Below are 144179 nucleotides of genomic sequence, written 5' to 3'. Positions count from 1 at the left end.
CTCACAATTTATTAAAAAATACTTCTGTATTTATGGATTTAAACTTAAATATTTAAATTTTAACGTTTTACATTTTGCAGGTGTGCTCAGTCCCTTCAGTCATGTCCAGCTTTTCGGGATTCCATGGACTGTAGCCCACCAGGCTCCTCAGTCTATGAGATTTTCCAGGCAAGAATATTCAAGCGGGTTGTCATTTCCTTCTCCAAGGGATCTTCCCAGCCCATGGACCGAACCCAGGGATCAAACCCTCATCCCTTGCATCTCCTGCATTGGCAGGTGAATTCTTTACCACTAGCACCATCTGGGAAGCCCCCCAAAAGTAGCAAATCACATCAAATTAATCCATAAGTCCAGTAACACTCCAATAAAAAGATTAATATTAACAAGCCCATTTTTTTGTGGAAGTTGAAAATTGATTACAAAACTAGAAAAGGCATATACAGAAAATTGATTTATCCAGGATGTTGCACTGCAAAAGAGTGGAGAAAGGGTGCATAATTGATGGATAAAGAATGATCTTGATCTGGGGGATGGTTTTATTGGGTGTCTTCATTTTGTGAACATTCATCAAGATGTGCAATTAAGATATGGCCTTTTTCTGTATGTGTGTTATACTTACCTGCCTGATAGAAAACTTTCTCACTAGTAGTGTTGCATGTGTACCAAAAGTGGTTCTTTCCTCAAACAGGTTTATTTCAGTTACACTTATTGTAAACCAAATAAGAACGGTTTATAAACCAAACCAACAAAAGAGGAATGCAGTAAAGATTTTTTTGGAATACAGAGAAATTTTGCAAAGTATGTTACAGACCAATAATTAGAATATAAATTATGTAAAGCCACATGAGAAGCAATATTAAGAAGACAAACAAGGGGTTCCCTGGTGGCTCAGTGGTAAAGAATCTGCCTGCAATAGAGGAGACACGATTTCCATGCCTAGTCCAGGAGGATCCCACATGCTGCGGAGCAACTTTGCCACAACTATTAAACCTGTGCTCTAAAGCCTGGGAACTGGAGCCCCTGTGCCCTAGAGCCTGTGCTGCACAACAAGAGAACACAATATAATGAGAAACCCATGGACTGCAACTAGAGAGTAGTCCCTGCTAGCCATTACTAGAGAAAAGGATATGTGCAACAACTAAAACCCAGTGCAGCCCTCCAAATAAGTAAATAAATAAGATAATTTAAAAGAGAAGACAACAGAAAAATGGGTAAAGGACATCAAAAGATAATTCACAGAAGAGGAAAAGAAATATGTTTGTTCAGAAAAATCTATAAAGAGATCACACTCAAGACATAATCTGGGAAAGGCAGGTTCAACACTAGGGAGATGCTCATTTTCATCTGTTAAATTGGTTTAAAAAAATTAAAAATAATTAACTGCAAGAATGTGGGGGAAATGGGTACTCTTCTATAGCTGTGTGTGTAAATTGATGTAATTACTATTTGGCAGTGTCTAGTGAGGTTGAACAGAGAAGGCAATGGCAACCCACTCCAGTACTCTTGCCTGGAAAACCCCATGAGAAGAGGAGCCTGGTAGGCTGCAGTCTAACACGACTGAGCGACTTCACTTTCACTTTTCACTTTCATGTATTGGAAAAGGAAATGACAATCCACTCCAGTGTTCTTGCCTGGAGAATCCCAGGGACAGGGGAGCATGGTGGGCTTCTGTCTATGGGGTCGCACAGAGTCGGACACGACTGAAACGACTTAGCAGTTGCAGCAGTGAGGTTGAATAGGCTTTCCAGGTGCTGGTAATGGTAAAGAACCCACCTGCCAATTCAAGAAGCATAAGAGACACAGATTCAATCCCTGGGTCAGGAAGATCCCCTGGAGGAGGGCGTGGCAACCCATGCCAGTATTCTTGCCTGGAGAATCCTATGGACAGAGGAGCCTGGTGTGCTACAGTCCAAAGAGTCAAATATGACTGAAGCAACTGAGCATGCACACTCAGTGAGGTTGAAGATGCACATACATGTCATTTAGCAATTCCAGCTCTAGAAAACATATTTATAGAGTAATGAAAGGCTATAACAAGAGTATTTGTTGCAGCATTCTTTGTAATAGCAAAAAAGAGAAGCAACTCAAAATGTTTACAAGAATGGCATGCCTAAGGAAACTATTCATAAAATGGCATATTATATACCAGTTAAAATGGATGTATATATGTTATAGATGAACATGGATAAATCTAAAAATCATAATGTTGGGTGAAAAAGTCAAGTTGTGGACAATTACTTGCAGTGTGATATAACTTATTGTAATACAAAAATTATGAGAAAATTCATTTTAAAAACGTCATTTTGTGTACAAATCTAGGTACTTAGAATCAGTGAACAAAACAGATCTCTGCCCTTATGGACTTTAAATCTCAATGGAGGAAGACTGAAATAAATCAATATACACAGCAAGTAAATAAGCTATATATTGTGTTAGAGAATGATGAAAACAGAGCAGGGGAAGGCAGATAGAGTAGGGTTGTGCAAGTTGCAATATGAAATAGGCTAGTTCAGATAGGCTTCACTGAAATGATGAGATCTGAATGTAGCTGAAAGGGTTTAAAGAAATGGATAACATGGAAAAGAGCACTCCTTCTAGAGGGACATTGCAAAGGTTCCATGGCAATAGTGAGCCTGGCATTTTTAAGGGACAGTAAGGAGGCCACAGATTGGACAGAGTAAGTGGGGGAAGAGAGCAGATGGAGTGGTCAGAGATATAATGGAGAACCAGAAAATGTAGGGTTTTGTAGGAATTTTGACTCTCACTCAGTGGAATTCACTATCTTTTTCAGGTTTTGAGCAGAGAAGTACAAGGATTTCATTTATATTAAAAATTATCACAATTTTTGCCCAGAACATACACCACAGTGGATCAAGGATAAAAACAGAGAGATCTGTTAGAAGGCTATTTCAGTTATTCAGGTGAGAAATCATGGCAAATTGGACCTTATATGTAGCGATGGGGATGTGAGAAGGATTGGATTTTGGATACATTGAGGAAGAACCCAAATGATTTCCTGATGAGTTATATGTACAGTGACTTCCCCAGGACTTCCCTGGTGGCTCAGATGGTAAAGTGTCTGCCTACAATGTGGGGCACCCAGGTTCGATCCCTGGGTTGGGAAGATCCTCTAGAGAAGGAAATGGCAACCCACTCCAATACTCTTGCCTGGAAAATCCCATGGACAGAGGAGAGTGGTAGGCTACAGTCCATGGGGTTGCAAAGAGTCAGACACAACTGAGCAACTTCACTATATGTACAGTGGGAGAGAAGATAATGGCAAGATTTCTGCCCTGACTATATGGACTGGGCTTCCCTGGTAGCTCAGCTGGTAAAGAATCTGCCTGCAGTGCAGGAGACTATAGTTCGATTCCTGGGTTGGGAAGATCTGCTGGAGAAGCTTAAGGATACACACTGCTGTATTCTTGGGCTTTCCTGGTGACTCAGCTGGTAAAGAATCCACCTGCAATGTGGGAGACCTGGGTTCGATCCCAGGGTTTGGAAGATCCCCTGGAGAAGGGAAAGGCTACCCACTCTAGTATTCTGTCCTGGAGAGTTCTGTGGGCTGTATAGTCCATGGGGTCACAAAGAGTCAGACACAACTTAGCAAATTTAACACACAGCTGTGATTCTCTCTAACATATGGGCTGATGGAACTGCCATGGGTTGAGATGCAGATGGCTATAGGAGGAGCAGGTTTGGGGGAAAAGATCAGGAATTCAATGTGCAACAGTTTGAGTTTGAGATGTCCATTAGACATCTGAGTGGAGGTGCTGAGTAGGCAGTTGGATATATTAGACTGTATGTTGTGATACAGATCCAATCTACAGACTTGGATTTAAGAGTTATAAGTATAAAAAGTGTTTTACAGTGTTTGAATTGGAAGATATCACCAAGCGAGGGTAGATAGAAATGAGAATAACAGGGACCAAGCCTGGGCAGACTCCTATTTTAAGAGGTTCAGGAGGAGAAGAGGAACCAGTAAAGGTAACTGAGAAGAAGCAGCCAGGGAGGTAAGAGGAAACCAGGAGAACAGGGTCCTGGAAGCCAACTGAAGACAGTAAACTGAGGAGGAGTGACTCATGAGCTGTGCCAAATGCTGTTGATAGGTCCAGTAAGGATTAAGAATTGATCATTGGACTGAACAATGTAGAAGTTAGTCATGACCTTGGGACAGAAATTTCAGTTGAGTGGTGGACGTGAACCCCTGATTGGACTGTGTTCATATGAGAATAGGAAGGAGAAGAAAAAATGGAAACAGTGATTAGAGACAACAATTACAAAGGGGTGAAGGAGTAGTCCAAGTGGATATCTGAGGGAAGAACATTCCTGAAAGATGAAGCTGACATTGAAAAAGCCCTAGGAAACAGTGAGTGTGGCTTGTTTGAGGAACAGCAGAGAGGCCTTGTTGGGGCAGTGAATGAGGTGGAGAGCAGGCAGAGAGCATAGGGGGCTATGGAAGGAAAGTTGCCTGGGCCTCTTTTTGATACCAGTTTGATGTCAGTAGAAAGCCTAGGGGAATATGGTCTTAGATAAGGAATACTGGTTCAATCAACACCTTCAAATATTCATGTTCCAATATTGCACATAGAGATGTATGTTACATACATCTGTGAAAGAAGTTTGCCTTGAGACTTCCCTGGTGCTCCATGGCTGGGACTTCACACTCCCCAGGCAGGGGGCCCAGTCCCTGGTTGGGGAAATTGATCCCATAGGCAACAGCTAAGAGTTCACATGCTGCAGCTACGGATTATGCATGCCTCAACAAAGATCAAAGATCCTGCATGCTGCTACTAAGACTTGGTGCAGCCAAGTAATAAAAATAAACAAATATGTATATTTTAAAGGAAATTTGCCCCAAATAAGAGCAAAGATATAGAATGTTATCAGTTGCTGAAAGTATAATCTATATATGAAACTGTGAAAGTGTTAGTTGCTCAGTCGTATCCAACTTTTTGTGAGTCCATGGACTGTAGCCTACCCAGCTTCCTCTGTCCATGGAATTCTCCAGGCTAGAATATCCGGTTGGGTTGCCATTCTCTTCTCCAGGGGATCTTCCCAATCCAGGGATTGAACCCATGTCTCCTGCCTTACAGGCAGATTCTTCACCATCTGAGCCACCTGGGAAGCCATGTGAAGATAAGAAATAATGGCCTGATGTTTTCCTAATAGAAACGACCTAGCAGAGAGCACAACATTGACAGTGGTGATAAAGGAGTGAAAGACGGTAGTAATATTGTTGAATTGGTGTAAGAGAAAGAGGTCTATAGACCTCCCCAAATTATAATAGGGCTGTATCTGGGTAAACCCATTGTAACTTGAAAATATCATAAGTCAAAAATGCATTAAGACCACAAATAGCCAAAACAATCTTGAGAAAGAAGAATGGAGATGGAGTAATCAACCTTCCTGACTTCAGACTACAAAGCTACAATTATCAAGACAGTATGGTTCTGGCACAAAAACAAAAATATACACCAAGGGAACAGGATACAAAGCCCAGAGATAAACCCACACACCCACCAACACCTTATATTTGACAAAGGAGGCAAGAATATGCAATAGAGAAAAGATAGTCTCATCACAAGTGATGCTGGGAAAACTGCACTGCTATGTGTAGAAGAATGAAATTAGAACATTTCCTAACAGCATACACAAAGATACACTCAAAATGGATTACAAACCTAAATGTAAAACCAGAAACTATAAAACTCTTGGAGGAAAACATAAGCAGAACACTCTTTGACATAAATCACAGCAAGATCCTCTGTGACTCACCTTATAGAGTAATGGAAATAAAAACAAAAATAAACCAATGGGACCTAATTAAACTTAAAAGCTTTTGCCACAGCAAAGGAAACTATAAACAAAGTTTATAGAAAAGGCAACCCTCAGAATGGGAGAAAATAATAGCAAATGAAACAACTGACAAAGGATTAATCTCCAAAATATGCAAGCAGCTCATGAAGCTCAATACCAGAAAACAAACAACCCAATCAAAAAGTGGGCAGAATACCTGAACAGACATTTCTCCAAAGAAAACATACACATACATGGTTAATAAAAACATGAAAAGATGCTCAACATCACTCACTATTCAGTTCAGTTCAGTTCAGTTCAGTCGCTCAGTCGTGTCTGACTGTGACCCCATGAATCACAGCACGCCAGGCCTCCCTGTCCATCACCAGCTCCCGGAGTTCACTCAGACTCACGTCCATCGAGTCAGTGATGCCATCCAGCCATCTCATCCTTGGTCGTCCCCTGCTCCTCCTGTTCCCAATCCCTCCCAGCACCAAAGTCTTTTCCAATGAGTCAACTTTTCACATGAGGTGGCCAATGTACTGGAGGTTCAGCTTTAGCATCATTCCTTCCAAAGAAATCCCAGGGCTGATCTCCTTCAGAATGGACTGGTTGGATCTCCTTGAAGTCCAAGGGACTCTCAAGAGTCTTCTCCAACACCACAGTTCAAAAGCATTAATTCTTCGGCGCTAAGCCTTCTTCACAGTCCAACTCTCACATCCATACATGACTACTGGAAAAACCATAGCCTTGACTAGACGGACCTTAGTCAGCAAAGTAATGTCTCTGCTTTTGAATATGCTATCTAGGTTGGTCATAACTTTCCTTCCAAGGAGTAAGCGTCTTTTAATTTCATAGCTGCAGTCATCATCTGCAGTGATTTTGGAGCCCCCCCAAAATAAAATCTGCCACTGTTTCCACTGTTTCACCATCTATTTCCCATGAAGTGATGGCACTGGATGCCATGATCTTCGTTTTCTGAATGTTGAGCTTTAAGCCACCTTTTTCACTCTCCTCTTTCACTTTCATCAAGAGGCTTTTTAGCTCCTCTTCACTTTCTGCCATAAGGGTGGTGTCATCTGCATATCTGAGGTTATTGATATTTCTCCCGGCAATCTTGAGTCCAGCTTGTGTTTCTTCCAGTCCAGCGTTTCTCATGATGTACTCTGCATATAAGTTAAATAAGCAGGGTGACAATATGCAGCCTTAGAGACATGCAAATCAAAATTACAACGAGGTATCACCTCACAAGGTGAGAATAGCCATCATCAGAAAATCTACAAACAATAAAAGCTAGAGAGGCTGTGGAAAAAAGGGAACACTCTTGCACTGTCCATGGGAATGTAAACTGATGCAGTCACTACAGAGAACAGTATGGAGATTCCTTAAGACACTAGGAATAAGACTACCATATGAGCCAACAATCCCACTACTAGGCATATACCCTTAGAAAACCGTAATTGAAAAAGACACATGTACCCCAGTGTTCACTACAGTACTACTTGCAATAGCTTCCCTGGTAGCTCAGGCAGTTAAGCATCCACATGCAATGCAGGAGACTGGGGTTCAACCCCTGGGTTGGGAAGATCCCCTGAAGAAAGGAATGGCTTCCATATTCTTTGGAAAATTCCATACACAGAGGAGCCTGGCGGACTACAGTCCATGGGCTCACAAGGAGTTGGACAGGAGTGAGTGACTAAAATATTACAATAGTTAGGACATGGAAGCAACCTAGATGTCTATCTATAGATGAATGGATAAAGAAGCTGTAGTACATATATATTAATACAATGGAATATTATTCAGTCACAGAAAGGAGGACATTTGAGTCTATTTAACGAGGTGGATGAACCTAGACCTTATTATACAGAGTGAAGTTAGAAGGAGAAAAAAAATATTTTATGTTAATGCACATATATGGAATCTAGACAGATCATCAGACCAGTCAATCCTTAAGGAAAGAAACCCTGAACACTCATTGGAAGGACTGATACTGAAGCTGAAACTCCAATACTTTGGCCACCTGATGTGAAGAACTGACTCATTTGAAAAGACCCTGATGCTGGGGAAGATTGAAGGTGGGAGGAGAAGGGGACAACAGAGGATGAGATGGTCGGATGGCTTCACCGACTCAATAGCCATGAGTTTGAGTAAGCTCCCAGAGTTGGTGATGGACAGGAAGGCCTGGCATGCTGCAGTCATTGGGGTTGCTCAGCCTTCTTTATAGTCCAACTCTCACATCCATACATGACTACTGGAAAAGCCATAGCTTTGACTAGACAGAACTTTGTTGGCAAAGTAATGTCTCTGCTTTTTAATATGCTGTCCAGCTTGGTCATAGCTTTACTTCCAAGAAACAATCGTCTTTTATCTCATGGTTGTAGTCACCATCTGCAGTGATTTGGAGCCCCCCACCAAGAAAAGTCCCTCACTGTTCCCACTGTTTCCCCCATCTATTTGCTGTGAAGTGATGGGACCAGATGCCATGATCTTCGTTGTCTGAATTTTGAGTTTTAAATCAACTTTCTCACTCTCCTCTGTCACTTTCACCTAGAGGCTCTTTAGTTCCTCTTTGCTTTCTGCCATGAGGGTGGTATCATCCGCATATCTGAGGTTATTGATATTTCTCCTGGCAATCTTGATTCCAGGTTGTGCTTCATCCACACCAGCGTTTCTCATGATGTACTCTGCATATAAGTTATATAAGCAGGGTGACAACCTACAGCCTTGATGTACTCCTTTCCCAATTTGGAACTAGTCTGTTGTTTCATGTCCAGTTCTAACTGTTCCTTCATGACCTGCACACAGATCTCTCAAGAGACAGGTCAGGTGGTTTGGTATTCCCATCTCTTTCAGAATTTTCCACAGTTTCTTGTGATCCACACAGTCAAAAGCTTTGGCATAGTTGATAAAACAGAAATAGATGTTTTTCTGGAACTTTCTTGCTTTTTTGATGATCCAGCGGATGTTGGCAATTTGATCTCTGATTCCTCTGCCTTTTCTAAATCCAACTTGAATATCTAGAAGTTCAAGGTCCATGTACCATTGAAGCCTGGATTGCAGAATTTTGAGCATTACTTTACTAGCATGTGAGATGAGTGCAATTGTGGCGGTAGTTTGAGCATTCTTTGGCGTTGCCTTTCTTTGGGATTGGAATGAAAACTGATCTTTCCAGTCCTGTGGCCACTGCTGAGTTTTCCAAATTTGCTGGCATATTGAGTGCAGCACTTTCACAGCATCATCTTTAAGGATTGAAATAGCTCAACTGGAATTCCATCACCTCCACTAGTTTTTGTTCGTAGTGATGTTTGCTAAGGCCCCCCTGACTTCACATTCCAGGATGTCTGGCTCTAGGTGAGTGATCAAGCCATCATGATTTCCTAGGTCATGAAGAGCCTTTTTTATAGTTCTTCTGTGTATTCTTGCCACCTCTTCTTAATGTCTTGTGATTCTGTTAGGTCTATACCATTTTTGTCCTTTATTTTTGCCCATCTTTGCATGAAATGTTCCCTTGGTATCTCTAGTTTTCTTGAAGAGATAGCTAGTCTTTCCCATTCTATTGTTTTCCTCTATATCTTTGCACTGATCACCAAGGAAGGCTTTCTTGACTCTCCTTGCTATTCCTTGAACTCTGCATTCAAATAGGTATATCTTTCCTTGTCTCCTTTGTGTTTCACTTTTCTTTTCACAGCTATTTGTAAGGCCTACTCAAACAGCCATTTTGTTTTCTTGCATTCTTTTTCTTGAGGATGGTCTTGATTCCTGTCTCCTGTACAATGTCACGTATCCCTGACCATAGTTGTTCAGGCACTTTGTCTATCAGATCTAATCCATTGAATCTATTTGTCACTTTCACCATATAATCATAAGGGATTTGATTTAGGTCATAACTGGAGGGTCTAATAGTTTTCCTACTTTCTTCAATATAAGTCTGAATTTGACAATAAAGAGTTCATGATCTGAGCCACAGTCAGCTCCTGGTCTTGCTTTTGCAGACTGTATAGATGGAATTCCAGTTGAGCTATTTCAAATCCTGAAAGATGATGCTGTGAAAGTGCTATACTCAATATGCCAGCAAATTTGGAAAAACTCAGCAGTAGCCATAGGACTGGAAAAGGTCAGTTTTCGTCCAATTCCAAAGAAAGGCAATGCCAAAGAATGCTCAAACTATTGCACAATTGCACTCATCTCACATGCTAGTAAAGTAATGCTCACAATTCTCCAAGTCAGGCTTCAACAATGCGTGAATGGTGAACATCCAGATGTTCAAGCTGGTTTTAGAAAAGGCAGAGGAACCAGAGATCAAATCGCCAATATCAGCTGAATCATCGAAACAGCAAGAGAGTTCCAGAAAAATATCTATTTCTGCTTTATTGACTATGCCAAAGTCTTTGACTGTGTGGATCACAATGAATTATGGAAAATTCTGAAAGAGATGGGAATACCAGACCACCTGACCTGCCTCCTGAGAAACCCATATGCAGGTCAGAAAGCAACAGTTAGAACTGGACATGGAACAACAGACTGGTTCCAAATAGGAAAAGGAGTACATCAAGGCCGTATATTGTCACCCTGCTTATTTAACTTATATGCAGAGTACATGATGAGAAATGCTGGACTGGAAGAAGCACAAACTGGAATCAATATTGCTGGGAGAAATATCAATAACCTCAGATATGCAGATGACACCACTCTTATGGCAGAAAGTGAAGAGGAGCTAAAAAGGCTTGATGAAAGAAAGAGGAGAGTGAAAAAGGTGGCTTAAAGCTCAACATTCAGAAAATGAAGATCATGGCATCCAGTGCCATCACGTCGTGGCAAATAGATGGGGAAACAGTGGAAACAGTGAAAGACTTTATTTTTGGGGCTCCAAAATCACTGCGGATGGTGATTGCAGCCATGAAAATTAAAAGATGCTTACTCCTTGGAAGGAAAGTTATGACCCACCTAGATAGCATATTCAAAAGCAGAGACATTACTTTGCCAACAAAGTCCGTCTAGTCAAGGCTATGGTTTTTCCAGTAGTCGTGCATGGATGTGAGAGTTGGACTGTGAAGAAGGCTGAGCACCGAAGAATTGATGCTTTTGAACTGTGGTGTTGGAGAAGACTCTTGAGAGTCCCTTGGACTGCAAGGAGATCCAACCAGTCCATTCTGAAGGAGATCAGCCCTGGGATTTCTTTGGAAGGGATGATGCTAAAGCTGAACCTCCAGTACTTTGGCCACCTCATGTGAAGAGTTGACTCATTGGAAAAGACTCTGACGCTGGGAGGGATTGGGAACAGGAGGAGAAGGGGACGACCCAGGATGAGATGGCTGGATGGCATCACCAACTCGATGGACGTGAGTGTGAGTGATCTCCAGGAGTTGGTGATGGACAGGGAGGCCTGGCGTGCTGCGATTCATGGGGTCGCAAATAGTCAGACATGAGTGAGCGACTGAACTGAACTGAACTGAACTAATAGAGCTTCTCCATCTTTGGCTGCAAAGAATATAATCAGTCTGATTTTCGGTGTTGACCATCTGGTGCTTTCCATGTGTAGAGTCTTCTCTTGTGTTTTTGGAAGGGATGTTTGCTATGACCAGTGCAGTCTCTTTGCCAACTCTATTAGCCTTTGCCTGCTTCATGCTGCACTTCAAGGCCAAATTTGCCTGTTACTCCAGGTATTTCTTGACTTCCTACTATTGCATTCCAGTCCCCTATAACGAAAAGGACATCTTTTTTGGATGTTAGAGATCCAAATAAGTTGCACTTGTCCTGAGCCCAGGAAGGTTTGGAGGGTAGGGCAGATTGGAGCATGCAAAATTGACAGTGATGCCAACAGGGTACTTAGTATCTTATCTGGGGAAAAGGATTGGGGGTTTAGTGATTTTGGTTTAGTTAAGCTAAACTTTCCTTAACACTAACAGCTAAAATATCAAGGCAGTGTCCAGGACTTTATCAACTCTCGTGTTGCTGAAGCAACAAGCAAGACAAGCCACAAAGTCCGTGGGCTTCCCATGATTGAGCCTCCATTGACATAGCATCTGCTCCCAGGCATGGACATTAACAGCAGGGACCTGGTGCAATTCATCAATTAGGCCTGCATACAAGACTTGGAAAAAACTCATTAAGGAATGTTAAAAATGAGAGACAATTCAATGTGCCAAAGTCTGGACTAGGCTTGGCTCACTAAGGATTAACTGAGGGAGGTGAGCTGTTTACTTTCCTAACAGAGTTTAGCAATAAGGAAATAGCTTCTGCTGTGGCAGTGTAAAATCTCAATGGCAGATTTGCATGATGGGTGTTTTCTAGTATGACATTAACTGTTCAGTATACTAAAGCCATCTCTTTTTTTCCCTCTGATTGAAGGTTTGGTTTCAAAACCGAAGGGCCAAATGGAGAAGATACCAGAGGGCACTGATGTTTAGAAATGTGCACCCTATTGCCTTCGGCCACCCTATGGGGGTAATCTTTAATGGGCCCTATCATGTATTCCCTGCTAGGCAGCCTGCATGGAGATACATTCCTGCAGTGCCACGTCCAGGCCTGCCCCCTGGGCTGCCCCCACCACCTGTGCTACCTCCACCTCTGCCACCCAGGCCATGGAGGATGCCTTTGCCATACCCGGTACCTATGCCTCACTTTGGTCTGGCCCCTGTAGGAGTGGCATGGGCACCTGTCATCAACGGTCATTTTATAGGCCCCTATTTCTGAATATGTTATTCAGACAGTTTTCCACAGGGTGTTTCTGCTACATATACATTGTGCACAACAAATAAAAAACCTGTTAAAATAACTGCGTAAATGTGTAAAATGAGTGCCAGTTATTTTGGGAGGGCACATGGTGTTTCCAATAAAGAGACAAATTAGGAATATATTGATTGTGTCAAATGGGCTAAGTGGGTGTGTGTATGAGAGTTGCTGCTGCTGCTGCTGCTAAGTCACTTCAGTCGTGTCTGAGTCTGTGCGACCCCATAGAGGGCAGCCCACCAGGCTCCCCTGTCCCTGGGATTCTCCAGGCAAGAACACTGGAGTGGGTTGCCATTTCCTTCTCAAAGTGAAAAAGTGAAGTCACTCAGTCATGTCCGACTCTTAGCGACCCCATGGACTGTAGCCCACCAGGCTCGTCCATCCATGGGATTTTCCAGGCAAGAGTACTGGAGTGAGGTGCTATTGCCTTCTCCAATGGGAATTGCTAAGGCAATGCAATTCAAAGAGAAGGTCAAAGATGCTTCCTTCCATAATGTAATGGGTCTGAGTCACTATAATAGGTTGTGCACATCAGAGTCCTCCCAGTGCCTGTAGCAGGTTTACGCTGACCACATGTTCTCCCCACAACCCCATCTGCACCCTTCCCCTTTGGGAGCGTGTACATATGCAAGATGGGGAGGTATGAGCCGTTAGTGAGGTACAGTGTGTTTTCAGATGGGGACATATTCTATTCAAGGAGCTCAATAGCCATGGACAGAGGAGCCTGGCAGGCTACAGTCCATGAGTCACAGAGTAAGACATGACTGAGCACACACATGATGGAATGGGAACATTCTGGTTCTAAGACACAAGAGGGGGCTCCATTAAGATCAAAAAAGGGCTCTTGTTTTCTCACACTTGCTCCCAGCCTGAACAAGTCTATTATTGTAGCATCCTCAGCTCAGAGGCAGACGATCACACTTTTTATTTTGTTACACCCGACATCCAAGAGATGGGCCCTTGAATAGTGCTCCACAATAGGCACTCATTATAAAGAGCCCGCCAGGCTCCTCTGTCTATGGAATTCTCCAGGCAAGAATACTGGAGTGGTTTGCCATGCCCTCCTCCAGGGGATCTTCCCAACCCAGGGATTGAACCCGTGTCTCTTGCATCTCCTGCATTGGCAGGCAGATTCTTTACCACTATGCCTCCTGGAAGCCCTAAAAAGAAGCAGACTTTCGCTTTGCTCATAATGTCTTCATGTAAAACTGCCAAGTGAAAAAAGAAAAAAATGGGAGGTGGGGAAAGGAGGCCAGGTCCATTATTTTTGTTTATTTTTGTCTTAGAATCCGCTTTTTATTGTAGAAATCAGCTTTAGCAGGGACTTCCCCAGTGGGCCAGTGGCTCCCAATGGAGTGACTCCACATTCCCAATGTAAGGGGTCCAGGTTCGATCCCTGTTCTGGGAACTAGATCCCACATGCCACAACTAAAGATTCCACATGCAGCAACTAAGATCTGACACAGCCAAATAAATACTTAAGAAACAATTATTTTTTAAAAAGCTTTAGCAATTTTCATAAACAGTAAAAGGATGCTAAGATGTGAACATTAAAGACTGTCACATCTTTTGGAAATAATCAGAGACATGCATACACCATTCTGCTCTGAAAAGAAAAATATCCACGGACAAAATATTTCTTGGACATTTTTTATAAGTTACCTGATGTTTAACATCATAACTCTATCCTAAGCACTGTTTTGCTTCTTTTTTTGCAGGCCCACTATTTTTAAAAAAAATACTTTCTTTTCAGTTGAAGTTATGCTTCTGATCAAGTTCTCCTAAAGTACAGTGACTTTATGAATAGTCAAGCTGTAAAATGACTTCAGTGACTTCAGACAGGAGTGTCACAGTGACAGGAGAATTTCACGGGGTGGGTGGGTTGGGGAGAAGAGGTCTATCAAAGCTGAGTTTCCCAGTTGTTACATGTTCTAGTTTGGAGGGAGACTTTATTTTCCAGGAAAAGCATATGACTTTCATAGTGTTGTCCAATACTTTTCTTTCCTTTCTTCCTTCCCTTCATAGATACGGATATCAAACATCAGTAAAGGGGTTGTATTAAATGTGGGACTCCTGCAGCAAGCATGTCATCGCTACTGTAGAGGCCCCAGTCCCTGTTTGGAGTGAGGGACATCCAGGATGTGACAGTGCATGCCCATTGCCATCTTCACCCAATGATTTTGAAATAACCATCTTCATTTCTCATTTTTGCCCCCCTTTCCTTCTTGTTCAGAGGTTAAAGCGTCTGCCTGCAATGCAGGAGACCTGGGTTCGATCCCTGGGTCGGGAAGATCCCCTGGAGAAGGAAATGGCAACCCACTCCAGTATTCTTGCCTGGAGAATCTCATGGATGGAGGAGATTGGTGGGCTACAGTCCACAGGGTCGCAAAGAGTCAGACACGACTGAGTGACTTCACTCCTCCTCCTTATTAAACAACAGGTTCCTCAATGCTTTAAGTCCTCTTGGAACTACAGGGTCTGTAAAAATCAAAGCTCCAGGACCCCATACAACCTTGCCATCTCAAGACTCAAATAGTACCCAGGGTACAAATCCTACAGTTCACTCTCAGATCCAGTCTGACAAACAGACAGGACATTTTTTTCATCTCAGTCTGCCTCAAAGAAGCAAAAAAGTAAATACCCTTTCCCATAAGCGGAGGTCTTCAAAAGACAAATATACCATTAAAAAAAAAACATATATATATTTCTTCTAGGTGCCAGATGATTTAAAGAAGAATGGTGGGATGGGGGCAGAGGAATATGCAAAATGTTTCTGGGTATGATAGGTTCCCCTCAGTCTAGATTTTAAAAGGGAGAGGTCTTTTAAAATAATATCACAAAAAACATCCTCTTAAGTGCATTTCAAAAATCTCCAAAGCATAGATCAGAAATTACTTACCCTAATATAAGAAAGGGGCTTCCCTGGTAGCTCAGACTATAAAGAATCCACTTGCAATGAAATTATTTTGATGTATTAAAAATTATTAGAAATTGACCATGGGCTAATCATTTCATTTACCTGAGACAGATGGTATGTAAAGACTTATAAAGGTGGCAGCTTTGGCTGACAAGTTTTTAAAAATAACTTTATTTCTTTATTTTCGGCTCTGCTGGGTTTCCATCGCTGCACAGGCTTCTCTCTAGTTGCAGAGAGCAGGGGCTACTCTTGTGGTGCACGGGCTTCTCATTGCGGTGGCTTCTCCTGTTGTGGAGTATGGGGTCTAGGGCAGGCGGGTTTCAGTAGCTGCAGCGCATGGGCTCAGTAGTTAAGGCTCCTGGGCTCTAGAGCACAGGCCCAATAGTTGTGGCACACGGGCTTAATTTCTCTGCAGCGTGGGGGATCCTCCCAATTCAGGGATCGAACCTGTGTCTCCCACATTGGCAGGCAGATTCTTTACCACTGAGTCACCAGGGAAGCCCCGGGCTGACAAGTTTTAAAAACATAATCTCAAAAGAAGTATAAGAGCTTCAGCATTTTACAGCAATAATTCTGGATGTGCTCTTTCTAAAGTTATTTCACATTGATAAACACATGACAACTTTCACAATAGTCATTTTCATGGTCAAATTAAGCAGGGAGAAGGTATGAGGTATTTGTGGGAAAAGAAAGGTTTTGTTTTTGTTTTTGTTTTTTTTTTTAACTAGAATTAGATTTATGTAACCTGGATCGTGTTTCAAACAAATCTAGCCAAAACCTTGGAGGTCCAACTTGGAAGAGCCTAAGAATCAAAATCTCAGCCATCCTTCAGGCTACAAGTACTTAGGGAAAGTGGGCACAGTAGGGAAAGACTAGGAATAATTATTTGGTTTAGAATACAAGGATCTTCCTTGAGATTGGTGTGAAAACTGCCTTTTTCAACAAAGAGTTACATTGCTGTGAGTGCATTTTTTTAAAGGAGAACAGAGTTTAATCTAAATTGTTTTCAAAAGAACAATTGGGCCTTTGCTTGAATTCCTAACATAGGGTAATATGCCTAAAGTGGGCATGCTCTGAGCACATATGTATATTCTGTGTTCCCACTCAGACATTTAGTGCCGGTGTGACTCTCAGAATTGATGAAAACCTGAAAGTAAAATAATGGTGTAAAATGCAAGAATTCTTCCCTGTATTTTCTGATTGGGAGATCCTACTTTGTCTAATTTGAGTCCTGTAACCCAAGGCCTTCTATTGATGGAAGTGGAGAAATTGGTATAAAGTGGTACATATATATACCACCATGTATAAAATAGATAGCTAGCGGGAAGCTGCTATATAACACAGGGAGCCCAGCTTGGCACTCTGTGATAACCTAGAGGGATGGGATAGGAGCGGGGAGGGAGACTCAAGAGGGAGGGGATGTATGTGTATATATATATATATATATATATATATATATATATATGCTGTGCTGTGCTGTGCTTAGTCACTCAGTCGTGTCTGACTCTTTGGGATCCCATGGACTGTAGCCCGCAGGGTTCCTCTGACCATGGGGATTCTCCAGGCAAGAATACTGGAGTGGATGGCCGTGCCTTCCTCCAGGAGATCTTCCCAACCCAGGGATCAAACCCAGGTCTCCTGCAATGCAGGCGGATTCTTTACCAGCTGAGCCACCCAGGAATCCCCAGATAAATATTGTGTGTGTGTGTGTGTGTGTATATATATGTGTGTGTGTGTGTGTGTATGTGTGTGTGTGTGTGTGTGTATATATATATATATATATATATATATATATATATCTGGTTGATTCACGCTGTTATACAGCAGAAACCAACACTGCACTGTAAAGCAATTTTCCTCCAATTAAAAAACAAATTTAAAAAATGTCTAATAAAATACAGAAAAAATGAACTGGTACATAGACAGGGATTCTCAAACCTTGAGTGGATGGACACTGGCTGGAGGCAAATTATGCCACAACGTAACCCTCATCACATACCCTCCTTCCTAAGAATGCTGCACAAAATTATCATTTGGGGATTCATTTGAAGTTTTCCTGATGCTCCCTCCCAACTAGTCAAGGGAACAGAACATCCCAAAGAGAACGAACCCTTGCCTCAGACAGTTCCTCTTCTTAGCGGATACTTTCTCATTTTCTTTTAATGTACTTCCACACAAGGTCACATTAATTTGGCAAACGAGACAAACATTCACAAGTCCTGCAGTCAAAAGACAGTGATGTTTATTGTTTCCTTCACTGTGCCAAAGCTTTTAATTGGCCCCATTTGTTTATTTTTATTTTTATTTCCATTACTCTGGGAGGTGGGTCATGGAGGATCTTGCTGTGGTTTATGTCAAAGAGTGTTCTGCCTATGTTTTCCTCTAAGAGGTTTATACTTTCCAGTCTTACATTAAGTCTTTAATTCCTTTTGAGTTTATTTTTGTGTACAGTGTTAGGAAGTGTTCTAATTTCATTTGTTTGCACGTAGCTGTCCAGTTTTCCCAGAACCACTTGTTGAATAGACTATCTTTTCTCCATTGTATATCCTTGCTTCCTTTGTCAAAGATAAGGTACCCATAGGTGTGTAGGTTTATCTCTGGGCTTTCTATCTTGTTCCATTGGCCTATATTTCTGTTTTTGTGCCACTACCGTATTTTGTCTTGATAACTATAGCTTTGTAGTGTAGTTTGAAGTCAGGAAGGTTGATTCCTCCAGCTCCATTCTTCTTTCTCAAGATTACTTTGACTATTCGGGGTCTTTGGTGTTTCCATACAAATTGTGAAATTTTTTGTTCCAGTTCTGTGAAAAATATCATTGGTAGTTTTTTATAAACAAGGTGAAAAGACAATCCTCAGAATGGGAGAAAATAACAGCAAAGAAACAACTGACAAAGGATTAATCTCCAAAATATGCAAGCAGCTCATAAAACTCAATACCAGAGAAACAACCCAATCAAAAAGTGGGCAGAAGACCTAAACATACATTTCTCCAAAGAAGACATACAGATGGCTAATAAACATATGAAAAGATGCTCAGCATCACTCATTATTAGAGAAATGCAAATCAAAACTACAACAAGTTATCACCTTCACCAGTCAGAATGGCCATCATCAGTAAATCTACAAACAATAAGTGCTGGAAAGGGTGTGGAGAAAAGGGAACCCTCTTGCACTCTTGTTGGAAATGCAAATTGATACAGCCACTACAGACAATAGTATGGAGATTTCTTTAAAAACTAGGAATAAAACTACCATATGACCCAGCTATCCCACCACTGGGCAAACCCTGAGAAAACCATAACTGAAACATGTACCCCAATGTTCATTATAGCACTATTTACAATAGATAGGACATGGATGCAACCTAGATGTCCATCAACAGTTGAATGGATAAAGATGTTGTGGTACATATACACAATGGAATATTACACAGCCATAAAAAGGAATGCATTTGACTTAGTTCTAATAAGATGGATAAATCTAGAGCCTATTGTACAGAGTGAAGTATGTCAGAAAGAGAAAGACATGTATATTAATGTATATCTAGCGTACATATCAGAGAAGGCAATGGCACTTGACTGAAGCAACTTAGCAGCAACAGCAGCATCAGCAGCATACACATGGAAGCTAGAAAGATGGTACTGATGAACCTATTTGCAGGACAACAGTGGAGACACAGATAGAGAGAACAGACTTGTGGAGACGGGAGTGGGGGTGAGGCAAGGTGAGGGTGGGACAAATTGAGATAGTAGCATTGAAAGACGGAGAAGGCAATGGCACCCCACTCCAGTGCTCTTGCCTGGAAAATCCCATGGGCAGAGGAGCCTGGTAGGCTGCAGTTCATGGGGTCTCGAAGAGTTAAACATGTCTGAGCGACTTCACTTTCACTTTTCACTTTCATGCATTGGAGAAGGAACTGGCAACCCACTTCAGTGTTCTTGCCTGGAGAATCCTGTGGACAGAGGAGCCTGGTGGGCTGCTGTCTATGGGGTTGCACAGAGTCAGACACGACTGAAGCGACTTAGCATGCATGCCTGCGTTGGAGAAGGAAATGACAACCCACTCAGTATTCTTGCCTGGAGAGTCCCAGGGATGGAGGAGCCTGGTAGGCTGCTGTCTATGGAGTTGCACAGAGTCGGGCACAACTGAAGTGACTTAGCAGCAGCAGCATTGAAAGACATATATTACCATATGTAACATTAGTCAGTGGAAATTTGCTGTATGATGCAGAGAGCTCAAATCTGGTATTCTGTGACAACCTAGAGGGATGGGATGCGATGGGATGGGGTGGGAGGTGGGAGGGAGATTTAGGAGGGAGGGGACATATGTATACCTATGGCTGATTCATTTTGATATATGGCAGAAACCAACACAATATTGTAAGCAATTATACTCCAACTAAAAATACATGTATATTTTTAAAAAGACAGTGATGACAGTCATTCCATGCCCCTCTTCCCAACTGAGCACCTTTCTTCTTCTGAAGGACATTCAGCTAAGAGGAAGAGACCCTGGTATTCTCTCTGAACTGGAAGGAGCTTTCACTGTCTAGCCCACTCCCTTCATTTTGCATATGAGGAAACACAGGTCCCCAGAGCAGTGGAGTGGCCCACCTTGGGTAGCATGCACGGTTCATGCTGGAGAAGGTCAGCCTCTGGGTGGCCACAGCCTGCCCCAGGCCCAGGATTTCCTGGCCAAGGGCAGCACACACAAGTCCAGGTTCACCTCTTCCATGCTCATCACCTCTGTCTGTCCAGAACTCTTTTCCTTCAAGGGATTATGAACTCAAGGCTCCTTCCCAAGCTTTGGCACTGGGCCATTTTACCTCTAGGAAAAGTAAGCAACCTCCCCTGAAAGTATGCAGTATCCTGATGTCCACTCTTGAACACGGAACAGCAGGACCTTGAGAGAGTGATGCAGTTTGTACCCTCCTCACAAAAGGCCAAGTGTGCTTCCACTACAATAACCTTCATCTCCCCCAATCCCCTGGCGAAACTGTGCCTGCCAACTGGCAGTGCAACACATAAGCCACAGCCAGTTCTGGGCTTGTGTTGAATTAACTTTTTTTGTAAAGTAGGCTAATAGTTTGGAAACTGTCATTATGCAATTAGTATTCATTTTGAAATGTGGTTATTTGTGCTTTGCCTTGATCCATGTCACACTCTCTCCTTCTCAGATGTCACCGCAATGCTCTGGGGCAGGGACCCAAAGCGCAACGGCGTAAATTTAATTTTCAAATGCACCCCAATGGTCTGTATGCCTCCCCGTGCAAAGTGTAGATCTTAAGGAGACTGTCTGGATTCCCAACATTTACATGCAAATATTTCTGGACTCTAAGAATACAAAAACTCCCTCTGAAAGCATGCCCCGTTGTGCTTTACACACAAGGGGACACAAATGATTGAAGAGGTGACATCCAGACATGGGCAGGATAATTGATACACCTGGAACCTTCTGAAGCACAGCCCCCAGAAAAAACTAATGCTTCTCTGAGAAGTGCAGAGCTGGAACCTGATTTTATATTCTTGGCCCAAGAATCTTGGTTTAGGGGGCGGGGAAAAACAGGGGGCAGAGTAGAGATTAAGGAATAGTCTGAGCAGTTCCCCTTGAAAGAGAGAGACAGATGAAGCAAAAGATGCTTTGAAGTCAGGAGTGGAAAAAGAGGCCTTGGTGATGCGTGTCCATGGCTGAGCCCTGAACTATTGCTGGGGGGCAGGGAGCTGTGGAGTCAGTGGGCACTGGAAGCTGGGTAGTGTCTCTGGGAGGTAGCCAGTGGGCACAAGGAGGTGGCCCTGGCCAGCTGGGCTTTACAAAAAAAAAAAAAAAGGAAAAACAGAACTCAGGTTAATATGCAGATCAGTCCTTAATAACTCCTTTCATACTCCTCATCACAAGGTAAAATAAGGGGGCCCCTCTTTCTCCTTTCCTCTCATCTCCACATTCCTTTAACTCAAATGATCACCTCAAGGGATCTCACCAGGATTGAAATATTCATGAGGAAAGAAGGAAGGTCAGCACAGAGAGGAAGCCCAGGCCCCCAGCCCCAGCACCTTGGGGTAAAACAAAAACACCCAAGGTGGTTCTAGATCTCCATTTTATCCTGAAGAACTTTCCAAGGATGTCCAGTGAATTCCATAGGTCCACCTACTATTTCTTTTTTTTTTTTTTAATTTTTACTTTATTTTACTTTGCAATACTGTATTGGTTTTGCCATACATTGGCATGAATCCACCACGGGTGTACATGCGTTCCCAAACATGAACCCCCCTCCCACCTCCAACAGGGAGTCAGATAGAAATATTGCAGGGTGCTAAGTCGGTTTTTCTATCGTTTATTAAACACAAAGGCTTAGACTTCAGGCATCTGCATGGACAGATCTGTTCTTGCATTAAGTGCAACTATTCTGTATCCTCATAACTTTCTCGGCTTAACACTCTGTTTAAGAGTTTAATTAGGTCCCATTTGTTTATCTTTGTTTTTATTTTCATTAATCTAGGAAGCAGATTGGAAAAGACCTTGCTGCAGTTTACATCAGAGAGTGTTCTGCCTATGTTTTTCTCAAAGAGTTTTCTAGTATCTGGCCTTCCATTTAGGTCTTTAATCCATTTTGAGTTTATTTTTGAGTATGGTGTTAGGGAGTGTTCTGATTTCTTTCTTTTACATGTAGCTGTCCAGTTTTCCCAGCACCACTTATTGATAAGACTGTCTTTTCTTCATTGTATATTCGTGCTTCCTTTGTCATAGATTAGGTGACATAGGCTTATTTCTGGACTTTCTATCCTAATTAAACTTAAAATCTTTGGCACAGCAAAGGAAACCATAAATAAGACAAAAAGACAACCCACAAAATGGGAGAAAATATTTGCAAATGAAGCAATCGACAAGGAATTAATCTACAAAGTACACAAACAGTACATATAGCTCAATATAAAAAAAAATCCAAAAATGGATGTAAGATCTAGACATTTCTACAAAGAAGACATACAGATGGCCAAAACTCACATGGAAAGATGTTCAATATCACTAATTATTAGAGAAATGCAAATCAAAACTACGATGAGGTATCACCTCACACAGATCAAAATGGCCATCATCAAAAAATTTACAAACAATAAATGCTGAAGAGGGTGTGGAGAAAAGGAAACCCTCTAGCACTGCTGTTAGGAATGTAAATTGGCAAGCCACTATGAAGAACAGTATGGAGATTCCTTAAAAAAATTAAAATATGATCCAACAATCCCATTCCTGGGCATATATCTGGAAAAAATAATAATTCAAAAAGACACATGCACCCCAATATTCACTGCAGCGGTATTTACAATAGCTAGGACATGGAAGTTCTCTAAATGTCCATCAACAAAGGAATGGGTAACAAATATGTGGTACATATATACAATGGAATATTACTCAGCCATAAAAAAGAACAAAATAGCATCATTTGCAGCAACATGGATGGACCTAGAGATCATCATAATAAGTGAAGTAACTCAGGCAGAGAAAGACAAATATCATATGATAATGCTTATATATGGGATCTTCAAAAAACAATAAAAATGAACTTATTTACAAAACAGAAATAGTCACAGATGTAGAAAACAAAGTTATGGTTACCAAGGGGAAAGTTGTAGGGAGTGATAAATTGGGAGATTGGGATTGGCATATACACACTGTTATACATAAAATGGGGCTCCCCAGGTGACACTAGTGGTAAAGAATCTGCCTGCCAATGCAGGAGACATAAGAGACACTGGTTCCATCCGTGGGTCAGGAAGATGCCCTGGAGGAGAGCATGGCAACCCACTCCAATATTCTTGCCTGGAGAATCCCATGGACTGAGGAGCCTAGCAGGCTAGTCCATAGGGTTGCACAGGGTCGGACATGATTGAAGAGACTTGGCATACACATACATAAAAAAGATAAGTGACAAGGACCTACTATCAATATATGGCACAGGGAGTTCTACTTAATACTCTATAATGACCTACATATATGGGAAAAGAATAAAAAGAGTGGATACATGCATATGTATAACTGATTCACTTTGCTGTACACCTGAAAATAATACAGCACAGTAAATCAAACTGATACAATATTGTAAAGTAATTTAAAAAATAATCTATTAGCCACAGATCAGAAGAATCTTAGAATAAATAGATAATCAGGGAAATGTGCTTTATATGTAACTGGATTATACTACAGATTCCATTCTGGAAATAAACCATAAAAATTATTAAAATAAAAAATTTAATTTTAAAAAAGGAAGAATGATCAATCCATTCATTCCAAACAGAAAGTAATGAAGCTGGTTACTAGCTGTGATCTTAGTAAACATGTGGGACATGAAGAGATGAGGAAGTCATCTTCACAAGTCATGAGGTTGCTATCCTGGCAACAAGTAAAGTCAAGGTCAGAAACCAAAGTCCACCCTACTCCTCCTTATCATTTTCTCTCCTGTAAACCATAAGGAACCATTTTTGCCTCTATTTACTGGCAAAAATCAAACAATATTTTAAATAACTCTGTTAATACCTCCCCTGCTACATTTCAAGAACCTCTGCACAAGTATAGCGTGTTCTCCCAAATAACAGCTTTATAATATTATACACCATGTGTGTGTTAGTCACTCAGTCATGTCCGACTCTTTGTGACCCCGTGGACTGTAGCCCTCTAGGCTCCTCTGTCCATGGAATTCTCCAGACAAGAATACTGGAGTGGGTAGCCATTTCCTTCTCCAGGGGATCTTCCCCACCCAGGGATCAAATCCAGGTCTCCAGCATTGCAGGGAGATTCTTTACCATCTGAGCTACTAGGGAAGCCCTATTATATTCCATCCTCTCAATTGAATAACATCACATTTCCAGGGTTCAGTTTATCAGGATTCTATATTTATTACAGGAAAAAACAAATTGCCAGGAAAGTCTTTTTTCCCTCTTCTCTTTAAAAGTCTTTTTTTTTTTTTTTTAATTTTCCTGTTTTATTTTTCCTGTTGGCTTCACTGTGCTCTGCTTTTTATAACCATTTAGGGAAAGTCTCAGGGGTCAGCATGTGCATGCTCAGTCGCTTCAGTATGTCCGACTGTTTGTGACCCCATGGACACCAGGCTCCTCTGTCCATGGAATTCTCCAGGCAAGAATACAGGAGTGGGTAGCCATTCCCATGTCCAGGGGATTTTCCTGACCCAAGGATTGAACCTGAGTTTCCTTCACTGCTGGCAGGTTCTTTACCACCTGAGCCACCAGGGAAGCCCTTATATTCCTTATTTACACAGTAAGCTTCCCAGGTGGTACTAGTGGTAAAGAACCCGCCTGGCAATGCAGGAGTATTAAATGCAGGTTCGATCCCTGGGTCTGGAAGATCCCCTGGAGGAGTTCTTGCCTGGAAGTGTTCTTGCCTGAAGAATCCCATGGACAGAGAAGCCTGGTGGGCTACAGTCCATGGGGTCACAGTCAGACACAACGGAGGGGACTTAGCTTGCCCACACAAAGAGCACCTGAAATTTCTGTCCACTGAGTACCCTGTTTTCTTATTCCTCCATTTCACCAATGATGTTGTTTTACATCTAACAACAACAGTGAAAAGTGGTGTGCGTGCTAAGTCACTTCCACTCCCTTTTCTTTACATTAAACTGTTTCTCTCTCTCTCTCTTTTTTTTTTTGACCACACAGCTTGTGGGATTTCAGTTCAAAGACCAGACCAGGGATTGAACCCAGGCCCTCAGCAGTGAAAGCTCAGAGTCCTAACTACTAGAGTGAGCAGTGTGTGCTTAGTCGCTTAGTCCTGTCTGGCGGTCTGCAACCCCATGGTCTGTAGCCCATGGAATTCTCCAGACAAGAATACTGGAGGGGGTTGCCATGCTTTCTCCAAGGGATCTTTCCGACCCAGGGATTGAACTTGCGGCTCCTGCCTTGCAGGTGGATTCTTTACTGCTGAGCCACCAAGGAAGCCCCCAAAACAGATTAGTGGTTAAAACCATTTTTTAAGTCTTGCAATCGCTTAAACAATTAATGGCATAATTGGAAAGGACAAAGTCCATCCTCTGGGCTGAGCTGAGATTCCACTGAAAACCCACTCCACCCCCTCACCAATCCCCACTCCCCCGCACCCCCCACCCCCAAACCCAGCAAGCAAGCCTCCACTGGTCGCCTGCACCTGCCTGCCAATGCGCTCTGGCCGCCCCTCACTTCCCATTGAAGAAGCACAGGAAACCAGGTAAGCACCTGGCTACTCAGAGGGGGTGTTTTTTCCTGGAACTAAAGTTCTTTCCACCAACCTTGCAGGACGTGGACCAACCATTTTTACAAAGTTGGCTTTTATAGGCAATCAACACGAAAACAGACTGGTTTCATGAAGGTCAACCAACAAGCTTCCCCACTGAAAACATTCTTTTTTTGTTTGTTTGTTTAGCAATTATGTTTCTTTTTTTTTTTTTTTAGAAATTTCCCACAATTGCCCTCCCACGTCACAAAACTTTTCTGATTAAACTTAGCTCTTGAATCTCACCCTGTTGTTTCTGCATAGAGGATATCCAATAGTGTGGTCAATTGTTTTTTTCCTTTAACATCATTTCATAAATATTTTTCCGTGTTTGATCACATTCTTCACATGATCATTTTAATGTTTGCATTCATGTATTGGAATTTGCTTATAGTTTTTCCCCTTGGTAGATAATGAGAAATCAATAGGTATTTATTGAATTAATACACATCTTTTGGGGATCACAGAGTCAGACACAACTGAGCAACTGAACTGACTGACTGGCTTGTGGGCATAGGTAGATGTAGACAGAAAGTTTTTTTTTTTTTTTCAACATTATTTGCTCAGGCTTAATTTATGGGCTTGGAATATATCGATCAGAGAATAAGAATTTTTTCATTGCTCTAGTTACATATTGCTGTAGAAGGCGTTTTAGTTAAAAACACAAGGTTTGGACTTCAACAAAGTTTGATTAAGCTGCTTCTGCCTATGCTGGCCATCTGAAGGTTGACTGGTTACCTCACCTCTCTGAGTCACAGATTCCTCCATTATTAAACGAGAGAAACAAAGTCTCCCTGCACAAAAGTGCTATGAGGAAGGTGAGTTGGCTACTGTGGTTATTACGATCACCACTTCCAAAAATACGTGTTTCCCCTCACCTTACGAATATTGAGTTTTACCTTTCAGAACAATTAAATAGGTATAAATTGGTACATTTTTTGCATTTTTACTTCCTTGTCCCATGAAAGTGAAAGTTGCTCAGTCGTGTCTGACTTTGTGACCCCATGGTCTATACAGTCCTTGGAATTCTCCAGGCCAGAATACTGGAGTGAGTAGCCTTTCCCTTCTCCAGGGGATCTTTCCAACCCAAGGACTGAACCCAGGTTTCCAGCATTGCAGGCAGATCCTTTATCAGCTGACTTTTTTTTTTTCCAAGTATTGATTTATGCTATGCACTTTTTGTTCTGCGAATTGTCTATCCTCTTCCCCACAGTTGGAATTGTACATTATGAAATAATTGTGCTAATGAAGAGCTGTCTAGGGGACTTCCCTGGCAGTCCAGTGGTTAAGACTGAACCCCTATGGCAGAGGAGGTGCAGGTTCAATCCCACTAGGGATCCTGCATGCTGCCTGGCATTGCCAAAAAAGAGTTGTCTCTTTTAGCCTTCAGATTTGATTTTAGCTGATTTTAACTCACCGAAAATCCCAGCTGAGATCAGTTGTGCCCTATGGTAGGAGATGTATAGTTCTAAGTTTATTTTTTTTTCTGCATTGCTATCCAGTTGTTCCAAAGTCCTTGCTTACTAAAAATATTTTGCTCATTGTTTTAGGGTGCATATTTGACATCTGTTAATGTTATATATGCTAAAAGCTATTTACAACCTCTCTCCTCTGCTCCGTTGATAAATATTTCACCTTTAAGCCAGCACCACTGTCTTAAAGATTACTGCTTTGTAGCCTGCTCTAGATGAATCTTACTTATTACTGTTAAGACTATTTTTTTGTTTTCTTGCTTATTTTCCTCTTTTAATCAAAACCATGTTAAAAAGTTAGAAAATCATTGGGAACAAATTGTCATGTTTACAATTATGCTGTTTTTCCATTCAAGAGCAGATGTATAGCAGGCCATTTTCCATTTTACAAATCACACCTGAAACTTAAATAGTCTGCAAGTATTGGTGAAGTCCCACAACTATTCCCTAATTTAGTCTCTCTTTAGAAAGAGGAGCCAGTTCTCTTTCTAACATTCAGCAGCTGTAGTAAGCAGAATAATACCTCCTCCCAAAGATGTCCATAATCCTTGGAACTTGTCATATTCCCTGGAACTTGTGAATATGCTATGTTACATGCCAAAGGAGATTTGAGGCAGAAGATAGAATTAAAGTTGTTAATCAGTTCAGTTCAGTTCAGTTGCTAAGTCGTGTCCGACTCTTTGTGACCCCATGGACCGCAGCACACCAGGCTTGCCTGTCCTTCACCAACTCCCGGAGCTTACTTAAACTCATGTCCATTGAGTCAGTGATGCCATCTAACCATCTCATCCTCTGTCCCCCTTCTCCTCCTGCCTTCAATCTTTCCCAGCATCAGGGTCTTTTCCAGGGACTCAGTTCTTCAAATCAGGTGGCCAAAGTATTAGTTTCAGCTTCAGCATCAGTCCTTCCAATGAATGTTAAGGACTGATTTCCCTTAGGATGACCTGGTTGTATCTCCTTGCAGTCCAAGGGACTCTGTTGAATTTTCTACAGAAGCGTCAATTCTTTGGTGCTCAGCTTTCCTTATAGTCCAACTCTCACATCTATACATGACTACTGGAAAAACCATAGGTTTGACTAGATGGACTTTGTTGGCAACGTAACGTCTCTGCTTTTTAATATGCTGTCTAGGTTGGTCATAGCTTTCCTTCCAAGGAGCAAGCGTCTTTTAATTTCATGGTTGCAGTCACCATCTGCAGTGATTTTGGAACCCCCCAAAAAATAAAGTCTGTCACTGTTCCAATGTTTCCATTGTTTCCCCATCTATTTGCCCTGAAGTGATGGGACCAGATGCCATGATCTTAGTATTCTGAATGTTGAGTTTTAACCCAGCTTTTTCACTCTCTTCTTTCACTTTCATCAAGAGGCTCTTTAGTTCTTCTTCACTTTCTGCCATATAGGTGGTGTCATCTGTTTATCTGACGTTATTGATATTTCTCTTGGCAATCTTGATTCCAGCTTGTGCTTTATGCAGCCTGGCATTTCACATGATGTACTCTGCATAGAAGTTAAATAAGTAGGGTAACAATATACAGCCTTGACATACTCCCTTCCCAATTTGGAACCAGTCTGTTGTTCCATGTCCAGTTGTAACTGTTGCTTCTTGACCTGCATACAGATTTCTCAGGAGGCAGGTCAGGTGGTCTGGTATTCCCATCTCTTGAAGAATTTTCTAGTTTGTTGTGATCCACACAGTCAAAGGCTTTGGCATAGTCAATAAACCAGAAATACACATTTTTCTGGAACTCTCTTGGTCTTTCAATGATTCAAAGGATGTTGGCAATTTGATCTCTGGTTCCCCTGACTTTTCTAAATCCAGCTTGAACATCTGGAAGTTCACAGTTCACGTACTGTTGAAGCCTGGCTTAGAGAATTTTGAGCATTGCTTTGCTAGCGTGTGAGATGAGTCCAATTGCGCAGTAGTCTGAACATTCTTTGGCATTGCCTTTCTTTGGGATTGGAATGAAAACTGACCTTTTCCAGTCCTGTGGCCACTGGTGAGTTTTCCAAGTTTGCTGGCATATTGAGTGCACACTTTCACAGCATCATCTCTTAGGATTTGAAATAGCTCAGCTGGAATTCCATCACGTCCACTAGCTTTGTTTGTAGTGATGTTTCCTAAGGCCCACTTGACTTTGCATTCCAGAATGTCTGGCTCTAGGTGAGTGATCACACCATCGTGGTTATCTGGGTCATGAAGATCTTTTTCATATAGTTCTGTGTATTCTTGTCACCTCTTCTTAATATCTTCTGCTTCTGTTAGGTTAATCAGCTGACTTTAAAGTAAGGAGATGATCTGGATTATCTGGGTGGGTCCAATGTAAGCACAAGGGCCCTTAAAATTAGAAAGAGGAAGGCAGAAAGGTAGGTGAGAATGATGAGATGTGAAAAGAACTCTGAATGACCTTGCTGGCTTTGAAAATGGAGGTGGGGGCTCCTGCTGCTATTAGTTGCTAAGTCATGTCCAAGTCTTTGCCAGCTCGTGGACTGTAGCCCACCAGCCTCCTCTGTCCATGGATTTCCCCAGCAAAAATACTGGCGTGGGTTGCCATTTCCATCTACAGGGGATCTTCCTAATTCAGGGATCAAACCCGAGTCTCTTGCTTAGCAGGCAGATTCTTTACCACTGGGAAGCCCTGTAAACTACTAAGTTGGTATTAATTATCTTTAGCAACTTTCGCAAACTAGTATATTAGCTAAGTGAAAGCTGTGCAAGTATTGTCCTTATACACACCCTTGTGCTCTCTGCCCTTAACCTTCTACCCCTGAGGCCAGTAAAAATTAGCAGGCCTGTCCTTGGCCCCTACCTTTTTGGCTCCCAGAACATAGGAGATATCTTTCCAAAAATTAGTTGCTTCTGTTCAGTATATTCTATAACCACTTTGTTTAGCCCACCTACTTTTGCTCTTCACCCATCATCCCTAAGATACTTGGGAATCTGTAGGTGCTAATAACTGGGGGAAAATGAACAGGAGAGCTTGAAAGTACCCTCCTATTATACCATCTCCCCGGGGTGGGGCAGGGGGAGTTGGTGAGTGATCAAATTTATAAAATGTTTACACCATCCCATGACTTTCTCAAACATACATCTTGGCCCTGCGTGTCTGGTTCATGGAGCGACCACCTGCTTTCTCTTATACAGTTGGGTTCTGTGGCCTAGCACCCCAGTCCCCACCATCAGTGATCCTGAGTGGAGGCCCACGAGGGGTCACCGCTGAGGTTTGCACCAGGGCACATGCAAGAACATGATAGCCATCCCCTCCAGTGGCTCGTGACTACTACCGTCACCTGTGCTCCACTTCCAGTAACAGCTCCTGGGGAAGCCACCCCCCATCTCCCCAAAGCAGACCCAGGACACTAGTGCGCCAGCTGTTTCTTCGGGAAGTCCACTCTCCCATTCATGGCCACAGTGTTGGAGTTCCCAGAGCACTCAGAGTCTGCCCAGGCTTCCACCAGCATGATCACCTGTGACCTGGCTCGGGAAGCCATGGGGAAGCAGCAGCCCAGCGGCCAGCCTGGCAAAACCAACTGCAGACCCCTGTCCTGAGTGATCACCACCAACTGCCAGGCTTCCTTCCAAGGTGCTAGGCTCATCAGAACCCTCCCCTCCTTGTCCCCTCCCCAAGACTAAGCAGGTTGCAGCCAATGGAAGCAGTTAGGTTTTTAATATCAAAACAGCAAAACATCAAAAAGGAAGTCGAGAGAACCCCACTCTCTACTTTTTCAAGCCACAGGAGAGCCTTCCTTACAACCCATAACCCTGTGCCTTGCATCAAGTAAACAATAAACTCCAGGCAGTCAGTACACACACACAAAAAATACATCTTCACTTTCAACTCCAGAAAAGATTTCCCAGAATCATCCGGCTCTAGTTTTCAAGTGTCTGAGAAGTTAGTTCTTAGGATGAAAAGTAAAGAAGCTTTATGGATGACTGGATTTGAAATTTCCACATCAAACCTGTTGTGTCTTTGACAATTAAAATGTTTAGAATTAGAAGGAAAAATGCTTTCATCTCAAAGTAAAAAGTATACTTTCATTTTACTTCCCATGTAAAGATGTATAGAAACACCAAGTCATGAACCAGGTATTGCTGGGTAGCATAAGATGGGACCAAGCCTTTTGCTAAAGCACGTTGATAGATGTAATATATAAACCATTGCCCTTTTGGTGGCTTTTATTTATTGAGTCTTTATTCTGTACCAAGTAATATGCTAAATAATTTAAATGGATGATCTTATTTGGTCATCCTGTTAATCCTAGGACTTGGTTACTATTATTTCCATTTAAAGATGAGGAAAATAAATATATAAATAAATAAAGATGAGACAGTTGTTGCCCATGGTCACAAAATGAATAAAAATTAGGATACGAAGTATGTCTGACTCTAAAGCCCTTGTTCTGGCAAGATTAATACAATGGTGAAGCGCTTGGATGCTAGTGTTAGAGCAATCTGGCTTCCAATCCTAGCTCTGCCAGTTGTTTATTCCATCTGTTTGTTCCTGGGAAAGTTACATAACTTTTATGTCTTCTGCATTCTTCTCTCTAAGGTTAGAATAATAGAGAACTGATGAGAGGAATAAATAATTTATGTACCTAGCATAGCCTCTAGCCACAGAGTAAGCACTCAGGAAAGACACACTACTATACTTCCCAGGTGGCTCAGTGGTAAAGAATCTGCCGGCAATGCAAAGCAGGAGACATGGGTTTGATCCCTGGGTAGGAAAGATCCCCTGAGAAGGAAATGGCAACCCACTCCAGTATTCTTGCCTGAAGAAGTCCATGGATGAAGGAACCTGGTGGGCTACAGACCATAAGGTTGCAAAGAGTAAGACATGACTTAGCGACTAAACAACAACAACAAATTAGTCTATACTGTCTCCTATCATCATATATGCCTTTCATATCACCACCTTTCATACGTGGCACAACAGAAAGAGGCAGGTAGTCTGAGTTCTTGTGACAGCTCTGCTACTATCTCTAATTTGAAGAGTTCACTTATCTATGTTATAGATAACCCACTGTGTCTATGTTGTTTCATACAAAGTGTGAGAGCAAAACTCATCCCCATCTACACAAAGCTGTTCTAGGGAGCAAGTGAAATCAGACATATTTTTTTAAAAAATCAGAAAAGTATAAAAGGGTAAAGATATTATGCAGACATAAGTAACCATTCCATCTATTACTTTACAGAGAACATAATATCCTTTTCGTATTTCTACTCCCATTCCCCTTTCCTAGTCCAAACCTTGTTAGTCTTATTTCTCCTCAAAGAAAGAGAAAGAATCAGATGGATAAGAGAATTAAAAAGTTAGAGTGGATGTTTGATAATAATAAAGAATTGGTCATGTTTTGGCTGTGATAGTAATACAGTAGATCTGTTTATTAAAAAGGTTTTTTAGAGACACATATTGAAATATTTGCTGAAAAGATGATACTGTGTCTGGATTTGTTTCAGAATAAATCCAGGCAGAGGGTAGCAGTATTGGAGAATGAGTGAGGGCACTGATGTATCAAGATTGGCCTTGAATGACAGTCATTAAAACTGGATGGTGTGTGCATGGGGGCTCATCTTATTATTCTCTCTACCTCTGTATATGTTGGATTTTTTTCCATAATAAAATGTGAAAAAAAATCAAGGGTTGCAAAGTCACATGCTTACAGAGTCAGGCAGGTAACATAAATGAGTGAAGCAAACAGGACAGAAACTATGGAAACTGGGATAGAATATGTCCCACCCAAAGGGGGCGGTGGTCCTCAGCTCCAGCTGACTGTTACTGGATGGGGTTGGGCTGCCAGATTTTCCAAATTTTTCAAGAGAAGCGAAAAATAAAAAGTTTTATATGAAATCTTCCAATCCTTAAGTGTTGATAACTCATTCAAATATGTTTTATAGATGCTATGCTGGCCAACTAAAATCTGAGAACAGATTCAGCCTGCAATTGCCATTTGTAACATCTACCTACAAGGACAACTTCAGGCAATTTTCACAACTCGGAAGCAGTAGAAAAGTGATAAAAAGCTCTTTCAAATCAACAAAACTAGAATGCCATCGTTCTGCCCTGATCTTCCTCATTACAAGTTCTGCTCCTATACATACTTTATTCTCCATCCTCTGTTCCTATCTGTGAGTTTGTCTAACTTTATCTTTTACTCTTTTACTTAGTTCTGATCTCAAATCCCTAACCATTGAGAACCAAGACATCTTGAAGTTCCAAACAAGAGGCCTCCTGATAACAAACGAAGCTTTAGGCCCCACCTGACCTGACTCTTCTTTCTGACACATTTTGCTGCTCTTCTGCATGATAAGCAGGTAACTTGGGAGAGTCTTAAGGAACACTGTGCCCCGAGGGGCAAGAGAATGGACTGGTAAAGGCAAGGTGTCCTAGCAGAGGTGCAGCTCTTGTGTTGTCCACGAAACCCGAAGTATTCATTCCTGGCTGCCAACCCACAGGGTAGGCATTTAGTGTGTGTTTCCTAGTCATGGCGAGGAGGGAGAGGGTGGATCTATTCTGAGACCTCCACTCTCCCTCCCTCACTCCTCCTGTAACTACAAGCTGATGAGATGTCTGGGGGGATGATAAGTACACAGTTGATCTAAGAGATAAGGGCAGGTTTTCTGAGAAGCAATGTTTAAGTCGACATGAGAAGGATGACTAGGAGTTAACCAGGTGGAGAACGGATGGAAAATATTTCAGGCAGTGAGTGAGGACAGTGTACACAAGAGCCCCAAGGTATGAGAGCAGTTGGCACTTTTGCGGAATTGACAGAAAGCCAGTGTAGCTGCAGAAAGGAGGAGAGTGGCTAGAGACGGAGCTAAGGTTGCAGGCAAGGGCCAGATGATGTAAAGCCTTGTCAGGTCCAAACTGAAGAGCCCAGTGAATCCAGGACACTGTGCTGGACGCAATGGAGGCTATAGACACAGCGCAGGCCTGGTCCCTGCCTCCAGGAGCAGACAGTAGCCAGCAGGATATTAGGCAAGGGCCATTAGGGCTGCTAAAGAATGTTATTTGGAGGTATTGAGGAGGAAGTGATCACTGTGTGCGTGTGTGTATGTGTGTGTATCTGTGGCTGTGCCATGTAGCATGTGGATCTTAGTTCCCCAGCCAGGGATCAACCCTGTGCCGCCTGCATTGGAAGCCCAGAGTTTTAACCTCTGGGCCACCAGAGAAGGCCTAGAAGCGGTTACTTCTGAATGGAGGAAGAGAAGAGGCGACAGTTACTTGAACCCTGAAGGATAAATGGAATTTCAACAGAGAACATGGTCAGAGAATCTCTGGCAGTGGGCGCAGCCTGCACAAGGGAGCAGAGGCAAGGCAATTCAGAGCATACTGGGGAGGAAAGGAGAGTAAAGCTGAGGGTGGGAACAGACTTTGAGAAATGATGCTATTGTGCAGTAGAGCTTTGGTGGGAGGGGGGGGCCTAGTATGCCAAGCTATTTTGTCTTCATTCTGTTGGTAATGGAGAGTTACTGAAGGCTTTAGACTAGAAAATCTAGTATTGGAGGGAACAGTAATTTACTGGGAAGTCATTCCTTTTGGTCTTTAGATCACTTGCCTTCTGTAAGCACCGGCAAATAAAGCTGGGTCTAACAGAAAATGAGTGTGATAATATCACTTTTTAAACACTGTTAACAGAATAGAAATACAATAGAGACATATATAACAAACAGTTCCCAAAGGCATTCACGTTTTCATACTACCTCAAATCATGTTAGCATTTCAATTTCTACTAATACAAGGAACATTACTCTTTAAAAAAAAAATAGGGAAAACAACAACAACAACAACAACAACAACAACAAAACAAACCCTTAACTTTTGCAATGATCTCAGCAACTAAGTTAGGAAGAAAGCCAGGCTACTTACTATCTCCAGTTAAAAATATTTAGTGCAAATTTTTGGAACCTTCCATGAACTGCTGAAACACACAGTTTAAGCATTCAAAAATCGGTTTAATTACCATATTAGCAAACTGGAAAAGAAAAACCATTTCAATAGATGCAGAAAAAGCATTTGGCAAAATATAACCTCCATTCCTGAGTAAAACAAAGAAACAACAAACAAACACCCCAGGGATAAATGGTAATTTCCTTAATCTGTAAAAGACAACTATGAAAAATCCCCAATTAACATCATGATGGTAATAGACTGAATGCTTCCTGCTTAAGGACAGAAACAAGGCAAGGAAGTTCAGGGAGTTGAAGGTATAGTCTCAGTTTTCTCTGTGAAGGAGACATTATTCTCTGCCTATGCCCAATTTTCTAACTCTATCAGTTTGTTATTGTTCACAGATATTGAAAGACTAACAAAGAAGAAAAAGAAAACTTGGCTTTGGGTAAGTAATGTAAAGCCCAATTCATCCATTAGAATCGCTTGCTCTGCAGTAATTCACGAAGCATCACCATGCCAAGCACTACACATAATGGGATATGCACTTCGAGGATTTCAGCTGTAATGAAGCAATAGTTCTCAAACTCTGGTATGCATCTGAATCATCTAGGAATACTAAAGTTCATATTTCTAGGCCCTAACTCCAGAATATCTAGTTCAGTAGGTCTGGAGTGGAACCTGGGAGTCAGAGAATCTATTTTTTTAAAAGCTTCTCTCAATTCCTGGTACTGATGCAGGTGGCTCCTAGACTCCATTGGATATATACTGTAGTAAAGACATCACAAATATTTTGCTATTTTGCTATTTGCTATTTAGGTTGCTATATTTTGCAACCTAATTTTGCTATAAGGACATTGGATGATGACACTACTGAAACATTCCAGCTTCGGGGTTATGTGTTTATAGCATCTTAAGCCACAAAGACATACTCTTCAAACTTTCTCTACCCCTGCCTCCCAGTACCCCACTCTCTTCTAGGCTTCCTCCCTGTTCTCTGGCTGCCCACTTGACAGTTTGATAAAGACCAGCTATGTATTGAGATATGTGAAATTCCCAGAGGGAGAGGCATTTGGGGGACCCCACCCTGCTGAAATCATATTTGTTTCTGCTTCTCTGCCCTCTTGGCCATTCATTCCTTCTCTCCTTAGCCTCTGGGATCATCTCTCTTTATCATCAGGGCTGTCTATGTGCAAAACAATGGATCACATTGTAAGTGTAATTAAGGCCATTAAGGTCAAAAATAATTCCATATAGTGAAAAGATAGCACTGATAAGCTAACCCAAATTACATTTGTTTCCTGTCCACATTAATTTGTTTTGCGAGTGCAGAACACAGTTGAAAGAACAACATGCTGTCTGACAGGCCCTGAAAAACAGCATTTGCTGTGAGTAATTTAAATTGAGCACTATCACCACTTACAGATTGATTCTGCTTTAAATCAATAACAAGGGAAGGTCTCAAAGCTTTAAGCTGATACTAATCACTTTGGTTCAGTAACTCCTTGTAGTTAAGTTATATATATTTCTTCCTTCGTCTCTTAGTCATTGTAGCCTCTTGAGTGCCAAAATGATCTTTAAATATTTTGCAAGTTCTCCTTTCTTTCCCGTCCCTGTCATCATATTTAGCATCTAGAAATTTTTGCGATAGAAAACTTTCCTTGGAGAGAGTTGATCACAAGTTCAAGGCAGGGGTGGAGGAGGAAGAAGCAGCTAATAGAAATACATATTAAGAACAATATATGTCTGGTGCCTAAAGTAACTTTTTAAGTCCCCATTTTATTTTATTTAATTACTTTATTTTTTGCTGTGCTGGATCTTCGTTGCTGCACAGGCTTTCTCTAGTTGAGGCCAGGGGGGCTGCTTTTCATTGCGGCGCCTGTGCTTTCATTGCAATAGCTTCTCTTGTTGAAGAGCATGGGCTCTAAGGCACACGGGCTTAGTTGCCCTGAGTCATGTGGGATCTTACAGGACCAGGGATTGAACCCATGTCCCCTGCATTAGCAGGCAGATTCTTAACCACTGGACCACCAGGGAAGTCCCTAAGGTAATTTTATTATGTCATATTGACAACTTCTGGAGAAGGAAATGGCAACCTACTCCATTATTCTTGTCTGGGAAATTCCATGGACTGAGGAGCTTGGTGGGCTACATGCAGTCCAAGGGGTAGCAAAGAGTCAGACACGACTTAGTGACTAAACAGAAACAACATCGACATCTTCTACTATCAACACAAGTCTTAGAATGAATATTGGTCTTGGAAGAACACTGTTTCAGTCTCCCCCAGGAAAATTGAGATCCCAGCAATTTGAGTTTTGCTTTCTTCTTCCCTCTTGTCCTCCTTCCTGCTACCCTTCACTTGCCTCTGAGCCAGCCTAGACTCTAAGGTTAGTCATTTAAGTCATTTTATATCCAGAAGCCAGGAACCCCTGACCCTTTTGACCTGCTTTGTCAGTCCCCCAAACTGGGGAACCCCACTGTTTGCATTTAAATCTTCCTTGACTCTGTCTCTGGGACTTGCATCAACCTACTGCCAAATCTAATGATTCTACTTCAGCAATAGTTTCCAAGTCAACCCATGCCTTCCTGATTCTTGGTAGTAGTTTAGTCACTAAGTCGTGTCTGACTCTTGTACCCCAGTGGACTGTAGCTTGCCAGGCTCCTCTGTTCGTGAAATTTCCCAAGCAAGTAGAGCAGGTTGCCATTTCCTTCTCTGGAGGATCTTCCCAACTCAGGGATCAAACCCAGGTCTCCTGCATTACAGGTGGTCTCTTAACCAACTGAGCTACCAGGAAAGCCCTCCTAATTCTCACTGCCAACAGTCAGTTTCGAGGCTTATTCCTTTTCCCGGATATATTGGCACAGCTTCCTAACTCTTTCCTCCCACCATTTCTTTGTCTCCAATCTTATCTTCACTGCCACCCTCGATGGAGCTAGAAGACTAACATTCCTAAAACCAAGTCATCTTATGACAACTTGGCTTGAAACCTGTCAGTGGCTCCTGATAATGGACTTGGCTCGATATTCAAGTCCTGCTCGAAATTGATCCTTGTTTATCCAGACTCATCAACTCTCCCTGCTGTACCATATGTCCCATACGAGACTGCCAGCCTTTTCCCAAAAGCACTCAGGTTTTCCCTTATCCCTACCTTCTCTATTTTGGGGGGGCTGTGCTGGGTCCTCGTTGCTGCATGCGGGTTTTTTCTAGTTGTGGTGAACAGACGATACTCGCTAGTTGCGGCGCATGGGCTTTTCACTATGGTGGCTTCTCTTGCTGTGGAGCATGCGCCCTAGGGCCAATGGGCTTCAGTACTTGTGGCATGCTGCCTTCGTTGCTCCGTGGCACGTGGAATCTTCCTGGAGCATTGGCAGGCAGATTATTAACCACTGGACAACCAGGGAGGTCCCTCACCTTCACTATTAATTTTTCTAAGTGAAGTGAAGTGAATTCGCTCAGTCGTGTCCGACTCTTTGTGACCCCATGGATTGTAGCCTGCCAGGTTCCTCCGTCCATGGGATTTTCCAGGCAAGCATACTGGAGTGGACTGCCATTTCCTTCCCTAGGAGATCTTCCTGACCCAGAGATTGAACCCGGGTCTCCCGCACTATAGGCAGATGCTTTACCATCTGAGCCATCAGGGAAGTCCCAAATGTTTCTTTGAGCCCCTCTTTTGGGTGGGAGGGGGAGGGGGGAGGCAAGAATACTGAGGTGGGGTGCCATTCCCTTCTCCAGGAGATCTTCCTGACCCAGGGATTGAACCCGGGTCTCCTGCATCGTAGGCAGACGCTTTAACGTCTGAGCCACCAGGGAAATCTTAATTTCTCTAAGGACTGGTCTAAATGTTTTCCCTGCCAAATAGCACACTGGAAAGTTTTTTTTCTCTTTCATAGCATTTAATTATAATACATTTTTAGGAAAAAATTTTGATTATTTTATCCTTCTTACTCAAAGTATAAGCTTCTTGACAGTGTGAATCATCTACTTAATCTCTAATTCAAGCAAAACTCATCATTGTAGCATGCAGCCACTGGAGCAGATTTGTGCAACGAAAATACAATATGAGCCACATATGTGATTTAAAATTCTCTAGTAGCCATTATTTAAAAGTTAAAAGATATAGATAAATGTAATTGTAATCATATATTTAAATTCATATCAAAATATTAACATTGCAACATGTAATAATATAATTGAAATATTTTATATTCTTTCACACTACATCTTTGAAATCAAGTATGTATTTTTAAAATTTATTTTTATTGTGATAACATTGGTGTATAACATTACATACATTTCATGTGGACAACCTTATATTTCTACTTCTGTATATACTACAGCATGCTTGTTGTTGTTGTTGTTCAGTTGCTCAGTCGTGTCTGACTGTTTGTGACCCCGTGGACTGCAGCACACCAGGCCTCCCTGTCCCTCAGCATCTCCCGAAGTTTGCCCAAGTTCATGTCCATTGCATTGGTGATAACATACAGACATCTCATCCTTTGATACCCTCTTCTCCTTCTGCCCTCAATCTTTCCCACCATCAGGGACTTTTCCAATGAGTCACCTGTTTGTATCAGATGATCAAAATATTGGAGCTTCAGCTTCAGCATCAGTCCTTCCAATGACTATTCAGTGTTGATTTCCCTTAAGATTGACTGGTTTGATCTCTTTGCTGTCCATGGGCTGCTCAGGAGTCTTCTCCAGCACCACATTCAAAGGCATCAATTCTTCGGTGCTTCGCCTTCTTTATGGTCCACTCTCACAACCATATGTGACCACAGGGAAGCCTTGACTATACAAACCTTTGTTGGCAGAGTAATGTCTCTGCTTTTCAACACACTGTCAAGGTTTGTTATCTCTTTCCCGCCAAGAAGCAATCATCTTCTGATTTCATGGCTGTCATCACTGTCCACAGTGATCTTAGAGCCCAAGGAGAGGAAATCTGTCACTATTTCCACCTTTTACCCTTCTATTTGCCATGAAGTAATGGGACCAGATGCCATGATCTTAGGGTTTTTTTATATTTAGTTTTTTTTAAGAAGTGAACCCAGATGGATTTTTTTTTACAGTGTAAACCATTTATCATTTATTATTATTATTATTATTTTTACTTTACAATATTGTATTGGTTTTGCCATACATCAACATGAATCCTCCACGGGTGTACACGTGTTCCCCATCCAGCCAGCTCTTTCACTCTCCTCCTTCACCCTCATCAAGAGGCTCTTTAGTTTCTCTTCGCTTTCTGCCATTAGAGTGGTATCATCTGCATATCTGAGGTTGTTGATGTTTCTCCCACCTATCTTGATTCTGGCTTGCAACTTATCCAGCCTGGCATTTCTCATGATGTGCTCAGTGTATAGATTAAACAGGATGACAGCAGACAGCCCTGTCATACTCCTTTCTGAATATTGAACCAATCAGCTACTCCATACAGGGTTCTGACTGTTGCTTCTTGACTTGTATTCAGGTTTCTCAGGAGACAGGTAAGATGCTCTAGTAGTCCCATCTCTAAGAGCTTTCCACAGATTATTATGATCCACACAGTCAAAGGCTTTAGAGTAGTTGATGAAACAGAGGTAGATGTTTTTCTGGAATTCCCTAGCTTTCTCTATGATTCAGCGAATGTTGGCAATTTGGTCTCTGGTTCCTCTTCCTTTTCTAAATCCAGCTTGGACATCTGGAATGTCTTGGTTTGCTTAATGCTGAAGCTTAGCATGGAAGATTTTAAGCATGACCTTGCTAGCATGGGAGATGAGTGCAACTGTCCAATGGTTAGCACATTCTTTAGTACTGCCCCTCTTGGGAATTGGGTTGAGGACTGACCTTTTCCAGTCCTGTGACCTCTGCTGGGTCTTCCAGATTTGCTGACATATTGAATGCAACACCTTGATAGCATCATCCTTTAGGGTTTTGAATAGTTCTACAGGAATTCCTAGTCAAGGCTATGGTTTTTCCAGGGGTCATGTATGGATGCGAGAGTTGGACTATGAAGAAAGCTAAGTGCCGAAGAATTGATGTGTTTGAACTGTGGTGTTGGAGAAGACTCTTGAGAGTCCCTTGGACTGCAAGGAGATCCAACCAGTCCATTCTAAAGGAGGTCAGCCCTGGGTGTTCTTTGGAAGGAATGATGCTAAAGCTGAAACTCCAGTACTTTGGCCACCTCATGCGAAGAGTTGACTCATTGGAAAAGACTCTGATGCTGAGAGAGATTGGGGGCAGGAAGAGAAGGGGACGACCGAGGATGAGATGGCTGGATGGCATCATGGACTCGATGGATGTGAGTTTGAGTGAACTCCAGGAGATGGTGATGGACAGGGAGGCCTGGCGTGCTGCGATTCATGGGATTGCAAAGAGTTGGACACGACTGAGCGACTGAACTGAGCTGAACAGGAATTCCATCACATCCACTAGCTTTATTAACAGCAGTGCTTCCTAAGGCCCACTTGACTTCGCTCCCCAGAATATCTGGCTCTGGGTAGCTGACCACACCATCGTAGTAATCTGGTTCATTAGGATCTTTTCTGTATAGCTCTTCCATGTATTTCTTCCATCTTTTCTTGATCTCTTCACCTCTACTAGGTCTCTACCATTTATGTCCTTTATTGTGCCCATCTTAGGGGAAAATATTCTCTTGATATTTTCAATTTTCTTGAAGAGATCTCTAGTCTCTCCCCTTCTGTTGTTTTCTTCTAGCTTTATGCACTGTTCAATGAAGAAGGCCTTCTTGTCTCTCCATGCTATTCTTTGGAACTCTGCATTTAGTTGGATATTTTGCTTTCTCCCTTGCTTTTCACTTCTCTTCTTTCTTTAGCTTTCTTTAGTAAAGCCTCCTCAGATAACCACTTTGCCTTCTTGCGTTTATTTTTTTGGGGGGATGGTTTTCTTTGCTGCCTCCAGTACAATATTACAGACCTCTGTCCATAGTTCTTCAGGCAGTTTACTATATCTAATCCCTTAAATCTATTCATTTCCTCCACTGCATAATCATAGGCATTTTGATTTAAGTTGAACCTGGTTTACATAGTGGTTTTCCCCATTTTCTTTAGCTTAAACCTGAATTTTTCTATGAGAAGCTGTTGATCTGAGCCACAGTCAGCTCCAGGTATTGTTTTTGCTGACTGTATAGTATGTATCACTCCATCTTCAGCTACAAAGAATGTAATCAATTTGACTTTGGTATTGACCATTTGGTGATGTCCATGTGTAAAGTAGCCTCTTGTGTTGTTGAAAAGGATATTTGCTATGACCAGTGCATTCTCTTGACAGAAATATGTTAGCCTTTGGCCTGCTTCATTTTGCTCTCCAAAGCCAAACTTTCCTGTTACTCCAGGTATCTCTTGACTTCTTACTTTTGCTTTCCAATCCCCGATGATTAATAGGACATCTTTTTTGGTATTAGTTCTAGGAGATCTCCTAGGTCATCATTGAACTGATCAGCTTCTTCGGCATCAGTGATAGAGACATAGACTTGAAATACTGTGATATTGAATGGTTTGCCTTAGAAATGAATCAAGATCATTTTGTCATCTTTGAGGCTGTACCCAAGTATTGCATTTCAGACTCATTTGTCTGAACAGTATTGCATAGGAACCTGGAATGTTAGGTCCATGAATCAAGGTAAACTGAAAGTGAGCAAGCAGGAGGTGGTAAGAATTAACATTTAAAAAAAAAAAAGAATTAACATTGACATCTTAGGAATCAGTGAACTAAAATGGAAAGGAATGGGTGAATTTAATTCAGATAACCATTATATCTACTACAGTGTGGCAAGAATCCCATAGAAGAAATGGAGTAGCCCTCATAATCAAAAAAGAGTCCAAAATGCAGTACTCGGGTGCAACAGCATGCTTACCCCTCCAAGAAAACTTTGTTTCCCTCAGTCACCATACAGTTGATCTCCTTTACCAATTCAACCCTCCCCGCCCTCCCTCCCCTCTGGTAACCCTGCTACTCTGTTCTCTATATCTGTGTATTTGTTTCTGTTTTTTCCTTGATTTTGCTTTTGTTTTTATATGACTCATATGATTAAAATCATGCAGTGTTTGTCTTTCTCTGACTTATTTCACTTAGGATAATACCTCAAGGTTGATCCATGTTATCACAAAAGGTAAGATTTCATCTTTTTATGGTTAACAAGTGTGTGTGTGTGTGTGTGTGTGTGTGTGTGTGTGTGTGTGTACGTGTGCTTTTCTTGTTGTTCAGTCACTATCTGACTCTTTTTGACCCCATGGACTGCAGCATGCCAGGCTCCTCTATCCTCTACTATTTCCCAGAATTTGCTCAGATTCGTGTTTATTGAGTCAGTGATGCTAACCATCTCATCCTCTGTCATCCCTTCTCCTTTTGCCTTCAATCTTTCCCAGCATCAGGGTCTTTTCTAATGAGTCACCTCTTCACATCAGGTGGTCAAAGTATTGGAGCTTCAGCATCAGTCCTTCCAATGAATATTCAGAACTGATTTCATTTGGGTTGACTGGGTTGATCTCCTTGCAGTCCAAGGGACTCTCAAGAGTCTTCTCCAACATAGCAGTTCAAAAGCATTAATTCTTCGGTGCTCAGCTTTCTTTATAGTCCAACTCTCACATCCATACATGACTGTTGGAAAGACCATAGGTTTCACCAGATGGACCTTTGTTGGCAAAGTTATGTCTCTGCTTTTTAATATGCTGTCTAGTCTGATCATAGCTTTTCTTCCAAGGAGCAAGCGTTTTTTAATTTCATGGCTGCAGTCACCATCTGCAGTGATTTTGGAGCCCAGAAAAATAAAGTCTAACACTGTTACAATGTTTCCACAGTTTCCCCATCTATTTGTCCTGAAGTGATGGGACCAGATGCCATGATCTTAGTTTTCTGAATGTTGAGTTATAAGCCAACTTTTTCACTCTCCTCTTTGACTTTCATCAAGAGGCTCTTTAGTTCTTTGCTTTCTGCCATAGGGTGGTGTCATCTGCATATCTGAGGTTGTTGATATTTCTCCCGGCAATCTTGATTCCAGCTTATGCTTCATCCAGTCCACTGTTTCTCATGATGTACTCTGCATATAAGTTAAATAAGCAGGGTGACAATATACAGCCTTGACATACTCCTTTCCCAATTTGGAAGGAGTCTATTGTTCCATGTCCAGTTCTAACTGTTGCTTCTTGACCTGCATACAGATTTCTCAAGAGGTAGGTCAGGTGGTCTGGTATTCCCATCTCTTTCGGAATTTTCCAGTTTGTTGTGATCCACATGGTCAAAGGCAATTAGCATAGGGGTGCATGTATCTTTTATTTTTATTTATTTGTTTCTTTTAATTTTTGGCTGTGCTAGGTCTTCCTTGCTGTGTGTCGGCTTTATCTAGTTGTGGTGAGTGGGGGTTACTCTTCATTGTGGTGCTCAGGATTCTCTTGTGAAGCACAGGCCTGTGGAACACAGGCTTCAGCAGTTGCAGCACTTGGATTCAGTAGTTGCAGTATGCTGGATCTAAGGTATGCAGGCTTCAGTAGTTTGGGCACAGGAGCTCATTAGTTGTGGCTTGTGGGCCCTGGAGCGTGCAGACTTCAGTAGTTGTTACTCACAGGCTTAGTTGATCTGCAGCATATGGAATCTTCCTGGGCCAGGGATAAAACCCGTGTCCTATGCATTGGGAGGAAGATTCTTATCCATTACACCACCAGGAAAGTCCCATGTATCTTTTTTTTAGTATTAAAATTATTTTTAATTGGAGAAAGTAGTATATATTATATATATATATAATGTGTAAATTATATATAATATTCTTATCCATTGCACCACCAGGAAAGTCCCATGTATGTTTTTTTTAGTATTAAAATTTATTTTTAATTGGAGAAAGTAGTGTATATTATATATATATATATAAAATGTGTAAAATAGATAGCTGGTGAGAAGTTGCTATATAAAACAAGGAGCCCAGCCTGGTGCTCGGTGAGGACCATATATCTTTTTGAATTAACGTTTTTATATTCTTTGGATAAATACCCAGAAATGGAATAGCTGGATCATATGGTAGTTCTATTCTTAATTTTTTTGAGGAATCCCATACTATTTTCTATAGTGGCTATACCAATTTGCATTCCCATCAATAGTGTATAAGGCTTCCCTTTTCTCTACATCCTAACCAATATTTGTTATTTCTTGGTTTTTAGATAGTAGCTGCTCTGACAGGTATGAAGTGATATCTTACTGTGGTTTTGATTTGTATTTCCCTAGTACTGAGTGTTGGACATTTTTTATGTGCCTGTTGGTTATCTGTATACCTTCTTTGGAAAAATGTCTATTCAACTCTTCTGTCCATTGTTTAATTGGGTTATTTGTTTGTTTTTGTTGTTTAGTTGTATGAGTTCTTTATATATTGTGGATACTAACTTATGTGATTTGCAAATATCTTCTCCCCTTCAGTAGATTGTCTTTTTGTTTTATTGATGGTTCCTTTGTGGCTCAGACGGTAAAGTGTCTGCCTACGATGCAGGAGACCTGGGTTTGATCCCTGGGTGGGGAAGATCCCCTGGAGAAGGAAATGGCACCCCACTCCAGTACTCTTGCTTGGAAAATCCCATGGACGGAGGAGCCTGGTGGGCTACAGTCCATGGGGTCGCAAATAGTCAGACATGACTGAGCGACTTCCCTTCCCTTGCTGTGCAGAAGCTTTTAAGTTTGATGCAGTCCTATCTATTTTTGCCTTGCGTCTCTTGCCTGAGTAGACATATCCAGAAAAATTGCTAAGACCAATGTCAAAGGGCATGCTGCCTATGTTTCTAAGAGTTTTATGGTTTCAAGTTTTTCATTCAAGCTTTTCATACATTTTGAAGTGATTTCTGTGTATAGTGTAACATAACCATCCAATTTCATTTTTTTTGCATGTGGCTGTGCAGTTTTCTCAACATCTTTAATTGAGGAGATGCTTTGTTTTCTCCATTGTATGTTCTTTGCTCTTTTGTCATAAATTAGTTGTCCATATATGTAAGGGTTTATTTCTGGTATCTCAATTCTGTTCCATTGATCTATATAACTGTTTTTCTGACAGTATTATGCTGTTTTGATTAGTATGGCCTTGTAATATAGTTTGAAATCAAGGCATGAGATACCTGCAGCTTTGTTCTTTCTTTGCAGCATCGCTTTGGCTTCCCAGATGCTCTGACTCTGTAACTCCCTGGACTGTAGCCCACCAGGCTCCTCTGTCCATGAGATTCTCCCAGCAAGAATACTGGAGTGGGGCGACATTTCCTCCTCCAGGGGATCTTCCCCACCCAGGATCAAACCCATGTCACTTAAGTCTCCTGCATTGGCAGGAGGATTCTTTACCTCTAGTGCCACACCAGAAGCCCATTAGTATGGCTTTGTAATATAGTTTGAAATCAAGGCATGAAATACCTGAAGCTTTGTTCTCTCTTCTCAGGATTCCTTTGACTAGTCAGAGCGTTTTGTGGTTCCACATAAATTTTAGAGTTTTTGGTTCTATTTCTGTGAAAAATGTCCTGTGAATTTTGAAACTAATTGCATTAAATCTGTAGATTGTTTTTTAGGTAATGTGGACACTTAATAATATTAATTCTGCCAATTCATTTGTGTCATCTTTAGTTTCTTTCAGCAGTGTCTTATAGTTTTTAATGTTACAGGTCTTTCACCTCCTTGGTTAAACTACCAGGTATGTATTTAAAATTTACAGCACATCTCTGAAGTAGTTACATTTCAAGTGCTCAATAGTCCCTGTGGCTAGTGGCTATCAAATTGGACAGTGAAGTTCAGCAGTCTTGCTGCCTAGGTTCAAATCCCAGTTCTATAATTTATAGCTGTGTAATCTGGACTAATTGCTTTAATGCATATATACCTCAATGTGAATATCAAAAAATAAAATGGGAACAATAATTGTACCTGCCTCGTAGGGTGCAGTAAAGATAAATGATAAAATGTGAGTAGAAGGCTTTAGTGTTATCATCTTTGTGGTTATCGGAGCATCCAGAGAACATCCATGGTTTCCAGCTAATGAATGTTTATAGAATTGAACTGAATTCTGCTCAGAGTTCCTCAAATAGCAGAGGGATTAAAAAATAATGCTTTGACAGATGAATGGATAAAGAAGATATAGTACAGATATACAGTGGAATACTGCATGCATGCATGCTAAGTTGCTTCACTTGTGTCTGACTCATTTTGACTCCTTCAGGGGATAGTCCCAACCCAGGGTTTGAACATGAGTCTCTTATGTCTCTTGAATTGGCAGACAGGTAGGTTCTTCACCATTAGTGCCATCTGGGAAGCCCACAATGGAATACTACTCAGGCATAAAAAGGAATGAAATAATGTCATTTGCAGCAACATGGATGCAACTAGAAATTATCATGCTGCTGCTGCTGCTAAGTCACTTCAGTCATGTCCAACTCTGTGCAACCCCATAGATGGCAGCCCACCAAGCTCCCCCGTCCCTGGGATTCTCCAGGCAAGAACACTGGAATCGGTTGCCATTTCCTTCTCCAATGCATGCAAGTGAAAAGTGAAAGTGAAGTTGCTCAGTCGGGTCTGACTCTCAGCGACCCCATGAACTGCAGCCTTCCAGGCTCCTCCATCCATGGGATTTTCCAGGCAAGAGTACTGGAGTGGGGTGCCAGTGCTTCTCCTCCTGAGGAACTAGGCTGTTGCAAATCTCCAGCGAAGCCAAATGCTCTAGGCTGCAATTGCTCACATGTGCCACTCTTCACAGACCTGCTCTCAGCTGATGGAACCTCCTGGTAACCCTCCTCTCATCCCCCTCCCACCAGGGTGGCCCACAACCAATGACTGACTAATATGAGGCATAAAACCCCGCTCCATCTTGCCTCAAGTGGGTGTAATTCTTCCATGTGGTTTATGCTCCAGTTCCCTGTGGGTCAGGCCCCTGGGCTAGATGTGACGTGACACACATCTTGTTTGTCTTGTTCCTTTTCTTTTCTATTTCACTCTTTCCATTGCCTGTTTTCCCCCCGAAAGTGCTCCCTCAGTAAATGCCTGGAAGCCAACTTCAGTCTATTGGTGTCAATACTCTGCTGTCATCTTCCCAAATCATTTTCCCATTCATCTCTGGGGACTGTTCAGACCCATGCTCTGGGCTGGGTGTGCTATTGTGCTGAAAGTGGGCTGAGGGGCTGACTAAACAAATGGGCTCTATTGAAGTGGCCATAATTATCATACTAAGTGAAATAAGTTGGAAAAAACAAATACCATATATTATCACTAATGTGTGGAATCTAAAGTGAAAGTGAAAGTTGCTCAGTCGTGTCCGACTCTCTGCGACCCCATCGACTATACAGGTCATGGAATTCTCCAGGCCAGAATACTGGAGTGGGTAGCCTTTCTCTTCTCCAGGGGATCTTTGCAACCCAGGGATTAAACCTGGGTCTCCCGCACTGCAGGTGGATTCTTTACCAGCTGAGCCACAAGGGAAGCCTGTGGAATCTAAAATATGACACAAGCTAATCAATCTATGAAACAGAAACAGAACTGGGGACATAGAGAGTACACTGGTGATTGACAAAGGGGAAACGGTTGAATTGGGAGTTTGGGATTAGCAGAAGCAGACTGGAATATATAGAATAGACAAGCAGCAAGGTCCTACTGTATAGCACAGAGAACTGTACTCAATATCCTGAGATAAACCATAGTGGAAAAGAATAGGGTGAAGTCGCTCAGTCGTGTCTGACTCTTTGCGACCCCATGGACTGTACAGGCTCTTTCATCCATGGAATTTTCCAGGCAAGGATACTGGAGTGGGTTGCCATTTCCTTCTCCAAGGGATCTTCCAGATGCAGGGATTGAACCCGGGTCTCCCGCACTGTAGGTGTGGAAAAGAATATGAATATATATATATATAGATAACTGAGTCACTTCACTATACAGCAGTAATTAATACACTGTAAATCAACTATATTTCAATTAAAAAAATATCAGTGATATAAGCATACTTATGGATCCTTCATGTTGTTGTAGAGCAGAAATTAACACAACATTGTAAAGTGATTATCGTCCAATTAAAAATAAATACTTTTTTTAAAAAATCAAACATATTTCAATTAAAAATATTAGGGATATAAGGATACTTTTGGCTGATTCACATTGTTGTATGGCAGAAACCAACAAAACACTGTAAAGCAGTTACCCTCCAATAAAAATAAATCTTAGGGGGAAAATTAATGCTTTGGAGTGAGAGGTCATAGTTTCAAACTCTAGTTCTTCTCCTTCTTAGCTCCATTCATGACTCCACTCCTCTCACCCCGGCACTCCTCTAGTCTTTTCTGCTCTGTAATACCTATGCTCCTTTATCTCTGGACAGGAAAAGCCACTTTGAGATTGACGCTTACTCCTTGGAAGAAAACTTATCACCAACCTAGATAGCATATTGAAAAGCAGAGACATTACTTTGCCGACTAAGGTCCGTCTAGTCAAGGCTATGGTTTTTCCTGTGGTCATGTATGGATGTGAGAGTTGGACTGTGAAGAAAGCTGAGCGCTGAAGAATTGATGCTTTTGAACTGTGGTGTTGGAGAAGAGTCTTGAAAGTCCCTTGGACTGCAAGGAGATCCAACCAGTCCATTCTGAAGGAGATCAGTCCTGGGATTTCTTTGGAGGGAATGATGCTGAAGCTGAAACTCCAGTACTTTGGCCACCTCATGCGAAGAGTTGACTCACTGGAAAAGACTCTGATGCTGGGAGGGATTGGGGGCAGGAGGAGAAGGGGACGACAGAGGAAGAGATGGCTGGATGGCATCATTGACTCGATGGACCTGAGTCTGAGTGAACTCCGGGAGTTGGTGATGGACAGGGAGGCCTGGTGTGGTGCGATTCATGGGATCGCAAAGAGTTGGACACGACTGAGTGATTGAACTGAACTGAACTGTAGGAACCATAGGGATGTAAGAATGAAGCATAGTGGGGAAGACAAGTAAACCCTGAAAAATGAAGAATGTTGTACAGGCTAAAGCTCCTTTAGATGACTTCCTTCCTACTTTATTGGCATTAAAAAATAGCTTTTGCTTTAACAAAACAAACCTTGGTTCCATCTTTTGTGAAACTGAAAACCAAAGCAAAATAATGCAAGCTGTGTGAGGGCAGAGATTGTGTCTGCTTATTTTCCACTTATCCCCTATGCTTAACACAGTGCCTAGCATATAGTAGGCATCCTATTGCTGAATACATAGGTGAGGAAGCAGGAGCTGAGTTTTCCTTTGCAGGATAACAAGGATGCAACAGGAAGTCATTTCATTGTTTATTTCATAAGTAATGTATTAGTTATCTATTGCTGCATAACAACATAACCCCCAACTTTAGCAGCTTAAAATGACACACATTTATTATCTGATAATTTCTGTGGGTCAGGAATCTGGTCATGACTTAGATGGGTGTCCTGAGCTTAGGGTCTCTCACAAGGTCTCTCACAAGGCCACCATCCCAGTGTTCTACTGAGAAGGATCCATTTCCTAGCTCACTCATGATTGTTGGCAGGATTCAGTTTCTCATGGGCTGTTCTATCAAGGCCTCAGTCCCTTGGTTCCTTGCCATGAGGGGCCTCTCTGCTGACATGTCACAGCATGGCAGCTTGCTTCATCAGAGTGAGCAACCAAGAGGACAAGAGAGAGCACAAGCAAGATAGAAGTCACAGTCTTTTGTAACCTAATCACTCACAAGGTCCAGCCCACACCTAAGGGAAGGGAATTATAGAAAGGAGTGAAGCACCATGATCTTTGGAGACCACATCAGAATGTGAGTACTACAGATGCTGAGTAGACTGGTTGTTTTGAGTATAGGTAAATGAAAAACTGCATAGATGGTGAAGCTGGAAAGTAGGCTGGAGTTAGGCCAACCATGGAGGTTCTTGGGATGTCCTAAGTTGTCTGAACTTTGTTCTGATGCTAAGTTGTCTGAACTTTGTTCTGATGCTAGCTACTCAAAATGTAATTCATGGATCAGCAGCATTCATATCACCTAAATACTTGCTAGAAAGACAGAAGCTAAGGCTCCTATCAAAGACCCACCAAATTAGAGTCTGCCATTTTACTTAGATCCCAGCTACATCAAAGTTTTAAAAATGCTGCTTTTGTTTCTGATAAGGAGAAAACAGCTTTTGTGAAAATACTGAACATGGAAGAGGAGGAATGAATCAAAGATGACTACATTTTTTGAACATACAAATAGGATTGTCTGCTTATGGCATTAGGAGATTTACAGAAGAATATGGCTGACCCTCAATATCAGTGATTCCCATACTTAATTCTGCATTAGAGTCACAAGAAGCTTTTAAAATGCTTCTTGGAGAAATGCTGATTCTAGGGTTGGAGCATCATGTAGTGCTGAAAATAAAGTGCTCAAAACACAAAAGGATAGGAGTAGGTCAAAGGGATGCTGGAGCCAAGCTTTAAGAGTTCCCCACATCCAAAGCTGGAAAAATTTGAGCAACAAAATAAATAATATGGTATTATGTTATAATCCAAAGTATAAAATAAATATCCATGAATCCATACTGATATAAATGACTGAATAAATGAGAGGCCAATATCCAGGTGCTTAGTCCCTCAGTTGTGTCTGATTCTTTGTGACCCCATGGATTGTAGCTTGCCAGGCTCCTCTGTCCATGGGGGAATTCTCCAGGCAAGAATACTGGAGTGGATTGCCATTACCTCCTCCAGGGGATCTTCCCAACCCAGGGATTGAATCCAGGTATTGAACCCAGGTCTCCCACACTGCAGGCAGATTCTTTACCATCTGAGTCACTAGGGAAGCCCAAAAGGGATCCAATAACGCAGGCAGAAGTCACTGCAGGTGAAGGCCCAGTGAGGCACCAAGGGAAGGTCATGGTCAAGTATGACTGCAAGGAGCTACAGAAGCGTCTCAACCTGGAGAAGTGGATCTAGGAGCAGCTTGAAGACTGCCCGGCCCCTGTTTTTCCCTCCTCCCTAACCCCTACCCCAGGAAGAGGAGATTCCAGAGCTAGAAATCGATGTGGATGAACTGGACATGGAGACCAATGATACCTCGGCTACCAGGGTCAAGGAGTTGCTGGTTGACTTACAAACCCACTGAGGCCCTCATCTCTGGCCTGCTGGACAAGATCTGGGGCATGAAGAAGCTGAGCACACCCTAGAAGAAGTAAGGGTCCTCGACCCAGGTGAACAGTGGCTCCTACAGGACAATTGCTGGTCCCCTCCCCCAACCTCATAGCAACAGCATTGGGGGTGGGGGGTGGCCTGCGGCCAGGCCTGGTGCCATGTCAGGGCTCCCTATACTGCTGGCCCAGGGGCCTCTTCTTTGCCCTCAATTTTTCATTTGGTGGGTTTATTATTATTCTTATTAAACTGATGGGATTTTGTGTTTTCATGTTTACTGCAGCGTGGGCCCTCTAATAAAGCTAGGATATGCCGTTGGTGCAGCTAAAAAAAATCATGTTGATAGTATGTACACTTCAGGATAATGAGAATGGCACCTACCTTCTATGGTGTGTGCTCAGTTGCTCAGTCATATACAACTCTTTGGGATCCCCATGGACTGTAGCCTACCAGCTTCCTCTGTCCATGGGATTTCCCAGAAAAGAATACTGGAGTGAGTTGCCATTCCCTTCTACAAGGGATCTTCCTGACCTTGGGATCAAATCCACATCTGCACTGGGAAGCAGATTCTTTACCACTGTGCCACCTGGGAAGCCCACCTCACCTCTGTTGTAATCCTCTCCGAATCTCAAAACCTCAGACAAACCCAAACTGAGGATGACCTTCCACAAAATACCGACCAATTCATCTTATATTTGTCAAGACCATGAAAAACAAGTGAAGACAGAAACTGTCACAGATAGGAGAAGCTAACGAAACATGATGATTAAATGAAAGAAGAATCCTGGATTGGATTTTGGAATAGAAAAAGAACATTAGTGGAAAAACTAATGAGATCAAATAATGAATGAAGAAATAATAAATCTCTAGTTTAGTTAATAGTAATGTACCAATGTTGATTTCTTAGTTTTGACAAATATACCATAGTTATGTAAGATGTTAACATTAGGGCGCTGGGTAGCAGGTATACAGGAATTCTCAGAGCGGTCTCTACAACTTCTCAGTAAACAGACTTATTCCTAAATAAAATGTCCATTACAACTCAGTAGATGTCCATGCCTCACTGTCTGAGATTCTGATTCACTATTTCTGGGTGAGGGGAGACAGGTGGTTAAACACCATTATGTTCTAAAAATTCCCCAGATGATTCTGGTGTGGGGTCCACACTTTAACTACTGCTCTGTACCAAACTCTTATGGTGATTTCTCTCAAACCACTGTGAAAAGTAACCACGTGATACAAAGCAGTGTTATACAGTGCAAAGAGCACTAGTTTACAGCTCAAGAGACTTAATCCTTCATCTACCATCCTTCAGCTACAGAACCTGGATAAACCACTTCATCTCTCTTAGCCTCAAGCTTCTCATCTGCAAAATAGAGACTAATGACCATTAAATGAAATAAAATCTATAAAATCTAAAAATATTTCCAACATGTTTACTACTTTAAAAACGTTTAACATTATTTATTTGTGGCAGTGCTGGGTCTTCATTGCTGCATAGGCTTTCTCTAGATGCAGACAGCAGGCGCTACTCCAGTTGTGGTGCTCGGGCTTCTCATTTTGGTAGCTTCTCTTGCTGCAAAGCACTGGCTCTAGGTGCTCAGGCTTCACTATTTGCAGCACCATGGGCTCAGCAGTTGCAGCTCACAGGCTCTAGAGTGTGAGTTCAGTCGTGGCACTGCCCCGCAGCATGCAGAATCTTCCTGGACCAGGGATCAAACCTGTGTCCCTTGCATCAGCAGGCAGATTTTTAACCATTGGACCACCAGAGAAGTTCTCAATTTTTCAGATTACCATCTAGTTCTGTTATCGCCAACTTAATAAATAATTCCATGAAATCCACAGATGTATAGAACAGTCTTTTGGACTCTGTGGGAGAGGGAGAGGGTGGGACGATTTGGGAGAATGGCATTGAAACATGTATAACATCATATAAGAAATGAATCACCAGTCTAGGTTCAATGTAGGATACAGGATGCTTGGGGCTGGTGCACTGGGATGACCCAGAGGGGTATGGGGAGGGAGGAGGGAGGGGGGTTCAGGATGGGGAACACGTGTACACCCACGGCAGATTCATGTTGATGTGGGGCAAAACCAATACAGTATTGTAAAGTAATTAGCCTGCAATTAAACTAAAAAAAATAAGTCAGAGCTAACATATCTCAAATTAATAACATCCACACTTCATGGTATTACCATATACCCAGTCCAATGATGCTGTCATTGCCCCAGACTCCTTTAATATAGATAGAAGCCAGTTTTTAGGCCACAAAAGAAAGTCTTTTAAAATCACATCTCATTGACCAAATGTAGCCAGCTTTGTCACCCATGTTTAACCACCAGACAGTCCTCTAAATGACCCTTGGTTATTTCTAAAAGCCAAAACTGCCCTAAAGGAACAGAGCCTGGGCCATTAGGGGGAAGAAAATTCATTTCAGAACTTGATAAAAAGATACACAGTCCTCCCCAGAAAAATATATCAGCATGCAAAAAAAATTTGCCAACAATTTGGATCCCTAGACTTTAAAAGTCCCAATCTGGGGAGATAAATATTTACCATTACTAAGAAAATCCAAATGTTCCGAAAAGACTCAGAAGAAATCCTTTGGAGGCAACTTCTCTGAAGGAAACAAATGCACAACAGAAAAACACTGCACTTGGGGTGTAAATAAACATCTTAAGATTTGGGTATGTCACTAGTTTGGAGCAAAAAATCACCTTCCTCTTAATGTCAATTTCCTCATTTGTAAAATGCAGAAAAGAGGATTGTGCTACCTCAATGGTTCTCCATGTGTTCATGGAGCAGCCTCACAATCACCTAGGAGGTCATTAAAAGTGCCTACTGAATCAGAAACTTTGGGAGGGGGCCCGGCCATCTGTGTTTTAACAAGCCCTCCAGGGGATTCTGATGTACACTCAAGTTTCAGAACCACCAAGCTAAATGATCTCAAGTCTCTTTGAGCTCTCAAATTCTACAATTTGGAAAGTATAAACTTCAGTAATTCAAAATATAAAACCCAAACCAACAGTTTCAGTCACATATCTGTTAAAAGATTTTCTGAAATTAATTTCTAAGGGAAAAAGAATAAGAATCTTTACTTTTACCTTATATACCCATGCATACCTATTTACAAATACTAGGCATTCATATATTTACCATGTGGTCCAATTCGGCTGAAAAAGAAAATTCTTTGACCCAGAGGAAGTTGAGAAGAAAATACCTAGTTCAATTTATCTTGTACAGTTATTTTCCCTACCTTCTACCTGCAATCCAAATTATTCCATGGTTTTATTAACAAAGTAGTAGGGGAAACTGGACTTTATTTTTATCTAAAAGCAATACATATCTTGTTTTCACTGGAAATATACTCAAGACACACCACCAGGACTTATCAAGCAATAATAAAAATAATTATTCTTAGTGCTAACAAATGACCTCAACGGTTTTATGATTTAGTGAGAGAGATATTAAAAAAGAAAACCTACCATGTGTGTTTGTTTAGCATGAAGACTCAGTTTGTCTCAAAATCAGAAGGGAAAGCAATTAAAGTAATTGATATTAACTAGTGTTCTGACTGCAGCCATGAAAGTAAAAGATGCTTACTCCTTCGAAGAAAAGTTATGACCAACCTAGATAGCATATTCAAAAGCAGAGACATCACTTTGCCGACTAAGGTCCGTCTAATCAAGGCTATGGTTTTTCCATTGTTCACGTATGGATGTGAGAGTTGGACTGTGAAGAAAGCTGAGCACTGGAGAATTGATGCTTTTAAACTGTGGTGTTGGAGAAGACTCTTGAGAGTCCCTTGGACTGCAAGGAGATCCAACTAGTCCATCCTAAAGGAGACCAGTCCTGGGTGTTCATTGGAAGGACTGATGCTGAGGCTGAAATTCCAATAGTGTGGCCACCTCATGCAAAGAGTTGACTTATTGGAAAAGACTCTGATGCTGGGAGGGATTGTGGGCAGGAGGAGAAGGGGATGACAGAGGATGAGATGGCTGGATGGCATCACTGACTCGGCGGACGTGAATCTGAGTAAACTCCGGGAGCTGGTGATGGACAGGGAGGCCTGGCGTGCTGCGATTCATGGGGTCGCAAAGAGTCGGGCACGACTGAGTGACTGAACTGAACTGAACTGAACTAAGGCTGATGGTAATGGGTTTGATTTCAAACAAGTAAACCAGATATTTAATATTAAGGAATTGTTTTAATAAGTATGGTGATATCAGTTATGTATAATATAGAAGTGCCATTATCTTTAGAAAAAAAAACTTGATACTGTAATATTTAATAAATGAAGAATACCTGTGAATTTTACTATCATCAAGTATTGAGCTAAGGTGAGTGGTTCAGTTCAGTTCAGTTGCTTGTGTCCAGCTCTTTGCGACCCCATGAACTGCAGCACGCCAGGACTCCCTGTCCATCACCAACTCCCGGAGTTCACTCAGACTCATCTCCATTGAGTTGGTGATGCCATCCAACCATCTTATCCTCTGTCATCCCCTTCTCCTCTTGCCCACAATCCCTCCCAGCATCAGAGTCTTTTCCAATGAGTCAACTCTTTGCATGAGGTGGCCAAAGTACTGGAGTTTCAGCTTTAGCATCATTCCTTCCAAAGAAATCCCAGGGCTGATATCCTTCAGAATGGACTGGTTGGATCTCCTTGCAGTCCAAGGGACTTTCAAAAGTCTTCTCCAACACCACAGTTCAAAAGCATCAATTCTTCAGCGCTCAGCCTTCTTTACAGTCCAACTCTCACATCCATACATGACCACAGGAAAAACCAGTCTTGACTAGGACAAACCCTTGTTGACAAAGTAATGTCTCTACTTCTTAATATGCTGTCTAGGTTGGTCATAAATTTCCTTCCAAGGAGTGTCTTTTAATTTCATGGCTGCAATCACCTTCTGCAGTGATTTTGGAGCCCCCAAAATAGAGTCAGCCACTGTTTCCCCATCTATTTGCCATGAAGTGGTGGGACCAGATGACATGATCTTAGTTTTCTGAATGTTGAGCTTTAAGCCAACTTTTTCACTCTCCTCTTTCACTTTCATCAAGAGGCTTTTAGTTCTTCTTCACTTTCTGCCATAAGGGTGGTATCATTTGCATATCTGAGGTTATTGATATTTCTCCCAGCAATCTTGATTCCAGCTTGTGCTTCTTCCAGCCCAGTGTTTCTCATGATGTACTCTGCATAGACGTTAAATAAGCAGGGTGACAATATACAGCCTTGACGTACTCCTTGTCCTATTTGAAGCCAGTCTGTTGTTCCATGTCCAGTTCTAACTGTTGTTTCCTGACCTGCATACAGATTTCTCAAGAGGCAGGTCAGGTGGTCTGGTATTCCCAACTCTTTCAGAATTTTTCAGTTTAGTGGATGGGGAGGTAAAAGGAACAAGATTGGCCATGAAAGAAGTGTTGAAGTAGATATGGTATATGGGGATGCATTTTACTCTTCTACTTGAAATTTTTTAATAAGACAAAGCAGAAAATATGCCAATTAAATTATCTGCTGTTTTGAGTAAAAAGCATATACTGGGATCCTGCCAACCAAATGAATAAACTGGAATTTTAAAGATGTTATTCCTCCATTACAAGGGAAGTAGTGTACTTAAATTTAGTATCTATCAATTAAGAAACACAGATAATGTACTAAAACATCCCACTTACCATGAGTTCAAACTGATAGTGAGGGAGAGGTAGAGACTGTCAGACCTATGTAACAGTGATTCTCTTAAAGCTCTCACATTACAAGAAAAAAGAAGCACTCTAAGGGATGATTCTGAAATAAGCACAGTTTTTTTTAATAGACTTTAAAAATGTATGTCCTAGTATTGTCACTTAGGACTGATTTTGCATCAGAGAAGGATGAACTCAGAGAAATCTCCATGGTAGCACTCTTTGCAACAATCAAAACAGAAACTGGCACCTAATTTCCACATCATTCAAACATTAAGTTATATTCATAGTCAAGTGAAATTGTCAATATTTGAGAAATTTCTCCATTAAACCACCCGGTTCCCACCTTAGACAGTGGCCTTAAGGAAGTAGACAATGAAATGCAGCACACTCTTCCTCTCATACCAATCACTTACAAATAGTAACTGTGGGCAGCAGTTTTGAGTCAATGATGACTGTTCACTGGTAAAATGATGATAGTGGTCACTACATAAAACACCAAATGTCTAGATCTGTACTATCCAACAGATCTGTGATGATGGAAATGTTCTATATCCTGTATTTTCCAATGCAGTAGTCTCTCACCATATATGGCTACAGCACTCTTGAAGTGGTGCTAATGGGACCAAGAAGCTAAATTTTAATTTTCATTCACTTAAATAGCTACCTGTGGTTATGGGTTACCATAATAAACAGTATATACAGTTTTAGAGTACCTAAGAAACACATACAGAGAAACACACACATTTCACTTAATATCTGACTCACATTTATTAAAAATTGAAATTACAGAAAAGCATGAATAATATTGGCTTTATTAAACAAGCTTAATTAACTTACCTTTGACTAACAAATCAAAGCACTTAATATCACAAAAGGAATTTTGAGCATGAGGTCAATTCCAACCTCTGAAGTTAAAAACAAATGAAAAGCAGCCAAGACTTTTTCCAAAGGAGAGAGCAACCACAGATCTCCCTCTAGTGGCAAGAGATAAAGTTGCTGCTGAAAAGCTGAACTGCTTCCGTACCAATACATAAAACTGCTCACAGACATTACTTTTATATAACTTAAGAAAACTCTAGAAGGAAAATAGATCTGGTTTGCGTAAACAATGTTAGACCTAATCTTCACTTACTATGAATTCTAATGTCTCTAGAAATCTGATCTTTCCAGGAGAAAAGAGATTTGCCAGTGACATCTGGGGAATTGAGACTTACACAAAACAAAAGCTATGGAGCCTTAACCAAACTGAGCAAAAGAAAAGAGAGAAATTTTTCTCTGTTGATAAATGTTCTAGGATGGGACATGAAAAGGAGTAGATTCAGAAGTATAAAGTAGTAAGCAGCAGTGGGTTTGTAAAAATCCATGGTACATCAAAAGAGACAATTTAAAATATTACAAGTTTTTCATAACCAAAACACTTTTCATTCTTATAATCAGTTTCAAAAGACAGCTCTGCCACATTGCCATTTTAATTACAACCATACATACTATATAGATTTAACTACTGAATGACTACTTTCAAGTACAAGAGGAAACTCAAAATAGAAGTGACTTGTGTTACAGCTATTGTTTTTCCCTAACAGCTTCAGGAAAAACAGCTTTTATATACACTGAAGTAAGTACAGAATGTACAGAAGACAGATATATATATACAAAAGTGCATTAATACAGTAATACATTTAGCAGAAATACAGGAAAAAAATCCTGGTTAACAATCTGATACATTACAGTATTTAAGACTACTTGAAGATTCTCCAAACCAGTCAACTTCCTACTTGCTTTGGTTATGATATTGATGCTACATAACTAACCTTTGAAACTAAAACAAAAAAATTGAAATTTTTAACCATCTGTGAAATGTTTTACATATACTTGTGTTTATTCTTAATAGCTTTTGAAAACAGTTCTATAAAACTCCCAACACAAAGATTTAGAATGGATAATACATATATCTAAATTAGAGTATTCAAAGAGGAAATTAAATTGATCCACTACAGGAACAGACACGGTCTGCTCCATTCCTAAAAGCCTCAGCTTGGTAACCTAACCTCAAAGTCTCAACTTAAATCCAATTGGTCAGCTACTATTAAAGAGCAAGCAGCTCCACAAAACAAGCCATGGCTTCAGGCCACTGTTCCTTAGAACAATTCACAATAGGTAAGTGTTAACTTGTCATTTATACATATTAATTCTACAACTACCTTTATATAGTCAAAATGCATATGTATAATTAGACTACTCTCTGCATATGTATAATTAGACTACTCTCTTCTTTTCTACCCCCATCCCTCACCACAAAGAAAAGAACACAGATTTCCACAGGTTCCATTGACCACAAAAGATGTAACAAAGAAATCCAACAATACCTATTGAAATCAGAGAAGACCAAATCAGTTTTTCCAAGTTCAGTATGGATATCAAATGAAAAAAATTAATTTACCATTATGTGATCTAGGTTAAAACATTAATAACCTTAATTTAAAATACAATTGTGAAGGGGGGCTGAAAACAAGTAATTTTTATATTAGAAAAAATATGTAAATAAAATTTTAGTGAGTCAACTCGGCTATACCATGCAACTTCCTATTTTTTTGTCTTAAAATATTTTATTGAAGTATAGTAGATTTCTTACTCTTATTAATAATAGCCAGTTACTTAGAATTTGTAGAGTTCCTTCTAATCTTCTGGAATTTTCCAAAGAAATAAGAATTAAGCATTTCTAAGGAGCTATGTTCCAGATACTACACTGATAAGGATGCCTAGGTCTAAATCTCTCTCAGATACCTCCTACCACTTAGCATAATTTAATTGTAAAGATAAAACTTATCTTACTTTGTCAGACTTAAAATGAATCCAAAGTTATCACAGTACATGTGTATACAAATATTTATTTTCTACCTAATAGTCCTTTTAAGGATTAAACTTACCTCTAAGTTTAGACATATTGAATGTCAGTGTGCACAACATCAATACTATCATTTGACTGTAACTGGAAATTTTCCTATCAACCATCTCAAACTATAAACTGATTTTAAGTAACCCCTTCCCAGTTTGAAGCAAACATTTTTTCTTGTAAACAGAACTGTTAAGTTAAAAGGAAGAGGAATGTTATGCTATTACATAAATGAATACAAGAATCACTAAAGTTAACAAACAAATAAATTTGCTATATAATCTCTGCTTTTGAAGTACTTTTGCCTTGAAAATTATCTTTTCAGAGTTAACTCAATTTAAAAAAATATTCTTGGGAATTCCCTGGAATCCCAGTGGTTATAACTCCATGCTTTGAGGGCCTAGTTTCAATCCCTGGTCAGGGAACTAAGATCCTGCAAGCTGCACAGTGAGGCCAAAAAATAAAATAAGTAAAATAAAAAATATTCTGCTTTATGAGTTTTATCAGGGAAAAAATAAACAAATACATTAAACTATACTTTAGATGACTTCAACGTTCTATGACCTAGCTGGGCCAAAAATCAAGTTATATAAGTGAAACTTAAGATCTGAAGGTTTTCATTACGTACTCTATTATCATTGATTAGTTCGATATAATGCCTTTGCTTACTGATATCCAAGAGCATGGGCATTTTATAAAATGAATTACAACATTTAGATTACTTTTGAATTTGGAAAAGCCTAATGTTGACGAAAAGTATAGAGTTCACCTTTAAGGCACAGGAAGCTATAAAGAGTAAGCCACAAACAAAAGACTCTATGCTAGAGAATCCTGGGAACAAGACTTTTCTATTTGTCATGAACTAACATTTTTGGCTTAGATATGAAGACATTTGCTAAATTTCACAATTTTTAAAGCTCATCAGAATCTGGATTCCTTTATATAGTAGTTTTTTAAAATTTTTCCTTTATGAGGGGTTTTAGCACTTCTAAGGGCTAGATAAAATGAGATGTCTATCCAATCCACGGAGTCATCAAATTTCAAATCAGTTTCTGGCATTAATTCAGCAATATCTAGTTAACCCAAAGGACTGACAAAATGGACAAAACAGCCACCACTTAACTAAAAATGAGACAAGTCTCAAAAAATAAAGTTATTTTACTCTAAGTTCTTCTTGGGACAGAAGAACAGTATAAAGTCCTTTGTACTTCACTACACATTATACTACATTGCCTTACTTAAACTCAGTTGCAAAAATGTAGAAAAAAATACATCATTTTGTTTAAACTCAAGGTTTCTACTTTTAAAACCTGTGGTAGGGACTGACAGACTTCTACAAGGTCTCTTTTCCCCAGTTTTGTTGAAATATAATTGACATACACACAAGATCCCTAATAAAATGTTCTGGATAAATGTGATGTGACTTCATTATGCCCTTAATTAAGAAGTCTTATTTTTTAATCATGCCCTCATGTAACAAGGCTTATTTTTAAAGGGAAAGACTTATTTGCTCTAATGTTAATTCTCTACAGTTGAGAACTGACAATGGAGCAAATAAGTCTCACATTTTTATTAATTGGTTAGTCGAGGTTTATACTTTTAAAGAAAAAAAATTGAGTTGGATTTGTTTTAAATTGAACTTAGAAAGAGATCAGACTAAATTTATTATTTATTCTAAGAAAGAAATAATTCAAACCTGAATTATCTACATGAGGCATTAAGACCAAAAAAAAAGTATAGCACATTAACAAAGACAAGAATTTTTTGTCTTTTTCTGCTGTTTTATTTGGGGGGGGGGGTAGGTAGAGAAAGACTTTGTAATCTCCCTCTTTAATCATAAGCAAACACAAATTGCTTAAATTTTTTTTCTGTTCTTTATTTCAATCTCTTCCAAGCCACCTTACTGAGCTATCTCTAATTTATGATACCATAAAGGCTGTGCATCCAGATTTGCACATTTCATGGTGTACTTTACTATAAACACTCAAACCTTTATAAACTTTAAAAATTGGCTTTGTGGCACTTTGGTAAACTTGCTTAACAGTGACTTAAGTTAAATCTATGGTAATAAGACTGTGATTATTGGGCGAGTAGAGGAATTGGTCTTATTAGGATCTTCTTTTATTGGTCACTGTCAAGTAAATTGTTTCCAAGTATTTAACAGATACATGCTGCTCTACGGTCTCCAAAAGGGGCCTGTTTTCCTTGAAGAGTAACTAAAGAGAACAGGCAGTCATTCCCTGGAATTTTGCTTTTGCTAAGAGCAGGTAGAGAATTCAGCTGTATTTGCTCTTCTATCTACTCTTTCTGTATTTAGAAGGGAAAACACAACAAGGTGGACCCTTTCAATCTTCCTCAAGAGTATTCTGGGATTTATCCCCAAGTTCTCTTTGGGCCCTCTAAGCTAGTCAGAAGCACTAAAGAGGGGGTAAGAGGAAAGTCAGAGGGGGTACTCCAACTGACAACCATATACACATATATACTGTTATTTCAGTAAAATTTTAAAGTATGAATTTAGTAGTCTTCAAAATGTTACAACCATATCACAGACCTCAGTATAGCTGCGATATATCAATTTTTTCCCTTAGTTTCAATTCTTTAACTTTTGAGGAACCAAAATAAAGTAAAAATTTCAAAACATATGATTGTAAGCAAAGGTTATGCTGAGAATTAAGAATTCGCAGCTGAGAAGTAAGAATTCGCAGCTGAGAATTAAGAATTCGCAGCTGAGAATTAAGAATTCGCAGCTGAGAATTAAGGATCTACGTTGTTAATCTTTTTAATGGATTACTTGATATGATACAGTGCAAAAAAAAGTAGGAATCTATCAACCTCTAACTCTAGACTTTAAAAAAATATTGACAACTCATCCTACAAAATCATGATTACCTCCCAAGTTTCCACAATAAAAAGAAAATCATGAAAGTCAGAAAGCAGCTTGATTGTCAGTAGTATCAGTTTCCATTTTCTTTAACCCGTGTGAATGTTTAAAGATGTGTGGGAAAATAAAAGGAATCACACTACTTATAATGTTCATGATAACAAACTCTTCACGAAAACATTTAGAGACTCAATGATTTCACATTTAAAATTAGAGTACTATTAGTAGCCAAGAAGCAAAGGTTTTTTAATATCTCACTGCTCAGTGTATTTCTAGCGATTTACAGAGTTTAGCAGAACTGTAAGGGTTTTCTTGAGTTAATTTTGAACATTAACTTGTTCACATGCCATAAAGCTGTTACACCAAATATTTAAAAATTAGAGCTGTGCTGAAAATAAAAAAACCTACAAAAAGAACTTGACAGAGATGTTTCTTGCCTTTAAGACAGTGTCACAGCCTAAAATTTCAAAAAGCAGTGAAAAGTAGAATTGGTTGTTTTGCTTGCTGGATTTTTCCATTTGAATATTAATCAATGTAGCATTAAGTCTAAAATTCAGCTACTAGTAACATTATTTTCTCAGTAGTCATCACTTGCAGAAAGGATTCTGAATATACATAAACTGAAAAACAAAACCAAACCTAACAAAAGATGTTAGGGCCTATTTTTTACACATTTGAGTTAAAATGAATGAAAACAAATAAACCTAATGAAGGCACTATTGTAAACAGCAATCCACATTCTACAACCTCAAAAAAAAGACGTCCACTAGGAATTGAGAATTATGCTATGGCCCTTTAGAAAAACTAAGAAATCATAACATTAAGAAGAAAATGAATTATGATCTCTACACATTCTATACTGACATAATAAATTATCTGTCAGCAGTACCTTGAAATCTCCTAAACTGTTAAAGTACTAGTCTGAAAAAGCCCACTTAACCACTCTGAAGTTTAAATAGTCAAAACATTTACTAAATCAGTGGTTCTTAAAACTAGAGTGTGTGGCAGAATAACCTAGTACCTGTTCAAACACAATGCTATGCCCCTCCCGCAGCATTTCTGATTCACTAGGTCTGGGGTGGGACCCAAGAGTATGCATTTCTAATAACTTCTCAGGTGATGCTGAAGCTACTGCTCCAAGGACCATCTGCTGAGAACCACAGACCTAAATTATGAACGGTACGTCAGCACAGCCCTAACCAAAAGTTTGGTCAAGATGCATGTAAACAAATAAGGATAGAATAATGCTTAGAAACAATGCTGATAAATTCACCCTTATTACATCAAAACATCTACATCTGCTTCATGGTCTTCCTCAGTCACTTTCAAGGACAGCACTTCTTCATTAAGGAAGAGCCCACTGAGCCTCTCCTTCCGAGCCTGCCTCTGCTCTTTCAGCTGCCTCTTGCGTAAGGCCTTCTGTTGTAACTTCCGCTGTTTGGATCGCTTCTGTCAAAATAAAAATTTCTAAATCAGTGAGATTCAGTTCTGGCGTACCCACCCCCAAAGTACTGTATGGATCAAATTCGATATTTTCTGAATAGAGATGTTCAAATTCCTCTGCAGTACAATCCTGGTTCTAGTAAGTGAGCCATTAGCTTAGACATGAAAACAAATTTTTCAAGATTCTATATTTACGGTATTTGACTAGGAAATCTTCTGATTAGGAAGGTTTGAAACTTGATCATTTGACTAGTTATGGATAACCAATCATTTATAAGGCTTTTTATATTAAATTAATGTACACTGGTGTCAGTGCAGAGGAAACATGCAGTGAACAATAATGAATACAAATGTAGAGAACACTGTCAAAATCTCTAATGCTTATTCTTTGAAGGCGCCTTTCATCCAAAAGCATTAGCAATTTTACAATGGCTGGGAAAGAACCATGTCTTTTTCATATTAAGCAAATGCCATCTTTTAAGCCCATTAGAAACCCAGTGGGTACTCTATTTCTTGCCACTGGTGAACTGATGCCAAAAAAGAATGACCACATACACAGAGGAAACCCTTGGCAACCAACAAAGCTGGCTATGTTTCTGCTACTTTGGTTAAGAACCAAGTAAAGAATCACTTTCCAGGAAAAGTCACCACTGGGTTCCCAAGAGTTATAGAGATACCCTTATCATCTGTAAGTTGGCTCCACACTGTCACCACTGCAAGGAACCCAACTTTCCCACTAAGCATCACAGAACTATTCTCTATACACTTAAACTTTCTATTTTTTATGTGTCCAAAAATACTATACAGAGCTTTTTCAACTGTGAAAAGAGTTGTCAGAAATTAGAGAAAGCATTATTACATTTTAAAAAGAGCTACAAAGAAACATTCATGGTTAAAACTTTAAGAAAACATTTAACACACACACAAGACATACGGGACATTTTTAGGAGCTAATAGACAGCAACATCAGCAACCTAGTGAGATCTGCTTAATAGTAAGTTGCAGTCAGTATTGCAATATTGAGACTCACTCATTATTTCCATCAATTTATCTTACGTAAAACAGACACAAAAATCAGATAAAATTGAAGGTAATATGGCTGTGGGTCAAAACAGCATTTCAAAGCACTCAGTGTAGAGGGCTTTGTTCAACAGCAGAGAATCCTGCTTGCTCAATTAAAATCAAAACCCACAGGCATCTATAGAGCAGGATAATTTTAACTCTTCAAGAACTGTATATGAAGGAATACTAATGTTAATATTGAAAGGTAAAGTTTTGTATTGATTAGACGTTTTACTTTTGAATCCCGAATCCGTTCTGCTGCACTTGCAGACAAGTTGCTGTCACTGTGTGCTCGACTCATGTTGGCACTGGAGTTTGAAGCAGAGTTTCCAACACTGGACCCACTGCTGCTTGCAGAACTGACCATGCTGGCACTGCTGCTGCTGGCACTGGCACTGGCGCCGCTCACTCCACTGGTGCTTGCACAACTAAAGTTGCTTCTCTTCCAGGCCTCTCTTGTGGGCCGTAGGCGAGGGCTATGCTCCTTGATATAGTTTCTGACCTTGGAACAGACAGACAAAAACTGGTTAGTATTGTACCTTGATGTTCTGTCCTCAAAATAATGGAGAAAAGAAGAATATTGTACTCAAAGATTGTCAAAAGTGCTACAGATGCATATAGGTAAACCAGAAAGGCAAAAGAAATCTCTAAATGAAGAAACAAGTACCAGGAAAATTCTGGTGTTCAAAATTCTAGAATAAATGTTATAAAGCTATATTTTTTAAGTATATAAAATATAATCAGTAAATGATAAGCTACTAGCTTCCAGAATTTAGGAGTATAAGAAAATAACACTAGAAACAGAAACTAACAATAAAATAGATAAGAGTAGGCATTTTTTAAAAGGTTGCCACTTAACTATGCTGCTGATTATATTAGAGTGTTTCCTAGATCTTAGGTAGGGGCCCATAATACCTGTCTTCAAACGCAAGGCATCAATTTACCATACTAGTAAAAAATGGGCTGGAATGTAAAAAATTATATAGTCTGTCTGTTGAGAGAAACACAGAGAGAAATTTTTCATAAATGATGACAATTACAAAAAATTAAAATGTTCACTCAAGTATAGCTCTCAATAATATTTTGATTCTGTCCACTGGTCTTTTGTAAGATGAGTTAGAATAAATCTATACCTTAGCATAACAACTCCTTAAATTGTGAAGTCAAATTTCAAAACCTATATAACTAGAAAGTAGGTTCTAGATTCAAATGATCCCAGAAAGGTATGGTCACATGAAATGTACATAAAACCTCTTAAAACCACATGTTCTAATATTACATTTCACAGCAGTGATTTTGACCTTAATTATCTATATATTTATATACGACTATTCAAGTCATATATGACTATTCAAGTATAAAAAGCAGAGACATTACTTTGTCGACAAAGGTCTATCTCGTCAAAGCTATGGTTTTTCCAGTAGTCATGTATGGATGTGAAAGTTGGACTATAAAGAAAGCTGAGCACCGAAGAACTGATGCTTTTGAACTGTGGCGTTGCAGAAGACTCTTGAGAGTCCCTTGGACTGCAAGGAAATCAAACCAGTCCATCCTAAAGGAAATCAGTCCTGAATATTCATTGGAAGGACTGATGCTGAAGCTCCAATACTTTGGCCACCTGATGCGAAGAACTGACTCATTCGAAAAGACCTTGATGCTGGGCAAGATTGAAGCCATGAGGAGAAGGGGAGAACAGAGGATGAGATGGTTGGTTGGCATCGCCGACTCAATGGACATGAGTTTGAGTAAACTCCGGGAGTTGGCAGTGGACAGGGAGCCTGGTGTGCTGCAGTACATGGGGTCGCAAAGAGTCAGACACAGCTGAGCTACTGAACTAAACTGCTTCAAGTATACATGTTATAAAACAATGGTATTTTTAATAGCTGTAGAATCTGTATTTTCTTTACATACCTGCTTCAGTTTTTCATCTGTGAGACAGTTAAGTTCAATAATAAACTCACTGTCAGTAGGGGAGATTTGAGCAGAAGGATCAATTATTTTAATAATATCAAGTTGTTCCCGAAGACCCATCTCAGTACTGACTTTACGACTCAGATACTCAATATATTCCACCTATATGATGAAAAATTATAATAAATAAGATGAATGCCAAAACCTCTGATCTTTTAGTGTGCAACTTATAATATGCTTAAGTATCAGAAACACTTATTTTCCCCCACAAAACAATTAGAGCTCAAATTAATATTTACTAAGCACTCCACATTAATCCAGTAGCTTTAAGTTAGACAATAAATGAAACTTCACGTATTCTCCACATATACACTTTTAATTAAGAATGTCAAGATCTCTACCTGTTCATCATTTGTCATTGCACTCCAAGGAAGTTCATCTAAATTCCGGTGCTTGTTTTTCTTTTTAGGAAGCAGGCAAGGTGAACTTGGAATACTGGGTATGACATCAGAAAGTACATCACTCCCGCTGGCAATGTCACTGCCAGGTAACTTTATAAAAATAAGGAGAAGGTAGGGAAAGAAAAATTAAAAGCAAGAGTTTAAATGCCATGTTTCATACTGACTAAAAATTACTTTAATAAAAGACTAATGACAAATACTGAATCAGGAGACATTAACTCTGATCCACTCTTATTTTAGACAAAGCAGCAACATCAACATACTCTTTGTATATGCAGTCAGTTATTCAATGAGCAGTATTTTCCAAAAGCTTAAAATCACAATTGAAGCTTATTAAAATGCTAACTTAAGAATCACTCATCATTAAGGTTTTAAATTCATGTGAATGCAGGCTAGGGCCCAAACAGCATAATGAATAAGGATAGTCTCTATCTCAAGAAACCTGAGTCATCTGCCACTATCTGGCTCTTTGCCAAACACTGTGGTAGACATACTGCCAAAACAAAGACAAATAAATCATAGGCCTTGTCCTCATGACTGTATTAATAACCTCAAGACAACTACAATAATTTAAAATATGTTGTTAATATGTATCCATGGCACTGTAACAGGTACACGGAATCTAAAGGAGTCTAAGTCATGGTCCTTACACAAGAACTTTATATTCTACTTGGAAAGATAACACAGTAGCACAAACATACAATTATATAACATAACAAACAACAAATGCATGTTTGAGATGACAAGCCATCAATGGAAATACCTAGCAACAAATTGAAGCTGCAAGATTAAAGCTTAGAGAACTACTAGGGGACAGGCACTGGGGAGACAATTGCATAGAAGAGATGTATGAAGCCACAAAAAGGGGGTGAATCACTCTGCAAGGTGATCATGTTTACAATGAAGTAATCTAAATGCGCTATTCCCCCTTAAAAACTACATTTTTACTTTGATAGTCATTGATGAATCCAAGTACATAAGTGACATCCAACAATGTATGACTTCCTTCAAAATCTCATTAACTGACACTGCTTGAATGGTTCACCCTTAGCCCAAATGTCAGTGTAATAGTCAGTAGTAAGAATGATTGCTGAATGCACGCACAAAGACCATCTTTTTCCGTTTTTAACATCAATAAAACATTTTGCTATTTCCCCTTTGAAAAACTTCAAATCACAAAATTACTATGTTAAAGATCCTCCTGGGGTTCCTAAAACAAAATGAGGTACTCCTTATCAGATGAAAGGGCTCCCCTACTTAAAACTACTTTGATTAACTAGGTAGAGAAAGGAACTTTCAAAATATCTATACTCTCAAAACATAAGAAAAAAATTCATCTAAATCTTTAGCAAATATCTGTTAAGTGCCAGACTACATGCTAAGCATTTTAATTTGTCCCTTTAATTCTGTTTACATAGTTGTTGGGGGGTGGGTGGTAAAAAACAGGCAATTAATGGTTCTTTGGCCATTTTCTTTTTCTGGGGAGAAGTAAAAGATCCCAGAGTTCAAATCCCAGCCCCACTGCTTACTAGCTGTGTGATCTTGTAGAGGTTAGTTTCCTTCTTTGAGCCTCAGAGTCTTCAGGAAGTTATGGTTACTATCATCCATCTCAAAGGACTGTTGAGAGATTATATGAGGTAACATGCCTGGCACATAGGTGATAATAAATTGAAGTGTGTCCTTTTTTCTGTACCTTGCCATGGTTTTAAAAAGAAAAGAACATAAACTCTGAGAATACTTCATGTTGCTTAAGTGGCTGGGTTAAGTTTTGCATGTTAGTCTCTAAGAATGGCAGCATGGGGAAAAGGAAGAGGCATTCACACAAAGAGAATAATAAAACCATAGGTAGAAGGGAAAAAAAAAAAACCAACAGAGGACAAGATTAAGAAGACCTATATAATTAAAACAGAAAATCAGTGCTAGGGATTTAAAAGCTTTACAAATGAACCAGAGCTGTTATATGATATAAAGAAGTAGGCCAATAACATTTCTAAATAGAAGTAATAATGAAATTGGTCTTGAAGGAAGATGAGTTAAAAAGCAGTATGGGAGCTTCCCTGGTGGTTCAGTGGTTAATAATCCTCCTGCCAATGCAGGGGACATGGGTTCAGTCCCTGATCTGGGAAGATCCCACATGCCTTGGAGCAACTAAGGCTGTGCGCCACAACTACTGAGCCTGTGCTCTAGAGCCTGGGAACCACGACTACTGAAGCCCTCGCACTGCAGAGCCTGTGCTCTGCAAGAAGGGAAGCCAGTGCAATGAGAAACCTGCACACCTCAACAGAGTTGCTCCTGCTCGTTGCACCTAGAGAAAGCCCACGCCCAGCAATGAAGACCTAATGCAGCTAAAAATAAATAAGTAAATAAATATTTTAATAAAATATAGTATGGGAACAAAATAGAGGAAAGACTGGAATTAGGAAGCTCTTGTTATGATTTGGGCCTAGATCTGATAGAGTGCCTGATGAACTATGGAATGAGGTTCGTGACATTGTACAGGAGACAGGGATCAAGACCATCCCCATGCAAAAGAAATGCAAAAAAGGCAAAATGGCTGTCTGGGGAGGCCTTACAAATAGCTGTGAAAAGGAGAGAAGCGAAAAGCCAAGGAGAAAAGGAAAGATATACCCATTTGAATGCAGAGTTCCAAAGAATAGCATGGAGAGATAAGAAAGCCTTCTTCAGCGATCAATGCAAAGAAATAGAGGAAAAGAACAGAATGGGAAAGACTAGAGATCTCTTCAAGAAAATTAGAGATATCAAGGGAACATTTCATGCAAAGATGGGCACAATAAAGGACAAAAATGGTATGGACCTAACAGAAGCAAAAGATATTAAGAGGCGGCGGCAAGAATTGACAGAAGAACTGTACAAAAAAGATCTTCACGACCCAGATAATCACAATGGTGTGATCACTCATCTAGAGCCAGACATCCTGGAACGTGAAGTCAAGTTGGGCCTTAGAAAGCATCACTACGAACAAAGCTAGTGGAGGTGATGGAATTCCAGTTGAGCTGTTTCAAATCCTGAAAGATGATGCTGTGAAAGTGCTGCACTCAATATGCCAGCAAGTTTGGAAAACTCAGCAGTGGCCACAGGACTGGAAAAGGTCTGTGTTCATTCCAATCCCAAAGAAAGGCAATGACAAAGAATACTCAAACTACCGCACAATTGCACTCATCTCACATGCTAGTAAAGTAATGCTCAAAATTCTCCAAGCCAGGCTTCAGCAATATGTGAACTGTGAACTCCCTGATGTTTAAGCTGGTTTTAGAAAAGGCAGAGGAACCAGAGATCAAATTGCCAACATCCGCTGGATCATCAAAAAGGCAAGAGAGTTCCAGAAAAGCATCTACTTCTGCTTTATTGACTATGCCAAAGCCTTTGACTGCGTGGATCATGAGAAACTGTGGAAAATTCTGAAAGAGATGGGAATACCAGACCACCTGACCTACCTCTTGAGAAATCTGTATGCAGGTCAGGAAGCAACAGTTAGAACTGGACATGGAAAAACAGACTGGTTCCAAATAGGAAAAGGAGTACATCAAGGCTATATATTGTAACCCTGCTTATTTAACTTCTATGCAGAGTACATCATGAGAAATGCTGGACTGGAAGAAACACAAGCTGGAATCAAGATTGCCAGGAGAAATATCAATAACCTCAGATATGCAGATGACACCACCCTTATGGCAGAAAGTGAAGAGGAACTAAAAAGCCTCTTGATGAAAGTGAAAGAGGAGAGTGGAAAAGTTGGCTTAAAGCTCAACATTCAGAAAACGAAGATAATGGCATCCGGTCCCCTCACTCCATGGGAAATAGATGGAGAAACAGTGGAAACAGTGTCAGACTTTATTTTGGGGGGCTTCAAAATCACTGCAGATGGTGATTGCAGCCATGAAATTAAAAGACGCTTACTCCTTGGAAGAAAAGTTATGACCAATCTAGATAGCATATTCAAAAGCAGAGACATTACTTTGCCGACTAAGGTCCGTCTAGTCAAGGCTATGGTTTTTCCTGCGGTCATGTATGGATGTGAGAGTTGGACTGTGAAGAAGGCTGAGCGCCGAAGAATTGATGCTTTTGAACTGTGGTGTTGGAGAAGACTCTTGAGAGTCCCTTGGACTGCAAGGAGATCCAACCAGTGCATTCTGAAGGAGATCAGCCCTGGGATTTCTTTGGAAGGAATGATGCTAAAGCTGAAACTCCAGTACTTTGGCCACCTCATGCGAAGAGTTGACTCACTGGAAAAGACTCTGATGCTGGGAGGGATTGGGGGCAGGAGGAGAAGGGACGACCGAGGATGAGATGGCTGGATGGCATTAATGACTCGATGAACGCGAGTCTGAGTGAACTCCGGGAATTGGTGATGGACAGGGAGGCCTGGCGTGCTGCGATTCATGGGGTCGCAAAGAGTCGGACATGACTGAGCGACTGAACTGAACTGAACTGTTGTGATTTGGACCTGGACTAAGGTAAGCAAAAAAAGAAAGAAAAATGGGAACAGAAATACAATTTACAAGACTATTTCATAACTGAATAGGTAAGGATAATAGTCAACTGGGGCTACCCAGGTGATGCAGCAGTAAGGAATCCACTTGCCAATGCAAGGGATGCCGGTTCGATCCCTGGGTCAGGAAGATCCCTTGGAGTAGAAAATGGCAACCCGCTCCAGTATTCTTGCCTGGAAAATTCCACAGACGGAGGAGCCTGGTGGGCCATAGTCCATGCAGTTGTAGAGAGTCAAACATGACTAAGCACACGGCACACAATAGTCAAATGACCATATGTGACCAGAAGAAAATTGGCAACATTTCACAGTCATACAACCCATCCAGGTTAACACACAGCCCCTAAAGACCTCATTTTTTTATGGCAAGAGACCTGAAGTAATGTTATATAGATCTTCTAGTCCAACACCTCATTTTATAAGTAAGGGAAAAATGATATCCAGGGAGGGTCATATGGTTAGTGGCAGCATCCAAATCAGGACACAAGTCCAGAACTTTCAACTATATTAGGCTGTCTTGCCTTGCAGGTGGTTTGGAATGAGAGAAGGCGGCAATCTGGGGTATGGTAAGTTTGTAGTGATAATGAGAAAACCAAGTACAAATGTTCTTTGAAATTACAGTAACCATTTTTCAATACAATATAAGACATGTCACAAAGCAGAGTCTTTTTTTCTCTCCATGGAAACACAGTAATTGGAAGTTGCATTACTGATTAAGGATTCAGCATCAGATAATGGGTTAGCATTAAATAATAAGGTCACTCAAGCGGAGATGTCAAGTAGCCAATTGGAGATATGGGATTACAGCTGCAGATGTACAGAAGAATCAACTGTATGGATTCCTGTGTATTTATTAGAGCAGCAATTTTCCATTTTATAACTGAATATATTTCAGAGTCAAAATGGTTAATAATTCTCACATTTTTCATGGACAACAATATTTTATGTATTTATATTAGAATCAGTAATTGTGACAAGGAGAATTAAATCAAACCTCTGCCATGTTTTCTGTAGCATGTAGCAAAATTTTATGAGTAAGCTCATTTCTGTAACAGCTGATGTGCAATTTCAAATTGCACCTCTATGTTTCAAACATGACAGCTGTATTACTCACTTTCTAAATTTTCAACACTTTCCTGCTCAATAATAAAATAATTTCTCAAGCTCTAAGACTAGTCAAATATATCTTTAACAATAAAAGGACTGCAAGCAAAGAAAACTATGTGCAAGGCAAAATGCTTTGATGCAACTTCAAATACTAAGATGCTTTTCATTCTAAGGTTAAAATTCTGCCTTATCAGGTAGTTAGCATTTCTCTTCCGAGAGAATCTATGAATCATTTATATTTATTTTAGTAGTAACTGAAACATCTGTTTAGAAGAAAGATTTAAACATATGTAGATTTTAATCACAACAGAGGTAATATGAATTTTTTAACTACAGTCAATGATTTTTAGCCTATATTAATCCTAACACATAATTTGTAATTATCTTCTAGAGTAATTTACTATTCATCTCTATGAGATCTCACAAAGACAAGAGAGCTTTTTAAACCTTTCAGCATATTTAAACAGCAAATATCCATGGTAACAGAGTACCTACACTCCAATTTCAGAAGTGGGAAAACACATTACTAAGGCAGGCCTTAGTTTGTTTCAACATTGCAGTCAGTCGTGTGCATTAATGGTGAGTGGTTGGGGATAGTTTTCCACTCCACTCATAAAATGAATGAAGCAGTCAGCAATTAAGATTTTAAAACGCCTGCCATTTTGCAACATTATGGATGATAAGAACTCTAAATAAGTCACATGAAATAAGCAAAAAAGTAATAATAATTTCTCAGAATTATCTGAACTCCATCTGCTTACACTTTATTAAAAATCCTTGTAGTTGGATATTAAATACAAAATGTGCACTTCAAAAAAATGAGACAGTGGGAAGTAGAGGAGCAAAGAATGAGAATTTGTGATTTGCAGAGGCAAACTATTATATATAGGATGGATAAGTAACAAGGTCCTACTGTACAGCACAGGAAACTATATTCAATAGCCTGTGATAAACCATAATGGAAAAGAATATATACATATATGGGAGTGTGTATGTGTATAACAGAGTCACTTTGCTGTACAGAAGTTAATACAATATTGTAATCAACTATACTTCAATAAAATTGTTTTAAATGAGGCACTGAAGAATAAAAAGGTATAATATCTAAACAAAAATGCATACTACGTTATTTATAATAGAAAAAAACTGAAACATATGAATAGAGGAATAAGGTTTCATAAGTTCTGGAATATCTAGTACAGGAATATTATTTAGTCATCAAATGAATAATTTAAATATCACAAAAAAGTTTATAGATTAAATGAAAATTTTTTATTACAGCATCTTATCCAGAAGAAAAGCAAACACTGCCCAATTCATTCTGTGAGGCAAAGTGATACAAAGGCATCACAAGAAAGGCAAACTACAGACCAATAACTCTTATGACTACCGATGCAAAAATCTTCAACAAAATAGTAGCAAATCAAATCCAACAGCAATTTAAAAGGATTATATACCATGAGCAATTACGATTAATCCCAGGAATGCAAGGGTGAATCATTATTAGAAATCAATATACTACATCACACTAACAGAATGAAGAGAAGAAACTGCATGATCATCTCAACAGACATGCAGAAAAAGCATGTGACAAAATCTAACACCTTTTCAGATTAAAAACAGAACTCAGAATAAAAGGGAATTGCCTCAATATGACAATAAAGAACATCTGTGAAAAACCTACAGCTAACTACTCAATAGTAAGGACAAAGCTTCTCACCTAAGATAAGGAAAAAAACAAGGATGCCTGCTTTTGCCAGGGGTATCTAGATCTTCTCTATTTCAACATTGTACTAGAGATCTTGTCAGGGCAATTAAGCAAGGAAAAAAAGTATCCAGATTGGAAAGGGAAAAACAGAACTATATATTCATAGATGACATGATCTTAAATACAGAAAACCCTAAAGAATCTATACACAAAAAATTATTAAAAATGAGTTCAGCAAAGTTTCAGGATACAAAATCAATATATGAAACACAACTGTATTTCTATACACTAGCAGTGAATAATCCAAAATGTGAAATTAAGAAAACAACTCCATTTACAACTATATTGAAATAATAAAATGTTTAGGAATAAACTGAACCAAGGAACTAAACAACCTAATTAAGCATAGAAAACTATTTTAAAAATCACTGAAAGAAGTTAAAGAAGGCCTAAATACATTCTGGCCCATGTTTATGGACTGGAATATTTAATAATACTATTAAGATAGCAACATTCCCCAAATTGATCTACAGATTCAGTGAAATCTCTATCAAACTTCGAATTTCCCTTTTTGAAGAAGTGACAACCTGATCCTAAACTTTGATAAAAAAAAGAACAAAGTTACAGAAATCATACTTTCTGATTTCAAATCTTGTTACAAAGCTAGAGTCATCAAATCATAAGGATAAGAATATCTTGCCATAGATAGATATATGAATCAGTGGAACAGAATCAAGAGTCCAGAACTAAACCTATATATGTCTATGGCCAATTCATTTCCACAAAGGCACCAAGACCATTAGATAAGGAAAAAATACAGTCTTGTCAACAAGTGGTGCTGGGACAACTGGATATCTACATTCAAAAGAATGAATCTGAAACTCCTACCTTATACCATATACAAAAAGTAACTCAAAAGGACCAAAGACCTAAAATGTAGGAACTAATTAAAGCTATAAAATTCTAAGAAGGAAACAGATGAAAAAATTTGCATGATCTTGGATTAAAGGATGGTTTTAAAAATATAACATGATAAGCACAGAACTCAAGAAAATATAAATTGGAATTCTTTAAAATTAAATTTTTTGTGTATTAAAGGACATTATATCAAGCGAACAGACAAAATCAAATGAAAAGACAACACACAGAATGGGAAATATTTTTGCAAATCATGTATATGATAAGGGTCTAGTAGTCATCATGTATAAAGTATTCTTACAATTCAATAATAAAAGACAACGCAACTTAAAAATGGGCAAAGGATTTGAATAGACATTTTCCCAAAGAAGATATACAAATAGTCAATAAGATAAGAAAAGATGCTCAACATCATTAGTAATTAGGGAAATGGAAATCAAAATCACAATGACATACCAACCTTACACATAGTAGGAAGGCTGTAATAAAAAAGACAGACAATATAAAGTGTTGGAAAGGAAGTGGAGAAACTGGAATTTTCATGTATTGCTAGTAGAAGTGTAAAATGGTGCAGCCACTTTGGGAAACATTTTGGCAGTTTCCCAAAAAAGTGAACATAAAGTTATCATATGACCCAGCAACTCCCAATGTATCTTCAAGAGAGTTAAAAATAAAAATCCATATGAAAACTTATACCTGAATGTTCATAGTAATATTATTCATAACAGCTCCAAAGTGGAAATAACCCCTCAGTCGATGATGAATTAAACAAATAGTGATGTATCCATAAAATGGAATATGCAGTCATAGAAAGAAACTGCTATGGACTAGATGTTCGTCACCCCCTAAATCTGTATCTTGAAGCCCTAATCCTCAATATGATATTTGAAGGTGGGGCTTTGGGAGGTAATTAAGCTTAGAAGAAGTCATGAGGGTGGGGCCCTTGTGATGGGATTGGTGACCTTGTAAGAGAACCAAAAGAGGATACTGCAGAAGACAGCATCTGCAAGCCAAGAAGAGCACCAGAACCTGGCCATGATGGCATTGTGATCTTGGACTTTCAGATTCCAGAACCACGTGTTTGTTTTTTAACCCAGTCAATGATATTTGTTACAGGAGCCCGAGCTGACTTAAGACAGGAATGAAATACTCTTATGTGCTATAACACGGATGAACTTTGAAAACAGTGAAAGACCACAGACACAAAAGGCCACATATTACATGCTGCCGCTGCTGCTGCTGCTAAGTCACTTCAGTCGTGTCCGACTCTGTGCGACCCCATAGACGGCAGCCCACCAGGCTCCCCCATCGCTGGGATTCTCCAGGCAAGAACACAGGAGTGGGTTGTCATTTCTTTCTCCAATGCATGAAAGTGAAAAGTGAAAGTGAAGTCGCTTAGTTGTGTCCGACTCTTAGCGACCCCATGGACTGCAGCCCACCAGGCTCCTCCGTCCATGGGATTTTCCATGAGTACATTTATATTAAATGTCCAGATAGGTAAATCCATAGAGAAAGTAGAAGAGTGGTTGCCAGGTGACAGGGGGAAATTAGGACTATCCACTAACAGGTATGGGTTTCTTTTGGAGTGATGTAAATATCCTGGACTTAAATATGGTGGTGGTTGCACAACATTGTGAATATATTAAAATTTATGAATTATAGAATTATTAAAATGGTACCTTTTATCTCAATTTTTAACATTTTTTATCCATATCATATTTATAACTACATATGAAATAGAAGCATTTGAAATAAAATATAAAAATAAAGGGGTTGTAGATTATTTCTTCCTCTTTAAAACCTCTTATTTCTCAGCATAGTATTGTTTATAACTAGAAAAAACTGAAATCAACCTAAATATTCATTATTAAGGAAGTGATTAAATTATGCTTCAGTTATTGAAAAGAATGAGATAAAGTAGTTGAAACAGCAGAGGTGACCAGGGATCAAACCTGTGCCCCCTGCAGTGGAAGCACAGAGTCTTAACAGCTGGACTGCTAGGGAAGTCCCTTCATGTGCCTTTTTAACACTGTGCAAACATACTGTATCTGTATAAGCTCTTAATGGTGGTAACCACAGCAGAGTTGGACTTGGAGACTTCTTTTTAATTTTATGCCATTCGGTATTATTTTACATTTTAATAAAAATTTTTTGAAATAAAATGTTTGATTCCTCTTTTGTAGAACAATTTCAAGTATCTAGAAGGCGATATTCAAGCATACAATGAATATAACAGTTGCTATATGCAAGGAAAGCTTCTTCAAATGTTATTGTCTTTTTTGTTGCTGTTGTTATTCTCTTTTACAATCAGAAAATGGATGTTGCAATAACATGATCTACATTTTCTGAAGGATTGTTTGGAAATGCTGCCTCATAATGACAGCAATTTGCTACAAAGCCATTTTCTGTGTTATAATGTGCCACAGAAGAAAAAACACTGTTAGGTGGAAAACATCTCTACATATCAAGAGAATACAAAATGAGAAATTATATTTCTGACAACAGTGAAAAATTATGTATTATGGAGTGGTTTGTGATCTTATATATAATATGACCCTGGTGTAAAGTTATTATACCTATAAGGACATGAAGGTCATTTATTACTAAAGAGAAAATTTGCTTGGATTAATGCATAGAAAGGTACTGATGATATGTATATTAACAGGAACATTATACAAGTACTAAATTACATGAAAATGTACAAAAGGTTACCTGCAGCATGAGAAGCCTAAAAGGTACATTAGTAAAAATAAAGGATACATATTTCTAATTCTTAATGCTGTCAGAGAATCTCTAGGACTGAACAAAAATTGGGAGAAATTTACTTTGAGGTAGAAATGAAAATACTGAAACAGAAATTCATAATTCTACTTATGGAGTAATAAAGGTAATATAAGAAAAAAAAAAAACCTACCTGCCATTCAAATTCGCTATCTGACCAATCCCAGTATGTGCTAATAGAAGAAGAGACATCACTGCAGACACTCCCTTCAGGAAATAAATCAAAAGATGTGAACTCTTGATCATCTAATAGGGAATAGCAATCATCTTGGTCTCCAACAGAAACGGATGAAAACAGTTCTTCACTGCATTCTGAGCTGGCCACACTTGTTCCACAGGAAGTTAAGTTCCACCTTAAAAACGACACAAAATCAATCACAACAGAAACTACGGAATCCATACAATTTTTTAAGATACAAACAGTTCAGTTCAGTCACTCAGTCGTGTCTGACTCTTTGCGACCCCATGCACTGTAGCATGCCAGGCTTCTCTGTCCATCACCAACTCCCAGAGCTACAAACAAGATATATTTATTACATTTATGAGGAATATGAGCATATTTTTAGATATAATATACGATAATTATTTTCAAAAGAGCTCTTTTAAAGATATATATTAAAATATTTATGAATGAGTATGCCTGGAACCTATCTCAAAATTATATGGAAGGGATTGAGGAATGAGTACACGTTCAGTTGCTTCAGTCGTCTGACTCTGTGCAACCTTATGGACTGTAGTCTGCCAGGCTCCTCTGTCCATGGGATTCTCCAGGCAAGAATACTGGAGTGGGTTGCCATGCCCTCCTCCAGGAGACCTTCCTGACCCAGGGATAGAACTTGCATCTCTTAGGTCTTCTGCATTGGCAGGTGGGTTCTTTACCACTAGTGCCATGGACAGGGGCATAGATAAAGTATGCCGCCATATGTAATTACTGAAGCTGCATGATGGGCATATGGGGTTCATTACACTATTCTCTACTTTCACATCTGACTGGAGCCAGAATGAATTCAAATTCTTGCTCTGTCATTTGCCTGCTGTTTGATCTGAAACAAAACAAATCTTTGCCAAGCCTGGGTCATCATATTTAATATGCAGTTACTATGAACATTATATGAGAATGCATACAGAGCACTCAGTGGATATGAAATGTGCTCAATACACGCCAGCTATTATTATTATTTTTTTAATTATTGGTTTTAGGTTGCGCTGGATCTTTGTTGCTGTGCCCATGTTTCCTCTAGTTGCTACAAGTGGGGGCTACTTCTCTAGTCACGGTGCATGGGTTTCTCATTGTGGTGGCTTCTCTTATTGTGGAATATAGGCTCTAGGGTGCAGGCTGAATAGTTGTGGTGCACAGGCTTAGTTGCTCTGTGGCAAGTGGATTCTTAACCACTGTGGCCGACCAGAAAAATCCACAGCTATTATTACTAAAGGAAGAGGGCAGTCAGTGCAGGGCAGACAAAAGTACCAACACAGTATACAGGCAGAAGCTCAAAGTGTTTCTTTTATTTAAGTAACTTTTACAAATCATTGCAAATATGTTAGAATAAGAAAGGAGTCATGAATAAGATTAAAATGACAAATAATCCTACTAATTAGCAATAACTGATCCATAATATTTTGGTACTTTTTTCTACATGCATATGTATATTTTTACAGAATCACTATTGTGTGTGTGTATAGATATTAGTACCCTATTTATTTTCACTTAACATTATATACTGAACATTTACCCAGCTATATTACTTGAAAACATTTTAATGCCTATATAAATAGTCCATTGATTAAACATAATTTATTAAACATTATCCTTCAATAACAGGTACTTAGCTGCTCAAAATTCCATTTTTTGGTATTACAAATAATACTGAAATGAAACCTTTTTATTTATAATTATTTATCCAAACATATAATCTCTCAGGATAAGGAAATTACTAAATCAAACAATATGAACACTCCTAAGGGTGATAGTATACTTAGCCAAGTACCTTTCTGAAACATTGCATAAATTTACACTCCTTGCTGCTGCTGCTAAGTCGCTTCAGTAGTGTCCAACTCTGTGTGACCCCATAGACGGCAGCCCATCAAGCTCCTCCGTCCCTGGGATTCTCAAGGCAAGAACATTGGAGTGGGGTGCCATTTCCTTCTCCAATGCATGAAAGTGAAAGTGAAGATGCTCAGTTGTGTCCAACTCTTAGGAACCCCATGGACTGCAGCCTACCAGGCCCCTCTGTGCATGGGATTTTCCAGGCAAGAGTACTGGACTGGGGTGCCATTGCCTTCTCCATTACACTACCTAAAGCAGTCTATAAAAGTGTTCATTTCACAACCTTAATAGCACTGAAATTTTTTGTTTTTAAAATTTTACCTGGTTGATAGGAGAAAAACTTTTTAATATCAATTTTTATTTCTTTGACTACCGTCAAGAGCAAAATTTAAAATATTTATTAGCCATTATAGTACAGCATTTTACAATGTGTTAGTATTTTTCTTGCTGATTTTGTTAAGAGTTCTTCATACAGTATGGATATTAATATTTTGTATTATTTGTATGCAGGTCAAGAAGCAACAGTTAGAACGGGACATGGAAAAATGGACTGGTTCCAAATTGGGAAAGGAGTACATCAAGGCTGTATCCTGTCACCCTGCTTATTTAACTTACATGCAGAGTACATCATGCGAAATGCTGGGCTGGATGAACCACAGGCTGGAACCAGGACTGCTGGGGGAAACATCAATAACCTCAGATATGCAGATGACACCACCTTTATGGCAGAAAGCGAAGAGGAAGTAAAGAGCCTCTTGATGAAAGTGAAAGAAGAGAGTGAAAGAGCTGGCTTAAAACTCAACATTCAAAAAACTAAGATCGTGGCGTTTCGTCCCATCACTTCATGGCAAATAGATGGGGAAACAATGGAAACAGTGACAGACTTTATTTTGTTGGGCTCCAAAATCACTGCAGTTGGTGACTGAAGCCATGCAATAAAAAGATGCTTGCTCCTTGGAAGAAAAGCTATGACCAACCTAGACAGTGTAGTAAAAAGCAGAGACATTACTTTACCAACCAGGGTCCATATAGTCAAAGCTATGCTTTTTCCAGTAGTCCTGTAGGGATGTCAGAGTTGGATAAAGAAAGCTAACCACCAAAGATTTGACGCGTTTGAATTGTGGTGTTGGAGAAGACTCTTGAGAGTCCCTTGGACTGCCAAAAGATCAAGCCAGTCAGTCCTAAAGGAAATCAATCCTAAATATTCATTGGAAGGACTGACGCTGAAGCTGAAACTCCAATACTCTGGCCACCTGATATGTAGATTCATTAGAAAAGACCTTAATGCTGAGAAAGATAGAAGTCAGGAGAAGAAGGGGATGACAGAGGACTAGATAGTTGGATGGCATCACTGACTGTATATTATCTGTTGCAGGGTTATGCATTTTCCTTTTTTTTTTTTTTTTTTGGTCTTGAAACCTACAAATCTGTTTTCTTTTATAAATTTCCACTAGCTTTATATTATTGAGATAATCTTCATTGCTTTGGCAGTAGCCTAGGAAATTAATCCTTAAGACATGAGTTAATATATCTGATACTAATAAGGTACTGAAATAATGACTTCCTGAAGAATAGCCTATTACTTACCTATTATTAGGTTGTTTCTCATTCTTCATTAAATCCAGTTTTTTTTTCTTGAATTATGTATTTATTTTTTAATTTCCCCTCTTATTTTATATAGTTAATCTTAATCCCAAAGTTCTTGATTTACAAAATTTGGGCAATCTGACAATTTTATGGCACCTTTTCCTTTGTGATAAAAGTAGAGTATTTTAAAGCACTGAAACACACACAATATAAAACACTGAAACACACACGCTAACCTAGTATAGTTCCATAATATAAAAGCAGATGTCAAAAAACTTTTATTAATAGGCAAAAACTCAAAATTCATCTAAGAAGCCTAGAATACCTTTTAATATTACCTAGCTTTATCACACCGGAGAAGACAATGGCACCTCACTCCAGTGCTCTTGCCTGGAAAATCCCATGGACGGAGAAGCCTGGTGGGCTGCAGTCCATGGGGTTGCTAAGAGTCGGACACGACTGAGCGACTTCACTTTCACTTTTCACTTTCATGCGTTGGAGAAGGAAATGGCAACCCACTCCTGTGTTCCTGCCTAGAGAGTCCCAGGGACGGAGGAGCCTGGTGGGCTGCAGTCCATGGGGTCACACAGAGTCGGACATGACTGAAGCAACTTAGCAGCAGCAGCAGCTTTATCACAGGCTTGCTAGGTAAACAGTATACGCATTTTTTAAAAAAGATCAACAAACCTGGTTGAATTAGGTAGAATTAACCTAATTACTTCAGTCATGCAACAGGGCAATAAAAAGCCTTGAATGGCAATTACAAGTTCTGTCCTTTCACACACTCAACAGACATTTAGTCAGTCAGTATCTTCAAAGTGCCAAGCACTGTGTCATGTACTAGGAAAAGCTGTTAGGTAATTGTTTTAATAAGAATTTCTTCTCAGCTTCAAAAATTTAGCAGATATGTTTTTTTTCTATGAATAATAATGACTCTCTTTTTTAAAAAAAACTATGCCATACTTAATAATTGAAACATTGGGTCACTGACAAGGGAGTCTGGAATTTGATTTTGTGTTCTTACCTTATGGCAAAATCAGGATGTTCCTCAGTTTTTCAGATCTGTAACTTTTAATAGATATTACAAAGTTCTGGGTATTCTTAGAAGCCTTAGCTCCTTGTTCTTTTCTTTTTTTAATTAACAACAAGGAAACTGATCTCATACTTGAAACAGTCATTTACAAACCGGAAAAACAGCACTTCTGAGTTTTCAAAAAATTCTCTTATCTTCTAATATGCAAATACTATTATTGTTGTTTTAAAACAATGTAGATTAAAAACCAAGTAGGAAGTACTTTCACCCACTGCCAGTGGGAGTGTTATATTGGCACTGACATAATCTGTATATATAGATTTGGTAGATATGTGTATAAAGCAATTTGGTAGTGTATATATAAAGAGCTTTAAAAAGGTTCATTCCTTCGGACTCAGTAATTGCTTTGCTAAGAATCTATCCCTTTTCCCAAATAGAAATTTGGAAAAGAAGATGTATATATAAACTTGTCCAAGCATTATAATAGCAAATAAAAAAGGGGGGGGGGGAGACAAACGCTCCCAAAACTAAATGAGTATAATCATTAAAATCATATTTTCAGACCATTTATTGGAAAAGAAAATAAAAGTGTGAATAACCTGGTTACAAATTATATATATAGCTCGATCCTGGTTTTGAAAATTATATGTGTACAAAAAAATAATAACATTGAAAGTAACAACAGGGAATTCTCTGGTAGTCCAGTGGTTAGGACTTGGTGCTCCCATTCCAGGGGCCCAGGTTCAATCTCTGGTCAGGGAACTAAGATCCTGCAAGCCTCATGGTACAGCCAAAAAAGGTAACATCATCAAAATGTTGACACCTGTTATCTGTTGTGAAAAGGATTATAAGTAGTCTTTGTGGTTTTGTATATATGCCCACAATTTTTTCTAATGAGCTTTTATAACAGAAATTTAAGTGATGCTTTTAGACAGTTCTGTTGGCTTCAAATATGTAACGCAAGAGCACCAGGTACGTGTGCTCAGCACTGAACTCTTCAAACTTACAAAGCCCTTAAATCTTATTCCACTAAGAGAAAACTACCTAACACTAAGATCCTAGCCATAACCATGCAATTATTCACAAGGGAGACTCTCTCCGTATCTCCAAAGAAAAATGTTGAAAAGAATCCACGAAATGGGGTTTAACTCAGTAACTAGGCTTACTGCCAAAATTTTAATTAAAAAAAAAAAAGCCAAGAACACTTATCCATAAGGCATTTCAGCAATAATATACAGATGAAGGGCTTTCAATGGCATTTTTGTAAAATTAAGAAAAGCACATGCATCATATACATTCTTCTGAAGCCTTTCTCAGGAAGACCTAACCATTACCTCTGAGAATGAGAATCCAATGAGCACTGCGGAATCAAGTCCTACAGTCAAAGATGAAAAGTCATTCCAAAGCCATCCTTTCTCAGTTAGCAATCCCCTATCATCACTTGTATTCATCACTGGCACCCTGCTAGAATTCCCATACAACCACCTTGACCTCTGCTACTCTCTGGAGCCCAAAAGGGCATCAGGGTCCCAAGTTAGAACAGGTGACACAACCCCCTACTCGGCTCATTCAAATTTCCAACTTTCATCCCAGCAACTTCAATTGTCTTGAGATCCTTACCCATCCCTCTTACCCCCTCTATAGTTTGGGAAGTAAACAACATTCCATGATATTTCTAAGGCTAATTCTTCTATTTAGCCTTCTGAGTTAATCCCATCCATCTCCTTGTCATTCCACCTGCTCTAGTATTTTTGATTTCTTCTTTTCCTATGGGCTTCTTCTAAGGAACTAACATAACTATTCTTCGAAAATAAACACTAGACAAGGCAAAAAACAAAGAAACTTTCCCTTTTTTCCAAATTCTCATCACATCTCCCTTTCCTTTCCCTGTTAAATTTATTGAAGTTTCTTCTATTCTATCAACCTTTGTAACCCCCAGTTCCACTCCTATTGCACTACTGAAATTGCTGTTCTGATTACTCCCCAATCTACATTTCTAACCTGGGTACTTCTCCAAAGCCTTATCCCCATCCTCAATTTGTTGCAACAAATCCCTAAATAAAATTCTTCCTGCCTCTGTAACATAGCTCACTTCGTGAAATGTGGTTCTCCCACCTATAACTCACAGCTCTTCTGCACCTCCAATTTTCTAACAAGACAGGAAAACTGTGGGTGGAACAAAAGGCACCCGTAGTCTTGGGCTTTTTCTAGTTAATGGGGCTAGAAATGGGGCTCTGAAATCACAGAACTGAGTAACTAACTGCTGTATACAATACATAGTTCATTCTGTATCCTGCCAATAGGGTGTAGCAAAGTGAGACACTGTCCTCCCACATGCTTTTCACAATTATTCAATGTCAAAGTACTGATGTACTCCTGAAAGAGGAAGAGAAAAACACACTGAGTAGTTCATATTAACCTCCTTCATCTCACAATTATAGGATCTACCAATATCGCTGTAATTTTTTCAATTTGCTAAAGGATATCCTTCATTTGATGACAACGGAAGTTACAGTGGACAAAGGCTGAAAGAAAATCCACAGTTACATCAGAAAAATCCTATCCTCCAAACCAAAAAAAAAAAGCCTTAAAAACTATATACATATATATTTCATACTGACAGTTTAATTTAAAAAAATGTTTTTGCGCTTACTGAAATTTATTTTATTCTCCCCAAATTCCAGACAAATCCAACTTGGTCATAAAATCCTAAAAGATACTCCTAGGAAAGTGAATTCTCAGAAAGTTGGCAATGTTCATGTTAATTTATTTTCCAGTGAACCTAGACCAGTGACACACCAATATAAGTCACAGGTGACTCTAAGCACAACATTCAAACTTAGGGATCATAAGTAATAGTGCCTTGACCCTCTTGGTTAATGAAGACTGCATAGATATCCCAGAGTCCAGTAAATGAGCGGGCACAAAATTGTCATCATCACAAGGCCCTTATCAATAGCACTATCTAAACAATCTCCACAGTTTTGTTATCAGGTAAGAATGAAGCAGCAAAATAAAGGTAAATCAATTATCTACCCACTGACAAGCTTTCTGTTTTCAATGGGACTTATTTTATAATGATTAAATCCAAGACACAGCTTCCCTGGTGGCTCAGACAGTAAAGCCTCCACCTGCGATATGGGAGATCTGGGTTTGATCCCTGGGTTGGGAAGATCCCCTGGAGGAGGGCATGGCAACTCACTCCAATATTCTTGGCTGGAGAATGCCCATGGACAGAGGAGCCTGGCAGGTTATGGTCCATGGAGTCTCAGACAGTTGGACATGACTGAGCAACTAAGCACACAGCAAACCCAAGACACAATATCAGTACTCAACTATTCAAATCTGAGTGTTGGATTGTTCCTTGAATTGATGAATAATGTGCTGTGAAGAAAAAAAGTGACCCACATGATTCTGAAATAAAAGAACTCCTTAAACTAAACTTTGCCCACATATATGATTTAGCTGTTTGCTTCTCCCTAAAAAGAAATGACTGGAAGCTTATGGTCCTCTCAAATGCCACCCTGAGGAGGGGATAAGAAGGCAGAACATTCCAGAAGGAAAAAAAATTTAAAAAGCAAGGTAGCCTGGGGCAGAAACTTCAGCTGCTCTAAGAATTGCTAACTCTACTTTCCCTAAACTCAGCTGAGAAGAGTACAGAGTAAGATACACTAGACCTGCTGCTACCATTCCAAGCCCTATGAAAAGGAGTTGTTGTTTAGTCGCTAAGTCCTGTCAGACTCTTCATGACCCCCTGGACTGTAGCCTGCCAGACTCCTCTGTCCACTGGAGTTCCCAGGCAGGAATACTGGAGCTGGTTGCCATTTCCTCCTCCAGAGGATCTTCCCAACCCAGAGATTGAACCCTTGTCTCCTGGCATTGGCAGGTGGGTTCTTTACTGCTGAGCCACCAGGGAAGCCCAGGGTAGGAGAGGGGGTCTTGAAAAACAGGCAGTAACTAGAAAAAAATAATGCTTGACTTGGAAAAACTGGGGTTGAACAAGAACCTCCCCCTCTATCTTCAACACCTCATTCTGGAAAACAACCTTGACCTTACCAAGGTCTGATAGACAAGGGGGAGAAAAACAAGGAGAAAATGGGGAGGAGGAGAGAGAACAGAACAGAACAATCTGTAAGAAATGTATTATTCACCGTTCTTCACTCCCCAACACCTCCACACATTTTGGGAGCACTTAACCCCTATCCCCACTCCCCTGCCCTCATCATTAGAGCAGGCTAATCCTGAGATCATTTAATTTTCCTGTGTATATGATTTACTCCAATGCCGCAAAACTTTACTATCAGATATGTGCACAAGTATTTTTATTTTCCAATGCAAACAATTCTAAGCACACTTGATTTCATAAATATTACATTCATGCTATAGTCACATCCTGGGCTTCTGTGAGTTAGTCTAAGAAACTGTAACAACCATTTATAACACTGCAGCCATTAGCTCTGTTCCAAGTTTCATCACTGGCTCCAAAGGAGTAATCCCGGCTTTGCCAAACTCGGTTTTATGACCTTGAATAAAATCTTTTCTCTCTGGGCCCCAGTTTCTTCATTTTTTGTAACCAGGGTTTGGAACAGTTAAAACAAACTTACCATGACTTCCTTTTCTAATGTGTACAGTGATGAACTATATCTTTATTTAACCATAACACCTTGTTTCCAGACTATAACTTTCTTTTAGGTAATAAATATATTTTATACATTCCTAGTACTCAGCAGAAGCTCAGCAACTCTGTAGATTGATTTAAGGGATTGGTGGGGGGAGCATGCAAAAGGTGTTAGAATGTGGAAGGATTTGTTTGTGCTCATATTGTGAAATGGACCAGAAATTAGAACTAGACGCCTTCGCCTTAATTCAGCTCCAGTATTTTCCACAGCTGAATTCCTCTCTCCTTCCCTCCTCCCCCCTTTTGCTCCACACACCTTCCCCAGCCTGTTTGTGTGCTCCTATACAGGCTTCCCTGGTGGCTCAGCAGTAAAGAACATGCCTGCCAATGCAGAGACTTAGAGAGGCTGGGTTTCGATCCCTGGGTCGGAAAGATTCCCTGGAGGAGGCCATGGCGACCCACTCCAGTATTCTTGCCTGGAGAAAGCCATAGATAGAGGAGCCTGGTGGGCTATGGTCCACGGAGTAGCGAAGAGTGACATGAGCGATTGAGCATGCACATACACTAATACATATAATATGCACCTATGTTATAGGTTGGGGCTGTGTGGAAAACATCTTCAAATTCCCCACATTTGATATAACACAAATGTCTGCATGACAGAATTCTCCAGAACACTCCACCTTCTAATAAAACTAGTTAGAGGATGCACCCTCTGAAGAAATTTGTATAAGCAAGCTCATCCTACGCTTCGCTCCATCCCTCCACTGGCGGAGCAAAGCAAAGGATGTGCTTCAGGAAAGAATCTTCCAGATTTAAGCTTATACATTTTGGCAGGGCCTAAAGCGCTAGGGCAAAGAGTTCATAGAGAAAGGAAAAAAGAGAATCATCTGGTTTTCTAGAGCTTCACTAAAAAATGGGAGGCGGGTTGGAGGTTGGAAACAGCGCTATAAGACGTTTAAAAAATAGAGAAAGGAAGATTCTAGCTTTTAAAGTGCCGCCTTTCAAAACGTCGACTGATTTTGATTTTGAGCCTTCCGAAATCCTCTCTACAGCATACTGGAATTGGAAGGGGTTAAACTTTTGCGGGTGAATGGAAACAGGGAAGCATCTAAAAATCAAGGGTGGGGGTTTGGGATTCGCAGGGTACAGATGGGGCAGGAGGGGGAAGGGAAGAGTAGCTGGGTCAGAAGATGAATGGGGTGGGGGGAGAGAGTAAAATGCCGGCCAAAAGGAAAATCGGAGGGAAGGGGTGCAATAGGGAGGGGGAGAGGGAAGGAGCCCGGGAATGAGCGCTGGGCGGAGAAAGGTGGGGGAGGGGGCAACTGGACGCGCAGCCCCTAGGCTGAGGGCCAGGATCGGGGGAGCCGGCGTCGTGCGACTGCAGTCAGGGGTGTGGTAAATCTGCTCCTGCCCTCAGCAGAGGATTGTACCTGTTGGTGTGGAAGCGGTGGAGCGGGTCCGTGCGATGGCAAGACGAGAGCTGGCAGCCGAAGTCGCTGATGTCCAGGCAGCCCGGCTCCTCGCTCGGGCAGGTGCCCACCCCACGAGGGGGTCCCAGAAGCGGGAAGGGCTCCTCGGGAGTTAGAAACTTCTCGTACGAAGTGGTGGCTGACGCCTCGTCGGACATAGCTGGAGATGGCCTGGCTCGGACTCCCACTCCGGCCCGGGGCTGCTCCCGCGCCGGCCCCTGCCCCCACTCTAACCTGTCCGCGGCCCACTGCTGCCCGGGAGCGCCTGGCGGCTCGCAGGGGCTGCTCCAGGCCTCCCAATCAGCGCCTCAGTGGCCTCTGCAGCCACCTCAGCTGTCGTCGCGGCTGCCCGACCTAGCCCAGCGTAGCGCCGCCGCCGCCGCCGCCACCCGGCCCGCCCACCGCGCTCGCCACTCGCGACTGCAGCAGTCTGCCAGGCGCCCGCAGGGAGGGGAAGGGCGGCGGGAAGCCGCTCCCTGTGCCCCCTGCTGGCGCGGAGGAGGAACTGAATCTCCGCCCGCCGCAGCCCGCGCCGCCGGCTCCGCCCCGGCCCGCCCCGCCCTTCGCGCGTCGAATCAGGGATTCCAGGGGCAGTAAGAGCCCGACGCTTCCGGCCAACCTCCTCCTCCACTTTCTCACCCTCGGCGGATTACTAAACCGCAAGCCGCAGTCCCAAGAAAAGGGACTTGGCCAAGGTCACACTACGGGTGCGTGAGAAAGAATCCGGAGGCTTTGGTTCCCAGCACACTCGATCACCCTGTCCCAATTCAACAAGTATTTACTGAACTTCTGCAGTGTGTGTGCCCAGCACTGTGCAATGGGCTGCAGGGGAAGAGGGCCAAGTAGGAAAAAATAGTCCCTGCTTCTCTCTTGATCGCCTAACCCCGAGAACTCTTCGCAGCAGCCGGCGGGCTTCTTAGAGTTGCCGGGCACGTAATGCTCTTTTGTGCTCTGTGCTCTTGCTCGCATTATGCATTCTGCTTGGAAAGCCCTGCTTTTTCTCCACTGGTAATCCTTAAAGCCCCAGCTCAAACGTTACCTCCTCTGTGAAGCCTTCCCTGACTCCCAAATGAGACTTAGGTATTCCTACTCCTGTCGAAGATATAATACATTAAGGTGCTAAACGTCTTGAACTTGATAAATCAACTTATTAGGTGTCACATGCTTTTCTTTCTTCCTACCTCTTTCTCGTCTCTCATTTCTAGACAGTAGTTCCCGATCTTGGGCGTGTAAAATTTTTAAAAATAGTCGGAGGAAAACACAAGGTTACCGATTACTTATTTTACCAAAGACAATTTTAAAAACTACCTACTACTATTTTACAAAAGGAAGTACATTTTAATATAAAATGATAAGGCCATAATCTCTCAATTAAAAAAACATTAAATATATTTTATGGAAAAACATCACAATGAGCCTTGAGGGAAGTGCACAAGTAGATGGAAAGGAGAGGAACAGTGAAAGAATGCAGGAGGACGGGAAGGAGAAAGGGGGTTGGGAGAAGTGGGGAGTTGCCACATGAGCCCCAAACAGTGTCTTGTCCAGCAACTCCTCAACCGCTCCTTAAAATTTAATGTCTTGCTTCAGTTATTTGGCTACCCTACTGTTGAGTATATCTTCTTTCACTCAATTTAGAGATCAAAGAACAGTGATGATGTATGATGGAGACCTATGGTCTCCAATGCACCCATTTTCAGGGGCCTGGACTAGTGAGACAGAATGGCCCATACCTTAGTGCTCACCAACAAGAGACTTGATTGTCCAAATGAAGCAGGAGTCAAGTGCTGCATTATAATACAGGTACTCAGGTAATAGCACCAGAAAGTATTAGTAAGAAGCTAACAAAATAGTCTCATTTAAACATATATTTATTTACACATACTATAATAGGACAGTGTTTTTCAAACTGGAATCCAATGACAGAGTCTGAGTTTTTCTACAAGTATGTTTTACATTCAGTTTTAGGCATATTCTGGAGTATCTGGATGACTGAATGGCAACAGCTGCCACATAATTAGGACATGTATTTGAGTCTGTTTTTAAAACCAAGTTGGCACAAAGTAATACTGCTTTGTCATGAACTAGTGAGAAAAGATATGAAGTGACCCTCCTCCTTCAAGGATTACAACTGAAAATTTTTGTCATTTGAAAGTGGAAAGTGATGGGAAAGGAGAGTCCTCACAAGATGCACATACAAGCATGCTGAAAATCAAGAGTGCACACAGGCCAGTCGGTAGTATGCTTAGGTTTCTAAGGGCAGTTTTGTTTCAGCAAACATCATGTACCACATTAAATGAACATTTTAAAATTTGTGCAGAATTGGTAAATTGAATTTGTATAAGAGCTTTATGAACAGCAGAGTTCATATTTAGTTTTGTTTATATTTAGGAAATAGTAGTATAAAAATTAACATAAATGATTGGGTCTGAGAAAGTTTTTAAGAGTTCCCTTAAATATATTTTTCAGTTGAGAAACAGTGATAGAAATAATGACAGCCGCACATAGAGAATGTGCACTATATGTATAATGTTTACTTAAATATATGATCTAGGAGTTGATGACTGTTATGCATCCTTCCTTCTTGCTTCACTTCAATTTTCTTGGTTAATTTCTTGGGGGTACCTAGTCTGAATGCATTTACCCAATTCATCCTTCCCTACCATTATAATGAAATGGAATAATTCTGATATGTATATATTAGTTCCCTACATTCTTTGAGGGTCTGGGCCTGGAAGGCAACCCTGGAGTGATCTACCTTCCTCAGGTGCATAACTTAGTACCCAGAGAGATGATGGACTGTAAGAGGGCTGTGAAGAGGCTGACAGGATCGAGAATTACCAAACAATCTTTATCATTTTGGTTACTACTGGATAGAAATAGATTGAATTTGACACAATGATCTGTGATCTAATCTTTATAATTTTTTCATCTGACAGATGGATGCAACTTATAAGCGTGTATATATCTATGTCTATACCTAGATATATTAGATGTGCTGTGCTTAGTTGCTCAGTCATGTCCAATTCTTTGTGACTGTAACCCGCCAGGCTCTTCTGTCCATGGGAATTCTCCAGGCAAGAATATCAGAGTGGGTCGCCATGCCCTCCACCAGGGGATCTTCCCAACCCAAGGACTGAACCCAGGTCTCCCACATTGCAGGTGGATTCTTTACCATCTGAGGCACCAGGGAAGCCCAAGAATACTGAAGTGGGCAGCCTATCCCTTCTCCAAGGTATCTTCCTGACCCAGGAATCCAACCAGGGTCTCCTGCATTGCAGGTAGATTCTTTATCAGCTGAGCTACCAGGGAAGCCCCAGATATATTTTATATATATATATATATATATATATATATATATATATATATATATATATATATATATATATATATATATATATATAAAATCAGCTCCGCAAGTATCACCAACACAACTTAAAAAACAAAGCTTGAGTATATTACTTATCACAGCATGGGAGACCATCTATTCCATAAAGATTTGGCAGTGTCTCAGAGGGAAAAAGGTAAGGATAGAATTGATTAAAATAGGGTGTTTGTTTTAAAAGTAGAGATTTCAGTGTGGAGACTTGACTAGGATTGAGTAAGACTTATGATACAACAGTCCAAGAGTGGTGGAAGCAGCAAGGCAAGAATTGAGGTAAGAAATTCAGAGAATCTTAGGGTGCAAATTTTTTCAACGCTTTCCATTGAAGAGTTGGTGGGTCTTTTGGGAAATTCTTATGAAGGGTATTCAGTGTGTGCTCAGTCACTCAGTTGTGTCCAACTTTTGCAGTGCTTTGGACTGTAGCCCACCAGGCTCCACTGCCCATGCAATTTTTCAGGCAAGAATACTGGAGTGGGTTGCCATTTCCTCCTCAAGGGGGTCTTCCCAACTCAGGGATCGAACCCATGTCTCCTGCATTGCAGATTGATTCTTTACCACTGAGCCATCAGAGAAGCCCTATTGGGTCTGTGTCTACATAAATTTTTTTGCATGTGGATGACCAGTTGTTCCAGCACCATTTGTTGAAAAGATATCTTTTCTCCTTTGTCAAAGATTATTTTTTGTTGGACTCTGTGTTGTTCCACTGATCTATTTGTCTCTTCTTGTGCCAATACCACACTGTTTTGACTACTGTAGCTTTTATAGTAGGTTTTCAAGTTGGGTAGTATCAGTTCTCTGACTTTGTTCTTCAACATGTGTTGGCTATTCTAGGTCTTTGACTTTCCATATAAACTTAGGATCAGCCCGTCGATATCCACAAAATAAATTGTTGGGATTATGATTGGGATTGCACTGAATCTATAGATCACTGGGAGTGCTAATGTAAATAGTATTGTGTTTTTCATTTCAAATGCCACTTGATCATTGCAAGTATATGGGAAAGTGACACTTTTGAATATTAACCTTGTTTCCTGAGGAAGTTCTTGGGATGAGCAATCAACCTGTTTGCCTGGGCAGGACAGTCCTGAAAATAAAGAGATGCTCATGAAGACAGAGGAACAGCAACGTTATACTAATATAGACATTAAGCATAGTTTTAGTTCTCAGAGTCCAGGCTGAGTGTGGGGATAGGCAGTTTGGGCTTTCAGTTTTTCCTTAAATACACTATTAATATCTAAGGTGTGACCATTCTGGATTTTCATTGTTGTTTGGGGTATCACAATCACATGTCAAGTTTCTGTCTATAGTTGTTCTGGTCCCCAAGTTTCCCACAGTGGTTGTTTATATCTCTGTATCAGGCTTTTCTGCTCTTCCTGCTATATAGCCATTTGCTAGATTGTCATAATAGCTGTGATAGAGATCATAGATCTGAAACTGAAAAACAATACTAAAAAGTATCATGATCAGAGTTTATATGTTTGATTATGATCAGAATTCGTGGTCCACTTCTCAGCCAGGAGCCATGAGTGCCTATATTAAACCAAGGGAATATATCCCATCCCTGATCTGAAGAGCCTGCCAAACCAGCTATGGGGTTGTTCTCCAAATTACCCAAATTTAGATTTCTTGGTTTACTTCCTGGATTTTTAGTAGTATGAAAGATCTCAGAGGACTTCCCTCATGGTCCATTGGTTACCAATCCACCTGCCAATGCAGGGGACACAGGTTCAATCCCTGGTCCAGGAAGATTCCTCATGCCACAGTGCAACTAAGCCCATGTGCCCTGAACTCTAGAGCCTGCAAGCCACAACTAGAGAAAGCCTACATGCAGCAATCAAGACCCAATGCAGCCAAAAATAAATAAATAAATAAATAAATAAATAAATAAATCTTGCCACAACATCCTACTGTTAAATTAGCTCATGTTCTCCCTCAAGAAGCCAATCCTATATCTAAGGCAGTTCAATTCTGAACCATGACCCATTCAACTGCATGAACTTCTGGGGCAAAAAGTTCTATCATTTTAAGTGGTTGTATTAGTTTTATAAGGCTGCTATGACAAATTGCCACAAACTTGGTGGCTTTATTCTTGCACAGTTCTGAAGCCTAGAAATCTGAAATGTGGCAGGACCACACTCACTCCAGAGACCCTAGAGGAGAAGTGGTCCCTTGTTTCTTTCAGCTTCTTGTAGCTGCCCTTGCATTCCATGGACTTGTAGACTCATTTCTTCAACATCTGCCTTTATCACACTGCCTCCTTTGTGTGTCTCTCAAATCTTCCTCTGCATCACTTTTTAAAAAAATATTTATTTATTTGGCTGTGCTGGGTCTTAGTTTCAGTATGCAGGATATTTAGTTGTGGCACATGGGATCTAGTTCCCTGACTAGAGATCTAACCCAGGCTCCCTGCATTGGGAGCTCGGAATCTTAGCTGCTGGACAACCAGGGAAGTCCTTGTCTCACTTTTTTAAGAACACTTTTCTTCGGACTTAGGGCCTACCCAGATAATCCAGGATAAGTTCTCCTCTCAAAATCTTTATGAATATGTTTGGCTTAATATATACTGCAATATTCACAGATTTCAGAGATTAGAAGGTAGAAATATCTTTCAGGGTCTACCATTCAGCCCACTGTAGTGGCATTGTCTAAATCGCTTGATATTCTCTGAACCACAGCATGTAGGGTTTGCTCTACTTTCTGTGCCTTTTATAAAGCATGAAATTAAGAGGCCTGAGAAAAGGAAAAAGAAATCCAGAATTCCCAAAAAGCAGTTAGGGTTTCAGTCCTCTAATTGGAGACCTCTCCTTTTTTTCTTTTTTGAATTATCTGTTTATCCTTTTTCCTAGAAGACAAACTAATAGGGCAGAATGTCTATCAGAGCCAATTCTGATAATGCCTAAGTTTTAGACAAAATATCTATAACGATTGAGTCTACTTTCATCAAAAACAGTAAATGTTACATCCAATTTACAAAAAGATAGAACCAATTTTTATAGCGGAAAAAACTGAAAGATAAATAATAATAGAGATATGACGTACATTCTATACCATGAATATACTAAACATACAGGAAGAACATACATTTACAGAATATCAAGAATAGTAACTAGTTCCTGATCTTAGAGGAAATGTTTTTAGGTTTTCACTGTTGAGAATGATATTACTTGAGTCAGTTGGAGTAACGTTGATGAACCTAGATTCTGTTACACAGAGTGAAGAAGTCAGAAAGAGAAAAACAAATACCATATATTAACGCATGCATATGTAATCCAGAAAAATAGTACTGTTGAAACAATTTACAGAGAAGAAATGGAGACACAGACGTAGATAACAGACTTGTGGGCACAGGGGGGGAAAGGGAGGTTAGGACAAATTGAGAAAGTAGCACTAACATATATACACTATCACGTGTAAAATACACAAGTAGTGGGAAGCTGCTGCATAACACAAGGAGCCCGGCCTGCTGCTCTGTGACAACCTAGAAGAGTAGAATTGGGGGGAGGGCGCTCAAGTGGGAAGGGATATATATCATATGTGTGTATATATATATATATATATGACTGATTCACATTGTTGTATGGCAGAGACCAACACAACATTGTACAGAAATTATCCTCCAATAAAAAAAAGAATACCAACTAAAGAAATTCAGTAAATCTGGAGCAGGTACAACAAAACCTATATTTTAATGGAACTCCATAGGTTAAGTCTGATACACATCTTCACTTAAAAGCCACAGGCCTAGATTCAAATTAATAAGAAGTAAGGTTGTGGTCAAGAAAAGGTTTACATTAATAACTAAAATTATTAACGATAATGCTAAACTGCTTTTGCCTAATATTCTCAGGCAAAGTACCACGAGAACTCTGATAAATAGAAATATCATGGAGACCAAGAGCCTTGAGAAATCTCTAGATACTTTCCATTTAGGATACAATTTCTGACATTTTTATGTTAGTAATATTTTGCCCATACAAATGTAACCTAGGGGAAAGTGAGCATCTCTTCTAATTAGACAACTCTCCCTATGCATCTCATCAACAGTAACACTGCTGCTGCTGCTGCTGCTGCTGCTGCTGCTGCTGCTGCTGTCGCTTCAGTCCGACTCTGTGCGACCCCACAGACGGCAGCCCGCCAGGCTCCCCTGTCCCTGGGATTCTCCAGGCAAGAACACTGGAGTGGGTTGCCATTTCCTTCTCCAATACATGAAAATGAAAAGTGAAAGTGAAGTCACTCAGTCGTGTCCGACTTTTAGCGACCCCATAGACTGCAGCCTACCAGGCTCCTCCATCCATGGGATTTTCCAGGCGAGAGTACTGGAGTGGGGTGCCATCGCCTTCTCCGAATAGTAACACTAAATAAACATAATAGTTTCTAGCAACTTTTTCTAAGGTAAAAGAAAGAACAAATCTTTGATCGAGGGCCCTTTGGAAAATATCAAATATACCTTTAGGTACAAAATATATCCTGAAAGTTATTTTATTTCATTTTACATTTAGGATTCAACCTTAGGAAGAAAACAAAATCAAGAGTCAAGAAATTTGAATACTTAAAATAGGATAGTTGGTGAAAAGAAACAGTATTTGGCTATTCATATGAAGGGAACAATACAGCATTTAAAAATAAACACAGAAGGTAACATGACTCTCAAGAACCTTAGCTCCTTCATAAGTGAGGAAGCTTTGTTTTCTTAATCAAGGACATGATTAAAGTCAACACAAAGCACAGAAATTATTCTGGTAAAACATGAAATCTTTTTTATTTGGAAGATTACATAAAATAACCCTTCACATTGTAGGTGAAGAAAATAAACAATAAATAGTGTCATGTACTACGCTAGGCCCTTGAAATACAAAATAAATATGACATACTCTAAACCATCCAACGGAGAAGGCGATGGCACCCCACTCCAGTACTCTCGCCTGGAAAATCCTATGGATGGAGGAGCCTGGTAGGCTGCAGTCCATGGGGTTGCAAAGAGTCGGACACAACTGAGCGACTTCACTTTCGCTTTTCACTTTCATACATTGGAGAAGGAAATGGCAACCCACTCCAGTGTTCTTGTCTGGAGAATCCCAGGGACGGGGGAGCCTGGTGGGCTGCCGTCTATGGGGTTGCACAGAGTTGGACTGAAGCAACTTAGCAGCAGTAGCAGCAGCAAACCATCCAAGATTTTACAGCCTAGGTAAGGAAACAGGTATGATTTTTTTTTTAAGTGAAAGAATGTGACAGAGATTGCTAGTTGTTTATCCCTTTCTCCCCATTATTTCTAAGTGACAAAACCTGATTTTCTTGGGTGGGGGTGTGGCTATGTACCCAAATAGGAAAAAATGTAATTTCTCACCCTTTCTTTCAAATAGGGGCGCTCATGTGACTAAACATAGGTCAGTGGTATGTAGGTGGAAGTTTTTGGGTGGGGCCTCCTAGAAAGGTTTAAAATTTTGTCCGTGTGTATGTGTATGTGCACATACATGCACTGGGGTGGGGGGGGGAGGAGGAGTGAGGGTGCTTATGAAGTTGTTAAGCTGGGAGGCCATATTGCATTACGTTTTAACTCATTCTTGCCTAGGACATGGGTGTGATGGCTGGAGCTACAGCAACCATATTGTTACATTGAGGAAACTGAGCTAGGAAGGCAGAGCTTGAGGTTGAAAAATAAAGCATAAAGATGAAAGGAGAAGCTGTAACAATATTGAACTGCCTACTTTTGGATTTTTTATATAATAGAAAAATAATGGGTTTCTTAATGACATGAAAAAACAGTTGTTAACTTATACAACATATAATTATAATACAGTGAGATGCAAGGTCTAAAAGAGGTGTGTATAAAGACCTATGAGTGCACATTAAAGAAAAGGATGAATTCTGCCTAGGAAAAAGGAGACTGGGAAGGTCTTCACAGAGGCAGTGACATTTGGCTTGGGATTTTAGAATATGTGTTATCTGTCAACTAGGCCGGAAAAGATGGGCATTGTGTATCAAGAGTGACACTGAAATTCCATATCATTTCTATGGTAAAACTGGTAAGTGATGAAAGACAGATGAAGGACTTAGAAAATGTTTTTATTAGAAATGGATAATGTGATAATTAATCATTTACAATCTTAGAAACCTTTAAGGGTTTAGGCAGAAAATTTTTGAGAAATACCAAGAGAGGGTACTGTTATAATAAAATTTACATATCTACCCTCATATAATTTTCTTATTATTTCTGAAAATAAGTTATATTATTCTCCTGTATAATTCTATCCATTCCAATGCTTTAGTACTTCAAAAATTTTAATGAGTAACTCACCATTCTTTAATTGTTCTTACCAAGACTTCACTTAACAATGATTACAGATAAGTTAGGAAAGTCATTTCTTCTCTTCAGTATACCTGCATTAAGCAAGTTAACAGAGCATTATTTCCTATGCTATACTGAAAATCCTGTACAGAACTAAAATACTGAACAAGCTCTATAAATACTGAGATTTATTTGACCAATGTAGAAAGGACTTTTCAGAAACAACCAATAGTTTTCAGATCAGTATACATTTTTAAATAATGATATTTTCCTCTTATGAAATAGGAAATGTTTATTTCAGTTACCAAATCAAAAACCACCACTTAAAAGACCTTCCATAATCTGATTTTTTTCAAGAGAGGATAAAATAAATATATTTAGCAAAGTAACAAGTAAAAAGGAATTGAAAGGGATCGAGCCCAGGTCTCCTGCATTGCAGGTGGATTCTTTACCAGCTGAGCCACAGGGAAGCCCGAAATAATAAATAACAACATAAAATATACAAATAAATACATGTAAAGAAAATGTTTTCATTCTTTTAAATGATCAGAGGTCACACTAAAAGCAAGATATTAAAATACACAGAGAAATAAGTTTTCAGATATGTTTGGGTCTTAATTTAGATGGAAGTTAATTAAGGGTATAATCCCAGTGAAAAAAATCACCTTGGTTCTTTTAAGCCACAAGAGTGGATTTAGCCAGCCGTTTTGGTATGGTGGTTTTACAAAGGCTCTATAATAGGATTTATGTGTTTGGGGAAGAAACTGAATGTGATGCCAGAAGTTTAGTATTTTGTATGTCTGCAAATGTAAATTAAAAAATCTGATCATTTTTAACCTGAACACTTTTTCAACCTGAACCTTATTCAACCAATACCTACACACTTCTACAATATTATGATTAAGGTTTATAATAATGATCCCAATATATCTTCTGAATTATACCAGAATTATTTTAAGATATATTTTTATTATTTGCTAATTGGTAGTCTTGTCTGTTTTTCTTAACACTTCTTGATTAATCAGAGTATCCTTATCAGATACACAACCTTGGGTTTGTTCTTGGCCATCTGCAGTAACAGCTTACAGTCAACAGAAAAGAAATAGCCAACAACTGATCAATTTACAATTCATGCTATTAGAGCAGGACTATCTATCACAAAATAATTATAATCTAATCAAAATTTTAACAAGTCGCAAATAGCTTTTTCTAACAATTATAAGTTTTTCCCCCATAGTCTGTAGTGAAAAAGAACTACAATGAAGCATGAATGAATTTACTGTCTAATTTGAGAGAATGTGGTCTGTTGATATCAGCAAGACAAGAGAAGCTAGGAATAGGCTGGGACTCATTTTCATTTTTTAGGTTGCAGGGGTGTGTGGGGAGCATGAGTCTTGTAACAGCACTGAAGCTTTTATTCTACAGAGTGCAATTACCCAGAAAAGGAAGCAGCTGTAGTTAGCTGCTAACACCCACAGCTGCTGGGGGAATTGGTCCATCTGCCTTGTAAAGGGAGCCTGAACTGGTCACCAGCAGTGTGTGTACCCTACAGTATAGAAACATTGTCATATGTGTATTAGAACCCCAGATGAGCCCTTAAAAACACATAACTGAAAAATACCACAAAAAGCACAGCAGAACTTGAACACAAACTACATATGACAGTTTCGAAAATTACGTTATGAGAACATCTGGGATGAGATACTGGAAACACATCTCCCTTTCTAAAATTGGGTTTAGGAATAAGGCATATCCTCTCCCCTTACCTACTCTTTTTGCAAAGCAATAGCAGCTGGTGGTGGCTTCTGTGATCAGGGCAAGTTGCCCAGAAGTCAAAGAACCAAATTGCTAAGAATTTGAGGCAGATGAAATCTCTAGAATGGGAATATGGGGTTTAGGATGAAAGGAGCTATAAGCGTAGGGTCTCTTGTTTATGTCTGAGATCTGCACCCAACCTCTCTGCTTTATTTCTACTGGCCCTAGAGACACCCCTGTCTGCTTGTTTTCCTTCTGTCGATACTTATGCTTTGCACCAGGGAAGATTTCCTGACTTCTGGAACTGGATTTCTCTCAGCTTTACCCCTATGCTGACACTTTCTAATAGCCTGACACTAGAAATAATGGGGGAAATTAAGATAAAAGCTTTCTCATCCTCTCTCTCTCTCCTTTATCTTTTTAAACTTAGCCACTGGAAAATTCCATGAACAGAGGAACCTGAAGGGCTACAGTCCATGGGGTCACATGAATGATTAACACACACACAAACTTTTAAAAAACAATTTATAGGAGCATGTGCTGTGTGCTCAGTTGCTTAGTTGTGTCCAGCTCTTTTCAACCACAAGAACTCTAGCCCACCAGGCTCCTCTGTCCATGGGATTTCCCAGGCAAGAATACTGGCATAGCTGACCCACAATGTTGTGTCAGTGTGATGGCCTATATGGGAGAAGAATCTAAACTTAGCCATTTTGAGTAGAAGACCAAGCCCAGGGACTTACCTGGCAGTCCAGTGGTTAAGACGTTATCTTCCAATGCAGAGGGTGCGAGTTCGATTCCCAGTGGGGAGCTGAGATCCCACGTGCCTCATGACCAAAAAAACCAAAACATAAAACTGAAGCAGGGACTTCCCTGGTGGTCCAGTTGCTAAGACTCCATGCTCCCAATGCAGGGGGCCTGGGTTCAATCCCTGGTCAGGGAACTAGATCCTACATGCCATAGCTAAAAAAAATCCTGCATGCCCAAGATTAAAGATTCTATGTGCTGAAACTAAGACCCAATACAGCCAAATAAATACATATTTCAAAAAAAACCTGAAGCAATGCTGTAACAGAGTCAATAAAAACTTTTTTTAAATGGTCCATATTAAACACACACACACACACACACACACAAGACTAGCCATCTGTGCTATTGTTGGGGATTGTGAAGAAAAAAAAAGACAAGTTGATTTTTTGGCAATTCAAGTCCAAAGGCGTTCCTGGGTGTGCAGGGTAATGAGTTCTGAAATGCCAAAAGGGAGTAAAGAAGGCCAGGGAGCTACAAAATGGGTAGAGGGCTAGGGACAAAGCAGTACTTGCTTTACCTTCAGCAAACTTGGGGACTTGCATTCTTTCTCCTTACCAGTCCCTTTACCATCAGCAGCCTTTCTCCTGGAAAAAAACAACACTGTGAACTGCCTGAGCATCAGTTGGGAAGTGGGAGTAGGTACGTGTGGAGTGAGAATAACAAGATCCTGGTACTGTAGGATCTGAGGGAAAAGAGGGGATTCCTTTTTCATTTTCAACTAGGAAAGAGGAGATTTCGCTGTGCTCTTGGGCTGAGGTAGAAATACCTGATTCTACCTGCTGCTAATGTGGAAATTACTACCACTTGGGCTGGAGTCAGAATAGTATATTAAAGAGTCTCTTGGTGCCATCCTAAAACAAGCAAAATCTTTAATAATATCCAAGCTTTAGAGAATGATGAGGTGAGGTGGGGATCCTGGACCTTTTATCTCCAGTGGTCTTAGGCAGTATGGGCAGTAATAGGGCCTGTGTGGCACAGTGGGGCACAATAATTGAGTTCATTATGACTTGCTATTTTAGTCATCTTTGCAGCCAGCCTTCAGGGGAGAGTCCCTTGCTTTATTGTCTGCTGTCCTGCCTTTGAAGAAAACTTAGCCTTCCTGACCTGCACGGATATTGAGGGAACTCTTATGGAAAAGAAGAGCACTCACAAAGAATTTATGGCAGTTTTCTCAGTGATATTTGAGAAGGGTCAAGTCGTATCTAAAATGCCTTCCCTGGTAGCTCAGATGGTAAAGAATCTGCCTGCAATGCAGGAGACCTGGGTTCGATCCCTGGGTAGGAAAGATCCCCTGGAGTAGGGGATGGCGACCTACTCCAGTATTCTTGCCTGGAGAATTCCATGGACAGAGGAGCCTTGTCGGCCATGGTCCACAGAATCAGAAAGAGTCAGACACGACTGAGCAACTAATGCACACAAGACAAATCAGAGTTTTAAGTCTTGGCTCTATTTGTTAGTAGCTCTGGGTTATCTGCAATCTCACAGTTCTGAATTTTCTTAGTTGCTTAGAAAAACAAAGGAGGGGAGAGAAGGATAATACAACTACTACCAAAGACCATGAGGATTAAACAACAGAAATGGATGTAAAGCACTTAACATAGTACCTAGTTCACAGATAATCAAATGTTAACCATGATTATCATTTACACTTTATCAGCTAGAAGGTCTTAACTGAGAAGACATATCCATCAACGTCAGTAATTGTAATTTCTGTTCCAATATACCACTTAACTCTTTGCTAGGCAATGTTCTAGGTGCTGCCTGCATGTGACTTTTAAAATTCTCACTACAACTCTAGAGGTAGGTCTTACTATTATACCCATTTTACAGATGAGGAAGTCAAGGAACAGCGTGCTTAAATCCTTTAACCAAGATTCCATGATTGGATAAATGGTAGAGTGGAGATTCAAACCCAAAAAGCCCGGTTTACAAAATCGGTACCCTTAACCATTGAGGCATGCAGTTAAATAGACAAGAACTAAAAGGAGATGGGAAATGGAGGGTAGAAAAGGCACAAGATCAAGGTGAACAGTCAAAAACAGCAAATTTAGAGTGTCAGTTGGTTTAGAGACTTAAAGGCATCATTGTGAACTGTTCATGTTGTCAACTCAACAAGTGTATTAAGGTCTTATTTATAAATGAGTAGGTAAGCTTACAAGCCAATTTACAAGCAAGTTGCAAAAACGAGATAACTATAATTGAGGGACCTGCTTGCGTGCTAAATCGGGTCAGACTCCGTGCAACCCTATAGAATAGAGCATGCCAGATTATGGGAGTGGGTTGCCATTTCTGGGGATCGAACCTGCGCTTCTTATGTTCCTGCATTAGCAGGCTGGTTCTCTACTAGTGCCACCTGGGAAGCCTATAACTGGAGGTCCCACCCTTCACGTCTTTTACCACGTAAGTGTCGGGGATCTCCCCATGGTGCAATCTGCGTGCCAGGGGTCGTCGATAGTCCAACAAACATGGACGTGAAAGGGTCAATGCCGGGGTTTGGGGGTGGAACAAGCGGAAGCGAAGAGGATTGTGGGAGCTCCTTTGTACGTCGCCCCAGGGCATCCGGGAACTATGCAGTGCTTTTTTCTATTATGACCGATCCTAAGTAAGGGCCACCAGCTAACTGAGTCTGGCCACTGCCGGTGCAGCTTCTCTCCGAGGCTGGAAAGCAGGGACCGTCGGCCGGCATCAGCAGAGCAGAGGAGGCGGAACTTTGTAACACATGTTTTGAGCTGAAGGTGTAGGCACGTTCTGGCCTCCTGTCGCGCTGGAACAGGGGAACCGAAGTGAAAGGGGGTGAGGAGTCGGGGGAACTGACAGCCTGACGGACCCGGCGGCGAGAAGTGATGACAAGGGTGTCGGAAGAGGGTATGTAATTATATTGTGTAGGTGATGAGTGTGTGAATCTTCTTTGTAGTGTTTGGGGATAGGGGAGGTGGCGAACAGATGAATGGAAGGTAAAATCAGCAGAGTGAAAAAACATTTTGTTGGCGGGGCACCAGCACATGCGAATTGTACCTATATGGGATGATTTTATTGGAGTGATTTTATTGAGCCCCTGGTTTCAGATTCTACTTTGGACGAGTTGACTCCCTTTTGACAAATTACCAAGCACTTGCGCTGTTTTGGGTACTGCACTGGAAGCTCTCTCTGTATGAGGAAAGGAATTAACCTTTTTCCTCTACAATTACAGCCTGTCAGTAGTATGCATTTTGAGACAGGCAGTTACAATACAAGGAGATAAAGTGTTTTGAAAACCTGTCGGGGGCCACAAACACTCCTGAGGGTGCCATCTGGTATGATCTTTGATGTGATGATTTGACATATGTTTTAAAGATAAAATAAACAGGGCAAAACTATGTGCCGTTTTCTCCAAGCACGTTCCCTTCCTGGTTAGCTCAGCTATCTGGAGTGTGACTGAGTAGCACTTAAGGCCCATACTCGTTTATACCTGGTGAGAGCATTTATCCATCACAGTGGCACTTCCAGGACCCCTGCTGGAGAGTCAGTCTTACCAGAGAGCAAGACCTCCCTTTACATGCATAGCCTGCAAGCTCTGCTGCTGCTGCTGCTGTTAAGTCGTTTTAGTCGTGTCCGACTCTGCGATCCCATAGACGGAAGCCCACCAGGCTCCCCTGTCCCTGGGATTCTCCTGGCAAGAACACTGGAGTAGGTTGCCATTTCCTGCTCCAATGCATGAAAGTGAAAAGTGAAACGGAAGTCGCTCAGTCGTGTCCGACTCTTTGCGACCCCATGGACAGCAGCCTACCAGGCTCCTCTGTCTATGGGATTTTCCAGGCAAGAGTACTGGAGTGGGTTGCCATTGCCTTCTCTGAGCTCTGGGTAGGACTAAAATGGCAGAACTCAAGGGCTGTCTGGTCTAAGCATTTGAAACGCTTCTGTGGCAGCTGTTTGGTTTTCTAGCAAACTCAGTTCACAGCTGGGAATTGTGGATTTACTTGAAATTCTAAGCAATCTTTTAAAACTTTTGAATCTTCATACCTTCTGCTTTGTTTGCCAGAGAAACAGCAGTATAGCAGGCAGTCCAAGTCAGTGGTTCTCAAACTTTCCTGTGCATCATAATCAGCTGGAGGACTTGCTAAAGCTCAGATTGCTGAATTCCACCAAAGAGTTGCTGATTCAGTGGGCCTGGCATTGGCCCCCAAATTTATATTTCCTACAAGTTCCCAGGAGACGCTGATACTGCTCATTCTGGGTGTTCTCAGAGCACACTCAGAGATGTGCTAGTCTAAACAGGACTGAGATTAGTAACCAGAAAGGACATCTCTAGGGGAAAGTAAGCATATTCCTAAAGGTTAAACAAGTCTGAATTAAGCCATGGTAGATATGAAATAAAACAGATGTGTTTTGGTTGTTCATTTGTATGTTTTAAATGGATGAGCAAGGATGAATCTTCTTGAACTAAACAAAGTAAGATTTGCATCAGTTTTTTTTTTCACTCATGGGGATCAGAGTTTCTTAAATCATATAAAAAACACAATAGTTGTTTTCTTTTCAGATTCCTTTCTGAGTTATATTCAAATAGGTAGTTATTTGTGCTCTTCAGGTGGCTCTAGTGATAAAGAACTTGCCTGCCAATGCAGGAGACATAATATGGGTTCAAACACTGGGTCGGGAAGATTCTCTGGATGAGGGCATGGCAATCCATTCCAGTGTTCTTGCCTGGAGAATCCCATGGACAGAGGAGCCTGGTGGGCTACAGTCCACGGAGTCACAAAGAGGCGGACATTGACTGAAACTACTTAGCATACAGGCACACACACAGCTAGTTATATATAGAACTCACACTTGTGTCATCACCAAAAAAAAAAAAAATGAGGTGTTCTAACTTCTGGTAATTATGTTTGAAGTTAAAAAATGAAAGGACAGTTGGGACAATCTAATCAACACAGAAATAGTTGTATAAGGAGCCAGAATTGAGATAGTGTGATAAGTAGTTTATTTTTTATTTTTTCACTCTCAATGAAATCCCTCCCTCTTCAGAAGAAATAATGAGTTTATTCACTCTAGAGCACAAAGGGAACCAGAAACCTTACTGTGCCAGAGATTAACATGAAACCTTCTTTTATAGATTGACCTAAACAGCCTACTGGAGGGTTGCTTTTGTTAGGCACTAAGTCATGTCCGACTCTTTTGTGACCCCGCGGACTGTAGCCCACCAGGCTCCTCTGTCCATGGGATTCCTCAGGTAAGAATGCTGGAATGGGTTGCCATTTCCTTCTCCAGGGTATCTTCCTCATTGGGGATGAAACCCAGGTCTCCTGCATTGGCAGGTAGATGCTTTACTACTGTGTCACCAGGGAATGGCAGTCCCTAGTTCTGCCTACCCTCCAAACTCTCCCATGGGCCTGAAAAAGATCAGGACACATTTTTCAGAAATGTCACTCATTCTAGACCCGTTAGTGTCGGCTCCCAAATCCTCCCCAGGCCATTTATGAAGCAAAACAAAACCTCAAGACCAATCATGCAGACATACATAAAATGCACACAAAAAAGTCCAAATAAACTGGTTTAGGTCTATTGTGAGCTTTTTCAGTGACCAGCAAGATGCTAGGATGACGAGTGACCTGGATGTTTCAGAAGTCTGAAGGTCTTCCATTACAAGGGAATCAGCAGGACACTGTAAGGGTAGGAAAAAGTTTTCCTCTATTGTCTCAAGGTCCCTGGCTATGTCTGCAAATTAAACTGACAAAGACAGATTAACAAGAGAGAAGCATACAAATGTATTTAATGTAAGTTTTACATGACATGGGAGCTGTCACAGGCAAATAAAGACCCAGAGAAACTGAGTTCAGTATTTTATGCTGGCTTCCCAGGTGACATGACTTAGTGGCTAAACAAACAACAAAATTTTATGCTAGGTTTGACAAAGAGTGGGAATTCATGGAGAAATAAGACAAATTAAGGAGTATAAGGGAAGTGTAGTAAACTGGGGGAGACTTAGCAAGTCCTATTTGTTAGGATTTTCTCTGCATCCCTTTGTATTTGGAGAGAAAAATTATCCTCTTCTCTGAATATAAGGAGGGAACCTCTCACATGAGGATTTTATGACCTGTTTCAGGAGAGAAGAGGGGCGAAGGGGTCAAGTGACCTTGTTTCTGCCATTTACTCAAACTCCTTCAGCTTTAAAATATTCAGTATGCCATGGTACCATATTTTGGGGTAGCATGTTCTGAACCCCATCAGTAATCACACACATGACTCTTGAATATCAATTAAATTTCACATATGGTTGGTGAGTTGTACACTGATTCCTCCCCTCCTCACCAGTCCTCATCTCTGCCTAATTTGCACTTAGTCTTATAGACAGTATAGCTTTCAATGGAATGTGAGGGGAAAAAAAAGGAATAAAAGAAACCTGTGTTAGTTTGAACTATGCATCACTGTGTCCTAAGTGATTCCTAAGTAGGAATGATTTAATTTTGTTACTCGAACACTCAGTAGCTTATGGATCCTGAGAGCAGACCAATGGACGCTAAAGGGAATTTGCGGCCAGGTGTGTCAGAGCAGCAAACACATGATCACCCCTGAATTCAGATTCAGACAAGATTTCTTCTAATCTGGACTTCCTGCTTGTTACGGCTGATTCCCTAAGCAACTTTATTTTTTATTTTTGGCTGCATTGGTTCTTCGTTGTAACAGGTGGGCTTCTCTAGTTGCAGCATGCAGGCTTAGTTGCCTTATGGCATGTGGGATCTTAGTTCCCCGATCAAGGATAAAACCCAATGTCCCCTACATTGGAAAGCAGATTCTTAACCACTGGACTGCCAGGAAGTCCCTAACTTTAAATCAGTATGTATCTCTAACCTGAAGTGGAGTGAGGTTTTCAATCCAGCCCTTAACCACAAGGCTATGGATGTCATTGTTTTCTTTGGAATGTTTTTTCTGAGGATGAGAATTCTTACATCAAGTGAATGAGCACTATAAAGTAGAGGAGAGAAGGGTAATTATCATAGTTAATGCCATGTTGTTTCTTTGAAAAATAAGATTAGAAAAAAAACAGGAGGAAGAGGAGACACAAATATATTCTAGAATCTGGAATCTGCAACTGATGAACCAGTTGCTAGGTGTATGACTTACTGCTTTTCCCACAGTAGAGGCCTGAACAACCATGTGCCTGCATCCAGGTTGCCCTTAGATCCTGTGACCTGTTGGAGACAGGAGAGTTATTGCTACTATGTATCATGATGACTTTTCTGTACTTGGTAATATGATGAAGAAACCCTGATAACCTACTCTCATACACACACACACACACACACACACACATGCACGCAGGCACGCACACACGCACGCACGCACAGTATCTATGGGAGAATTTTAATAGCTTTCAGAGATCCAAAGAACTCATATAATTGTCTTCCAAAACTGCATGTAAAAGTCTTACTGAAAGCTGGAGATCAGAAGATCAGAAATGGCCTTGCCAGAAATGTGTTTTCTAATTTCAAGGTCCTTAGAGGAGTCACCAGTGCACTGCAACTGAAGACCACCAGGAACATACCTGTGTTTGAGCAAGTCGGTTGCTTACTTACTAAGTCGAGGCAAAATGCATACCACCGGGAGCTGGTGGAATATCTCAGAGGGTGTTAGAAAGGACTTATTATAGGATTTGGACTTGTATTAGGTGATTTGTGGCAGAATTTAAAGAAGTGAGGCTTCGTTCTGAATTGCATTCTGTTAGGAAGCAACATACAATACATAGGGATAATTCCATGATTGGGTATCTTAATTAATCTTATCTAGCAGCAGCAGCAGCAGGAGAATAGACTAGAAAGAGGCTAATTGGTAAAGTAGAAGCTATTAGCCAGGATAGGAGGGTGTTTTGGCCATTTTGTGGTTTGATCAAAGTTGGCGTTCTATCTCTTTTCAGACATGGATGCAGTGGTCTTGATTTTGTCACAGAGTGGCCTTGTTTGATGTTTATGGTCTGTGAAATTGGTTATATTACACTCATCAGGAGAACACCAAGACGTAGCTGAGGGCCAGGACAGCTCCCATATGTGAGTGGCTGCTTTTCTCCTCAGAGTGATTAGTGCCAAGTCCAGCAGCCTATAGGAGACCAAATTCCCTTTCTGCCAGGAGCTGTATATAGCAGAGAAATGGTTAGATGTGTTGAATAGGAAAGATTGAAGGCTGGGTGTAGATGAAAGCATCTAGTTACCCTCTATCAGAACTTAGGAGCCTCAATGAGAAATAGCAGTGTTCTAAGGTGTTTTTCCTAAAAAAAAGAAAAATCATCGGAGTATACTTCAGCAAGATAAATGGATGGGAGGGAAAACATTGTCTTTTTCGGAGATGGCCAGAATAGTATGTCTCATCCCATGCTCTCTTCTATAATGTGACCTTGCCACTCTTCCATTGAAAAGTAGGGTTAACGTCCCCTCTGCTTTGAGTCTGGACAGACTTCTATTATCTAAATCAACAGAAGAGGAAGAAATGAGACTCTGTGACTTCTGAGGCCATAAGAGGCAGCATGGCTTGTGACTTATCTTCAGGGACATTGATCTTTAGAGTCCTAAGCTGCCATGTAAGAAGTCTGACTTCCCTGAGGCTGCCTTGTTTCGAGGAAGCCTAAGCCTATGGTGAGGCTACCTACAGGTCCTCTGGTCAACAGCCTCAGCTGACGTCCCAGCTAATAGCAGACATCAAATAGAAGACCGGAGAATGAAGACACCTCTAGATGATTAGAGTCCCCCAGCTGCTGTGTCTTCCCAGCCGAGACTCCAGACATCATGGAGTAGAAGCAAGACATCCCTGCCATATCCTGAGTTCCCAAACAGAATCTGAGAGCAAATTTAAATGGTCATTTTGCAGCACTGAATTTTGGATAGGTTTATCACAAAGCAACAATAACCCAAACGTGTAGAAATGTTGGTTAACACCCAAGGAATGGAGTGAAAGGAACAAGGAAGGCAAGTAATTGTAAGAGGGAAAACAGGCTAGTGACAAAACGTTTTGTTTTGCAGTTGCTGCTGCTACTGCTGGGCTCTTTGATTCCAGAGACCCCAGAGTGGACAGAAAGATGGAAGAGTTTCATTCTAAATGAAACTTGTGTAGATAACAGCATCTTCTTTTAAAATAAGATCTGGAACTATTTAGTTATTTCTTTAATTGAACATCTTGATTAAAATTAACAGAAGTATGTGGAGTTTTTTTTTTTTCCCCCTAAGGAAACAAGTAACATTGATTACCAGTACTTTGTAACCATGGGGTGTCCCTGGTGGCTCAGTCCCTAAAGAATCTGCCTGCAATGCAGAAGATGTGGATTCAATCCATGGGTTTGGAAGATCCCTGAGAAAGAAGTGGCAACCCACTCCAGTATATTTCCTGAGAAATCCCATGGACAGAGGAGCCTGGCGGGCTTCAGTCCGTGGGGTCACACAGAGTCAGACACGACTGAGCAACTAAACCACCACCACTTAGTAACCAGAGGATGAGAGATGCTGATCTCCTCTGTATCACTGCATGGGGCTGAAGGAAACCACAGTATTTCCAATGGCATGTATAGATGTTTTATTCTTTTAATCTGACAGAATATGGTTCACTTTTAAAGCTTCCGTATTTGTCTATATGTTATACCCATTGCATAAGTCATTTAATCTGTAAGTTAGAAGTCCTAGTATTTTGTTGGAATTGTGTAATTGGTGAGCCCTCAATGATATTATTGGTTGTAAATGTTGAGTAAAACCATCAACTGACCTCATGGTTATGGGTCAAGAGCAGAATGTCTCAATCTCTTGGTTCCTTGTAAAAATACATGTGAATTTGGTGTTTGACTCTTTCAATGTGTTCCGGCAACACTGAACGCCCTTACTGGAACCTTGATCATCCATTTACTACTATTTGTTCTGCTTACTCCCTCTGTACATTCTTCCTTGAAAACTATCCCTATCTGTTCACACATACCCCGATCTTTTGTGTTACTAAAGGCCCAAGTCAGACAGTACCACTTGTTTGGAAACCTAGATCTCGTGTTCTCTTGGTCACCTTTCCCTGTTTCACTTTTCTGTGACCTTCAGTTTTGCATTGTAGTTATCTGGAACTGTGTCTGACCTTCCTACTAGTCTGTGAGCCCCTGGAAAACAGAATCTATATTAGATTCATTTAGGAGTTCCCCACAACTCCAAGATGGATGTTTTGTTCATTTTTAGGGACTGCAGAGAGGACACCTGAGCCTGGACATGCTAATGAAGATCATACATCTAATTTGTAGCAGAGCTAGGGCCAGAACCCAGGTTTCCTAATTTACAGCTTGATGTTCTCTACTAGATGAAGAAGGGAAAGTGGGGAGAGGAAAAGAGGGACGAAGTAGTATGCTTCATGAGCACAAACCTTTGTGTCTGTTTCATTCACTGCTGCAACCCCACTGCGTAGAACAGTGCCTGGCATATAGTGCACACTCAAAAAATATTTACTGAAATAATAAGTGATTGGGGTAAATAGGCATTCAGGTACAGGGATGATGTACAATGACCTTAGGGGGCATAGGTATTATTTACTTATCACAAGTTCTATCTCATATGTTGTCCTGATGCAAGAAAGAATAAACACAAAGCCCCCAAAACCCAGCTTTTCCTGCACTGGTATTTTCCCACTGCTCTCTTGTACCACTTATCTTTCCCTAGTAGCAATTCTAAAGACTGTCAGTCAGCTCCCACTGAGCTCTTTCATCAGTGTTCTGATAAAAGAAAAATATGATGTGCTGGACACAAAATGTCTTCATTTTATGTAAAAACCTTCTTGGGAAAGTTAGTATTTCTTTAAAAGAAAAAAAAGGCATAGCTCATTACTAATGGCTGCCTTTTATTGGCCTTGCTAGGGATATCCCAATGGGACAATGTGGCTGGAGTCTAGAGTTGCCCAAGAGGTCCTGCTCTCTCAGTAGAGATGACCCCAGGTAATGGAGGCCATAGTTGTGGCTGAAAGACAAGAAAGAGGATGGATAAAACCACATACCTTTTAGTCCCCTGTACTCGCTGGCCTGTGGTCATCATCCTGGTAACTCTACCTCAAATCTCACGAAACAAAATCACCTGCTGTCCCCTCCCAATCTGACTTCTTCCTCCTTGTCTTTGCTTATTGTGTTCTGAAAAAGGTATCTTTTCCTTAGCTCTATTCCAATCTTTCTTCTTCTTAATTCTCACCCCCAGGCGAAAGTGATTTTGTACAAATTTATATAGGAAAATCATCTCCTTCTCTGTGATACCTGAAAATACAGTTTCTAAGATTTAAAAATCTAAGCCAGGTATTTCCCTGGTGGTCCGGTGGCTAAGACTCCATGCTTCCAACAGAGGGCCTGGGTTTGATCCCTGGTCAGGAAACTATTAATAGATAGCACATGCCACAACCAAGAGTTCATATGCCACAACTAAAGATCCTGTGTGCCACAGCTAAGACCCAGCACAGCCAAATAAATGAATTAATTAAAATAAAAATTTAAAGTGACTAAAATCCGGGGCAGAGGGAGTGGGACTAGGAAACACAGTTTGGCCTCAGTCTAGTCCAAAGTGACATGGTTTATAAGAACCCTTGATATGAGGAGTTAAGGGTGCTTGCTCAGATGAATAGCACACCCTCTGGGGGAAGACTGCCTGTTTTGCAGTTTGGGGTCCATATGCTCTGTAGGCTTTGGTGACTCTGGGCAAGTTATTCAACCTGTCTGTGCTGTAGTTCTCTGATCTGTGAGATAGAGATGTGTTAGGGGGATTTGCAGAGTTAATATAGGTGAAGCGCTTAGGATGGTGCCTGGCAAACAGTAAGTGCTATTTAGTTTTGAATATTAGAGGATAGTTGATTTGCAATGTTGTGTTGGTTTTGGGTGTACAGCAAAGTGATTCAGTTATACATATACATATATCCACCCTTTTTCAGATTCTTTTTCCTTATAGCTTATTACAGAATATTGAGTAGGGTTCCCTGTGCTATGCAGGAGGTCCTTGTTGATTATCTATTTTATATATATTTTATACAGCAGTATGTATATGTTAATGCCAAACTCCTGATTTATCCCTCCCCAACCTTTCTCCTCTGTAACCGTGTTTTTGAAGTCTGTGACTCGGTTTTGTTTTGAGTTGTTTGTTTGTTTTGTTTTGGCCACACTGCGTGGCATGCAGGACCTTAGTTCCCTGACTCGGGATCAAACCTGTGCCCCCTGCAGTGAAAGCACAGAGTTCTCACCACTAGACCACCAGGGAATTCCCCTGTTTCTGTTCTGAAATAAGTTCATTTGTATCATTTTTTTTAGATTCCACATATTAGTGATATCATATGATATTTGTCTTTCTCTTTCTGATATATTTCACTTAGTATGTTAATCTATAGATTCATCCATGTTTAAACAGTAAGTACTGTTTAAATGTTAGGTGTTATATCTGTCATTATTATTATTATCAAAGTTATTAAAACAGACTTTTGTCTGTATGTGCCATCAGGAGCTAAAGAGAAGATGTAAGTGGCACCCCACATGTAATAAATAAGTGTTGAAAGTGTTGTGTAGCTCAGTCGTGTCCAACTCTGTGACCCCATGGACTGTAGCCCACAGGCTTCTCTGTCCATGGGATTTTCCAGGCAAGAATACTGGAGTGTGCTGCCATTTCCTTCTCCAGGGGATCTTCCCCACTCAGGGTTCGAACCCAGGTCTCCTGCATTGCAGGCAGATAGGTGTTAGAGAAGCCAAAAATACTGAACAGACCTAAAGAATTAAGAAATTCTATCTAAGGGTGTTTTCAGGAGTTTTAATCTTTTACTAAAAACAAATCTGTTACAAGCCATTGCTTGTAATTTTGGAGTTATTCAAGACACAGTTGCCTAACCTAAGATTGGGAAGATTGACACCTGTGTTTTTCTCTAGTTTTATAATTTAATCTCTTACATTTGGCCTTTGATCAGTTTGGAGTTACTTTTTACATACAGGCTTCCCTGGTGGCTCAGAGGTTAAAGCATCTGCCTCCAATGCAGGAGTCCTGGGTTCGATCCCTGGGTCAGGAAGATACCCTGGAGAAGGAAATGGCAACCCACTCCAGTAATCTTGCCTGGAGAATCCCATGGACGGAGGAGCCTGGTAGGCTACAGTCCACAGGGTCGCAAAGAGTCAGACATGACTGAGCTACTTCACTTTTCTTTCACTTTTACTTTCTTTACATACAACATGAAGTGGGAGTCCGACTTCATTCTTTTTTTTTATTCGTTTCATATATGATATTATAACATGTTTCAATGCCATTCTCCCAAATCATCCCACCCTCTCCCTCTCCCACAGAGTCCAAAAGACTGTTCTATACATCTGTGTCTCTTTTGCTGTCTCACATACAGAGTTATCGTTACCACCTTTCTAAATTCTATATATATGCATTAGTATACTGTATTGGTGTTTTTCTTTCTGGCTTACTTCACTCTGTATAATAGGCTCCAGTTTCATCCACCTCATTAGAACTGATTCAAATGTATTCTTTTTAATGGCTGCGTAACTTCATTTTTTACATGTTAATATCTAGTTGTTCCAGCACCATCTGTTGAAAAGGCTATTCTTTCTTGAGTGATCTTGGCACCCTTGTTGAAAATCAATTGCTGTAAAAGTCTGAGTTTATTTCTGGACTCTCAGTTCTATTTCTCTGGTCTCTCTGTTTAACCTCCCCCAGTACCAGTCTTAATTACTATAGCTTTGGGGTATTTTTTGAAATCATGAACTGAGAGTCATCTTCTTTTTATTTTTCCAAGATTGCTTTGGTTGTTCTGGACCCTTTGAATTTTCATGTGATTTTAGGATCATCTCATCTGTTTCTGCAAGACAGCTAGAATTTTGATAGGGATTACAGTGAATCTGTAGAAAAATTTATGGAGTATTGCAGTATTCTTGCCTGGAAAATCCCATGGATGGAGGAGCCTGGTGGTCCATGGGGTCGCAAAGAGTTGGACACGACTGAGCGACTTCACTTTCACTTTTCACTTTCATGCATTGGAGAAGGCAATGGCAACCCACTCCACTATTCTTGCCTTGAAAATCCCAGGGATGGGGGAGTAGCCTGGTGGGCTGCCGTCTATGGGGTCGCACAGAGTCAGACACAACTGAAGCGACTTAGCAGCAGCAGCAGCCATGTTAACAATGTTAAGTCTTCTGATCAGTGGGCACAGGATTCTTTATATTTGGGGTCACAAAGGGTCAGGCATGACTGAGCGACTTTCCCTTTCATACTTTCATACATATACAAGTCTTGCACATCTTTTGTTAAGTTGAAAGTGAAAGTCAGTCATGTCCAACTCTTTGCGACCCCATGGATGATACAGTCCATGGACCAGCTGAGCCACCAGGGAAGCTCAAAAATAGTGAAGTGGGTAGCTTATCCCGTCTCCAGCAGGTCTTCCTGACCCAGGAATCAAATGGAGGTCTCCTGCATTGCAGGCAGATTCTTTACCAGCTGAACTACCAGGGAAGCCCTTTTGTTAAATTAGTTCCTAAGTAATTTTTATGCTATTATAAATGGAATTGTTTCATTAATTTCCTGTTTGGAGTGTTCATTGCTAGTACAGTTGATTTTTGTATGTTGACCTGAAACCTTGCTGATTTTATTAGTTATAATTGTATTTTTGTGATTCCTTTGGATTTTATGTGTAAAATATCATGCCACCTATAAATAACTTATTTTCCAACATAGATGTTTTATACATCTTCTTCTCCCTTCATTGCCCTGGCTAGAACCTCCAACACAATGTGAAATAGAAGTGGCAAGGATGGAAATCCTTTTCTTGTTTCTGGTTTTATGATGTGTCTAGGTGTGATTTTCTTTGAGTTTATCTTGGAATTTGTTGAGCTTCACAGATGTATAGATTCATGTTTTTCATCAATTTTGGAGCATTTCAGGCATGTTTTCTTCAAATATACTTTCTGTCCCTTACTCTTTCTCTTTCTCTCCTTCTGGGACTCATTATGTATATGTTGGTATGCTCATAGGTCTCTGAAGCTCTGTGAATTTTTCTTCATTCTTTTTTCTTTCTGTTTCTCATTCTGGTCAATCTCAATTGACCTTTCTTCAATTTTGAGGATTCTTTTTTCTGCCAGCTCAAATCTGCCGTTAGACTCCTCCAATAAATATTTATTATATATTTCAACTCCAGAATTTCTGTCTGGGTCTTTTAAAAATAATTTGTCTCTTTATTGGTATAACCTAAATCAAATCCCTTATGATTATACAGTGGAAGTGACAAATAGATTTAAGAGACTAGATCTGATAGGCAGAGTGCCTGATGAATTATGGATGGAGGTTCATGACATTGTGCAGGAGACAGGGATCAAGACCATCCCCAAGAAAAAGAAATGCAAAAAAGCAAAATGGCTGTCTGAGGAGGCCTTACAAATAGCTGTGAAAGGAAGAGAAGTGAAAAGCAATGGAGAAAAGGTAAGATATACCCATTTGAATGCAGAGTTCCAAAGAACAGCAAGGAGAGATGAGAAAGCTTTCCTCAGAGATCAGTGCAAAGAAAGAGAGGAAAACAACAGAATGGGAAAGACTAGAGATCTCTTCAAGAAAATTAGAGATACCAAGGGAACATTTCATGCAAAGATGGGTCAATAAAGGACAGGATGGTATGGACCTAAACAGAAGCAGAAGATATTAAGAAGAGGTGGCAAGAATACACAGAAAAACTGTACAAAAAAGATCTTCAAGACCCAGATAATCACAATGGTGATCACTCACCTAGAGCAAGACATCCTGGAATGTGAAGTCAAGTGGGCCTTAGAAAGCATCACTATGAACAAAGCTAGTGGAGGTGATGGCATTCCAGTTGAGCTATTTCAAATCCTGAAAGATGATGCTGTGAAAGTGCTGCACTCAATATGCTAGCAAATTTGGAAAACTCTGCAGTGGCCACAGGACTGGAAAAGGTCAGTTTTCATTCCAATCCCAAAGAAAGGCAATGCCAAAGAATGCTCAAACTACTGCACAATTGCACTCATCTCACACACTAGTAAAGTAATTCTCAAAATTCTCCAATCCAGGCTTCAAGAATACGTGAACTGTGAACTTCCAGATGTTCAAGCTGGATTTAGAAAGGGCAGAGGAACCAAAGATCAAATTGCCAACATCCACTGGATCATTGAAAAGCAAGGGAGTTTCAGAAAAACATCTCTTTCTGCTTTATTGACTATGCCAAAGCCTTTGACTGTGTGGATCACAGTAAACTGTGGAAAATTCTTGAAGAGATGGGAATACCAGACCACCTGACCTGCCTCTTGAGAAATCTGTATGCAGGTCAGGGAGCAACAGTTAAAACTGGACATGGAACAACAGACTGGCTCCAAATAGGAAAAGGAGTGTGTCAAGGCTGTATATTGTCACCCTGCTTATTTAACTTACATGCAGAGTACATCATGAGAAACACTGGGCTGGAAGAAGCACAAGCTGGAATCAAGATTGCCAGGAGAGATATCAGTAACCTCAGACATGCAGATGACACTACCCTTATGGCAGAAAGTGAAGAAGAACTAAAGAGCCTCTTGATGAAAGTGAAAGAGGAGAGTGAAAAAGTTGGCTTAAAGCTCAACATTCAGAAAACTAAGATCATGGCGTCTGATCCCATTACTTCATGGCAAATAGATATGGAAACAGTGGCTGACTTCATTTTGGGGGGCTCCAAAATCACTGTAGATAGTGACTGCAGCGATGAAATTAAAAGATGCTTGCTCCTTGGAAGAAAAGTTATGGTCAACCTAGACAGCATATTAAAAATCAGAGACATTACTTTGCCGACTAAGGTCTGTCTAGGCAAAGCTATGGTCTTTCTAGTAGTCATATATGGATGTGAGTTGGACTATAAAGAAAGCTGAGCACTGAAGAATTGATGCTTTTGAACTGTGGTGTTGGAGAAGACTCTTGAGAGTCCCTTGGACTGCAAAGAGATCCAACCAGTCTATCCCAAAGGAAATCAGTCCTGAATATTCATTGGAATGACTGATGCTGAAGCTGAAACTCCAATACTTTGGCCATCTGATGCGAAGAACTGATTCATTGGAAAAGACCTTGATGCTGGGAAAGATAGAAGGCAGGAGGAGAAGGGGACGGACAGAGGATGAGATGGTCGGATGGTATCACTGAGTTGATGGACAGGAGTTTGAGTAAGCTCCAGGAGTTGGTGATGGACAAGGAAGCCTGGCGTGCTGCAGTCCATGGGGTCACAAAGAGTCGGACACAACTGAGCAACTGAACTGAACTGAATTCTATAAATTCTGCTTTTCCTGTTGTGTGTAGCCACTGAAGTCTTGCCCAAACTAAGCTTGTAGCTTAGCTGTCAGCTAAAAATTGGTGCGAGTTTTTCTACAGTGTCTTGAACCAATAACCCTCCCACTTGCTACAGACCAGCTCTGTGTGTATTGTGGTACACTCTCAGTGCTCTGGTAAAGTGAAAGTGAAAGTGTTAATTACTCAGTCGTGTCTGACTCTTTGGGACCCTGTGGGCTATAGTCCACTAGGCTCCTCTATCCATGGGACTCTCTAGGCAAGAATATTGGAGCGGGTTGCTATTCCCTTCTCCAGGGGATAGTCCCAACCCAGGTTTTGAACACAGGTGGCTGAGACGGTAAAGTGTCTGTCTACAATGTGAGAGACCTGGGTTCGATCCCTGGGTTGGGAAGATTCCCTGGAGAAGGAAATGGCAACCCACTCCAGTACTTCTTGCCTTGAAAATCCCATGGACGGAGGAGCTTGGTGCAGGCTACTATCCATGGGGTCGCAAAGAGTCGGGCACGACTGATTGACTTCACTATCCTCCTTTGTAGGCAGATTCTTTACCATCTGAGCCACCAAGGAATCCCCCCAGTGCTCTGGTAAGCAGTTCACAATTCTGTCTTAGCTTTCACTTCGTGTTTTCACAGACTCAAGGTTAGCCAGAGGTGAGAAATGGGAGCCTTCTATGTCTTTCTTGGGCAGGTACACAGCCCTTGACCTGTGTGACTTTTAGATCCTTAGGAATGTATTGTGGCGTTTCAAAGACCTCTGTGGATATCTCATTCCCCAAATCTTAAGTTTTTTAATCAGTCTCTTATTTTCCCACCAGGTGGTGCTAGTGAAAAGAACACGCCTGCTAATGCAGGAGGCATAAGAGACATGGGTTCAATCCCTGGGTCAGGAAGATTCCCTGGAGGAGGGCATGGCAGCCCACACCAGTGTTCTTGCCTGGATAATCCCCTGGACAGAGGAGTATGGTCCATAGTGTTGCAAAGGTCGGACACAACTGAAGTGACTTAGCACATTTATCTCAACAGGTATCATGGTTTAGGCAGCTGTGATGTTAAACAATTTTCACTGAAACTGTTTGACAAATGCCCCCATAGATGGGGCTTTTCCCACTATCTCATGTCCTGCTGAGTCATGTTAAATAACTGCAAGCCATGGGAAGGAGGCTTTTTCATTGGGAGCTGACAGATCAAATAGTGATAGTGCTCTGAGGTTGGGAGTTTTTCATGCTGTTTTGAAGCAGTAAAGCATCTGCCTGCAATGCAGGAGACCTAGGTTCGACCCCTGGGTCAGGAAGATCCCCTGGAGAAGGAAATGGCAAACCACTGCAGTATTCTTGCCTGGAAAATCCCATGGATGGAGGAGCCTGGTAGGTTACAGTCCTTGGGGTCACAGTCTGACATGACTAAGCGACTTCACTTCACTTCACTCACCCTGCTCCCACCAGCGACTGTTAGGCTACTGGCTTTCATGGCCTTTTACCATGGGTGTGAGACTGCTGATTTTCAAGACTACCACTGGTCAAGAGAGAGGGGGATTGAAATAGGGCAAGTTAAAAGGCCTCAAATATCAGTGTTCTTAACAAGACTCAGTAGTTTTCTTGAATAAATGCTCCTCAGATTGGTGTCTGCAAACTTTTGAATCGTTTCCAGAGTTCCAAAAACGTTTAATACTTTTTGCAAGTGTTCTCATTGCTGTTTTGCAAAAGTAGATTTCCAGAGGTTCCTACCATGCCATTCTGAAAGCTCCTACTCATAGATTTTTATTCTCTTTAGGTTACAATTGGATCTCCATCTAAGGAAGTGTTAGTCACTCAGTTATGTCCGACTCTTTGCAAGCCCATGGACTGTAGCCCACCAGGCCCCTCTGTCCATGGGATTTCCCAGGCAAGAATTCTGGAGTGGGTTAGCATTTCTTTCTCCAAGGGATCTTCCTGACCCAGGGATTGAACCTGGGTCTCTTGCATTGCAGGCATATTCTTTACCATCTGAGTCACTAGGAAAGCCCTATCTCCATCTAAAATAATAATCTTATGTGGATGTTTGCATCAGAACTTCTTAGCAGTAGACAAGATTTGGATGAACAATGACAATGCTGAAGATGGCCTTTTCCTGTGTCTTGAGAACTCTAAAAGTCTGTTCTGGACTGAGGCTGGGCTGTGATCATGAGCAGGCCAGTGGGTGAAAACTGTGGGTAGCCAGAGGAGCTAATGTTGTCTTTTCTCCAACTAAGTTGTTTCATTCTATGCTCATAGGCACCTGAAAACCTGGAGGTATATTTGAGCCAAACTTCTCCACAGATGGGCCACTAATTCCTCTTTACTGTTCTCCATATTCTCCAGAAAGTTTATTGGACATGAACCATTCCTTTAGAAGGAATTTGGGAGAGAATGATGTTAAAGGGGGTGGGGGTGGGAAACAAATGCTTATTGAATGAACCAATGAGTAGTGGGCTGGAGAAATCATGGAAGGCTTCCTGCAGGAGGCATGGGTTTGATCTTATCCTGCAAGAATTGGTGCATGTTGGTTAGTTGAAAAAAATGTGTGGTGAGTAGGAAAGCAGTTTAAATTTAATGCAACCAACTGAAATATCTAATTAATTCTGCTCACTGAGCCCCTATAGGAATATACCTCAGGCTTACCCCTGGGGGAAAGCCAGTGACTAGGTAATGATTAAAAAAAAAAAATGAGGGAAGCAGTATGTCCTAGTGGTTAGGAATTCAGTTACTGATGTTAGACTACTTAAGTTCAAGTTCCAGGCTTTCTGCTTATGTGCTTATTAGCTATGTGATCCTGGACAATTTATTCTCTCTGGCCCTATTATCTTTATCTGTGACATAGGAATACCTTCCTGCCTCACAGGTTTGGTGAGAAGATTAAATGGGATAATGCATCAATAATGCAAAATACAGTGCTTTTACTGCTCAGCAAAGGGCAGCAATATATTTTTTCTTACAGTTTTGAGATATAATTACAATAAATTTTAAGGTATACAGTATGATATGATTTATGTATATCATGAAGTGATTATCACAATGTTTAGTGAACATCCATCATCTCATATAGTTACAGAACTAAATTAAAAAAACAATTTTCCTTGTGATGAGAAAATTTAGGATTTACTCTCTTAACTTTGATATGTAACATACAGCAGTATTAATTGTATTTATCATGTTGTACATATATCCCTAAGGCAGGCAGATTTTTAAAAATATTTATTTGGCTGTACTCGGTCTTATTAATAGTTGCAGTACTCAAGATCTTCAGTCTTTGTTGTGGCATGAAGGATCTTTCGATTGCAGCATGTGGGAGCTTTAGTTTTGGAATGAGAACTCTTAGTTGTGGCATGTGGGATCTAGTTCCCTGACTAGGGATCAAACCCTGCCTTGGGAGCATGAAGTCTTAGCCACTGGACCACCAGGAAGCCTGGAAGGTGAGTTTTTAAATTCTGTTTACACATTTAACTGTTTAAATACTGAATTAGTTTTGTTCACTTTTGTGTCTCCCATGCCTTAAACAAATTTGTTGGGTGAATGAATGCCTGCTGGTAAACGAACCTAATACAGCGAGAAGTGCTGTAACAGAGATTGAATACAAGGCACTTTTCAGTACATGAGGGATAGGGTATGTTATGCTTGACTCTGAGCAGTTCAGGGAACATTTGATTGAGAGGGCTGTTCCCTTCTAGAATTTTCAGTGCAGTCAGATCTATGAGAGTCAACTGCATCCCGGAACAAGGTAAAGCGATGCTGTGGAGCCACCAGGTGGCACTATTACACATGGATTCAACCTGCTGCTGCTGCTGCTGCTAAGTCGCTTCAGTCCTGTCCGACTCTGTGCGACCCCGTAGACGGCAGCCCACCAGGCTCCCCCGTCCCTGGGATTCTCCAGGCAAGAATACTGGAGTGGGTTCCCATTGCCTTCTCCAATGCATGAAAGTGAAAAGTGAAAAGTGAAAGTGAAGTCGCTCAGTCGTTTCCGACTCTTTGCGACCCCATGGACTGCAGCCCACCAGGCTCCTCCATCCATGGGATTTTCCAGGCAAGAGTACTGGAGTGGGGTGCCATTGTCTTCTCCCATTCAACCAACAGAGGAGCCCTTTCCAGCCAAGAGTTCATGTTTCTGTCTGACGCAGTTTTTCTCTCCTCTCCACAGAAACTCAAGCTATGACTTCTTCCGTCTTGTTCTGCTGGTTTTGGAGCACTGCCATTCCTACCCAAGGCTCAGTTCAGTTCAGTCACTCAGTCGTGTCCGATTGTTTGCCACCCCACAGACTGCAATGCACCAGGTTTCCCTGTCCATCACCAACTCCCTGAGCTTGCTCAAACTCATGTCCAAACCCAAGGCTACTTGGGAGCCATCTGATGCTTAAGCTACTCTGTCTTTATCAGGCGAGAGAAGAGAGAGAGACAATGCTGAGTATATTTCCAGTTCTTTGCATTTTGGACTTCTGACTCCCACACCATTGCCTTGTTTCTCCTGCTCTGCCCTGGATGAAACTAAAAGTAAGGGGAGAAACAAAGCTACCCTTTTTTGAAACATCAGGCACTATATCAGAAATGTTATATAGTCACATTGTTGACTGGCAACAGAACCTTGAGAGATTAATTTTGTCATTTATTTTGTCCATTATCTTGCTTCAGCAGTTTTTAACATAGGCTCTGCCAGTCTTATTTCTGCTATACCCCCCACCCAACACCACTGAATTATTTTCAGGCAAATCCCAGATGATTTTTCATTGCATAATTTTATTTTAAAATGCTTTCTTACATTTCTATTTTAAAAAGGGCTTTTAAACATCACAGTATCATTATAATGCTTTTAAAACCCTCAAGAAATAATACCCTAATATTGTCAAATATATACCTTCTGTTCAAATTTACCTAGGTGTCTCATTTTAAAAACTGTATTTGGTTAATTCAAATCAGGATTCCAACAGAGTTCATACATTTAATTCATTTGATATATGAGCTATGAGCCATTTTACATAGAGGGAAACTGAGGATTAAGAGATAATCTGTTGAGTATTCAAAAACAATTCTCTATTGAATCAGACCTGGTACCAGTTGTTGGGGATGCAAAGATAAGAAACACCCAAGTCTCTGCTTCAAGGAACTTGGTCTTATGCTCCTATGATGCTCTGTGACTATATCTGTCACAAGACTTAGTATTTTATTAGTGTGTGGTTTTTTCTCTCATACCAGATAAGTGGCAGAAGGCAGGGACCAGTTTGTGGTCAACATTGTATTCTTAATACCAAGCATAGTCCTTGGTACCTAGTAGGTGTTTAACAACTATGGGGAAAGGAATAATTTCATCAGAGTGGGCAGGGGGAACCAGGGAAGAGTTTCAAGCAGGGAAGCAGCGTGTTAAGACTGTCACTGTAGGTTGGTGGCACATGTCATCATTGGGATTGAAGGCATGAGAGACTGGAGGCAGAGAAGGCACCTTTGCTGGAGAGCCAGACTAAAGCAATGGTGGTGAGTATGGAGAAGAGAAGACAGACTGGAGAGTTACTGCGGATGTGAGTTTGGGTGTGCTTGGTAATTTGTTAGATGTCGAGAATGAGTGTTTCTGGCTTTGATGATGGTGGTGCCACAAATAGATTCAGAGCAAAGAGGAGAAGCGAGTTTGGGGTGGAAGATGAGTTCCGTTTTGGAGATGCTAAGTTGTGCCTGTGTGATCTTCAGTAGAATGTGGGAGATCAGAGCCCAGGTCGGAGATCAGGAGAGAAGATCAGGGGAACACAGCGTGAAGGTGGAGCTTGAAAGCCTGATGGTGGATGCCCTCACTGGCAAGGGGACCTGCAGGGAGTGGACTCCGGAGGGAACTCTGCCACTTACCAAGGGAATGGAGAATGAGAAGCCCATGAGAAGGATGAAAAAGGACCAGCCAGGGAGATTGGAAGAAAATCAGGAGAGTGTGTGGTGCCACAGAAGCCAAAAGAGGAAAACGTTGAGGAGAGAGGGAGTGGGAGTGGTTGACACTCTTGAGGTAGGTCAAGAGGCGGTGGCAGAAGACAGCTCAGTGCTGTGGCCAGAGTGTGGTCAGTCGTGAAGCAGTGGCAGGTGGTGGGCATCCAAAGGCCAGGTGGTCCCTCATCCAAAAGGGCCTTGGTCACCCACCTATGGAGTTAAGCCTTCATTCTGTAGATAATGGAGAGTCAAGAGGTTTCAAAAAGGAGTGACCTGGTCAGATTGGAGTGTTCCAGAAAAATCAGGCTGAGGCAGGATGCTGCAGAGGATGTTGTGGAGGAATAGGATAGGATCTTTAGCAGGTAAAATTGGCAGGCACTGAAAATGGCAGCTAACACTCATTGAGCCCTTATTATGATCCAGGCACTACTCTCTGGTTATATATCTCACATCATTCTCACAACCCATCTATGGGGTAGATAATGTTGTTGACCTCATTTTGTGCCTGAGGAAGCTGAGGTAGAGAGAGAGAGAACAATTTGCAGGTGGTCAGAGAGCTGGTAAAGGAGGAGCCTAGATTCAAGTCCCGGTGGTTGGTTCTAATCCACTCTAACGTGTTTCACTGCATGCCACTCTTAACTTCTAGATTTTGTTTTGCCTTGATTAGATGTGAGGAGTGAGGGGGTTAGGATTATATTCAGCTATGAGCTCTCAGACATCCAAAATAAGAACAGATTAAACAGAGTAGAGGGTTTCTGTGGTGGCTCAGTGGTAAAGAATCTGCCTGCCAAACAGGAGACATGAGTTTGATCCCTGGGTCAGGAAGATCCCCTGGAGAAGGAAAGATTCTTCCTTCAGCACATACTCCAATATTCTTGACTGGGAAATCTCATGGACAGAGGAGCCTGGTGGGCTCCAGTCCATGGGGTTGCAAAGAGTTGGACACGACTGAGCAATTAAACAACAAACAGGATAGAAATTCATTTCTCTTACATTAAAGAAAGAAATTAATTAAAACCTAAAAAGCTTAATGGCCAGTCATCTCCACAGTGTGGCACTTGACTCCATGGCACAGGATAGAGCTCCAGCCAGCATGGTCATGCTGTAAGCAGCAAGATGCCAGGTGGAGGGAAAGAAAGAACAGATACTGGGGACAACTGGCAGTCTGCTACAAGAGACATTCCAGAATTCTGCCATGGGTGACTGCAAGGAGGATGGGGTTACCAGCAGTGGAGGTAGAGAATACAGGAAACCTGTTAGGCCTTTAATATTTTTGATTGCCTAAGGTCTTTCCCCTCCCTTGGAAGCAAAACCCTCTGTTCTAGGGGAGTACTGCTCTTCTCCTGTCCAGCAATGCCCGTTTTAGTTTGGGCTTCCAATCCAAGTACCCTATCATCTCCCTAGTCACAATTGATCTGATGGGTTGATATACAGGCATGTGATCTAAATCAGAACAATCTGAATCCTTCTCTTCACCAACTTAAATGGGGGGAAATGCTGTGTCCCACTTTGTGGGACAGCTTGTAGATGTGTGGCCAGAAACTGTTGGTGGCCCTTTTACAACTACAAAGAAGAAGCGTGTCTGAGAGAATGCAGTCAGCGTGCAGAAGGAACTGTGCATTCCTATTGGTGTTCAAGTCTCTGGTCTTGTCCTTGAGACCCATCTACAATCTTGCCCTTAGAGACTTCTGATAAATTCCCTCTTGTGCTCAAGCTAAAGCTGCATTTCTGTCAACTTGCAATCAGTAAAATCCTGATTAAAGCTGTGTTCTAAAAGTTAACTCTCGAATCAGTGTAGATATGTTTAAGGTGTGTGTGTGTATTTGGGGGCGGTGGTCATAGTAAATAGCAACCAGAAGCAGGAAGATAATTTATGAGGCTGTTTTAATAGTCTACACGAGGAACAATGAGAATCTGAACTAAGGTGATATCAGTGGGTACTGTAGCTTCTGGCTGGGTTTGCCATGTCTCTTCTAGACCTTGAATCAGTTGTGCATATCTTCATATTGATCATCTCTACCTGGATGGATGGTGTCACCAACCACTGGTTGGATGGCATCACTGACTCAATGGACATAAGTTTGAGCAAGTTCTGGGGGTTGGTGATGGACAGGGAAGCCTGGCATGCTGTATGTAGTCCATGGGGTTGCAAAGAGACACGGCTGAACTGAACTGGACCTGGATGGAATGTAACATGTTCCTCTTCATTATGAGAAAATTTTCCTCTATGTCTTTTGTTCTTCAGTTGCTGACTTGTGACCTACTCTTTGTGACACCATGGACTGCAGCATGCCAGGCTTCCCTGTACTTCACTATCTCCCAGAGTTTGCGCAAACTCATGTCCATTGAATCAGTGATGCCATCCAACTGTCTCATCCTCTGTCGTTCCCTTCTCCTCCTGCCCTCAATGTTTCCCAGCATCAGAGTCTTTTCCAATGAGTTAGCTCTTCACATCAGGTGGCCAAAGTATTGGAGCTTCAGCTTCAGCATCAGTCCTTCCAATGAATATCCAGGGTTGCTTTCTTTTAGGATTGACTGGTTTGATCTCCTTGCAGTCCAAGGGGTTCTCAAGAGTCCTCTAAAACCACAGTTCAAAAGGATAAATTCTTCGGCACTCAGCCTTCTTTATGATCCATCTCCATCCATACATGACTACTGGAAAAACCATAGCTTTGACAATACAGACCTTGTCGGCAAAGTCGTGTATCTACTTTTTAATATGCTGTCTGTTTTTCCTAGCTTTTCTTCCAAGGAGCAAGCATCTTTTAATTTCATGGCTGTAGTCACCATCTGTAGTGATTTTGGAGCCCAGGAAGAAAATAGTCTGTCTCTGTTTTGATTTTTTCCCATCCATTTGCCATGAAATGAGGGAACCAGGTGCCATAATCTTCATTTTTTGAATGTTGAGATTTAAGCCAGCTTTTTACTCTCCTCTTCCACCTTCATCGAGAGGCTCTTTAGTTCCTCTTCACTTTCTGCCATTAGGGTGGTGTCATGTGCATATCTGAGGTTATTAATGTTTCTCCCGACAATCTTTATTCCAGCTTGTGCTTCATCCAGCCCAGCATTTTGCATGATGCCCTCTGCATAGAAGTTAAATAAGCAGGGTGACAGTATATAGCCGTGGCATACTCATTTCCCAATTTTAAACCAGTCTTTTGTTCCATGTCCAGTTCTAACTGTTGCTTCTTGTCCTCCATACAGGTTTCTCAGAAGGCAGGTAAGGTGGTCTGTATTCCCATCTCTTTAAGAATTTTCCATAGTATGTTGTGATCCACAAAGTCAAAAGCTTTAGCATAGCCAATGATACAGAAGTAGATATTTTTATGGAATTCCCTTGCTTTTTATATGATCCAGTGGATGTTGGCAATTTGATCTCTGGTTCTTCTGCCTTTTCTAAATCCAGCTTGTACTCTGGAAGTTCTCAGTTCATGTACTGCTGAAGTGTAGCTTGAAGGATTTTGAGCATTACCTTGCTAGCATGTGAAATGAGTGCAGTTATGCAGTAGTTTGAGTGTTCTTTGGCATTGCCCTTCTTTGGGGTTGGAATGAAAACTGATCTTTTCCAGTCCTGTGGCCACTCATGAGTTTTCCAAATTTGCTGGCATATTGAGTGCAGCACTTTCACAGCATCATCTTTTAGGATTTGAAATAGCTCAGCTGGAATTACATCACTCCACTAGCTTTGTTCATAGTAAAAGCATCCTAAGTCTTCACACTCCAGGATGTCTGGCTCTAGGTGAGTGATCAAACCATCGTGGTTATCTGGGTTACTAAGACCGTTTTTGCACAGTTCTTCTATATATTCTTGCTACCTCTTCTTAATATTTTCTGCTTCATTCAGGTCCATATGGTTTCTGTCCTTTATTGTACCCATCTTTGCATGAATGGTATCTCTAATTTTCTTAAACAGATCTCTAGTCTTTTCCATTCTATTGTTTTCCTTTACTTCTTTGCATTGTTATTTAATAAGGCTTTCTCATCTCTCCTTGCTATTCTCTGGAATTCTGCATATCTTTTCTTTTGCCTTTGCCATTCACTTCTTTTTTCAGCTATTTGAAAGGCCTCCTCTGACAACCATTTAGCCTTTTTGCATTTCTTTTTCTTAGGGATGGTTTTGATCACCACCTCCTATACAGTGTTACAAACCTCCATCCATAGTTCTTCAGGTACTCTGTCTATCAGATCTAATCCCATGAATCTGTTTGTCCTTGGACATATGTGTAATATCTGCTTAAAAACTCCTCTGCCTTAATTCTAACATCTAGATCTCTAGGGGCTGGTTTTCACTGATTATCTTTCTTTCTTCAGTATGGGTCACATTTATCTGTCTCCAATATGCTCAGTCATTTGAATTTCTTGGAGGACATGTTGTACAGAATCTGGATTCCATTGTGTCCCTTGGAAGAGTATTGATTTTTTTGTTTTAGCAGGTAGTTAACTTGACAGAACTCAGATTCTATACTCAATTAACCCTGCAGTAAGTAGCAGCCAAAATTTCTATTTAGTTCTTTTAGTCTGAACTGGTGGGAAACTGCCCTGTGAGTGCATGGCCAAGTTTGAGGAACCTGTGGGACATTCAGTCTGAGTACATATGAGTCTGGATTAGTGGAGAGAGAGCTGGGATGGAGATGTATAATGCAGAATCTCTGGTGGCTAAGTGATAGATGAGTCCATGGGTGTAGATGATATAACCAGATAACAGAGTAAGAAAACAATTGATAACAAGGCCCAGGAGTTAAAGGAAAACCGTTAAGAAATGAGTCACTTTAGGAGACTAAGAAACAGCCAGAAAAATTCAAGGCACACAAGGAGAGGTGGTATACAAAAAACAGGGGAGGAGAATTTCACGAATGAGTTAGTGGTCAGTAGATTCCAGTTCAGCAGAAAAAGCAAGCAAAGCAAGTACTAAGCAGGCATTGGATTTAACCACTAAGAGGTCTTCACCTCAGGGATCACAGTTTCAGTAGCATGGGGCATTGCTACATTGCAGTTTGAGGAGTGTGAGTGTGTGGTAGACTTCATCCTATGTTCCCTGTTAACAGTTCCTCTCAGTAATCATACCCCTGTCTAGTCACCTGGTCTTGAACCTGGTGAGCTCTGTATATAAGTTTAACTGATGGAATGCAAGAAGTGATGCTGCTTGACTTACAAGGTTAGGTCATAAGAAACTTTGCCACTTTCACTTTGGTCTTTTAGGGATATGAGCCTTCATCACCCTGTTAGAGAGACCACATGGAGAGATTGTGAGACAACATGGACAGAGCATGAAGCCTAGCTGCACCCAGGATTCCAGAAATCTCTACCAAGGCATCAGCCATAAAGGAAACCATCCTGGCTCAACCAGATCAACTTAGCCACCAGCTGGACATCACTAGGTGACTCCAGTAGATGCCATATGGAGCCGGAAGATTGTCCAGTAAGACTTGCTCAAATTTCTCATCCACCCAATCATGACAATAATAGAATGCTTGGGGTGGTTTATTAAACAGCAGTGTATAACTGGAACATTGGACATTGAATCCCTGATAGGTCAGTTGGTAAAGAATCTGCCTGCAATGCAGGTGATCCTTGTTCGATTCTTGGGTCAGGAAGATCCACTGCAGGAGGGATAGGATACCCACTCCAGTATTCTTGGGCTTCCCTTGTAGCTCAGCTGGTAAAAAATCCACCTGCAGTTGGGGAGATCTGGGTTCTATCCCTGGGTTGGGAAGATTCCCTGGAGAAGGAAATGGCCACGCACTCCAGTATTCTGGCCTGAAGAATTCCATGGACTATATAGAAGATTCCATGTCTGTCTCAAAGAGTCAAACATGACTGAGCGACTTTCACTTCACTTCATTTGGGCATTGAAATAATAAAGATTGTAAATGCATGTTATACTTCCAGTAAGCTTGGAAAGGGAAAGACCAGATGGCAGCTAGAAGGTCTCATAAGATTGTGGGCAGATTTTTTTTTTTAAAGGTGGTAGATATTTGAGAATGTTTGCATGTTTTGGTGGAAGGAGCTAGGAGACTGAGGAAGTTGAAGATACAGAAGAGAGGGGAGATGATTGATCTGTGAGATTTTGAGAAGGGCAGGGATGAGATCCAAAACTCAAGTAGAGGAGCTGATGTTAGGCATAAGGGTAGTGGGGCACTTTAGTCTCTAAAATAAGAGGTGTCTTCCCTCTTCTGGATGTTTAAAAATGTCAGGCTTTCTTATTACTGGAATTAAGAGAATATATGAAGGTTAGTTAGACAGTAATGGATCTCCCAAGCATTTTATGACTGTGGCACTTTCTTTGGCTTATTCACTTAACCCAGACCAGGAAATGACTAGAATTTCCATCCTTAGTTCTATTTTCCCTGTTAACTAAGAGTTTATTCTGTCTAATGAAAATGTTGTGAGCAGAAATAGGTATTGGGCTTGAGGATGGTAATGAAGATTTAGAAGAGCTGTTTTGAGAAGTGAGAGCGGGAACTGACTAAAATTTTGTGGATTTTGTGCCTGGTGGATTTCCATGCATTATTGGATTGAAAACCACAAAAATGAGAGAGCGCTGATCATTATACCTATGATATTTTCTTTAAGGATACACACACTGCAGCCCACTAGGCACCTTTGTCCATTGGATTCTCCAGGCAAGAATACTGGAGTGGATTGCCATGCCCTCCTCCAAGGAATCTTCCCTACCCAGGAATTGAACTTGACTCTCCTGTGTCCCCTGCGTTGGCAGGCAGTCTTTATCACTGAGCCATCTGGGAAGCCTGATATTTTAAAGTCATGGCATAATGAGAAAAGACTATCCTTGCATGGATTCAGAGCTGATGTCTTAGGTCAAGGTTTGGTGAGAGTATTGGTCAGAGAGGTTAAAGTGATTGATTATAAGATATAAAATAAAAAAATAAGGAAATGATAACCCATACTGGAAGAAAAATAAAGGGATCAAGGAGGTCTTGATAAGCTTGAAGAATTAGTACAGTGTGAATAAGAGAGAGAATGAGGTGAAGAGACAGAAGTAGACTAAACTGTTTCAAGGATAAAGAATTCTAGATGATCACAATGTTCAGGGTATGAACATGGAAGAAAGTCGTTGGAGGCAGACAAGAAAATCAAGAGAATGAGAGGCCAGGGTACTGCATGAGTGAAAACATGGAACTTAAGAAATTACTTTAGGTAATGGAAAAACTTGAGAGTGGAAAAGAAAACATTAATTGGGATGCCATATCCCTCAGTGAAGGTAAGGGAGTGAACAGAGTTCAGAAGCTGACATAATAAGAAGACTGTGATGTGGTTTACAGAGAAAAATGCATGTATTAGATAAGTTTCCTTCAGGCATGAGCTATGGTGATGTTGGCTGTCAGTTCAATTTCTTGATTTAACAATAAGGTAAATCAAGAAAAGGGAAGAGGAAATTTGCTGACCTATATGTGACACCATCCAGAAATCACGAAAATACTATCTGTTGTGTGCAATGAACCTATGGAAAAGATGGATAACTAGCTAAATTTGTGGATTTGTAAGATGGCAACCAAACTTTACAAAGCATAATAAACAATATTGTTTTGAGGCTGAGAGCCAAAGATATTTAAGATCTTGTTACTCAGGTCAGGAAAATGTTAGACCCTTCTCAGTATGATAAAGGAATAGTGCATATATAATTCATTATTTTAAGAACTATAAAATGAGATGTCTTTAAACAGAAATACAAATGTACCTGTGGCTAATTCTTGTTCATGATTGACAGTAAACCACAAAATTCAGTAAAGCAATTATCCTTCAATTTAAATAAATAAAATGGCAAAAAAAGATTATATGTTGATTGGTTGATGAGAATGTGACCAGGGGTTTGCAGGAACGTCACCCTGTATGTACACTAGGAGCAGTGGCTCAGTATCTGCTAGTTCGCTGTTTAAGATAATTCTATTGGATATAACTACCCCATATAATGAGAACTGATGTGTGTGTGTGTGTTGAAGTATTTTAATGCAAATTTCAGACATCCTAACATTTCCTTTGTAAATATTTCAGTGTGTTTCTCCAGCACAGTGATTTTCCAAGTGTGGTCTGAGGACCCTGGAGACACCTGACACCTGAAATCCATTCAAAGTGCCTAGGAATTCCTCCTTTTTCCCACTAGATATCTCCATAAGGTTAAATTTTCTTCATATATGTCAACCAAAATAACCAAAACCATACCACAGTGATGAAGCAAGTAAGAGTCTAGCTGTCTTATATTAAGGCAAACATTACAGAGCTTTTCAAAAAAGAAAACATTTCTAAATTATTTTTTATTTTGGAAAATAGTTATTTTAATAAAATGTATTGTTTATATTAACATGTAGTGGATTTATTGTTATTTTAATGAATTAATATTTTTAGATATTTTCAGGTTTTATTTTGAATATAGTAAATATTAATAGATCTGTAACCTACATAAGTAAAAGTCTTTAGAGTCCAAGAAAATAGTGAAAGTGAAAGTGAAGTCTCTCAGTCGTGTCCGACTCTGCGACCCCATGGACTGTAGCCTAACAGGCTCCTCTGTCCATGGGATTTTCCAGGCAAGAGTCCTGGAGTGGATTGCCATTTCCTTCTCCAAGAAAATAGTAGTGATCTCTTTTTACTCTGTTCACATTTTAAACTATATTATAAAAAAGCTGTCAGAATTTTTAAAAAGAAGCACTAGTGTACTTCCTTTGAACACGTTTGCAAAACTTGCCAGAAGGAAGAGGAAGTTTTAAACTACTCCAGCTATGCATGAAAAGGAACTAGCATGGAATGATTCTAGTAATTAAAGTCACCAAGGCTACTTTCAACTCTGGAAATCCCACAGCAACTTTTTAAAAAAGCTTTTTTGTTTTTAAATAATTATGGCCTCACAGGAAGTTGTAAAAGCAGTGCTTAGAGATCCATGTGCTCGTCATCAGATTTCCCCAATGATGGTATCTTCAGTTCAGTTCAGTTCAGTTCAGTCACTCAGTCGTGTCTGACTCTTTGCGACCCCATGAATCGCAGCACACCAGGCCTCCCTGTCCATCACTAACTCCCGGAGTTCACTCAGACTCACCTCCATCGAGTCCGTGATGCCATCCAGCCATCTCATCCTCTGTCGTCCCCTTCTCCTGTCCCCAATCCCTCCCAGCATCAGAGTCTTTTCCAATGAGTCAACTCTTCACATGAGGTGGCCAAAGTACTGGAGTTTCAGCTTTAGCATCATTCCTTCCAAGGAAATCATGTAACTGTAAAATGTCAAGTCCAGGAAATTGATATTGGTACAATAATGTTAATTAGATTATAGACCTTATTCATTTGTCGTCACTTTTTACATTCTTTAATTTTTGTGCGTGCATGTAGCTCTATACAGTTTTACCCCATGTATAGATTTGTATAACCACCACCACAGTCAATATATAAAACTGTTCATTTATCTCAGTTATTCCCTCATGGCTCAGACGGTAAAGAATTTGCCTGCAATCTAGGAGACCCAGGTAAGATCCCTGGATCAGGAAGATACCCTGGAGAAGGGAATGACAACCCACTTCAGCCTGGAGAATTTCATGGCAGAGGAGCCTGGCAGGCTACAGTCCATGGGGTCTCAAAGGGTCAAATAGGACTGAGTGACTAACACTTTCAGTTATCTCAAAAGTGCTCCCTTGTGCTACCCCTTTATATTCTCAGCCCCCAGCTCCATCCTTATACCCTGGCAACAATTAATCTCTTCTCAATCTCTATAGTTTGGCATTTATATAAATGGAACCCTATAATATGTAACCTTTGAGGATTGACTTTTTTCACTGAGTGAAATGCCCTTGGAGGTCCATCCTAGTCCCTATATTAATAGTTTGTTCCTTTTTATTGCTGAGTAGTATTCCACTGGATGGATATACCAGAGTTTATTTATCCAGTTGCTAATTGAAGGACATTTGGGTTGTTCCCTGCTTTTGCTATTATGAATAAAGCTGCTCTGATTATTCATATACAGGATTTTTAATCTTTTATTTTTAATTGGAAGGTAATTACTTTACAATATTATGATGGTTTCTGCCATACATCAACATGAATCAGCCATAGCTATGTATATGTCCCCTCCCTCTTTAACCTCTCTCCCACCTCCCTCCCCACCCCACCCCTCTAGGTTGTCACAGAGCACCTGATTTAAGCTCCCTGCATCATACAGCAAAATCCCACTGGCTATCTATTTTACATATGGTAATGTATATGTTTCAGTGCTACTTTCTCAAATCATCCCCCTTCTCTCTCCCTCACTGTGTCCAAAAGTCTGTTCTCTATGTCTGCATCTCCACTGCTGCCCTGTATATAGGTTTATCCGTACCATATTTCTAGATTTCATATATGTGTATTAATACATGATATTTGTCTTTCTCCTCCTTACTTACTTCACTTTGCATAATAGGTTCTAGGTTCATCCACCTCATTAGAACTGACTCAAGTGTGTTCTTTTTTATAGCTGAGTAATATTGCATTGTGTATACGCACCACAGCTTCTTCTCATTTCTCTGGGATAGATGCTCAAAAGTTTACTTGTGGGGTCATGGTAAATGCGTGTTTAGTTTTATAAGAAACTGCTAGGATGATTCCTAGAGCCTTACTACTTTACATTCCTAGCAGTATTGTATAGAAGATTCCATTTTCCACAGCTTTGCCAACATTTGGTATTACTATTTTATATTTTACCCATTCTAATGAGTACACTGCTGCTGCTACTGCTGCTAAGTCGCTTCAGTCGTGTCCGACTCTGTGCGACCCCATAGACGGCAGCCCACCAGGCTCTCCCGTCCCTGGGATTCTCCAGGCAAGAACACTGGAGTGGGTTGCCATTTCCTTAATTGTAGCTTATTGTGGTTTTTATTTGCATTACTCTAATTAGGTAATGATGTTGAACATCTTTTCATGTGCTACTTTGCCATCCATATGTCTTCTTTGGTGAGATTCTATTCATGTCTTTTGCTCATTTTCTTACTGTATCATTTGTTTTTTACTGTTGAGTTGTGAGAATTTGTTATATATTCTAGAAACCAATTATTTGTTGGGTATGAGGTTTGCAGATATTTTCTCCAAATCTGTTGCTTATCTTTTCATCCTCTTAACAGGCTTTATTACAGCACAAGAATTCTTAATTTTGGTGAAAGCCAATTAATATTTTTTTTCCTGTGTTGTTCAGTAACTTAAGTCATGCCCAGCTCTTTGCGACCCCATGGACTGCAGCATGCCAGGTTTCCCTGTACTTCACAGTCTCCCAGAGTTTGCTCAAACTCATGTCCATTGAGTCGATGATACATCCAACCATCTTATCCTCTGTCTTCCCCTTCTCCTCCTGTCCTCAAGCTTTGCCAGCGTCAGGGTTCTTTTCCAGTGAGTCAGCCCTTTGCATCAGGTGGCCAAAGTGTTGGAGCTTCAGCTTTAACCTCAGTCCTTCCAATGGAATATTCAGGGTTGACTTCCTTTAGGATCAACTGGTTTGATCTTGTAGTCCAGGGAACTCTCAAGAGTCTTCTCCAGCACCACAGTTCAAAAGCATCAATTCTTCAGTGCTCAGCCTTCTTTATGGTCCAACTCTCACATACATACATGACTACTGGAAAAACTATAGCTTTGCTGTTTGGACATTTGTCAGCAGAGTGATGTCTCTGCTTTTTAGAACACTGTCTAGGTTTCCAGAGCTTTTCTTCTGAGGACCAAACATCTTTTAATTTCATGGCTGCAGTCACCATTGGCAGTGATTTTGGAGCCCAAGAAAATAAAATCTGCCACTGTTTCCATTTTTTCCCTGTCTATTTGCCATGAAGTGATGGGACCAGATGCCATGATCTTAGTTTTTAGAATGTTGACCTTTAAGCCAGCTTTTTCACTCTCCTCTTTGACCTTCATCAAGAGGCTCTTTAGTTCTTCTTTGCTTTCTGCCATTAAAGTGGTGTCATCTGCATATCTGAGGTTATTGATATTTCTCCTGGCAATCTTGATTCAAGCTTGTGCTTTGTCCAGCCTGGCATTTTGCATGATACACTCTGCATATAAGTTTAATAAGCAGGGTGACAGGGTACAGCCTTGATATACTCATTTCCCAATTTTGAATCAGTCCATTTTTCCATGTCCAGTTCTAACTGTTGCTTCTTGACCTGCATACAGGTTTCTCAGGAGACAGGCAAGGTGGTCTGGTATTCCCATCACTTTAGTAATTTTCCACAGTTTGTTGTGATGTATGTTATGGTTTTTGGTGTCTAGTTCTTAGATCTTTTCAGCAAGATCGAGGTCCCAAAGATTTTCCTCATTTTTTCTGACTAAAAGTTTTATCAGTTCAGTTCAGTCGCTCAGTCGTGTCCGACTCTTTGCGATCCCATGAATTGCAGCACGCCAGGCCTCCCTGTCCATCACCATCTCCCGGAGTTCACTCAGACTCACATCCATCGAGTCCGTGATGCCATCTAGCCATCTCATCCTCGGTCGTCCCCTTCTCCTCCTGCCCCCAATCCCTCCCAGCATCAGAGTCTTTTCCAATGAGTCAACTCTTCACATGAGGTGGCCAAAGTACTGGAGCTTCAGCTTTAGCATCATTCCTTCCAAAGAAATCCCAGGGTTGATCTCCTTCAGAATGGACTGGTTGGATCTCCTTGCAGTCCAAGGGACTCTCAAGAGTCTTCTCCAACACCACAGTTCAAAAGCATCAATTCTTCGGCGCTCAGCCTTCTTCACAGTCCAACTCTCACATCCATACATGACCACAGGAAAAACCATAGCCTTGACTAGATGGACCTTAGTCAGCAAAGTAGTGTCTCTGCTTTTGAATATACTATCTAGGTTGGTCATAACTTTTCTTCCAAGGAGTAAGTGTCTTTTATAAAAGTTTTACAGTTTTATATTTTATACCTAAGTCCATGTTTTATTTTTAGTTAATTTTTGTATCTTATGCAAAGTTCAGGTTGAAGGTTTGTTTTTTGTTTTTGTTTTTGTTTTTGTTTTTTTGCCTGTGGATATTCCATTGTTCAAGCACCATTTTAAAAGAGGTATTCTTCTATTGAAATTTTTTACACCTTTGTCAAAAATCAGTCGGGTATATTTGTGTTGGTCTGTTTCTGGGTTTTTTCTTTGTTTCCTCTGACCTGTGTCTCTCATTCCTCTAATATCACACTGTCTCAATTTGCTATATCTATGTAATAAATCTTATCATTAGGTAGAGTGATTCTTCTCAGTTTATTCTTTTTCAGAATTGTTTTAGCTATCATAGTTACTTTGAATTTCCTCACAAAGTTTAGAATAAGCTTCTCTATATCTATGAAAAATCTTCCTGGGTGTATGTATGTGTGTACTCAGTCATATCCAACTCTTTTTGACCCCATGGACTGTAGTCTGCTAAACTCCTCTGTCCATGAGATTTCCCAGGCAAGAATACTGGAGTGGGTTGTCATTTCCTACTCCAGGGGACCTTCCCAACCCAGGGATTGAACCCACGTCTCTTGAGACTCCTGCATTGGCAGGCAGATTCTTTACCACTTGGCCAACTGGGAAGCCCTGTAAATGCTTTACAGGTATTTAATGTTCTAGTGAGTGCACTGTTGTTGTTGTTTTTTGGCTAAGTCGTGTCTGATTCTTTGTGACCCCATGGACTGCAGCCCGCCAGGCTCCTTTGTGCATGGTATTTCCCAGGCAAGAATACTGCAGTGCGTTTCCATTTCCTTCTCTAGAGGATCTTCATGACCCAGGGATGGAGCCCGCATCTCCTGCATTTCCTGCCTTAGCAGGCAGATTCTTTACCGCCAAGCTACTTGTACTAATTGTTTTAAACCTAAGAGATCACTTTGGGGAGAACTGATGTCTTTCCTATATTAAGTCTTCTAGTCAGTGAATGCTGCATGTCTCTTTGAAAGGTTGCTGCTGAACCACAAAAGACGCCAGGATTCTTGGCCTCTGGAGGAGAAGAATTAAATCTGGGGCTAGAGATTAGGCTTGATCACTCAGAGCTTTTGTGTAGTAAAGTTTTATTAAAGTATAAAGGAGATAGAGAAAGCTTCTGACATAGACATCAGAAGGGGGCAGAAAGAGTACCCCGCTGCTAGTCTTAGCTGGATATTATATAGCTACTAGCAGTCTGCTAATTAGAGAAAGGAAATGTCTCAAAACTCAGAGAATGTCACCAGGGCCCTCACCCACAACATGCATTGAGATAACATTGGCACCAGGTGAGTCATCCCGGACCATGAAACAATTGACATAAATCTTGAAGAAAGGCAGATTTCCAAACAAATATATAGTTTCATTAACATAGATTAGGAGAACAGTGTATGAGTATAACATACTGGTTTGTCAAGTCAGTTCTGAGCCTTTAGGTGGAACCAAATTGAAGACAGAGTCTAGGATAAATGCATAGTACATTAACATAGCTTAAGACAAACATTTCCGTAAGAAAAATGCATTGGTTAGCTCAAGGTTTGAGAAAAGTTAAGTTCAGGTGGAACCAGGTGTCATTATGGCAACACAGAATTTTAAGAAAAACCTCTTTTTAAATTTGTATAAAGAAGGGGGAAAATATAATATTAGTTTGTTTCCTCCTGCCATTTAAGAGAGAGAGAAAAAATGTCTGACACTTGCAGCTTATTTCCTCTGTTTGGAGACCCCTGGCCTTCCTATCTGTTATCCTCCATTCATTTAAATCTTTGCTTTTTTCCTTGCTTGCTTTCATCAATTCGGCAGGAAGGGATATAGTTATAAAACTGCTAGGTTCTCGGTGGCTTAAGATCTGTAAACCCTGCAGCCTTATTTGCCTCCTTTGTGGTGACAGCTCCCTCGTAAGGTCATGACAAGGATTTAAAGAGACATTGCAGGTGTAAGTCCTGCCTCTGACATGTTTATGTTCCTTCTTATTGATCCTGTTTTTAGCTTTTGGGCCTATCACATCCTGTCTGTGAACCCACATGGCAATAATAGTGGGACTGACTTCCAAAGGGTTGTTGTGAGAAAGTAATGTGAGAATTGAAGTAAAACACTGAAGGGACTGCCAGATACAGAGTAAGGGCACCATGAGCAGTGGCTGTATTAATATTATATGAATGTAGGGAGGTAAAACTGTAATTTCTCCCTGATAGTTTCACTGAAAGAAACTGTTGACAGATATCAAATATCTTGTCCAAAGACCTGCCAGCACAAGGCAGGTTGTAGGATCTTGCTGATGGTTTGGGAGAGTGTAGGAAGTTCATCTCAACACAGCAGACAACATGAAAAAAAATCTCAGAGCCAAGTGCCTCCTATGACCTGATTTTTATATGTTTTGTTTTTGTATAAAAGCAGATCTGGAAGAACATAGACCAGACTAGACTGTGGGGAATCAGATTAGCTTTCACTTTTACTTTGTTCCTTTCTGTATTTGAAAGCTGTTTTATGTTAATTGAGCATATGCTACACTGAACAATGTTAAAACAAATTATGTATTTAAAGGCCAGCCAATAAATTAGCCAATCAGCAAATTACACAAATGAATCTCAGGGCAGTTTCACTCACACTTCTCTTCCATTCAGCTTCCTGCCTGGCTCTTGAGCTCCTGGTCTCCTTGGTTTAGCAGCTCCCATTTCCCAGAGTTCCTTCTGCAAAGAAGTAAAGCTGCTATCTTCGTCTAGATCCAGGCTATCTCAGCTGGATCTTCACTCCCTTCTCCAGCTAAACAAGCATCCCTGCAGGTGTGTTCCTAAGCAAAGACAGTTCCTGTTCCAAGAGGAACTATTTGGTTAGCCCTTAAAGGATTTTTATTCTCACCCTCTACTACATGGGTAAAGGAGCCTAAAGCTACTGAGTTTAATAAAGTTCCCTGTGAAGAGGCTGAGAGAGAGGGCTTAGGTAATCCGTCTACAAGCTTGTTCAGAAAGTTTGGAGAGAAGCATTTGATGCAGTTGTAATGGTATTCTGTGGCACAGTGCTTAAAATGCACTGGGCACTCTTTAAAGCTTTGCAAATGCTCACACATTTAATTCTTACCACAACCCTTTGAGGGACTTCCTGTTATTACTCCAGTTTACCAGTGAGGAAGGTGAAGCACAGAGCACAAATTCATACAACTTGTAACAAAAAGAGCCAGGGTTTCAAGACTGCCCAAATCATGTCCCTCCTCTCTTGATCAAACTGCCCAACCCCTCCATAGGGAACCTGCCTGGCCACTTTTATACAAAGTACAATATTCAGATTGGAATCACAGTATCACTACTCAAAGAGCTCAGACAGTGCTCAATCACCTAGCCAGTACCCAACTCCCAAAAGCTAGATTCCAGAATATGGTTTAGTCAGTACAGTATAGCAACATGTCCTGCTTGAAACTAAATTTCTGATTATCTTCTTTTTCATCCATATGTTATTGAGGGTAGTTGCATTTTCACAAAAGGAGGATGTAGCATGGCCAAACAAAAAAGCCAAAAAAATTTCTCATTCCAGAAAATGCAAGTGAGATCATCCATTTTTTAATTTGAGTACCTCAAGATGTGATATTTAGCTAAGGTGATGGTAAAATGGTTGGAACTTGTGGATCTAGAAATCTGCAGAAACCTGTGACTGTCTTGAGGCTGAATTCTGCCATTGGTCTTCAGCCAGAGAAGTACCTGAAACTGCTGGAAATGGATAATTAAACATGTAGAACTGAATGATAATGAAAGATCTGAGTTTCAGCCAAGCTTGTAGAATACACCTCAAACAACACTCAAAAGCAAATTTAAAGCTAAAGAGTGTATATTTTAAATGAAGACTGCAAAAGAGACTGAAAGTATATGCAGCATATGTCCGATATAATAATTTAGTTACGGTATAAGGGAACATCTGGTAAAGATAAGAGTAGAAATCAAAGAAGTGGAAAACAAACAATAGAAAAGTCAGCTAAACCAAATTTGTCCAAAAGACTAGTAAACTTTTGGAAAAATCTACTGAGAATAAAGAGAAATTTTTAAAAAACATATTCCAAATGCCACTAGATTGTACACTTAAAATGGGAGATTTTATGTTATATGAATTTAACCCCAATAAAAAATATTCAGAATGGAAAAAGGGGAAATATAAGTATAGATAGAGTACAGAAGAATCATAGCATTTAATATGATATTTAGTAAGTGCTATAAAAATAACCCATTAAAAATATGAAGGATTATAGATGAATCAAGAGGCAAAAATGTTGATAATTCTTGAAGCTGGGTGATGGGAGATGGGGGTTCATTATACCATTCGATATACCTTTGTGTGTATTTGAAAAGTTCATTAAAGAAGTTTAGATACAACTCCCCAAACTATTTGAAAGTTTAGGTAATTTTGTGATTTCTTAGAAAGCTGAGTGCCAAAGAATTGATGCTTTTGAACTGTGGTGTTGGAGAAGACTCGAGAGTCCCTTGGACTGCAAGGAGATCCAACCAGTCCATTCTAAAGGAGATCGGTCCTGGGTGTTCTTTGGAAGGAATGATGCTAAAGCTGAAATTCAGTACTTTGGCCACCTCATGCGAAGAGTTGACTCATTGGAAAAGACTCTGATGCTGGGAGGGATTGGGGGCAGGAGGAGAAGGGGACGACAGAGGATGAGATGGCTGGATGGCATCACTGACTCGATGGACCTGAGTCTGAGTGAACTCTGGGAGATGGTGATGGACAGGGAGGCCTGGCGTGCTGCGATTCATGGGATCACAAAGAGTCGGACACGACTGAGCGACTGAACTGAACTGAGAGCTAATTGGCCTTTAAATATTACATGTTAAAGTCTATAGTAGGTCAGGGTTAAAGAGTCTTAGGGGCACATTAAGAAATGAGGAAAGCTGATGATTAAGATTCCGAAAACATCACATTATTACTTCACCACCAACTAGTCAAAAGCAAGTCATTGAGCTGTAGACCTTACACCAAGTGTTGCCTTTAACCATTCCCTGCAAGCCACTGGGACGTTCAGTCTTTGAGCATGAGCTGCCCGTTTTCCTTGCATGGTGCCCTGCAATAAACACTGTACTTGTTTCACAACCAGTGTTGGTAGATTGGCCTTGCTGAGTGAGTGAGAGGCAACAGAGACTCGAGTTTGGTATCATTAGTTCTGTTTAAATAATGTTAAAAAAAACAGTGTTGGAGATTCATATTTGAGTTGTAAAGCTCTAAAGAAAAGCCATAAAATAATAATTAATAATAAAAGTAATAGCTATAACTATCATAAGAGTGGTTTCCTTTAGGGGAAAGTCAACAGGTTGCGATTTTGCAGTGGCTCACAGGGATTTCAGGAGTTCTGCTAATGTTTTATTTCTTGATCTTTGTGGTGGTTTGCTGTACAATAATTTATTAAGGTGTATATTTACATTTTATGCTTTCTGTTTTTTCCCCCTTAAATAAGAATGTTTTAGAACCTGGAGATAATATTAGGATCTATATCAGGGTTTATTATGAGAATGAAATGAAACCATGTTGAGCTCTTAGAATATGCCTGGTACTGTGTAAGAGCTTAGTAAGTGTTAGCTATCTACAATAAAAGTTTGCTATTATTATTGTCTTATTATTGGTTCTCAATATTTCTCAGCTTGCTGTTAGTCTTTTATTTCTGCCAATGCTAT

General features: G+C 40.5%; 1 protein-coding gene, 2 long non-coding RNA genes and 1 other non-coding gene across 6 annotated transcripts; 1 reads left to right on the top strand and 3 right to left on the bottom strand.

Moving 5' to 3' along the window:
- Positions 1 to 58561: 58561 nt before the first annotated feature.
- On the bottom strand, positions 58562 to 90690 carry FAM199X (family with sequence similarity 199, X-linked). Of its 2 annotated transcripts, none has more exons than XM_018044228.1 (6): positions 90206 to 90690; positions 79621 to 79840; positions 68404 to 68553; positions 68003 to 68164; positions 66456 to 66593; positions 58562 to 65035 (listed from the first exon to the last, which is right to left on the bottom strand). In XM_018044228.1, exons 1-6 carry the CDS (start codon positions 90400 to 90402, stop codon positions 64865 to 64867), a joined length of 1038 nt encoding a protein of 345 aa, XP_017899717.1. In that variant the 5' UTR covers positions 90403 to 90690; the 3' UTR covers positions 58562 to 64864. The 2 variants fall into 2 exon arrangements, with proteins under 2 accessions (XP_017899717.1, XP_005700234.2); XM_005700177.3 differs by having other exon boundaries at positions 66327 to 66593; positions 90206 to 90687.
- A 3452-nt stretch (positions 90691 to 94142) lies between these two features.
- Positions 94143 to 102443, bottom strand: LOC108634429. Of its 2 annotated transcripts, none has more exons than XR_001917594.1 (3): positions 102408 to 102443; positions 99922 to 100004; positions 94143 to 94710 (listed from the first exon to the last, which is right to left on the bottom strand). It is a non-coding gene; the product is annotated as an uncharacterized LOC108634429 (long non-coding RNA). The 2 variants fall into 2 exon arrangements; XR_001917595.1 differs by lacking the exon at positions 94143 to 94710 and adding an exon at positions 98706 to 98807.
- A 19-nt stretch (positions 102444 to 102462) lies between these two features.
- Positions 102463 to 104973, bottom strand: LOC106503779. The gene is made up of 3 exons (XR_001297485.2): positions 104872 to 104973; positions 102992 to 103058; positions 102463 to 102491 (listed from the first exon to the last, which is right to left on the bottom strand). It is a non-coding gene; the product is annotated as an uncharacterized LOC106503779 (long non-coding RNA).
- Positions 104974 to 105023: 50 nt separating this feature from the next.
- LOC102188201 lies at positions 105024 to 135801 on the top strand. The gene is made up of 3 exons (XR_001917627.1): positions 105024 to 105339; positions 130834 to 131053; positions 135752 to 135801. It is a non-coding gene; the product is annotated as an uncharacterized LOC102188201 (transcript).
- The last annotated feature ends 8378 nt before the right edge of the window (positions 135802 to 144179 follow it).

Source organism: Capra hircus, assembly GCF_001704415.2.
Source record: "Capra hircus breed San Clemente chromosome X unlocalized genomic scaffold, ASM170441v1, whole genome shotgun sequence".
Lineage (NCBI taxonomy): Eukaryota > Metazoa > Chordata > Mammalia > Artiodactyla > Bovidae > Capra > Capra hircus.
This window is presented reverse-complemented; position numbering and strand designations above follow the sequence as displayed.

Excerpts from the sequence above, each read along its gene's own strand:
- FAM199X (XM_005700177.3), bottom strand. The coding sequence starts at position 90,402 with ATGTCCGACGAGGCGTCAGCCACCACTTCGTACGAGAAGTTTCTAACT. Across the intron at positions 66,594-68,002 it reads CAGATGAAAAACTGAAGCAG|GTCAGAAACTATATCAAGGA; the intron begins GTATGTAAAGAA and ends GTCTGTTCCAAG. Across the intron at positions 65,036-66,326 it reads AACGGATTCGGGATTCAAAA|AAGCGATCCAAACAGCGGAA; the intron begins GTAAAACGTCTA and ends TTATTTTGACAG.